The sequence below is a fragment of the Manis javanica genome, chromosome 1 (genome assembly GCF_040802235.1).
Source record: "Manis javanica isolate MJ-LG chromosome 1, MJ_LKY, whole genome shotgun sequence".
NCBI classification, from domain to species: Eukaryota; Metazoa; Chordata; class Mammalia; order Pholidota; family Manidae; genus Manis; species Manis javanica.
In genome coordinates this window covers 150,881,469-150,996,266 of record NC_133156.1, presented here as the reverse complement: position 1 = coordinate 150,996,266, position 114,798 = coordinate 150,881,469, and the positions used below count along the sequence as shown (strand labels likewise).

The following is a 114,798-nucleotide window of genomic DNA, read 5'->3' as shown; positions in this document are numbered from 1 at the left end:
ACACATTTCTCATGGTTTAAGATGATTTCCTTATTTTTTTCCTAATAAGGTTTTCAGGACCTGGGCTGTGTTACTAACTCTGCCATGAGAACATCTTGGGAGGTGCCAGCTGCCAAGCAGAGGAGCCAGCACAGCACTCCTGGGGGCAGGGCCCTGATCCCGTGCTCCCTGCCCACCTCTGGCCGCCCAAGCACATGGTACCAGCCCTGGCAGCACAGCAGGGGCTCTGACCACAGTGACCCCAAGGTCTCCCCAGAGCCTGGCAGCTGCCATTGCTGCACACACAGGTGGGGCATGGCGTCCCGTGTGCCCACCCGAGGCAGCCTGACTGTGGCTTCTCCCTCCTGACGTCACGATGCCACGGGCGTACAGTGACTGTACAGGTGTGCTGGTGTTTTCTGACTGTGCTGCCATACACTTGTTCGGTGCTGGAGTGCTCGGGCTCCAGGGAGGGATGGCGCTGCCAGCAGAGTCCCGACCAGGAGTCCTTACAAAGTGTGGAGCCCAAGGTGCGCGTGGACGAGGAGCCTGTCTAGTCCCTTCAAGAGGACGTGGGGTGTGCCAACAAGTTACAAAGTTATAGAAATTGAAACCCAGTTTAACACCTCAAAATCAGGCCATTCTGAGAAGGGTCCTCTGTGAGGGTCTGTGCACAAGCTGTCAGAAGACAGTTCACACAGAGGAGCCCGGGTGGGGCTCCAGGTGGCGAGCGAGGCACTTGCCATCCCCAGAACAGCCTTGCCCTGCAGAAAGGACCCTGGGGACAGGCTCCCAGGGAGTCCACGTCAGGACGCAGCTCCTACATGGCAGCACAATCCACCCTTTAGGACATGCCCATCTTTACCAAACCAACTTAGGCTCAGGTTCTCTGCCGCCGCAGGGCACGATCCTAGTTTGGTGAAGGTATCAGCTACCCTGCCCTCAGAACCTCCCCCCACGTCGCCTGGACACCCCCTGCTCTCAGGAAGTGCCGCCCCTCCCTCCTGCTCTTCCCAGGGCCCGAGGCCCAATGCCCGGGCTGCTGGGTCTGACTCATGGCTCCCTGGGTCCAGGTGCTCCAACACCACCTGATGACACAGCAGCAACCTGGGCCCTTTTAGGCTCAGTCAGTCCTTCTCCCATGACTGCATGTCCTGGATTTGCAATGAAAATAGACCTCCACAAAGCAACATCTAATGCACATCATGCTGTCATGTGACTTCTGTCTCCAGGCAACGGAGTGATAGGATCAGACTCCCCCTCTAATGTGAAATGACCCCAAACCGCAGGAACTATGTGAAGCAATGGTTTGCAAGGCACTGAACACCAGGCAACAGAGGATAGTGACCCCTGAGTGATAGGAAACTGCCCCCGATTGCCTGGATGGTGTCCAAGCATGGTGCAGGGAGGGCAGCTAGGCAGAGCCTGGCCATCTGTGGGTCAGGAGACCAAAGTGGATAGAACTCACAAAACAGGGTGTGACAGGAGAGCCGCCAGAGGACCCAGAGATCTGAGGACCCTCAAGTACATGGCTGAGGACTGGTCAGCTCATGCAGGCAAGGAGACCAGTTGCTGGAAAAGAGCCCCTGGGAGCAGCGCCTGTGCTGGCTGATGGGAAGACCTCACATTGATGGGGTGCCAGGCTGTGCACGGAAGTGCCCCTGCAGTGGGGAGTGAGTGGCCCCCGTCTGAGCACTGCCCGGGTCCTGCCTACAGAACTGAGCCTCAAGGCACAGAGATCAGTTTTTATATAACTGCATCTCAGAATAAACTTCAAGACTATTAATAAGAAATACCCAGTGCCTAAAAAGGTAAACTTAGTGATTTCTGGCATTCAGTTAGAACTATTGGTGCACAAAGAAGCAGGAAAATGAAACCCATACTGAGAAGATACCAGCTGATACTGGCCCAGACCTGACACATAGGCATGAGAACAGTCTTCATCTGGGCCCCACATGTCCCAAAAGTGGAGATGTGGGAGATATAACAGCACTCCAGATTCAATCTGTCATGTGTGAGAGGAGAAATATGTTGGACGGAAGGAATGGCAGATTGGACACTGAAGCACAGGGATACCAGTTATCTAGACCGAAACAGCGAGAAAAGAGAACTAAAAAGGCAAAACCAGATCATGGGTTACTGGTAGGACTTCAAGCACCTGATCCACATTCAACTGGGGTCCTTGAAGAAGAGGAGAAAATACTGGGGGTGCAGAAAAAATGTTAGAAGAAATAATTCAGAACGTTTACAAACTTGACAGAAACTATAAGCCACAGATTCAGAAAGCCCAATGGACGACAAACACTAGAGCCACGAAGAAAACCCGACATGTAGCACAATCCAATCACCCAGCTCCAGTGACAGACAGGAAACCTCACCAGCCAGGGAGGCCGCAGACTGGGGTGGAGGCAACGCTGGCTGGTCCCGCACACCCAAGATGTGACACTTGCTCAGGCTAGTGCAGGCTCTGAGTAGGGAGGAATCCCTGCTTGCCGGAGAACACACATTTCCTAAAAAAAAAGTCAGGGGTACAGCATATATCCCATAAACCAGGCTTGTTACATTGTCCAAATCCATATTTTTACACTTTAAAATATGGTGCCCTGACAGCAATTGAGAGTTATGTTAGACACACCCACCAATGGTGCATTTCTCTGTTGTTCCCTGTGGGTTCTGTTACTGTTCCCTTTACACATTTTTCTTATTTATATCATCATAAGCCCCATTGGTGTAGGTTTGTTGGTGGTTAACTCCATTTTTATTCATTTAAAAGTGTGCTTTTTCCTAGATATAGTGTTTCTGGGCCAACAGCTGTTTTCTGTTGCACTTTGTAGGTAGTATTTCCCTGTGTTGTATTGTTCCCATCATTAGTCTGTGTCTAACTTCTGTTCCTCTGCATTCTATCTGTTGTTTCTTTCTGCTGTTTTTAAGGTCAAATTATCTTTGGTGTCTGTCTTTCTCTACAAGATGTCTGGGTGTGAATTTTGATCTATGTAGCTCGTTGTAAACAGGGCCTCCTGCACTATGGGTTCATGTCTTGGTTAGTTCTGGGAAACCTTAACAATATCCCCTGTGACACCTCCCTTCTTACTGTCCCTGGACCCCTGTCTTCCTGGACTCCAGCTGGTCATGGCTGAGATCTCATCCCTCCTTTGTCAAACTTCCTGTCACACTGTCCCTCTCAGCCCTTCGGCTGCATCTGCATTTGGCCTAATTTCTTCGGATTATTTTCCAGTTTAATAATCCTCTCTTCAGCTATGTTTAATTCAATGTCAATTTACATACTAAGTTTTTAACAAATACATTTTTTTACTTCTAGAAATTGTATTTGGATCTTTACATGTCTTCCTAGTCATTTAGGAAATCCTATTGTTGGCTATTTTTGTGACTCTATCTCATATATATTTAAATATTTCCTGCATCCTATTCAATACTGTGTATTTCTAATTCCAAATTTGAAGTTTTGGGGGTCTAAATCCAATTTTTATGGTTTCTGCTGACTCTCATGATGGTTTCTCTTTGTGATCTTTGATTATGAGCTTATTTTGATTTATCTTAAACTCTAAAGAATTTAGGGTTTAATTTAGGTCACTTCAGTTTATTTCTGCCAGAGTTCCTGCATTTGTCCTGGGACCTTGCACCCAGCTCTGCTCTTTGCTTTGGGCTCAAGGCCTGTTTCCAAGAAGCCATCCCACTTCCTGTGTGCTTACCACTGTCCCTGAGCATTCTTTCCTTCTCCAGTTTCTTAAGGATTTGCCAACTTTCTATAAATCCAGGATGCAATAAAATTATATTTTTATGCAATACTAGTTGTTTTGTGGTGGAAGCTCACCCTGTAGCCTGGACTCCTCTCTGCGCGTCTCAGTCCAGGTCTCATTTCATGTCCATGACTCAGGCGGCCCCACACTGTATCCACACCCAGCTTAGTGCCCAGCATGTAGCACATGTCATTCCTTCCATAAAAACTTTTTAGCCACCCTGCCTCTGAACCAGTTCTCTGGGAAATCTTCTGGTTTATGAGTTTGGGTGTGAGATAGAGACCACCTCTTCTCTAAAAGCCAGAGCTCATCTTCTCTTGAAGGTTGAGGTCAGGTGAGCAACTGGGGTTCCTCAGGCCTGCAGTGACTTGGAGGCTGTCACGCTGTGAAGCCAGGGCAGTCACCACATGGGTTCCACAATCCAGTTCCTTGGGAGGCAGTGGTTCCAGAGGCAGGATCTGGGTGCACCAGGCCCAAGGGTCTGGGGGCTGGTGCCCAGAGGGAATGTGGCATCCAAGACGGAGGGTGGCTCTAGGCTTCCCTCTGGGCAGGAGGGTGTGGCAGCTCCTTGAAAGCATGGCTCATGGTGTCAGTGGGGATGCTGGGTGGGGTGGGACAGGGGGAGCCCCTGCAGGAGGCTGGCTCACCTGGAGAGGCCCCTAGGGTGTGTGGGGTCTTCCCGGTGGTCTCCTTAGGGACGACATGTTCTGTCAAGAGGAAGGGGTGGAAATGGACTTGGAGATCTAGTAAGAGACTGGGAGAAGGGTGGGGGAGTGTGGGGGAGGAGGGTGGTACAGTGGGGAGCACGAATGGCAGCGATAACAGGTGGGCTTCCTCACGTGGTGTGAGCTGACACACGTGGTCACCCGAGGGGTCTGCACAGGTGGACCTGGAGGGAAGGCACGTGGGCAGTCCTTGGAAGGGACCATGTCATCTCATGGCTCCTGGAGAGGGACAGAGGCTGCGAAGGTTCAGGACCTGCCCTAGGGCACACCTCCTCCAGGAAGCTCTCCCAGATGTGCAAGGCGGGGCAACCTGTAGGACTGAGGCAGCTGCAGTTTGATCCCAGATGTAGCATGGACCACAGAGGTCACTGTGCACAGAGGGTCTGATTCAGGCTCAGCCTTGGCCAGCCTGGGAGGTGGGGAGTGATGGCAGAAGGCGGAGCCCCCCTCCCACCTGGGGACAGGTAGGTAGCCAGTCTCCAGACCCAGGCCCCATTCACACCAGACTTCAGAGCCCAGTGCCCAGCAGCCTGGGGTGAGGTGGAGGGGGTCCCACCATGATCCACTGCCAGCCCTCCTTTGAAAAGGCCACCCAAAAGCCGAGGGTTTAAAATTTACCAAGACTGAGTTCAAGATGATTGCCTTCAAAAGTAATCTTTATTATTTCCTATAAAACTTCCTAAGGAATTCTGAAGCATTTCCTTAATGGCCACTTAAATTCACATAGTTAACAACATCACTAATCAACCAAAGTGAGGACATCACATCAAGTCTGTTTTGAATCTGCTTCCTACTGGAGTAACAAACATGCTTAGAAAACAACGCATGTCCCATTACAACGTGGCTTCCAAACTGAGTAAAATGCGGAGCCCACTAAGGTCCCACATTGCCAGAAATGGGAGTGGCTTTGACCTCTGCAGAGAGCGAGGGGCCACCTGGTCCCAGGGCCACACTCCTCTCGGGCTGGGGTCTGTGCAGGGAGAGGGCGTCCGGAGACCTCAGGATGTTCAGGCTCCTGAGTGCCCAGTGAGCCCTCCCGGAGCATCGTGATCACTGTGGAGGAGCACCTGCTCCAGGCTCAGTGGGCTCCCCAGAGGGGCAGCCATGCACCCCGTGGAGGACGGGGCACAGGGTGAGTCTGGGCTCTCCCTAAGCTGGATGGACAGGCCCACCCACAGCCACCCCAGGCATGGGGTCTGGAGGTTGGTTACGCTGGAGACAGCAGAGCTCCTGGGAGGAGCGCCCCTGTGCCTGCTTGTGGCCAGCCACATGGATGGTGGCCACCGTGCCCAGGGTCTGCTGGCTCCCTGGGCAGGTATCTGGCTGCTTCAGTCCAGCAAGTCCTGGAGCAAAGGTGTTTCAGGGCCAACTCACCAGTCAAGACCTCAGAGGCACTGGGCTCCCAGCCTGGGCACACAACCCGTATGGGACCCTTGGCTCCTGCAGAGCAAAGTTACTGTGAGCGTCTGCCCGGCCCTGGCACCCCGGCCAGTGCCTAGCCTGCACACAGTGACCTAGGTGAGGGGCCACCGACCCTGTGGCCCTGTCCTCCTGCGGTTCCTGGGGAGCATCTGGGTTTACAAATAGCCCACATGCCGCTGGGTCTTGGAGAGAACCCTCCTCCCCAGCAAGGCTCCCCCAGCATGCCCCCAGCCGTGGGCATGGCTGCCAGAGCTTGGGGATGAATGTGTCTCTGAGAATTAATTTCTGTTCTTACTGTCAAGGTGTCAGGTTTGCAGATGCAGATAAGCATTCACATACATTTAAAGAATAAGAGAGACTGGCAGCTGACCCCAGGACCCTGCGTGGGGGCCCCTAGTGTCCCTGCAGTCATCGAGCCCCCCATGCGGCCAGTAGGTGAGCACGTGGGCAGCACATCTCCAAACAGCACCCTTTTCTTTTGCCCACTTTTGGGCCTCACAGATGACACCGGCTGCCCGTACTTGCTGCTGTCTCTCATCCACGTCAGCACATCCCCCTCCCTGTCACGCAAGGTGGGGTTTCATTCTGTGGGTGCTCACCAGCTGTGTCTCCTGGTGGACTCGGGCAGGAACTTCTGAGACGCAGCCGGAAGGAGCTGGGGGCCGCGCATGGCCACGCCTGGCCACGCCACAGCTCCCAGAGCAGCTGTCAGCTCACAGCCAGCAGGGCACATGTGTCCCCACCGGCCTATCCCTCCAGTGTGTGTCAGGGAAGGTGTGGGTTTTGCCCATGTGACGGGTCCACTGTGCTACTACATGCAACTGTGAGCGCCTTTCCCTGACCAGGAGCCCGGTGAAGCCTGCCCAGTGTGTTTGCTGGGCTTCGGTGTTTCCTCTTCTGTAAAGTGCTATTTGTCTGTTGGTCTATTTTTTTCTTACTGGGTCATAACCCTTTATATATTCTGGATACTAGTCCTTTGTCAGTTCTGTAATACAAATATTTCTCCAATTTTTGGTGTGACTTTTCACATCTTACTGGCATCTCCTGATATCCAGTTCTTAATGTTGTTGTAGCCTAATTTAAGTTTTATCTTCCTTTATAATTAGTACCTTAACAAGTCCTTACATACCATGAGGATATAAGGATATTACCCAACACTACCCCCCAGAAGTTCTTACAGTTTTCCTTTGTATCTGTGCCTCTGCTCTGTGTGGACTGACTGCTGTGAACAGTGCAAGGTAGGGTCTGACTCCACCCACGTCTCCCCAGCAGCATTTATTAAAAATGCATCCATTCCTCCTCAGTCACACTCTGCTGAAGACTGTCCATGTGCCCACACCTGTCCTGGTCGGACCCACCTCGCCAGCCCGTGTCTTCCAGCACAAACACCACACTGTCCTTAAGTGCACACCCTCTTGCACTAAGCGTTTCCTTCAAAAGTGCCTGGGTTGTTCTTGAGCCTCCCAGATTCCATGTATGTTTTAGGATAAGTTACATACACACACACACACACACACACACACACACACACACACACACACACATATACACACACATGCACTGTTGGGGTTTTGATTATGGTGCATTGACCCTCTTTGAGAAATTAAGTATCTTTACAATATAACTTACAGCCCATGAACATTACATACCTCTTCTTCATTTTTTACATCTGAGTGTCTCTCTTTTAAGTTTTATAATTTTCTTAAGTATTACACATCTTTTGTGAGATATATTCCTAGCGACCTCATGCTTGAAAAATGCTACAGTCAATGGTTAGTTTTCATTTTCTACCACTTCTTACTAATATGTAGAAATGTCTGTTTCATCTTCATCCTAACAGATACATTAACTAGGCATAGAATCCTAGATTGGCCTCCCCTCATGCTAAAGGCATGATTCAACTTTGTTCTGGCTTCCATTAGTACAAATGAAGCTACTTAAGTTAACTCCTTTGGATATTTAAAAATATGTATTTTCTTTGTCTCAGGTGTTTGTCAGGCTATTTACTATGTATCTAGAATTTAGTTACCATTCTTAGATTCACTGGACTTTGTGACTCTGACTTGGTATCTTGTGACAGTGTTGGCAAATTCTCAGACATTATATCTCTGAATATTGCCTCCTCCCAAGTTTCTCTTCTCTTTCTGAGTCTCTGATAACACATATATAGACCTCAAACTCTATCTTCATTTCCCTTCCTCCATATTTTACATTTCTTTGTCCTGTGTAATTCCTTCAGCTACAGTTTCTAGCTAAGTCACTTTCAACTGTAACTAGTATGTTTTTAGATGCATCAGTCAACGTACTTTCAGTGATAGTTCCTGCATTTCTATAAGTTTTATTCAACTCTTTTTCAAATGTGCTTGGTAATTTTAAAAGTAGTTTTCTGTCCTCTTCAGATATTTAAAAGTTTGCCTCTTATTACTCTGAACATCATCGTGTGCATCTCTGCCCCAGTCTCCCGAAGTTTCTGCCCTTGGCCCTCAGAGTCAGTTTCTGTGTGTGGTCGGTCCTTATCACTGAGAGCCACTCATTTTCTTTCAAATTTTATTTGTGAAAAGTCTTTGCTAAAGAAGCAGGGATGAAGGTCAGTTCCTCAGTGGGGAAATCTGCCTGCCCGCAGGGAACAACTCCTGGACCCTCCATGACAGCTGAGCCCCCAGGTGCTCTGGGTTGCCCCTGTTTGTTCCAAGCAGCCAGCACGGCCTCCCTCTTTTCAGCTGCAAGATTTGAGACGGCTCATTATCCCTGAGCCCTCTGGGGATAAAAGGACCTGTGGAGCAAGTGAGGGGCTGGCCCTTTGGGCCCCCACCCCATGGGGAGTCTTGCTGGCCTCCCTGTGGGCTGTGCTGAGCTTGGACTTCTCTTTCCACCTCCTGGAAAGCTGTGAGATCAGGTTCACTGGGCTCAGCAGGTGCCCCTGGAGCAGAGGCTGTGGTCTCCACAGGGTGATCTTCGGCTTCCTTTGCCCCAGTCCCTGGCCTGAGAAGCCCACACTGTCTTGTCAATTCAGGAACACTTAAGAATACTTAAATCTGTGTGCACATACGTGCATGCACACACACATGCCTGCAATCGGTGGTGCCCACTGCGCAGTGTCAGTCCATCCTAGGAATCAACCTGCCATGGACCAGAACGTGCCAGCTCAGACTCCATTTTACAAATCTTTTTTCTCTTATTTTCCCATCTCCTTTCCATTTATGTCATCTATGTATTTTATGATCCTTAAACCCACTTTGAATCCTTTCTGGAACCATGGAAAAATCTAAGTAACCCTGTCAGTCTCCATCACCTTTTCTAGAAGCAGGGGTCAGAGTCCCATCACTGGGAAAGGATTAACAAACTCAGTACATGCTCGGTTCCCTAAGGGATGCACCATCAGGAGACTCGCCACAGTACCTTTGCTCAAAAGCAGAGTGATGATTTTTAGAAAATTAGGTGATAGATACCATTTCAAAAGCGCTTGGGAAGGATTAAGACATGCAGATAACAAAGACTACCTGAAAATAATGGGCAGAGGATATAAACAGATAATTCTCCAAAGAAGAAATTCAGATGGCTAACAGGCACATGAAAAGATACTCCACATCCCTAATCATCAGAGAACTGCACATTAAAACCACAATGAGGTATCATCAGATAGGAAGAAAACAAATCCTACCATTTGCATACGAATGATTTCACTCATCTGTGAAGTAGAGCAATGAAGCAAAACTGAAAGAACAAAACAGCAGCAGACTCACAGACTCCAATAAGGGACTAGCAGGTACCAAAGGGAAGGGTGGGGGAGGGAGGGTGGGGAGGGAGGGAGAAGGGGACTGTGGGGTATTATGATTGGTGCACATGGTGTGGGGGCGGGGGTCACAGGGAAGATGGTGTAGCTCAGAGACAAATAGGGACTCTGTGGCATCTTACTACACTGATGGACAGTGACTGCAATGGGGTGTGGGGTCAGACTCCATAATAAGGGTGAATGTAATAACCACATTGTTTTTCTTATGAAACCTTCATAAGAGTGCATATCAATGATAGCTTAATTTTTTAAAAATGTACCACACACACACACAAAAAGACTGTACCTAAGATTGCATGAAACTACAGCATCAGGATGGGCTGGCCAAGTCTGAGCTTCCACAGGACACATAAGACCTTGTGTCTCAGACACCAGCCAACCTCCCGCGCCTGCTCTTGCCCACTAAGCCGGCTGCCACTGCCCACAGGAGATCTGCAGCTCGGACTGGCAGCCACAGGAATGGACGGGTGGTCGGCCAGCTGACGCTTCAGCCGCGAGAAGTGAACGCTGGGGGAGTCTGCAGATGCCACACAAGCCCAGCTGTTCTCTGTACCATGTCTAGGGGCTGGACAAGCACCCTAGCCCTCGCCTTCCCACTGGTGATTTCTCTCTCTTTTCCTTTAGCAAGTACTTAACTATCTAGAGAATCGACCTGGTAGATCTTCACACGTCCCAAGTCGCAAAGTACCTGACCTGAAGCTAAGCCTTTGCTTTCAGCGCCGGCTTCTCCCACAGCCTGGTTTCTTGTGGAGGCTTTGCAGCTTGCAGAAACAGCAAGAATACCTGATGTCGTATTCGTTATATGGCCACAGGGGACAAAATGCAGGAAAAGGAGCACATCTCGGGGGGCAGACAGGGCCAGCCACCCACAGAGGAGCCAGGGGACGCGGCGGCCCTCTCGTGTGTCTGAGTGTTCATTTGCACATGGGCCCTCACGTGGGCTGCGCCCAGTGAAGGATGGTGCTCAGCACATGGTCATGGCAGCCGAGGTGGCCTTGGCATCCTGACACGAGGAGGGGCATGGGGGCAATGCCAGGCCCTCTTGCCTTGTGCCGTCTCCACACAACTTTGCCTGGCTGCGGCACCCTGGTACCGGGAGCCTGTGTGTTCACCCTCATCTTGAAATCCGGTGTTTTGTTCCTTGCCCTGGTGCTGCCCTGGCCCAGCCGATTGGTGGCGTGATTGTCCCGTGTGCTGGCCAGCAGGTAGGAGTGGTGGCCACAGCCACGCCGAGACTGGTCAAAGGCCAGGGTTGACGCTCGCTGTGACCCCAGTGCAAGTGTGGCGTCAGCTCCAGAGGGCTGGGCAGGACTTGCTGGGAACGCTGGGAAAGACCATTTCAAAAATGTCATCAGGAAGCTTCTAAACCAAAATAGCCTAAATAGGCTGTAGCCTCCCTTTCCTGGTCCAAGCCTTACAGTCATAGTCAAGATATAAACAGAAAGACAAATGAGTAGAGACATGATGTCACAGCAACACGAGAAGGGAAACCCTCAGTGGACCAGAAATGGCAGCTCCCTGAAGAGGAGGAAGCAGGTGGAGGCAGGAGACAAGGTCAGAGGAGCCGCTCTGCTGCGAGAGGCGGGGGCCCTTGGGGACCCACCCCAGGGGATGGTGGGCGCCCAGGTGAGCAGACGAGCGGGGGTACTGCGGGATGAGCAGGACCTCCTGACTCCACGGGCAACAGCAGGTGTGCCTCCCAGCGAGGCGGGCACCCAGCGAGGTCAGCAGAGCAGAAAAGCGCGCACACGGGAGATGCCAGGACTCGGAAAGCACAGGCGAGAAGCTTTACTGTACCCAGCGAGGGTCACCGGACCGGGCGAAGCAGAATATCAGTTTGGATGAAAATAAAGCTGACAACACCCAGCAGGTGAGCTGCTGGAGCACTGCGGGACAGAGCGTGTGGGGAGGAGGCAGTTGATGGCTGTCCCTTGTGCACGTATCACAAAATACAGGGCAGGTTACCTGCTGGGGAGTAGGACGCACCAGGGCTGGTCCTCTACCTGAGAAACTGTTATGCACAAAGAACAATCAGAACCAAGCACCTGATCAGGCTGGTAACGGCCGGGAGGGTGTGGGGAAGGGAGGGCACCGTGCTCCGCAAGGGGACACCTGTGCAGTGCTGCTGCCCCTTTCTCAGTCCTGCTGCAGCTCTGGGGAGAGCAACCTCACTCCCGGGGCACCATCTGTGCCAGGGTGGTGGGGGGTTTGTGGCCCCCGAAACGGGGGCCGTGTGCTGCAGTTGGTTGTGCCTGAGGGACTGGTGCAGGTGCTCACCTGGTTTGGGGCCTTTGCTGGCAGCAGCTCCCCTCAGGGGCATCTCCTGGGAGATTTAAAGCTCAACAAGCAAAAACCCAGTCTCAAGGAGTGAGAGGGTCTGACTCCCAGAGTCACCACATTCTGATATTCAGAAGGTCCAGTTCTCAACAAAAAAATTACAGAATATGCAAACAGGAAAGCATGGCCCATTCAAAGGAGAGCAAAAATTTGACAGAATTTCCCCAAGGAAGCCCGGACATTCAAATGAACGGTCAAAGACGCTAAGTCAGCTGTGTTAAATATGCCCAGTGTGCCAAAGGGGGCCAGAGGGAAGGCCTGCAGGCAGCCAGGGCACGGGGGGCATAAAGGGACATCAACAAAGGGCGGAAATCAGCAGAAGGAGCCACGTGGGAACCTTGGAGCTGAAGGCACAAGGGGAGGTGAGAACTTCACCAGAGGAGCTCAGCCGGTGTGGGCAGGAGGGCCGCTGGCCGGAGGATGCCCCCAGGCCCAGGCTGAGCCACAGAGGAGGAAGGGCAGGCAGGCAGCGTGACCGCGGGCACAGGGCCCTGGTAGAGGCCGAGAAAGCGTTGGAGGAGCTACTGGCTGAAGACTCTCCGCTCTGAGGAGAGAGGGCAACCCACACGCCCGAGAAGCCCAGCAGCTCCGAGCAGACGAACCACAGTGGCCCCCGAGTGAGGTGGCCGGTCCCCACGGGCTCTGGTGACATGCCCAGCAGGCTCTGCGTCAGGACCGCGGGCAGCAGCGGGACGTGCCTACAGTCCTGGGAGTAAAGGAAGCCTGCCAGCCCAGGACCCTACGCCCAGCAGAACCATCTTCTAAGAATGAAGGAGAGAGAAGACACCCTTGGACTAAAGCGGAGGGAACTCCTTCCCCACAGACATACTGATGGGGCCCTTAGGGCCAAAATCAGAGCAAACACGGGAGACTGCCAGGACTCGGAAAGCACAGGCGAGAAGCCGGCGCTGCTGCACTTTCAGTCTGTAACTATGTATCTGTCAGTGGGTACACGGCATACAAAGATGTGATGTGTGACATCACAATATAAAGGACGGGGTGGAGAAGGGCAGGGGGTGTCTGCACACCAAGCAGACCAAGTCGGAGCCATTTGAACCATGTTGCCGTAAGTGTGAGGCGTGGACTATGATCCCCGAGACAACCGCCGAGTCGGTGACTGAAAACACACTGAGCAGCAGAGGACGAATAAGCATGTGTGGGAAGCAAGAGGCCCACAGAGGGGCTGAGCCACGCCCGGCACCACAGCCACTAGGCACTGACCACAGAGTCCTGCCGCCACACACACACGATGCCCTTTCTACAAAACAAAAAGCAATCAACACAGTGAGTGTCTGTCCTTTTCAGGAATGTGTGTGACCTAAAACACTACAGAAAAGGAGAACGAGAGAGGGAGGGGCGTGGCCGTGTCTCAGGAACTGGGGTGGGGGCCACCCGAGCAGATGAAGCCCACGTCAGGACCTGGCCTCGTCTGGGGCGGTCGTGCTCCTGTCATCAAAAATAAATGAGCAAAGGCAGGCCCGGCATGGATCAGTGATGGCCAGCGCCCCCACCCAGGGCCATGACTATGCAGTTCTGTGCATCAGGGCCCAAACAGGCATGTGTGCGTTTGCTGTGCAGTTGGGAGTCCGGACGCTGCCATGCCCATGCCACCTCCTGCAGTCTCCACGTGCATCCGCTCTGGCAAGTAGAATCTAACATCCCCTCATCTCTCTGTAAGGAGGCAGGGACTCAGCGGGGGTCTGTCAGGTTCTGTAAGGCCACAGATGCTGCAGTGGCTCCATCCAAAACAGAGCCCAGGCCCACGGGAAGCCAACCCGTGCTCGCTATGCTGCCAGTCAGTTTCCAATCACTCTGCTGAGACCTGCAGCCTTGGAGTCCCTGCAGAGGTGGGCCCTGCAGAGGTGGGCCCACTGCAGAGGTGCAGTGGGTGGAGGGGTGGAGTCAGGGCAGCGGGGTCACACGTGGGCTCTGGACTGAGCTGTGGCCGGATGCCCCCAGGCTTGCTGGGGCTGTGGACATGTGTGAGTGTTAAGAGTCCAGGACTCCGGGGTTTCCCCAGAGAACAAGCCACATGGACACAGAGATGTAAATCCAAGCAAAGTCTTTATTCAGCCAGCAAGCTGGGGCTGACAGCACCTCCCCTGACACGCAGGCTGAGTCCGAGCTGCTGACCCCCAGGCAACTTTAGGTATTGCTTATATAGGATTTTCACAGCCGTTACACCGAAGCCCGCGCATTTCTACAACCAATAATTTTAAAGCACATTCTATATTGTAACCAATGGGAAACATAATAACCTTTTAGGGAACATGCCAGTTGCCTGACTGCTCCAACTGTTATCTCTTGCTTACCCAAGCATGTCCACATGACTTATCAGGAATCACGTCCCCAGGCTGTTGCCCACTTCTAGTTATCTAACTTAAAGCAGGCCCATTTCTAAGCTTAGCCTCGGGTAGTTTATACAAAAACTGGGTGGGCTGACTCTTGATGCTCTCTGCCCTCCTTTACATTTCCCCCCTTTTCTTGATCAGACTAAGGAATCTTCTGCAGCCGTATCTAGGGCCTGATATCTTTGGCGAAGGACCAGGAGTTGGACGGTGTCAAACCTCTACTGCACAAACCTAAGCAGCCTGTTTATTATACACGGGCTGATTGTAGGCAATAACAGCAGGATGACCAGAGGCCCTGCAACGGCCGAGAGGAGGGTAGCAAACCATGGCTTGTGTTTGAACCAAGACTCAAACCAGCCTTCACTGCTTTCATATTCCTTATGCCACTTCTCTAGATCTTTTTTTAGTTTGGCTAAGGAATCTCTGACTGCACCTGTCTTATCCACATAGAAACAGCACTCTTCTTTCAGGGCTGCGCATAGCCCACCTTCTTTTAAGAACAAGAGGTCCAGGCCCCTTCGGTTTTGTAAGACCACCTCTGACAAGGAGGTGAGGGATTGCTCCAGGTCTGATATTGACTGTCAGAGTTGTTCTAGGTCCGTTGACTGCCAGCCTCAGGGCTGTGAGCCCTTTTTCCCGAGTTACAAGGGCTGTGACCCCAGTGCCTGCCCCTGCTATCCCTAGAGAGAAGAGGGTCCCAATGGTCAGGGCGGTAACAACCTCCCTCTTGCTCTGGTGGGGGCCCGGCCTTTCTTCCCAATAAGAAAGGAGAGATTCATGAGAATGATACATTAGGCGAGGTAGAATGGCCACCAGCACACAAAACTCACTGTTAGCATTGAACACAGAGGTGGATAGGGCTGGAGTGAGGCCTGTCTTTGAACAGAGCCACCAGCCTGAGGAGGGTATAATCCACTTGTCCTGCTCTCACGTAGTGTTATTATAGGAGGAGCATAACTGGCTCTGGGCCGCCGGGACTGTGCCTACACACATACCAGCGACTGAAACCTGAGCGATCATAAGCCCCCACGGTTTCCCGTCCCAGTAAGTGGGATGGGAGTTGCTGATAGTGTAGGAGCCATTTATCCCGATTGCCTCATAGAAGAGGGGTGAACCTGAGCAGCAGCGCCAACAGGGATCGGTGAGGGAGGGAGTGGTATGGTTAGGAGTCTACTACTGCCTGCACCATTTCCCACATGGGATTATCTAACCCAGAGGGAGCGTGCTGGGCCCATAACCCAGAGGTCGATGGACCCGGTCCTCTTATGGGTTCTGGGGTAAACGACATTTTCTCATCCTTTTGGCCCAGGCCCTTGTTCTGATTTGAAGGTTTCTGGGGAGTTATAACCTGGTTGGGACCTATGGCGGTGTTGGGAGCTGGCGTGGGAACTGACACGGTTAATTTAATGGTGAGGGTTGAGCCTTCTTCTTCATGTCCCCAAGATTAATAGTACTTTATCCCCCATGTTAGCCCGTTTATCCATCGTGATACCTCAGTCTTTTTGCCCATCTCGGTGAATTGAACTCTTTCCCAATCCTGGTCCCTTCTGTCACAAGCCTTGTCCCCAGGCATGTGATGAGGGATGCCCTGGTTGACATAAGAAAATTTGACAGCATCCCCCTTTGTAACTGGACATTTCTGACCCCCATCGTTCGAGGTTACACAGTCCAATCTGGCACACCAGAAGGGCCCCCACCCACATGACTCTCCTTTACCTGCTTCCGGGCAGGCATAAAATCCCTGGGCGCTAGCCAGAGGGACGTAGGGCCCCAGCCCCCAAAGGGTCCGGTAACCTTGGTTGATCCGTCGAAGGCAGAAAAACAGGTCAGGCCACCAGGTTCCGAGTGGTGCCCTGTGTTCTGTGGTACTGATGACCTCCCCAGTTGCACTGTTGACCAGCATCCAGGTCAGGCCCCATGGCTGAGGGGGGCTGGTCACAGATGTGGTTCCCTTGAAGGTCCATACTAAGGCACTTATCAGCAGGATCCCCTTCATCTTCGACTTAGGTGTAGCTTCAGGGGATTGGCAGGATGCTGCTGCACCTTCCACTCCTCCTTGCGGGCCCCTGGATCCTTATGAAGCAGGACCTTCCAAACGTGGGTGCAGTGCACCCATGGAGTGATACCATCAACCTTGAGAGCAGTAGGGGTGGTAAACAATACAATGTAAGGTCCCTTCCACCTGGGCTCGAGAGTCCTCACTTGGTGTCGTTTGACCCATACCCTATCCCCTGGGACCATGCCATGTTCCGGGCTCGGAATTTTCCTGCCCTCGTAATATGCTCTGATCAGGGGCCAGATTTCCTGCTGCACTTTAGCAAGAGCTTGCAACACATTCAGATAGTCAGGGGCCGAGTCCTCTGCACCGGGAAGCTGCATTCGCCGAATTATGGGTGGAGGGGCCCTATACATTATCTCAAATGGAGTTAAACCATGTATATAGGGGGAATTCTGAGCGCGGAAGATGGCGAAGGGAAGGAGGGTCACCCAGTCCCTGCCAGTCTCCAATACCAATTTAGAAAGAGTCTCCTTCAGGGTCCGATTCATTCTTTCTACCTGCCCAGAGCTTTGTGGGTTATAAGCACAATGTAACTTCCAATCTACTCCCAAAGCTAGGGCTAGTCCTTGAAGGATTTTGCTAATGAAAGCCGGGCCATTATCGGAACCTATGGCTTCAGGGATCCCATACCTGGGGATGATTTCCTCAATTAATCCTTTTGCTACTACCTGGCTAGTCTCGTGCTTGGTTGGAAAAGCCTCCACCCACCCAGAGAAGGTATCTACCATAACCAGCAAATACTTATATCCATACTTCCCTGGTTTTACTTCGGTGAAGTCTATTTCCCAACACCTCCCCGGAGCCCTCCCCCTTTCCCCGGTACCTGCCGGGTGCAACCCTCTTGGGGCTGGTCTTAGCATTGCACAGCTACTGCATTTCTTCATGATCTGACAAGCTGCCTCATTCTGGTGGGGAAACACCAACTGCGCAGACTGGAAAAGGCTGAGCAGCTTTTTCCAGCCTAGATGGGTGGACTTATGCAGATTAGCAAGCATGTACTGTCCTAATACTTCTGGCAGGATCAATCTACCTTCTTGGTCTCTACTCCAATTTCCCTCCCCAGACACTTCTCCCGATACTTGTTTCCTAATCCACTCAAGATCCTGGGGGGAATACTCAGGTTTGGGTGGCAGGGTGGGCAGTTCAGGTATGGGTATTTCGAGGGCTGCAAGTACAAGGGAGTCCGAGAGGGCTGCCCTCTTAGCTTCTGCATCAGCATGGTTGTTGCCGGTGGCCTCAGGTGTCTTCTTTGATTGGTGGCCCGGTACATGTATAACTGCTACTGCTTTGGGTTTTTCGATAGCGGCTAGTAGTCTTTGGACTTCTTGCAGATTCCTCAGTCCCTTCCCTTCCGCAGAACAGAATCCTCTTTCTCGGTAGATGGCACCGTGGACATGGACAGTGCCAAAGGCATACCTGCTATCTGTGTAGATGTTGGCCCGCTTGCCTTCTGCTCTTTCCAGGGCCTCAGCGAGAGCAATAAGTTCCGCCTTCTGTGCTGAGGTGCCAGGGGGCAGAGCTGCGCTCCAGACAACTCCCCCTTCGTGGGTTACACTGCTGCCCCTGCTCTCCTGACCCCTTCCTGCACAAAGCTGCTCCCATCCGTATACCAATTTAGCTCACAGTTTGGTAACGGTGTGTCTTTCAGGTCTGGTTGCACCTGGATAATTTCGGAAAGGATGTCTCTACAATCGTGGATGGGGGTTGACAGATCTGGATCCAGCAGAAGGGTGGCAGGATTTAGGGTCACCGGGTCAGAGAAGGCAATTCGTGGAGAATCTAGTAGGAGCCCTTGGTAGTGGGTGAGTCTTGCATTCGTCATCCATTTTCCTGGAGGATGCCTGAGGATCCCCTTTACCGTATGTGGGGCTGTTACTCTCAGGTTCTGGCCAAAAGTCAGCTTATCTGCCTCTTTCACTAGTATAGCGATGGCTGCTAGGATACGCAGACAAGGTGGCCAACCGGAGGCCACTGGGTCTAGCCGCTTGGACAAATAGACCACAGGTGGGCCCAGCTGCTGAGCCAGGACTCCTTTAGCCACTCCTTTTCTTTCATCAACAAACAGGATGAAGGGTTTTTCCGGGTCTGGCAGAGATAGGGCCGGGGCTTGGAGGAGGGCTTCTTTCAGTCTATCAAAGGCCTCCTGTTGTTCCTCATCCCATTGCCAGCCTGGCCCTTCTCTGGTCGCCTCATATAGTGGTCGGGCTATTTCTGCGTACCCTGGAATCCAGAGGCTGCAAAACCCGGCTGAGCCAAGAAATTCCCTCACTCCCCGGGGTGAAGAAGGGACGGGGATAGCCAGGATAGTCTGTTTCATGGCCTGCATTAGCCATCTGGCTCCATTAGATATTTTGTACCCCAGGTAGACCACTGACCTCTGACAGATGTGGGCTTTCTTGGCGCTGGCTCGATATCCCAGTTCGCCTAGTTCAGCCAGCAAGTTCCCCGTGGCTTCTCTGCACTCCTCATGGGTTTCTGTGGCCAGCAACAGGTCATCCACATACTGCAGCAGTGTCACGCGGGGGTGGCTCCTGCGAAAGGGCTCTAGGTCCTGGCTTAGGGCTTCATTGAATAAGGTGGGAGAATTCTTGAAGCCCTGTGGCAGTCTAGTCCAGGTAAGCTGCCCTTTTCTTCCTCCCCCTGGCCTGGCTCTTGCCACTCAAAGGCAAACAAAGGCTGACTAACTTCAGAGAGTGGGATACTGAAGAAGGCATCTTTCAGGTCCAGAGTAGTATACCACACATGTGAGGGTGGCAGGTGGCTGAGTAGGGTGTAAGGGTTGGGCACTGTAGAGTGGATGTCTTCTACCCTCTCATTGACTTTTCACAAGTCCTGCACCGGCCTGTAATCTCCACTGCCAGGCTTCCTTACCGGGAGCAGGGGCGTATTCCATGCAGATCGGCAGGTTTTAAGGATTCCTGTCTCCAACAGTCTGTGGATATGGGGTGCTATCCCCTTCCTAGCCTCTTCCAGCATTGGATACTGCCAGACCCGGATGGGTAGGGCCGTGGCTTTGAGTTGAACAACAACCGGGGGTAGATGTTTGGTGAGACCAATTCCTCCGGTTTCGGCCCATGCGGAAGGGAACCCCTGCAACCAAGAGTCCATTTCTCCCTGGCCCTCCTTTTCTAGATACACCTGAAACAGACGATGTTCATCGGCCAGGGACAGAGTCAATACATGCACTGGTCATAGGGGCACCCGTGATCTTTGTCCATGATCTTTATCCCTTCGGGTTCAAAATGAATGCGTGCCCCGACCTTGGTTAGTAAGTCTCTGCCTAACAACGGTGTGGGGCTCTCAGGTATGACCAGAAACGAGTGAGAGACCTGATGCCTTCTAGGTCCACTTTTCTGTTAGTGGTCCAGGCACATCTCTTGGACCCTGTTGCTCCCTGGACTATACTTGTGCTCCCTGGGCTATACTTGTGCGTCCTGGGTTCAGGGGACTGTGGGCCTGGTTGAGGACTGAATATTGTGCCCCAGTATCTACCATGAATCCAATGGGAGTCCCCTCCACGCGCAGGGTTACCCAGGACTCAGGGAGGGGTGCCGAGCCCCATCCCCCTCAATCCTCCTCTCCTAGGTGCAGGGTCTTAACGGGGTTCCCTCCTCCTTGCTCCCTCCTTTTGGGGGCACTCCCTCTTCCAATGTCCATATCTCTTATACAGGGCGCATTGATCTCGTCCTAGTCGGGATTGGCGGGGTCCTGTTCCTCGAGGTGGCCTAGGGCCCTCCTTCACCCTGGCCAGGAATATCCTGGCCATCTCCTCCCTCTGATTCTTGTTCTCCCTCTTCTGAAATTCTCTGTCTTCTTTCCTATTTTTCTCCTGCATTACCCATTTCTCTTTCTTCAGCATTTCCTCTCTATCTTCCGGAGTTTCCCTAGCATTGAAGACCTTCTCTGCCTGCTGCAGCATTTCCCAATAGAGATCTCCCCCAGATCCTCCCACTTGTGGAGTTTCCTCCGGATATCGGGGGCTGCCTGGTCGATGAATGAGAGGACTACAGCTAATCTATGCTCCTCTGCTTCTGGGTTTATGGGGGTATATTGCCTGTAAGCGTCAAACAGCCTTTCCAGATACGCGGCTGGGCTTTCCATTTCTCACTGAACAATAGTGTTTACCTTAGCCAGGTTAGTGGGCTGTCTAGAGGCCGCCTGGAGACCGGTCATCAGAGTCTAGCGATAGACCCGGAGATGCTCCCTACCTTCTGCAGTCCCGAAGTCCCAATCTGGGCGCGTAAGTGGGAACGCCTCGTCGATGATGGGCTGGAGGGTAGTGGGTCTTCCATTCTCTCCAAGGACATTTTTCCTGGCCTCATTGAGGATACGCTCTCGCTCTTCCATCGTGAAGAGGGTGCGGAGCAATTGCTGGCAGTCGTCCCATGTGGGACAATGGGTAAACATAATGGACTCCACCAGACCTATAAGACACTTGGGGTCCTCCGAGAAGGGAGGGTTCTGAGTCCTCCAATTATAGAGGTCACTAGATGAGAAGGGCCAGTACTGATATTGTTGAGCTATGCCTGCACCGATGGCACACACAGGCAGAACCGGCACTGCTCCTTCTGAGGTGGAGGAGGGGGCCTCCCCTTCTTGTTCCCTGGCCCCCCGAGGCCTTAACTGCATTCCTCTCACTCTTCCTGGCCTCCTGCCTTCTCTTGCTGAAGAGTCTGGAGAAGCTGTGGCCACCTGATCCCCACTAGGCTCTCCAACTTCATTTTCTACCCCCTCGGCAGCTTCACCCCCTCCCTCCCATGGAGCCGCATATGGGGGTGGTCATTCAACCGACAGAGGGGGGTAGAGGGGAGAACTGTCAGGGAGAACAGGCGGCGCACTCGGGTGCACAGGGTTTCTGGCCCTGCGATCAGTGGGCTTTAATTCTTTCTGGACGACTAGGACGGAGGTCTTTAGTGGGTCGGTGTGAGGTTTCCCCACCAAAAAGGGCTCCAGCCAGGAAGGAGGTTTCTCAACCAGATTTTCCCAGACAAGGATATAGGGAAATTGATCAGGGTGGCCCTCAGGGTCTGTCTGGGAAATAATGGCCTTGACTTTGCCAATAAAGTCCAGGGAAAGAAACCCCTGGGTCGGCCAGCCTACTCCAAAGGAAGGCCACTCAGCCGAGCAAAAGGTGTCGAGCTGCCCTTTCTTGATGCCAACGCCCATATTTAAGGCCCGTTCCTGACTTTCGGAAAATGGGAAAGGATCAGACCTTTAGGAGTAGCCTGAGTTTGGCCCATAGTAAAAAATACGAGGAAGACAAAGGCGAAAGATAGAGATGCCACTCTAACAAGATGACTGGTGTGTGTCCTTGTGAACGGGTGCCTGTTGTTGCACAGTTTTTCTTCTGCGGGGGACGTGAATTTATCTGGGATTCGCGGCTGTGACCCCCTTATCCTGTTACGGGAGTCTTCTAGCAGCAGGCACCCTAATGGCTCTTAATTGCCCGACCCGTGCCCGCGGGGAATGATTTAGTGGCAGAAAGGAGGAACGGAAAGAACAGGAGAACCTTAGAACAGGAAAACTTAAAATGAAAAATGCAGAAAGAAATATAGACCGAAACCAAAACACAATAAAACAATCAATGATAACAGTAAGCACACACACCACATCTGATCGCACTCGCTCGGACCGGTCCTTCTCTCACTCTGGTGCACACCACACTCACCACTTTCAGGATCCTCAAAAACTCTCGTGATTCTCCCGAAAGGCGTCCTCTCGGACTGCCTCAGGGTGACGAGCTCGATTTCTTCCTCCTCGGGTGCCAGGTTCCTGCCAATCGGACTTGCCTTCCTAAGGCTGAGTCACTCGGACCCTAGGGCCAGGATTGGTTACCTGGACTTCGCCCAGGGTCACTAACCTGGGGGCCGGGACCACCAACCCGGACTTCCTCACTCGGGATCACTAACCTGAGACCATACACGGGATGGCAACTCCCGCTTTATAATGGATTTATGCAGACACGAGGGGGCGACCCTCGAATTACACTGCCCCATCCGGACAATTAGACCTTGCCTCCAGTCGTCCTTTGTTCTCAGGGAAGCCGCTTGGATCCCGGATGAGCCCCCAAATGTTAGAGTCCAGGACTCCGGGGTTTCCCCAGAGAACAAGCCACACGGACACAGAGATGTAAATCCAAGCAAAGTCTTTATTCAGCCAGCAAGCTGAGGCCGACAGCACCTCCCCTGACACGCAGGCTGAGTCCGAGCTGCCGACCCCCAGGCAACTTTAGGTATTGCTTATATAGGATTTTCACAGCCGTTACACTGAAGCCCGCGCATTTCTACAACCAATAATTTTAAAGCACATTCTATATTGTAACCAATGGGAAACATTATAACCTTTTAGGGAACACGCCAGTTGCCTGACTGCTCCAACTGTTATCTCTTGCTTACCCAAGCATGTCCACCTGACTTATCAGGGATCACGTCCCCAGGCTGTTGCCCACTTCTAGTTATCTCACTTAAAGCAGGTGCATTTCTAAGCTTAGCCTCGGGTAGTTTATACAAAAACTGGGTGGGCTGACTCTCGATGCTCTCTGCCCTCCTTTACATGAGAGGCTAGGGTCTGCCTCTCTTGGTCAGGACGGGCTCTCCTAGGTGGAGTGGCACCAAGCCCAGACTCCACATGCATCCTGCTGAGTCTCTCCTGCCATGGAGCTGAAACTGGGCCTACGGCCTTGATGCTGGCCACCCGGTCTGCGGGAGCCATGCTGCCCTGGGCCTGCGTGGGTGCCTCTGAGACAGGGACCACGGGTATAGTCAGAGTAGGGTGAGGGCCTCTGGAAAAAGCAAGGCAGAATATTTGCAGTCAGAGCAATGTAACTACATGCAAGGAAACCCCCTACCAACATTCTGTGTTAAACATGCAGCTCTAGACTCATTCTTCAGTGAGATCAGATGATATTCCCCAGGTAAAGGAAAGTAGCCCATGTTTTTATCATGCTAACCATTTGTAATCATGTGTAAGATTCACCTTAGCATGCTAAAAGGTCCAGGCCTCTGTGCTTTCCTCTTTGAGATCTAATAAAGTGATTTTGCAAACTAGGCAATTAATTTAGCATGCAGACCCAGCTGTAAACAACACAGTAAAAGGCAGGAAGGATTCCACCTTAAAGATAAGATTGCATTTTAACACCCAAGAAGTTAAGAAGTAAGATTCTTAACTTACTCTTCAGCAAACAATACCTCAGCCCACCTTGAGGGCTGGGCAGGCGGCCTTGTTTGACAGGCTCCCAGACCAAGACATTAGTATCTCAGGAAGAAATAATCACAGCAGAAAATTGCTTGTGTTAATTCAATTCTAAATATTCAGGGACCACTTAATAAGTCCACACCCCTAACTTTTTTTCACATTCCCCAAAATCCTCAACTGTGGATAAAACCCCTAACAACAACACCAGGAACTCTCTTGTCCCCTCCTGGCATGAGCCGGGAGCTCTGTCCTCTCGCTGTATCTCTCAAAAGTCTCTTCCTGGCTCTCCTACCTTGGGTGTTTGTGAAATTCATTCTTCGGCTCTGCAAACAAGAGCCCCGGCCTCACCTTGCTGGGGCCACCCTGTCCTGGTGTCAGCTGTGGGCCAGCTCCCTCAGCTCTGGGCCTGCACACATGTCATGACGTGTTTGTGTGCCCTAGTTCTGGCCGTCAGGTGCACACCCACCATTTTCCTGCCTAGCTGTTCCCTACACACAGTTATTCCCCAATTCTTCACTCTGAAAAATCCCAAGCATGCAGACAAGTGGAGACCATTGTACAGAGAGCTCCTGTAGACAGCCACCGAGACTCTCCACGGCCCTCGTTCTGTTCTGCGTCCGGTATCAGGCACGCCCATCCACGCTCGGTGCCTGGTGATCTTGAGAGTGGTGGTAGCCAGCGACCAGCACGGGTGCTGCAGTTTCAGCAACGCTTCCAAACTCTCCACTGCCCCGTCGGCGCTCCACAGTCCAGACTGAGTCCACCCACCCCCTTCACTGCCCCGGGCCCACTCTGAACACTTGGCACCAGTCCACAAGCCTTCCAGGGAACTGTCCACGCCTCAGGCCCCACTTTGGCCCCCAGCCTTGCCTCCGGGGCTCAGTGAGAGCAGCTCTGGGCATACCTTTAGCAACACAGTGCTCACAGCAGTTGGTGGTGATGGAGCTCAGACTGGAGAACCTGAGTGGCAGTGGGAACTCCTTCTGCTTCACTCTGCTAGGATGGGGCAGGAGGGACACACACCAACAGAGGCTTGGGCGGCGGAGCCCCGTCCTCTGCAGGCTGCAGAATGCCCCGCAGATGTCCCCTACTGCAGGTCTCCTGTCTGCCGTGTGGAACGGCAGTTCCTGGGAGGGCATCCGAGCGCTCAGAAGTCACTGTGCACCTGAAGGGATGCGGTTTGCAGGAAGGAGCCTGCTTGCTCATTGGTGGGATGGCACAGAGATGCCTCCCTACAGAAATCGGAGCAGGCCACTCGGCGGTCTTAGTTGAATGATGCGTCCTTGAAGTCAGACAAGAGCTTCACGTGTGCAACGAAGCCCACTCCCTGCTCTTCTTCTCATCCATCTGGTCAATGTCTATACACCTGTTTGATGTGCTACCCCTGAACAGATAAGCAGCCAGGACAAACGCCCTGATAAGTTTGTCTGATAGCGAGCCCTAGGAGACACTTTATAAAAGTCCTACACCTAGTTTTCCACCACAATGTGCGTGATCGCGGACCTCTCACCCCAGGCACTGTGCATGTCTTCCCTGTTTGCGTGGGTCAGGCAAGGCCCCAGTCCCCAGGGACCACACCTGACCGGCTACAGCAGGTGTGGCCGGATGGGTCAGGTAGAGATGCTGGTCTGACCTGCCGGTTTGAGCAACTGGATCTGAACTATCAGGTTTCCCCTGGGCACATTTTCTGCAACAAAAAAGGACTCATATTTTATTGCTTGTGGCCTCCTGAAAATTGTGAACTTACACTGTGTCAGTGTAATGCTTCATGACTGGCCTTTTGTTAATCAAGGTCAGAGGAATGTGGCACGCAAAGATTTAGACCCAATGTCACATCGTGTTTGAAAAGCCAATGTCCTGAAGAGAGGTGTGGGGCCTCGCTCGCACTGTGGGACAGACAGGGGCAGCTGCAGAGCCCAGGCCCCAGCTCCTGAGGCCCTGCCCGCAGGGAACCAACCCGACTTGGCGGGAGTACCTTTTGGCCCCAAGATACGATCACACGAGTGCCTGCTGGTACTGCTGGGGAGTGAGAGGGGGCCATGAGCCACGTGCACGCAAGAGAGCTCCTGTCCACTTGTGGAGCCCAGGATGGCATTTGCCCGTGTTGAATGCTGCTCTCAGGTGCCCTGTGGGAGGGCTCGAGAGTGCCGCCTTCCCAGCTGCCGTCCTATGGGATGGGCCAGCAGGGGAGCTTGTGGTCAGGGTTTCCAGGGTCCCGCCAGGTGCTAAAGACTCCTGCCTGCTCCCTTCAGGAAGGCCAGTGATTAGGGCTGCTGGCGGGGAGGACTGGAACCAGCTCAGTGACTGGCTCAGGGTGGTACTGGGTGTGGCCTTACCAGTCTGGGCCGTAGGCCCCTCTTCAGTGAGAGCAAGGGCTCTCCCACCTGCCTTCCCCAGGCTCCGTCGTGCCTCCCAGCCCGCAGCCTCAGCACACCCACATGGCCCCACTGCCAGCAGAATCGGCTGTCATCGTGGAGAAGGCCCACCTGGGAGCCGGGCTGTGGTGGAAGGCAGAAGAAGGCTGCTCTGTCAGAATGGGGTGGGGAGCACCCAGGGCACCCAGGCAGCCCCGCTCAGCCCTCGGGGTTCCACATGGGAGGCATGAAGGCTGGCATGGTGTGCACAGGGTAAACACCTCTTTCTTACTGTATTTTAAAAATTGCAACAGATGACTCTGGATGAGATTTATTGTTGTTACATGGGGGGAATGCATTCCACAAACTATGTCGGAAACATGAAAGTGTTTTATAAAAGGCAACTTTTCCCACTGCAGATGTAACTGACATGGAACACGGTTAAGGCTGACAGTGTGCGTGACTGGTGTGGACTGTGAGACGGTCACCCATCCCTCACATTGGCACTCTTTCTTTTCTTGTGATGAGAACTGTTAAGATCTACTCCATCAGCAGCTTCCCACCATGCTAAGGTGCCCTTGCCCAGCCTCTGTGGGAGGCGGAGTGCTCACTGTGGTCCGGGGAAAACACAGCGGGACAGGATGCCAGCGCCTCCTGGACTCCGGGCCAAGCCGCACCCTCAGCACCACCGGGACTAATGAGAACCCACGGGCTCCAGGTGGGGAGATGGGTGCTGGCAACCGTACCTACCACGTGGACGTGATCTGGGTACAGAGCAGAGGCAGGATATGAGCAAGGGCTACAGAAAAGCCTGCGCTGACTTGAAAAGACTATGAGTAGAAATATGGATGTTAAAAGGCGGCTCTGGTGAGAGCACAGAGCACAGGAGGGGAGGGGAGGCGAGGGGAGATAAAAGGTCAGGACCACCTCCTTGTTCTGGCAGCTGAGGCCACCTCCCCCATCTGGGGGGCTGGGCCTGTCAGCCCCTTTGAGCCATTGGTGTCACCCCGAGAGGAACCCACCCGGACTAAGGTGCCCATGCTCACACTTGTGGTTTCATCTGGCAAACGGTTTGAGGTCTTAGACCCGGAGCATCTCACCCAAGCCTCACACTGCAGTGGGTCGGAGCCCAGAGCCCTGGCATGGAGCTGGGCGTGGCGGGGCCATCGGTCAGTGGGCTTGGTCATGGCACCTAGCGTCTAAACCAGAGAGGGGTACTTTCAAGGCTAAGGTCTATGCCATGTACCCACTGGCCTTCAGGCTGCTTGGGGCTGCTGATGCTTCTGGCCTCTCCTGTTCAGAGTGGAACATCTATCTGCCTGTCTTCTTGCTGTATATTTTGGAAGCAAACAACTGGTCTGATTTTACAGGTTCACAGATAGGGGAGAACTTTGTCCAGGATGAAATGGACCCTAAGCTGTAGCCATAACTGTTGTGGGTGACTTAGATGATGAGAATTAGGACTTTGAGTTGATGCTTGAAATCGGAAGACATTGTGATGGGGTGAATGAACTTTGCTTGTGGGAAGAACACGGGTTTTGGACGGTCGGGGGTGGGAAACAGTATAAGTTAAATTATGTCCCTTGGGAAACAATACATTGGAAGTCTAATTCCCCAGACCTGAGCATGTGACCACGTTTGGAGACAGGGTCTTTCAGAGCAATCCGGTTAAAACAAGGTCCTTAGGGTGGGCACTAATCAGATTTGAGTGCCAGCCTTGTATGAAGGGGAAACGTGGACACAGAGGCGGATAGGCATAGAGGGGAGTGATGTGAGGACGCAGGCAGAAGACGGCCACTGACAAGCCCAGGAATGGCAGGGGCAGCTCCTGCACCCTCAGAGGGGCTCCAGCCTGCAGACACCCTGACCTGAGACATGCATCTCAAGCAGTGAGCCTCTGAACTCCTACTGTGAGCCACCCCCATGGCACCGTGCCACGGCAGCCCTGGAGAACAACTCTCGCCCTGACATTGAGCACAGCCCTCCTGGTCTCGAGTTTTGTGTGAAGGCGACTTTCAGGGCTGTGCGCCGTTTCAGCGGAGAGGAGCGCCCTTACCCTGGGTCGTGATCTCTACAGATGCTCTGTGGTTCTGAGACGGGACAGCTGCATGCACCTGCCACTGTGTGCCCAGCACCCTGGGGAAGAGCCAGCCTGGCTCTCAGGCTGAACAGACGCCACAGTGATGAGTGGGCTCAAAAAGGATGTCCAGACACAGCTTCACACATTATCTGACTGACAGGGAAAATAAATGAGTCTGTCTCATTTGTGAGTGTTAGTTCAGGTGTTAGTTGTAAAGAAGGGAGAGAATTATCGTAGCTTTTGCAAGATAGGTGACGATGAGATACATGAGTGGCTATAAATGTTAACAAGGCTAAGTGAAACAATTTTACTTCCTTTATGTCATCACGTTACTTAAGAATATCCCATCACAGATGAACTGTCTTCCCAAGCAATGCGAGTTAGGGAGACAATGGTTATTTCCTAGATAGAAAGCAGCTGCCCTGAGCGCTGACTTACCCATGCGCAGATGAGCTCAGGCTGGCGGCTGGTGGCTGTGGGCAAAAATGAAAATTAATAGAATGCAAAACGAAGAACCTGCTGATGTTGAGGTTATTTTTCAGACATTCAAGTCCATTATTGGTCAGCGTCAATCAGTGATGAAACGGGGCAGGCTCTTAAGCAGGCAGCAGTTTCCCTCCCCAACCACACCCCGTGTGCTCAGGTGTTTGCTCCCGCAGACCCCTGGCTGCCGGGCCAGCGGTCGGGGTGCACTTCCATGCCTTCCAAAGCAGTGTCGCCCAGAGGTCCTCTCTGGTGAAGAGTTTGCTCACATCTCTTTCCCATTTACAGAACTGGGTTGTTTCTCCTTACTGAGTTTTGTGAGTCCTTTATATATTCCGGTTACAAGAATGTGGTTTGCAAATATTTATCCCAGTCTGTGGCTTATATCTTTATTTTTGTAGTGCTGACTTTTGAAAAGCACATGTTTCTAATTTTGATAAGGTTCAAATTTTCATTTTTCTTCTTTAATAAGGTTTTTGGTGTATTAAAGAAAACTGCCTAACTCTAGATCACAAAGACTTTGTTTTCTTCCTAAAGTATTACAGTTTAGCTCTTAAACTTACGACTATGGTTGATTTTGAGTGATTTTTTGTGTGTGGTGTGAAACGGGGCATGAAGTGTGTTTGTAATATGGCTATCCAATTGTTCCAGCCCAATATATTGAAAATACTATTGTTCTCCCATTAAACTGCCTTGGTACCTTTGTTTAAAACTCACTGGCCAGAAATGTAAAGGCTTTATTTCTGGAGTTTCTATTCTGTTCTATGAATCTATATGTCTGTCTTTATGTCAGAACCTGTCTTGAATCATGTAATTTAAGTGTAAGTTTTGAGGTCAGATTGTGTGAATCCTCCAATCTGGTTCTTTTTGTTCTAAACTATTTTGGCCACTAAGTTCTCTGAATTTCCATATAGCTTTTAGGATCAGCTTGCTGTTTTTTTAAAGAAAAATGTTTGTGGGAATTCAACAGGGACCATGGTAAGTCTGTGGATCAGTTTGGGGATAATTTTTTATCATGATAATACTGAATGCCCCAATCCATGAATATTTTATGTCTTTCCATTTACATTTGGATTGTGTTTAAGGCAATAGCTTATAGCTTTAGGTGTACAGTTTTACACTTGTTTTATTATTTTTTGATGCTATTGAGAATGGAAGTTTTCTAATACCATTTTCAGATTCTTCATTGCTAGTGTACAGAAATAAAATTGGTTTTTATACTAAGTTGTACTCTACCATATTTCTTATTTCTACCAGCTTTTTGCAGATTTGTTAGAAGCATGTTTCCTGCAAATAAATAAAATTTTAACTTCAAATATACATGACTTTAATTTATATTTCCTGCTTTCTTGCACTGGCTGGAACTTTAGCTAGATACTGAGTAGAAGTCTGGAGTGGACACTGTTGCCTCTGTCCCAGTCTTGAGAGGAAAGCACTCAGTATGAATTAAACATGAGTTAGGTATAAATTTCATGGGTGCCCTTTACAGGATTGAGGGTACTTCTGGGGGATTTCTAGGCTGTGAAATTTCTCATCATTAACAGATATTATTATGTCAAATGCTTTTCCTGACTCATGTGTTCATATTTATTTTCCTTTATTCTATTGATGTGTTCATTACTTCATTTTCAGATACTAAACTAACCTTACATTCCTGGCATAACCCTCAGTCCGGGCACATGGTCATGCATATATATAGTGACTGCATTTGATTTGCCGATATTTTGCCAGTGACATTGCCTCTGTGTTCATGAGTGACGCTGGCTTATGAGAGTTTTCTTTCTTGGTGACATTGTCTGGCTTTGGGCTTCAGAAAGCGAGTTGGGAAATATTACCTTCTCCTCTATTTTCTGAAAATCTTGGTGCGTGCTTGGTATTTTTTCCTAAAATAATGGTTGGAATTCACCAATGAAGTCATCAGGACCTGAGATTTTCTTTGTGAAAAATTTTAACTTAGTTTGATATCTTCATTTGTTATAAGTCAAACCAAACTTTCTGTTTCTTCTTGAATCAGTTTTAGAACAATAAATCCCTTTCTTAAGTAATAAAGCATATTTCAACCTTGGAACACTTATAATTAAGTCTAGAAAAGTTTGAGAGACCCAAACCCATAATGTTACTATTTTTATACTACAAAGTCAACTGTGCATTTAGTATTTTATGTTCTCAAATATGGAAGGGAATTTGACCTCTGGGATAGGAAAGATAAAGGTTCATCTCTCAGTCTTAAAGATCTGCCCGCACTTAGGAAGTGAGCTTGGCCTTGTTATCTCCGGTAACCAAATGGAAATAATAAAGCTGTGCCTGGGAGAATCATTAGTGGGGTTTCAATGACAAGTGTCTGTCAGGGGAGCAGCCACATGATGAGCTGGCAGCAGGTAACCAGGGGACTATCCCAGGAATCCAAACATAGGATCACCCTGCTTTTAATGACAGCAAAGAAAAAGCTGTGGCTGCCTGATTATGGCTTGGAGTGAGGGTCAGTGTGCCCCAGCACGGAGTGGGGCGGGCTGGAGGCAGGACAGTTTCCACTAAATCAAGGACAGATACATTTAGTATCTGCAGACTTCCGGAAGTGCCAGCAAGGAAGAAGACTGGCTGCCAGGGTCACTGTTCCTAAAAGTGGGTGTGTTGGCCCCCTTCCTGTTGCTCTTATTTCAAAGAGCTCTCTGGTAATGCTCCGCAGAGATCGCTATGAAATAAAACCCCTCCCAGAGAAAATGAAGCCTTTGTAACCTTCAGAAATCCGTATAGCCACAAACGGTGTTGAAAATCGCCCACCTGAACCCCTGGGGCAGTTGACCTCTGACCAGCAGAGATGGGTGGGCCTCAAAGGGGTCACCCTGATGGCGAGGTCAGCAGACACAGAATGATTACACAGAAGCCCCACAGTTAATTTTCTTTAAAAATCATTTTAAAAAGTCCCTCACTTTTCTTCCGTTCTCCACCCAACTTTGTTCCCATTTGAGGAGCGTCCCTGGGTATCACATAAATGCTTCACACCAAAGAGGCCATTCCAATAGCGTTCTTCCCTCGGTTCTTGGAGGCGCCTTGTCCCCCCTTCGGCTCTCACCCAGGCCCACCGGCGGCTCTCCGCTTACCTGTGGAGCCGGGGCATTCTCTGGGTACAGGGTGGGGGTGGAGCACGGTCTCGGGCACCGAGCCGGGGGCCGGAGCTCCTTGGACTTCTCTCTGCTGGGAGGGCAAGAGGCAGGAAAGCGCCAATCGGCGAGCACGAACCTGATCTGGGCAGTGAAAGAACAGGGCGTTGAAGGCTGCAAACACACGCGAGCGCCTTTGCAGCACGTCCTCCCATTTGCACCAGGCTGGCAGCCCCTAGGGGGTTGTTGGGTGGTCCCGGGCAGACTGCACAATGTAAGACACCCTGCAGGACCCTCCCGCGTCAAGGCCCGCTCCCACACCGACACCGAAACGCAAGCCCCAGGGGGTGCTTGGGCCTCATTTACACGAGAAAGGAGGCGCCCTGGGGCGCGCAGTGCCTACCACTCTGTAGTCATTTCTCCCCACAGCTCTCGGAAACTAACCCGGGGGGCCGTCCTTGATTATCAGGCAGGTCCAGGGTAATCATGTGAGACTTTGAAAGCAGACATGAAGGAGAGGAGGAAGTCGATTCCAAGCAGGAGGGCACCTGACCCTCACTCCTGACTTCCACCGAGGGGGCAGCGTGGCCGGCCACAGGACCAGCACCTTCTGGCAGCACTCCCCGCCAGGGCTGCAAGGAAGGCTGCCGGGACCCTGACCGCCGCCTCCTGAGTGCTAAACAGGGACCCAGCCGAACCCGCCCAGGCTCGTGCCCAGGGTGCTTTGAGACAGAGTCTTGTTTGGAGCCACTGAATTGTGGGAATTTGCCAAGTAGCAATGGAGAACTAATACAAGTCACCTGATGGGCATTAGCTGAGTGGAACTCATTTAAAAAAACTATCTTCACAGGTGTGGCCCAACTCCCCACTGATATTTTCAACCCATCTGGTCCATTTTAGTATGCACAGTCCAGTTAATGTTCCACAACAGATAAACAGTCCAGGGAAACACTCCCAGTAAATTGGTCTGCTGACTATTACTGGAGAAAGGCATTTTACAAAGCCCTACAGTTTTCCTCTAAAATGTGTACCTGCTGTTAACATCGCTTCACTCCACAGGCACTTACAGAGTGAACTTGTTTCGGTGCTGAAGTGTCACGTGACGTAAACATACTCCTTGATCTCTAGGAACTGAGATACTGCTGTGCCTAAAAACAAGGCTGCGTCTATTAGTCAGCTGCTGGGTTGTGAGGTTACCCTAGAAACATCTCCGCATTGAAAAAAGGCCATTGATGATTTACTGCCCATGGCATTTGGAGGGTTGGTAAACTGGCATTGTGTTGTATCCCACCTGTCACACAATTAATTCTTTCAATAAATACGGGTAACTCACTTTCCTGTTGGAGAACTAGACCAGAATGAAAATAAAAAATAATATTCCCAAAATGAGGAATAGGGTACATCCAAGTATGGTATAATTTATATTCATAAAAATCGTGTTTTTTTCTTTTAACTATGTTCACGATATATGGAGTTTTTAAAAAGGGTTTCTAAAAGTTGTACAGTATGATTATAATTTTATTTTTAAGACGATAACACACAGAAAAACGTTAAAAAGTAAGATCTGAAAGACCGTGAACACGCAGCTGCAGCTGGTGGCAGACAGAACGACGGCGATGCCCGTTCGTCTTCACGGTGGGAATTTTTCAGTTTCCCAACTTCCCTTGATGAATTTGCACTGATTAGGCAAATCGGAAAAAACAGGGTTTTTTTTCTGTTTGGTTTAGAGCGTAAGTTTACCATCCTGGTTCCAGTTAGGTTTCGATCATTCTTGCCAGAAAGGGATAAAAGAAGGAATGTGCTTAGATTCTATTTCAAAAAATTTTTTTAAGGTATTTCAAAGTGAGATTCAAAATGATTCAGGTACTGACCACAACACCGCCCTGCTCCCAGGGACACGCATCTACTAGGAAGCACAGCAGGCAGCGTGAAGGGGCGACGCCTCCCAGACGCCCCCGCACCCCGCGCGCCCGCGCCCAGAGCTGCAGGCGGCTCGGCCTCCCGGACCTGCCGGCACAAGGAGGACGAGGTCCCGACACCCAATCCTAGCGCCTGGCGGCTGCCGTGAACCACATCCTGGGCGCTTAGCCCCGCCCCGGGGGGGGGGGCGGATCCAGGGCGTGAAGATGACGTGAGAAAGCGAACGTCAGACAAGCACAAGGCGGACCCCACTTCCCGTGGGGGAAGGAGCACCGAGCGGCCCAGCCAGAGAGGGGAGCGCGGTGACTTCTCCAGGGAGGTGGGGCAAGCCCAGGGAGACCGCAGCCTTACCCGCAGGCCGAGGGGTTCAGGTTGGCGTCCCCGTGCTGCGGGGCGTCGGAATCCGCAAAATGAGAAGAGCTGGGCCCCCGGCGGAGGCTTTCCCTAATCCCCGTCGGCTGACCTTGGGGTCACGGCCCCGGTGTCCTCTGCATCCAGGGACAGGGTCCCCCAGGGGGAGGCTCTTCTCTCAACCCTCGTGTGGATAAAATGAGAGTTCCTGTGGCCAGGATTCTCACCTGGCCCTGGTTGACTAGCTCACTGCACACCTGTGGGCACTACATGGCTGTTGACTATAAAAAGAGCTCCACCCGTATTAAGAGAAAAAGAGAATCAACACAAATCAACAGCATCAGAAATGAGAACAGAATAATCACGACAGACTCCACAGAAATACAAAGAAATATTAAAGACTACTATGAAAACCTATATGCCAACAAGCTGGAAAACCTAGAAGAAATGGACTTCCTAGAAAAATACAACCTCCCAAGACTGACCAAGGAAGAAACACAAAAGTTAAACAAACCAATTACGAGCAAAGAAATTGAAACGGTAATCAAAAAACTACCCAAGAACAAAACCCCGGGGCCGGATGGATTTACCTCAGAATTTTATCAGACACACAGAGAAGACATAATACCCATTCTCCTTAAAGTGTTCCAAAAAATAGAAGAGGAGGGAATACTCCCAAACTCATTCTATGAAGCCAACATCACCCTAATACCAAAACCAGGCAAAGACCACACCAAAAAAGAAAATTACAGACCAATATCCCTGAAGAATGTAGATGCAAAAATACTCAATAAAATATTAGCAAACAGAATTCAACAGTATATCAAAAGGATCATACACCATGCCCAAGTGGGATTCATCCCAGGGATGCAAGGATGGTACAACATTTGAAAATCCATCAACATCATCCACCACATCAACAAAAAGAAAGACAAAAACCACATGACCATCTCCATAGATGCTGAAAAAGCATTTGACAAAATTCAACATCCATTCATGATAAAAACTCTCAGCAAAATGGGAATAGAGGGCAAGTACCTCAACATAATAAAGGCCATATATCATAAACCCACAGCCAACATCATACTGAACAGCGAGAAGCTGAAAGCATTTCCTCTGAGATCAGGAACCAGACAGGGATGCCCAATCTCCCCACTGTTATGTAACATAGTACTGGAGGTCCTAGCCACAGCAATCAGACAAAACAAAGAAATACAAGGAATCCAGATTGGTAAAGAAGAAGTTAAACTGTTACTATTTGCAGATGATATGATACTGTACATAAAAAACCCTAAAGACTCCACTCCAAAACTACTAGAACTGATATCGGAATACAGCAAAGTTGCAGGATACAAAATTAACACACAGAAATCTGTAGCTTTCCTATACACTAACAATGAACCAATAGAAAGAGAAATCAGGAAAACAATTCCATTCACAATTGCATCAAAAAGAATAAAATACCTAGGAATAAACCTAACCAAAGAAGTGAAAGACCTATACCCTGAAAACTACAAGTCACTCTTAAGAGAAATTAAAGGGGACACTAACAAATGGAAACTCATCCCATGCTCATGGCTAGGAAGAATATCGTCAAAATGGCCATCCTGCCCAAAGTAATATACAGATTTGATGCAATCCCTATCAAATTACCAGCAACATTCTTCAATGAACTGGAACAAATAATTCAAAGATTCATATGGAAACACCAAAGACCCCGAATAGCCAAAGCAATCCTGAGAAAGAAAAATAAAGTAGGGGGGATCTCACTCCCCAACTTCAGGCTCTACTACAAAGCCATAGTAATCAAGACAATTTGGTACTGGCACAAGAACAGAACCACAGACCAGTGGAACAGATTAGAGACTCCAGAAATTAGCCCAAACATATATGGTCAATTAATATTTGATAAAGGAGCCATGGACATACAATGGCAAAATGACAGTCTCTTCAACAGATGGTGCTGGCAAAACTGGACAGCTACATGTAGGAGAATGAAACTGGACCATTGTCTAACCCCATATACAAAGGTAAACTCAAAATGGATCAAAGACCTGAATGTAAGTCATGAAACCATTAAACTCTTGGAAAAAAACATAGGCAAAAACCTCTTAGACATAAACATGAGTGACCTCTTCTTGAACATATCTCCCTGGGCAAGGAAAACAACAGCAAAAATGAGCAAGTGGGACTACATTAAGCTGAAAAGCTTCTGTACAGCGAAAGACACCATCAATAGAACAAAAAGGAACCCTACAGTATGGGAGAATATATTTGAAAATGACAGATCTGATAAAGGCTTGACGTCCAGAATATATAAAGAGCTCACACGCCTCAACAAACAAAAAACAAATAAGCCAATTAAAAAATGGGCAGAGGAACTGAACAGACAGTTCTCTAAAAAAGAAATACAGATGGCCAACAGACACATGAAAAGATGCTCCACATCGCTAATTATCAGAGAAATGCAAATTAAAACTACAATGAGGTATCACCTCACACCAGTAAGGATGGCTGCCATCCAAAAGACAAACAATCAAGAACGCAGCAATCAAGTTTGAGAAAGACAGATGCACCCCTATGTTTATCGCAGCACTATTTACAATAGCCAAAAATTGGAAGCAACCTAAATGTCCATTGGTAGATGAATAGATAAAGAAGATGTGGTACATATACACAATGGAATACTACTCAGCCATAAGAAGAGGGAAAATCCAACCATTTGCAGCAACATGGATGGAGCTGGAGAGTATTATGCTCAGTGAAATAAGCCAAGAGGAGAAAGAGAAATACCAAATGATTTCACTCATCTGAGGAGTATAAGAACAAAGGAAAAACTGAAGGAACAAAACAGCAGCGGAATTACAGAACCCAAAAATGGACTAACAGGTACCAAAGGGAAAGGAACTGGGGAGGATGGGTGGGCAGGGAGGGATAAGGGGTGGGGAGTAGAAAGGGGGTATTAAGATTAGCATGCATGGGGGGGAGGGAGTAAGGGGAGGGAGGGCTGTACAACACAGAAAGGACAAGTAGTGATTCTACAACATTTTGCTATGCTGATGGACAGTGACTGTAATGTGGTTTTTAGGGGGGACTTGGTATAGGGAAGAGCATAGTAAACATAGTATTCTTCATGTAAGTGTAGATTAAAGATTAAAAAAAAAGGAAAAAAAGAAAGAAAGAAAGAAAAGGGGGATTACTCCTTGATAGGATAAAACTATTGGTAAATCAAAGATTAACGCATGCTTTAAATATCCTTAATTTTGATCACTTAAAGGGTGTCCGATGATCGACTATGGAGGTACTCTTTTCTGATAATTTCTCTCTTAATAAAAATTAAAAAAAAAAAAAAGCAGTTCCTGTATGCTGACCTCCAATGAGTTCTACACAGTGGTATAGAGGGCATGTCAAAGTGTGGGCAAAGGGTCTGTTTGTTTTTATGCAGAAGATCAAGGCCTAGCTTGGCTACCCAGAAAATGATCTAAGATACAATATGAGGAGGAGCTTCCGGCATCAGCACTCTCTGGAGGACTCGTGCCAGGGGATGATCATCAAAAAGCCTCCACAGGGATCCGGGCGATGCTGCGGTTGTGGTTGCATCCATCCCACCGTTTCCTGGACTTGCCACTGGAATGAGGAGGGAGATGTCTAGGCTGGCATGTGCATACAGTGAGACAACGAATTTGAGTGGATCTGTACTGTTGGAACTCAACCAGGAGTTGGAAGGGGTGCAAGTTGTAGCGCTCCAAAATCTTACGACTATAGACTATCTACGGTTCAAAGAACATATGGGTTGCTTTAATTTGTCTGATTTCTCTCAGACTGTTCAAGTACAGTTGGACAATATCCATCATATCATAGACAAATTCTCACAAATGCCTAGGTTGCCTAACTGGTTTTCTTGGCTTCACTGGAGACAGCTGGTAATTATAGATTTGCTTAGTTTAGTCACCGTATTCCTATTATGTTAATATGTGTGCGCAAGTTAGTTAGTAGTTTAAAACCTATACATGCTTAATGTACTCTACAAGAAGATATGTCAAAGAAATAATCAGTCCTCCCATGTTTTCTTCCATATACTACCTCTATAGCTTTTCTTCTTCCTTCCTAATTACAACCCTTAAAGAGAATTCGTGCCTCATATTCAATTTACCGAGCATCATAATTCCTCCAGATGGTAAAGATACCTCTAGACAAGTGCTGGGCATAGAAGCCACAGGGCATAAATCTGCAAAGAAGTAAAAAGCTAACCTTTTCAAACAATATGGCTTCTCTCTCACTTACCAACTTTACATTTCCCTGTATGGTCCCGGAAGATGACTGGTTAGCCAGAGACGGGTAAGATTCCTCAAGGGAGGAACAACCTAAGACAGGCACAGTCGCAGGGGGGCCATCAGGTGAGAAATTGGGGATCAACAGTGGTGAGGCTTAGAACCTCACCCCCCGTTTTGAGAGAAATCTTCTGCATCCGTGGATGTTTTAATGCCCTTGTCTAGCTTGGATTAACACATAGTCTACAGGCACACACCTGATCATCTACAATTTCTCTCTTACAACACTAAACTATGTTTTCTACCTTTATCTTGCATCTACCTACCACTTCAGCATTTTATTAAAAATAAAAAAATAATAATAATAAAGGGAGAAATGTGGGATACACATATAAATCAAGTATAAAAATCAAACGAATATTCATATTTGACCTGATTGTTTATAATTCATAATGCGTGATCAAAACCGAAAGTTTCTGTGATGAATGCCCTTGTACTGTTTACCATGTAAGAACTTATTCACTATGTAAGAATTCGTTCACCATGTAAGAACTTGTTCGTTATGCTTCAGAAGATTGGAGACTGATGAGAATTAGGCTTGAGATGGATTAATGATTGTGCATTGAGCATTGACCCCCCCTATATAGAATTTTATTGTTGTTAACAACCATTTGATCAATAAATATGAGAGATGCGCTTTCAAAAAAAAAAAAAGAGCTCTGCCCGGTGCTCTGGGCGCAACACGGTGGCAGGGCTGCAAGGCTGCAGGAGAGCAGAGCAGAGGCTGGAGTGGTGGCAGCGCTGAGGACAGAGGCCCAGAGGATGGCTGTGCGGACAGAGGGGCCCAGAGGCAGAGACCGGCTTGCTGCATGCAGACTCCCTCTGAGTGAATGGGATTCTAGTGACTGACCTGCCACCATGGAAATATTAGTTGGGTGTAACCCTTTTGCCCCAAGAATGCTTTGCTGTCAATTTCTTTGGTCACACTGAATCCATAGCGAACTTGCCGGGGCTGAAACCCATTGGCAAGACACCTCGTCACACGCGTGCATGTTCTCACTTCCCTTTGGTGAGAACTGGGGGTGGGACGGCTGGACTGCACTCTTCAGTCCAAACTGCTTCCAAAGTGGTGTGATGTCACCTCCCCATGGGCAGCACAGGTGATGTGCCCCTCCACGGCCCCAGCAGCCCTTGGCGGTGGCAATCTTCTTGAGGACTGACCCTCCAGGCGTGTGTGGTGCACCCCGCCATGGTTTGACCTGCATTTCCCTAATGCTGAGTGATGGGAACCAACTTCATGTGCTTATTTGCCACCCACAGGTCTCCTTGCTGAAGAGTTTGTTCAAAGCTTTTGCCCATTGAAAAACCTTGGTCATTTTTCTTATTTGAGTTTTGGAAGTTCTTTATGTATTCTGCACTGGCAGATATTTCTGTCTGGGTTTATATCTTCACTTTCTTAATGGTGACCTTTTGAAGAGCAAATGTTTTTAATTTGATGAGAAGCAGTGGCAGAAATGGGGATTAAAAGGAGTCAGCCTTGCTGGCCAGTCCCTTGAGGAGTGAACACAGAAACCATCTAACAGGCACCACACAGCAGACACAGGTATGCGCTGTGGCACACACACTACACACACTTCCCTGGACCACCGGGCACAGACACAGAGGCTTGTGGCTAAGAGGTCCCGGCCACAGAGGGGGCCTGGGGACACGTGAGTGTGAAGCAGAGGCAATCCTGCTATCTGGAACGCGGATCTGTCTGCCCTGCTGAGACTTCTGAGCTCTGTTGTTGGAGGCCCTGTGCCATATGATCAAATGTGCTCGACTTCCTGACCACTAGAAAGAACAGCACGAAGGGAGAGTCACCTTCCACCATCCACAGGGATGCAGGGTGGCAGTGTGCAGCCTGCACCACCTGCCTCCCAGGGCTCCACGCTGAGCTTTGGGAGCCGTCCCTGACTCGGAAGGCTGGAGCTGCTGGAGGCCCATGGACGCTGCCCTGGGAGTGGTGGCCCTGCCAGCCGTGTGGACCACGAAGTGAGTGTGACCTCTGGCAAATGCTGGCCCAGCTCCATTTGAACAAAGCTGAGACCCTGGCTTCAGCACATGGCAGAAGCTCCCCAGGTTATTAGAAGAATCGGAGACATATGTTTTTCAATAGAAAAGCATCAGTAATGAACATTGGTTCTGTGCCTATTTCATCCACATGCTCCGTGGAGGGGCCACACTTTCCATTTCTTCCCCAGAAAACCAACAAACACAAGAACAGATGGTTTGTAATTATTTCTGGAGAGTGGAAGGGGCCGCCCGCAGGAGTGGAGAGTGGAAGGGGCCACCCGCAGGAGCCTATCTGCAGCTTTTGGAGCAGACAGCAGGCAGGCTGCCCACTCACCCCACCCACCAGGACACTCTGAGCCTGCCTGCCCGGGTGGGTGAGCCCGTGGGCCCAGCCGTCTCCTTCCCTGGGTGGTCTCCATGACGGCCTGGCGCTTCTCCTTGTTTTGTTCTGGCTTGGCTTGTCCCCCCACACCGACTCCACAGTCTGCTCAGAGGTCCCTCTCCCAAGCCTCAAAATGGAACATCCAGCTGCCCGCAGCTCTGACGTGTCCCTGCAGCCCCCACCTCAGGGTGTTCGCGCCTGTGCAGCCTGTCCGGGACTGTGGCTGGTCCTGGCAACCTGTGGGCCAGGTGAAGGGACGTTGCTCCGTGGCTGGGTGCCGTCCTGCTGCCCTCACGTGCTCGCTCTGACGGAGCCAGCTGCCCTGTCACAGGCGTTCTGATGCACGGGAGCATCCACGTGACAAAGAATGGGAGGTGGCCGCTGGCCGACTCAAGAGCTAAGGCAAGGAACAGCCCCACCGTGGCCTGGCGATGAGCCTGCCAGTGGGTGCGCCCCACCCGAGATGAGCCCACAGACCCTGCAGCACCTTGACCGGAGTCAGGAAAGCCCCAGGGCTGGAGCTGTGGCTCTTCTGCCAGGCTCCTGGCCCGTGGGGACAGAGGTGACAGCTATGTGCTGTTCTAAGCAGATACATTTTCATTTAATTTTACTATAACTAACAGTAAGCAATATCAGCATTTTCCTGGAGGTCTCCAATGCTGGAACATCCTAAAACTGACACTTGGTCCTGAACGCGCTCTTTCTCAGAGGGCCTCCTGTGCATCTCCATGTACAGTCAGTCTCCTGCTTCCCCAAGTTAGAGCCCGGGAGGCCCCTGTCCCCAAACTCCAGCTGCCACCAAGTCCTGTGGCTTTGAGATCCCCAGTGTCCCTCTTGCATCCCTGTGAGCTCATGCCATGTCCTGAAGGCTGCAGCAGGTTCCCAGATGGGCTGGCCTGCCCACCTGCCACCTCCAGGCTCCCATGCATGTGGCTGCTGGGGTGCTGCCTCCCAAACGCACCCAGCCCGGGCCACCCCACTGCCCTCCCTCCGGTGCACTCAGCAGCTTTGGGAAGAGCCTAGCTGGCCAGGGCCCAAGGCTGAGCCTGGGCACTCGCCTGGCTCAGCTGGGATGTCCCCTGCAGTAGACCAAGAGGCCCCTCCTGGGCCGCCTTCTCTGGGAGACTACAGCGTGGCGGTGGTTCCATCCAGGGAAGGGCTCTGCAGGCTGGGGGACAGCCTGCCTTCTTCACGCAAGGACACGATGGAGCCTGCGTGTCCGCTTGGCAGATACCCTGTCACTGGACTTCGTGTCCATCGTTAGACTCTCCGGTTGGTGCTTTTCTAACTCCCCTGTTCTTTTTTTCATATTATCCCGCTCTTGCCTCATAGATGCTATTGCGTTTTCTCTCTGAGCATCTCCACTTACTATTTTTCAAATGCCTTCGTGTTTCCTGTGTGCCTTGGGGCGGACTTCAGCCCTGCTGCCTCTCTCAGGTGCCTCTTTGTGCTTTGAGCTCATTTCTGGTAGAGGCTGGAGGAGGGGCCTCCTGCCTCAGGACACGTGTGAGCATGGGGCATACTGGCCAGCTTGGAGTGGGGGCTCAGAGGCACATACTCAGGTAGAGGTGAAATACGAGCGGTGCCCGAGCAGCAGGAGGCCGTCGATGTCCAAGAGCAGCATGACCGCCCCGATGCCCAGGGCCACTGAGGTCTTCGTCCTTATGGGGAACAAGGGCAGGAACAGCAGCTGTGTGTTCTTGCTGGAGACTTCCATGGGGACAAGGGAGAGACGCATGCATCCAGCACCTGCTGCTGTGGCAGCACTTCTCATCAGGTGGGCACCAGTGGGGGAGGGAATAGCAACTTAAGGGAGTGCCTCCCTGCCCAGGGGAGCCCTGCCTTACCTAAGCGCCCTTGCAGCCCCTCCTGCCTGCAGTGGGCATTGTGATTCCCACTCTGCAGATCTGGAAGGGGGCTGGGTGGGGGTGCTGAGTGCCCAGGTCTCAGAGCCTGGCCCCTCTGCCGGCCTCAGGGCCCACACTCCCCACAGGCCCATGCTGCCTCGCTGGACCTTCTCCATTCTCAACAGCCACCAGGTCACTTGTAGGGTGTGCTCCCGTGGCCACAGGCAGCTGACACGCAACCACACCTCTTCCAATAATCAAGTGTGAGGAAAACACTGAAGGGCTACCTGTAAGCCAGTGAAGACCAACTTCCAGCTGAAATGTCTTCTCTCTGCACCGTCACCATGCCCGGCTCTGTGTGTGCTGTGGGCAGAGTCCAGCGTGTGCAGGGTGGCTGACTTGTCCCCTTGGCTGGTGACATCATGATGAATTTGCCCAGTGAGAGTCAAGCATGCTGGGAACCTAAGAAGCCTATGGAATCTTCTAGAACAGCAAACCCAGGACTTGCCTCCATCAAGAATTCACATGGAGCCAATCTCACCAAGTCCCCGACCCAGCAAGTCCCAGGGAGAGGCCAGCCTCCCTTGAGCCCTGTGTGCTGGGCCCCTGTGGCCCTTCCCTCGGCGGCCTGCAAGAGCCAGTTACATGATGAGTGCTGGGGGCGTAAGGGAGCCTCAGGTGCCAGGAAGGGTTCCAGCAGTGTCCGAGATGCCCACACTGGACCCACACCACCAGGCAGTGAGGGAGGAGCCCCAGGGCCATCCATGGGCTCACAGAGCTTGTCCTTGAGTGTTCCAGAAGCTGCCAACACTGGGCAGCCTCTGGCTAAGGCTTCGTGGAGTGTCCGGAGGGCGAGGCATCTGGCTGGCTGTGTCCAGATGCACGCAGCAATTCCTGCTGAGCAGGGCCTGCTCTTCCAGAGACTCCCACCACTCACTGTCACTGCAGAAAGAGGCAGATGCATTTAGGGGTCCATCCTCACAAGGGCATATCTGCTGGAAGCCGGCAGGCCAGGCAAACATTCACAGCGTGATGTCCCTGCCGGGAGACGGCATCTTCTGCAGTGGGCGTAGCAGCAGAATGGCGCCACCGCGTTCCAGGCCAGCTGGCCCCCTCCTGTAGCACAGGCTCAGGGAGTGTGGGGGATACCCCACTGCATCCTTGCTTCTGGTCTTCCAGGCTGGCCTGCTGCACACATCCCCAGGAGGGTGTCATCCATGGAGGGCAGGCAGCACCTGAGGTGTGGGAACTGGGGGTGAGGCTGGGGGTTCCCAGAACGTTCTGGGCTGAGTGACAAGGTCCTAAATTCTCCTGCCCAGTGCACTGGGCTGTGATGTGCTCTACAGAGGTGCCCAGGTGGGTCCCGGAGCAACCAGGACAGGCTCAGGGAGGTGACCTCCCTGAGCCCCTCCCTGCAGGGCCCAGGCTGCTGTGACTGATGGCCAGAGGTGAGTGGCTTCGACAATGGAAGTTCATCCTCCGTCAGGTCTGGGGCTGGAGGCCGGGCTCCGCTTCTGCCAGAGGCACCCTGGAGGGTCCTTCCTCTTGAGTCCTCCCAGTCGCTGTGCCCCAGGCACCCTCATGCCAGTAGCTGTGTCCTCCCATCTCTGCCTCCATTGTCCCGAGGCCTCGCCTCTGTATCTGCCCTCCTCTGTCTCTCTTAGGGACACCTGTCATTAGATTCAGGGCCACCCTAATCCAGGAGGACCTCAAAATCCTTAGTCACAGGACGTGCTCTCCAGATAGGGGCAGAGTCATGGTTGAAGGTGAGGTCATGACACACTTCTGAGGCCAACCAGCCCCACAAGCAACATGTGGACATCTGCCCCAAGGCTGGACTCTAGGACCCACTCAGTGAGGGCTGTGAGCCCCACAGGGCTGGCAGCCATGCATCCCCCAGGCCTTGTCCCTGGGTAGCCCTCCCGACCAACAGTGGGGGCCAGAGTGTGGACCTCACATGGAAGCCTGGCACTACCTGGAAGCATGGACACAGGGCTGCCAGGGAAGAGCACAGGCCACCCTCCAGCTTTGGCAGCCCACTCTGCTCACCCAGCCTGGGGGTGAGCTGGCTAACTACCCAGAATGAAGACCTTTACCCAGAAGATGGTGGAGAGTGAGGCTAAGACACGGTTACTGAGCGGGCACAACCCTGGAAGTGGCAGTGGCACACCTTTGTAGCAGGAGTCTGTGCAGAGCTTCTCTGGGTCGACGAAGAACTGGGTGAAGATGTGCAGCAGGATGACCACCAGGCCCAGCAGGCCCGCCGAGGCAGAGGCCACGGAGCTGGAGAAGTGCCTGTGAGGGGGCAGAGCCGGGCTCAGGGCAGGACCCAGTGTGGCGGCCCTGTGTCCCAGCCTGCTCCCAGGCCCCCTGAGGCCCCCTCTCTCCTCCTCTGTCCTTTGAGCACTTCTTACAGGCTTGCCACGTGATGCCACCAATGTATGCCCACTCCCACTGGCCCCTACAGTTTTCTGTCGTCTCAAGCTTAGAAACATGAATCAAACTTGATCACACAAGAGGCTGTGGGAGGGGCAACCACCCCAGCTCACACACAGGGAAACTGTTTTCTCGGTGTGGGCCAAGGTCCCCAGCCCTTTGAGAGCCTGGGTGTGTCCCAGCCACAGCTTGCAGCCAGTGAGCTGGCGTCCCCGCTCCCACTCTGACGGCAGCTATCTCAGCCCCACCTGAGCCCTGGGGTCCTGGAAAATGAGGCTGCTCTGGCTCAGCCTGGGGTGGGGGGCCCCAGGGGCCGTCCTATCGGGTGCCGAGGCCCAGCTGGGAAGGGCTGGGTGCAGCCTTGCTGTGCCTGATGCAAAGTAGTTTGACCCTCACCTGTGCACAGACTAGACCAGAGTCACTCCTGCCCCTTGTCTGTGCTCCGCAGTAGTGGAGAATAGTCCAGCCACCCACAACAGTAAGTTCTGGGTGAATTTTTGGAATATGCTTTCACTAGAATGCCTGCCTTTAGTCATTCTGCCATTATGGTGTCTCAAGAAAACTGCTCCTGTAGCAGTTTCAATGTTCGGCGGTCTCGTTCTCCTGAAATTGTTGACTCCATTACTCTTTGCTAGACTTCTGGAAGTTTCTTGAGGCTGAATGGCATGTTCTCTACGGGTTGGATGTGTGTGGACAGGCCCTGCAGCTTGGGAGGAAGCTGCCCTGAGCTGCCCCCGATCGATGTCCCTCTGGGTCCTGTGAACCCGTGGGTGCGGGTTCCCACGTCCCCAGTCGCGGGGATGTGCACTGTGGCCCCATGTGGGGTCTGGTCTCTGGGGGCCTGGGTGCTCAGGAGCAGCCCGTCAGGCCCAAACCCAGCAGCTGTCGGGGCAAAACTCCCCTCACTTGGGAGAGGTGGGCACCCCTGATGGGGTGGGGCCATGGCCTGTGCTGGAAATGGTGGGTGCTGTCCTTCCCTCAGCCTCAGAGAACCATGTCCCTCCTCTCCTGGCGTCTGCATGCCTCGGTCCTGCCCGGTCAGAGTGGCAGTGGCTCCGCTCCCGGCTCCTCTTCCCCTGCTCTGCTGACCCGGCCGCTCCCTTGGGGTCTGTTACGTATTGTGCCAATGCTTTGGGCCCCATCACATTGCAAGTACCAGTGCTCTCTGGCTTCTCCGCCTGACAGGTGAAGGGATGGGAGGGAATTTGGGGCAGGCCCGGCAGTCGGCTCCCACTGCACATGGCTGGAGTCGCCTTCTGCTCTCACCCTGCCTGTACCCCAGAGTGGGTGCATTTGTACACGCAGGGCTCCCACAAGGACAGCCAGCAGGCATGGTGGATGTGGGGAGGGCCGCTGGGTCCCACTCAGCCTGCTCTGGGCCCAGAGCTGCGTCAGACCTCCAAGCTCCAGCTGGGTGCCCCAGGGCACTGGCCCCTCAGCCCTCCTCATGTGCAAGGCCACACACCCTCACCAGTGCCCTGATGGGGACCAGACCCCGAGGCACCTCAGCCTTAAAAAGGCATGTCCCCTAAGGAAGGGAGGAGCTGAGCATTGTGAACAGGCTGGTCCCACCCCGATCGCAGGCTCCTCTTCTGTGAGGAAGTGATGGGACTGGGCTCCCGGGGCTCTTCCTGTCAGTTCTGTTGAGATTTTTCTCATCAGGAGGCCTTTGGATTGCCTTCTGCTCAGAGCAGCAAAGCTTCTTTCATGCAGCACAAATGGTGTGTTTCTCACATGGTCGCCTGCTTGGTGACCAGCAACCACTTTAAACATCTGCTGCCACATGGTAGGGAAGCAATGGAGCCCCCTGCGCCCTCCACCAAGCGGCCGGAGGACACGCTGCAGCCAAGGCCTGCTCGCTCCACATCTGGTCGGTTGGCAGGTGTCTTCCTGAGGATGCATAGCTCTAACACCCGGGTGCAAGACCAGAGGTATGGGAGGAAGGGACGGGTCTCACTGGAGGACCCCAACTCGAGCCAAGTAAGGAAGAGAAGGGCGAATGTCACCCAAATGATTCAATGGAAGGTCCCCAGCCGCAGGTCCCGCCTAGAACTCACGTCGCAGTACTCTCTCCCCAGCAACCCAGCATGACCAATCATCAGTGATCACAACACCCACACCGGCCAATTAGTTCTGTCCATGGTACCCTCAGAGCTCTCCCAGTGCCCTTGATAAGCCTGCCACCCCTCTTGCTGGGCGCGACTTCCCTGGCCTGAGGATACGTGCACCGGTGAACCTCGCCCGGAATTGTGCTAATACATTTTTTTTGGCTCCTCTGTTGCCACTTCCCTGGTCTGGCTTCGTTTACCTTGCACTGGGGAGCTGAGCAACCCTGCAGCCTTCGCCCTGAGCCCACCTACGACCCACTCCTGTGCGCTGGGCGCCTAGCAGCCTCAGTGGGAAGAAGGCAGGCAGGGGGGCCCAGACCAGCAGGTCAGGGACCCGTCAGTGCAGCCTGTGCCCCCTGGAGAGGGGCTGGGTTCTCGCGGCCCTGAAGGGTCTCTGGTGACTGAGGATAGGCTTGACCTGGTGCTCCAGAGTCGCCTCCACCCAGAGGTGTTTCAGAACCAACAAGGAGACCAGCAGTGCCCACTGAGCTGGGGACGGATGTGGCCTGCGTGGTCCCCACCCCCGAAAAGCCCTCACGAGTAGTTCCCACCCTTCACGCAGTTGTTGAACCACTTGCAGTGGTGGTTGAAGACAGAGATGCACTTGTTACCGGTGCTGCAGTGCTTGGCTTTTGCACTGCTGCAAGAATGTGGGGGCGGCTGTCCACAGCCTGTGTGGGAGGGGGCAGGGTCAGAGCACCTGGCCTGGCAGGGAGAAACAGGGGCAGCAGCCTGGCTGCAGAAGAGTCAGGGGCCAGTGGCAGGGCCTGCCCTCTGCCACACCTCCACGTGGTCCAGGGGTGGGGGCTGTGCTCCTGTGCAGGAGTCAGCAGCTGGCCAGGTCCCCTCCCAGGCCACACACTGACACCCTGGGGCTTCTGGTGCCCCTGGCCCTGACCAGCTCCCGGCTGTGAATCTGGGGGGCATGGAGACTGTGAGGCCCAAGACAGATGGTGCCCTCCCTGCCCCAGGTCAGGGGCTGCCCCTCTGGAGGGAGAGGTGCCTTGGGACCCCACAGGTGCCGGCCCAGCAGGCATCCCTTGACCCTGGCTCTGTGGCAGCCAGAGACTCAGATCACCGGTCGCCAACTCCCACGCCCAGGCATACACACGGTGACGTCACACAGGTGGCAATGATGCTGGGGTTCTTGTTTGCAGAGTCGAAGAATGAACTTAGCAAACACCCATGGTAGGAGAGCCAGGAAGAGGCTTTTACGGAGAGATACAGTGTGTGGGTAAAATTGTAATATTACCTGAATATTTCACCTGGTTTTAGTACATCTGCATATCAACGGGTATTCAGACGTGGAAAGAAGTATGGCTTTAGTGCATTTGCATCATTCCTCGGGGATGGAGAGAAGTTCATCTTCGTGTCAATGGGTAATTACCTGGGCAAGGAGGGCATGTCTGTACCCAAGGTGAGGCGGAGGCCAGTTTTGCTTCTGCTGGAGCAGGAGAGAGAGAAGGGCCCAGACTGCAGTCTGTAAGCAATAAATGGATTTTAAACTTTACTTCTCCCTTTGACTGATTTCAGTTTTTAGAGGTATTTTACCCCGGGATTCCCTCTCCTTGGACTTACACAGTGAGAGGACAGAGCTCCTGGCTCACACCAGGAGGGGAAAAGAGACCCCATAGTGGCGTGTTTTCTAGGGGTTTTATAGGCAGTTGAGGATTTTTGGAAACATGAAAAAAGGCTTAGGGGTGCAGACTTGTTAAGTGGTGCCTGAATATTTAGAATTGACTTAACACAAGGAACTTCCTCCTCTGATTTCTCCCTGAGATACTGGCCTCTTGCTCTGGGACGGTATCAAACAAGACTGCCTCCCCAGCCCCCAAGGTGGGCTAAGGTATTGTTTGCTAAAGAGTAAGTTAAGAATCTTACTTCTTAACTTTCTGGGTATTAAAATGCAGTCTTATCTTTAAGGTGGAATCCTTCCTGCCTTTTACTATGTTGTTTATGGCTGGGCTTACTTGCCATTATTAATTGCCCAGATTGCAAATCACCTCATTAGGTCTGAAGGAGGAAAGACAGCACATAGGCCTGGGCCTTTTAGCGTGCTAAAGTGAATCTTATTTATCTGGGGAATATTAACTGATCTCATAGCAGAATGGCTCCAGAGCTTCATGTTTAATGCAGAGGTTTGGTAGGGGGTTTCCTTGCATGTAGTTGCATGGCTCTGACTGTACATATCCTGCCTTGCTTTCTCCAGAGGCCCTCGCCCAACTCTGTCTAAGCCCACGGTTCCTGTCTCAGCAATACTGGTTCTGAATCACATGTGTGTGTTTGGACCGGTGGAAGGTCAGCATAGGCTTGGAGTCATTCTTGAAGGGAACGCTGGCTTTAGCCGGGTCAGTGGACATGGCCAGCAAGTGGGCTGCTAAGCAGTGGAAAAAGAAGAGCCCACCGGTCACTGGGGGGTCAAGGACAACAGGCCTGGAAGGCCACATGGCTTGAGGCGCCCCTGAGGCCTGGAGTTGCCTGCTGGCTGCAGGAAGGGGAGGGCCTGCACCCCAGGGCCTTGCCCAACTCCCTCCAGCCACAAGGGACAAAGTGGGGCATGCTGGCAGGTGGCTTTCAGGACGCTTTGGTGGGTGTCGGTGACCCCATCCTCAGGCTGTAGCCCCGTGTCCCAACATGGCACCAGTGGCCGGCATGACCTCGTGGCACAAGCCAGTGGCTTGAAGATTTGTGGGGCTCTCTGGGTGTCAGTCACTTGGAGTCCACGCGTGGCCTGAGGCCATCCTCCAGCTCTCTGGGGAAACAAGCCCTCACACGCCCCCTCCCCGCCCCATGCCCTGGGGCTGGCACACCATCCCCATAGAAACCAAACAGGGGAGGAAGTTGCCGCACTGGCCCTGCTTCTCCGAGGAGTTCTGGGCCAGGAGGGCGCAGGGTTCAGGCCTGCCTCCCGGGCGAGGGTGGCCTGGATGTGGTGGGAAGAGACGCTTGCCCACAGGGTCTCTTCCCGTGGGTGAGACAGCCACATGCAGAAGCCCCCCAGCCCGTGGCTTCCCTGAAGGGCTAGTGCACAGGCAGGCTCCCGGTAGGGAGTCCCGATCCCTGCCCCAAACCGCAGGAGCCCCTTGTGGGGCCCTTCTCAGGCTCCCGCTGTGGGCTCAGGTCTGCCACTCAGGCTGGGGCCACCTGGGCCCTGGCCTGGGGTCACTGTACGTCTGCCCAACAGGCCTGTGAGCAACAAGCACCAGGCTAAGGCGCCAGGTGGGAGGCCGGTTCAGGCCAAAGCTGCCCTTACCTCCCCGGCTCTCCAGCCTCCAGGTGCTGAGAACAGCCCAGGCCTGGGTATCGGTGTGGGTATGGAGACACAGGAAGCAGTTTCCAGGGGGACCAGGAAAGTGGGTGCGAGATAACTGAGAACCTGGGGACGCTTGTGGGGCTAGGGAATGTGCCACTAGGGGACACGGTGACACCCGGCCCCTCCCTGCAGTAGGGTAGGGCCTGAGCAACCCCAACTCCACTGCTGAGCAGGCAGACGGGGTGGCCCAGTGAAGGGGTAGCACAGGCCTGGCACGCTGGCCCCCCTGCTCCCTGAAGTGCAGGATGGACGCACAACACTGTTTGTGTGGTTACTGGGGCAACAGAAGCATGTCCATCCTGTGTGGCAGGACACAGGCAGGGGACAGCTGAGGACAAGGGGATGCGGCAGGAAGCTGCCTGTGGCCTAGGGATGGCCTCTTCCTCTGCCCTCATCAGAAACCGGCGGGTGGGGTGGTCAGGAGGGTGGGTGGCGTCTACCCAGGTGGCAGGTGAAGCCAGTACTGAGTTGCATGGGGTTATCCTTGCCCCCCTTCTACACTCAGCTCACACATGGAGCTGCTACAACCCTGCAGAGCTGTCTACAGCCAATGTTCCCAGCCGTTCCAAACTTGCAGGTGCCGGGACCAGGCCACTTCCCAGAACATGTTCCCCAGGAACAAAGCACAGCTTCTAGGGCAGGGACCCCAAGTGCCCAGATACGCTGGGTCTTGCCTGCACGCAGGAAGCAGTCAGTCTGCAGCACGAACAGGAGCAGGTCTCCCACCACTGTCTCACCAGGCACAGCCCAGTGATCAGCCGGGGCCAGGTGGGCCCGCTAACACCCAGGCCACCCACAGGGCTGCTATGCTGAGTTGGCTACACTTTGCTCAAGATGTCACACGTGAACGGGCAGCCGATCCTCTGCCCACCACAGGTCCCTGCCTCCACCTTCAGGTGTAATTTTACCTCGCATCTTGGGTTCAAGCTATCGCTTTCACGTAAGGCAGGAGGCCGCTGTGGTTGAGTTCCAGGCGAGGCTGCTCTGAGAACCAACTGAACGTCCCCTAGCAACAATCTGTGTTTAGTAAATAAACATCACGGAGGCGCCAGCCAGGACACACGCCCTCGGCTGGCTGCTGTTAACCTTTCCTGTCCTGTTCTCTGGCAGGAAGAGGCGGTGGAGGGAGCCCATATGGAGTTCCCACCGGCATGGTCATGTCCACACCCGGCCAGCCCTGGTGCTGGAGGGGCACCCCTTGGGGTGGCGCGGTGCCATGCGGCCGGGTCCATTCTGCCCTGGGCTCTGCCCAGGCTCTCCTGGGTGAAATGAAGTGACATCAGTCCCTCCACACAGCAGACGGAGGGCATCGAGCTGTTGCCCTTTGCAGAACAGGAGAATGGATTCCTTTGGCCTCTATGCTGCATCCGTCCACCTTTGAGGTTTCATGCCTGTGGAGTCAAGGGCAGGGACCCCTCCAGGAACAAAGCACAGCTTCCAGGGCGGGCATCCCAAGCCACAGGCCACTGGCCACACTCACTGCGACGCTGAATGACGCTGGTGCCCCCCAGTGGCCAGAGCAGAGTTCCTAGCATGGCTGCCCTGAGGGACGCTGAAGCCGTCAGACCTGGGACAGGCCTGGGTCCATCCTCCCTGGAGCCTCCCAGCCCACACCTCCATTTCTGGCCCAGGCTGAGAGAGGACTGTGGCTTTTTTGGCAGCCTGGGAAGCTCATACAGAGCAGCTTCATAGTGCCGCCAAGGAGACACCCTTAACAGCAGCCGAACAACGCAGGAGGGCAGCAAAGTTGGAAGATTTCCCACACTTCACAGGCTCCAGATAAGAGCACATCTGGACGAGGGCAGACAGGTATTCCTTGCCTTGGGTAGACCAGAGGGCATGACACTGGCACAGGCCTGGACGCCACCGTGGTAGAGAAAATCACAAGCGCTGCCCAACTAGAGGCAGGTGAGCGCTGTGCTGGACCAGAGACCTAGACCCCAGCACCACCTGCAAGGTGTGAGCCTGGATCCCCAGGTTAACAGGACCTGACACAGCATGTTTTGGGGCCGCTGGAGAATCTCAGGATGGGCTGCCTAGGGGACTGTCAAGCTGCTTCCCATCTTTGTGGCTGTGATAAGACAAGCTATGGGGGTCACGTGGGGCTTTGGAAATCCCACCGTTCCCATGAGGCACAGGAACCCCAAATTGGGGCAGCTCTGCTCAGCGCACACAGGACCGACGACTGTCCTGTGTTCAGCTCCTGGACCAGACATGTTCAGGGACATGGTGATGGGGGAGGCTGGCCAGGTCAGAGGCTGCATGGAGCTGGGGAGGCAGAGGGCAGGGCCATGGTGGCTGTTAAAGCTCACTGGTGGGGTCTGTACAGGAGGGAGCCACAGGGCATGGGTTGGAGTGGCTGTCACCAGGAACCAATAAACACCCGCCAGGCATGAGGAAGGGGGCAAGGCTGGCGGTGCCTGTGAGGCCGCAGGGAAGCACAGCAGCTGCCCTGTCAGCCCTTCCACACATATGCCTGGCGACAGCTGGTGTGTGCCCACCTGGCTGGGCCAGATCAGCCCTGCCTGGCTCGGGCCCTGCCCTGGTGATGTGGCACCTGTGAGCCTTGTCTCAGGGCCCCGGGGGAGGGCTGGCTTGACTCACTCTTCCTCGTGGTGTGCGCCGCCGCTCCACATGGCAGGCAGGCTCTCTGCTCCCCCCACACCCTCATCCTGTCCCCGCTAAGGCTGGCACTCTCGGGCCTAGACATCACCTGCAAACCAAGACAAGCTGAATGAGCACAACAAAGGGCAGCTGAGAGGTGGCCGGTGGCTAATGTCCCCTGGGCCCCTGCTTGTCTGCACCCCCTCCAGACACTGCAGATGAGTGGGGCCTGGTCAGGACACAGACTGAATGTCAGATTCCCGGGAGACGCCCTTCTCTGAGCTGGGAGACAGTGAGGGCGAGGGAGCCCCTCCCTGTGCACCTGTGCTCCTGTGCGTGACGTGTAGGTGCCTGTGGCTGGTGTGTGAGCCACTGATGTGCACATCTGCATGTGTGCATCTGCTTAGAGGGAAACTTGTGGGTCTAAAATTCATGACCTAAGTGTCCACTGAAGAAGGTAGAAGAGCAAAGTAAACCCAAAGTGAACAAAAAGAAATAATAAAAATAAAAGCAGACACTTAAAAAAAAAAACGCAGAGAAAGAAAATTACAATCTTGCAGTGCAAACGATTCAATAAACAAAGTGATAGCCTGGCGTGGGCAGGCCCACGGTGGGTGGTCCCACGGCAGGTGTTCCCACAGACACTAAAACAGGGCACGGCACAAGCAACTGTATTACGAGAAATCTGACAATTTAGATGAAACACATTTTTGGGTAAAGTACAATTTATAAAAACAGACGCAAGATTAAACAGAAAATCTGAATAGTCCTCCTTCTATTTAAGACATCTACACAAAAAAATCTAGTGTGAGGGAGATGCCCTGGTCCCTCTGACAATCACAGGCGGGGGCCTTCAGGGCACAGCAACCTCACCCCACACGGGCCCTGTGGTGTCCCAGAGGGGCCCATGCATCTACCAAAGGACTTGTTCAGAAAGCGGGGCAAGTCAGTCTCAGCGTAAGGACTGGGTGGTGATATCCTGTGTGACCTTTCAGGGAAAGTCATAGAATGGTGGCTGTGGGCACCCAAGTCATCACCAGAAGCACACTGGGCATCACAGCGCCGGCTGTAAGGACACTGCAGCATCTGTGCATGAGGCATGGGGCGAGATGGGCAGAATCTAGCTGTAGCTGGCTGGCTGCACCTGGGCCATCACGCCGTCCTCTACTGTTTTAAAGCTGTAGGCTCAGGACAGATGGCTGAGGCCTGAGAGAAGGCCTGGGTCCTTCCTGCGTCCTGCCCAGTCACCTCCCTTCCACCCACACCCCCCTATTACACACTCCTGGCCGGGAAGGGACACAGGTAGTGCAGGCCATATCCTTGCAAAGGGAGCTACCAGCTACTTCCCACTACAGGGATGTGGGTCCAACAGTGACCCTGCTTGTCCCTGGCACCAATGTCAGGGGGCCTTTGGTGGGGACCCAGGGTCCCCTGGTCAAGTGCTGCAGACCCAGGATGGGGTGGGTGTGACATAGGGCCCCACACACCCGACACAGCCCCCAGGAAGGTCTCAGGTGAGAAAGGTCACCAGCCACAAGGGTTGCCCGACAGCTCCCAGGGATGGTAGTCTTGAAATGCTTCCCTATCAACATACCTGCCCTGTGCTGGGCAGAACACTCTGCAACCTCTTAGAGAGCTACAGGGACCCACTGTGCAAGTCCTTCTATCCTGGGGCCTTCTGCCCTGCCATAGCCCCCTGCTGCCCCAGGCCCCTGGCCCACTCTCCCTGTGCCCAGGGTGGGCAAGGGGCCTGTGCTCCCCAGTGAGCATCTCTGCCAGCACCTCAAGCTCATGAGCCACATGGAGAAGTGCAGGGTTTCGGGTGCTGTGACAGTGGGTGTGTGTGGGGTGCAGTGAGGGCACTGGGGTGGGGGACAGGTCAGGCCACTCCCGCTGGTGACTCCATGCAGAGGACAGAGTAGCAGAGGATCACATGGCCAGCAAGCAGAGGGCCTGGAGCTGGCAAAAGCCCCATCCCACTTCAGGTAGCAGGCGCCCCCATAAAGGATACACCAGAGGCAACGTATTTCCAGTTGTGTGACAGGAAGGGGCTGAAGATGCCAAAGCTGGTGACAGCCAAGATGAGGAACGTGGCCCAGGCCACCGCCTGGAAGGAGTGCAGGGGCTTCAACCAGCTGCTCACTCAGGACAGGTGAGGTGGCAAGGCCAGCTTCCCCGTCCGCTGCGGCTTCTGGGGTGACCCATCTGCAGCTCCTGCTGCAAGACGGAGCAAGGGCACGGCAGGCCATGGACTCCTGTCTGCAGTGTGGCATGGCCAGGGGACCCTGGGGGCCAGGGACGGCCTTTGGTGGCAGAGCCGACAGGGGTCAGGGGTCCTGCAGAGCCTACCGTTGCCACAGTGGTGGCACAGCTGCAGACAGCCCTGGGAGGCATGTAGCCCACAAGACGAGCAGGAGGGGCTCCCATCTGCCAGGACCCCAGGCGCACGCAGTTCCCAGTGGCTCCCAGCCAGGGAACCACTCCAGCAGAGTCCCAGGACCTGTTTAAAATGCAATAGACCTATATGGAGATTCCCCAGATGCAGGCAGAAAACCCGTATCGGAGGCCCAACCCCAGGGAAACTGGGGAAACGCAGGAAAAGCAAAGTGGCCGGAGGGATGACGGCCCTTTTCATCCATGACACGCCCTGTGCCATTCCTTCCACGGGTGGGAAGACCTGTCAGCCACGGCCCGCTGGCATCCTGGAGCTGCCTGGGGCTGGGCAGCTGGGAGGGAACCGCAGTGCTTCCGGGATGCCAGGGGGCGGGGCCCTCAGGAAAGGAGGGTACTGCGAGTGTTCAGGGGTGTTGGGGCGAGCCGCCTGTCAGCCGCACAGGTGGGACTGAGCAGCAGCAGACCTGCCACACTAAGCCCTGGTCTCCTGGGAACACAATGCCCAGGAAATGGAGTCCACGTTAGTATGGCGTGATGGTGGGCGGGAGGACTGCTCTGTGGCTCCCAGCGTTGGGACCACCCCTTGAGAATCCTCGGAGCAGACCGGGGCTATGGTTCACTGCTCCTGGCCGCCCGCTCTCGTTCTCTGGATGGGGTGTCAGGTGGATTTGGGGTCATGGGGGCCCGAGCCTATGTGAGAATCCTGGGCATCCTGAGAGAACATGTTTGTGGAGCAAGGCCAAGGTGCTGGGGCCCAGAACACAAAGAGGCTGTCTGTACTGGACCCAATCTCCAAATAAAGGCAGCATCTGGATGGGAGGGCCAGCAAACAGGAGGGACACTGGTGGAGACCAGTTCCAGCATTCTGGGGAATTCCAGGAACCCTGATTTCAGGGAGTACGGGAACTGTCGCAAGTGTGATAGGAACCCAAGTGTCGTGCAGAACAGGAGCCGGAGACACGGTATCTGCCGGGACATCCAGACAGCGAGGCAGACAGGGAGGAGGGCGAGTGTGTGCAGGACTGTGACTGCCCCGGGGCAGCTGACTGCAGGCCTGTGCTGGGGAGCCTGCAGCTGGTCCCCGGTCCCACGCATGTCCTGGGAGGAGCACAATCACTGAGGTGGACCCTCGAGTCTGGCGTCAGAGTCTGTAGGACTGAGCAGAACAGGTCTCTAGGTTCCGAGCATTCTGACCCTAAAACAGACCCAGACAAACTGCCACCACGTGAGCACCACGAGGCCAGATATGTGAAGACGTGGAGGGTGCAGGCTCTGCAAACACCAAGACTCTCCATTCATGATGTGCATTGCATGAAGAAGTCGCCCGCTGCAGGGCCCACTCCCTCCAGTCAGACCCACAGCCTGAGGGCATCATGATGGAGGGTGGGCACACATGCCCCGATGACTGGGATGAGGTCTGCCTGCAGGGCCCTGGCTGGGGCTGCAGTCCGCATGGTTCTCCATACACGGGGGCCCTGGCCTGAGCCGACAGCAGATGCAGCCTGGGCTCTCCACGGCCACGGCCACATGCAGAGGCTTCGCTCAGATGGCTCCATAGCATCAAACATTCACACCTAGTGTGAAACACATGCAAAGAGAAACGTGTGTTTTTCCCATACTCTCCTTTCTTGATCAGCTCCTTCAAACAGTGCAGGCACCTGGCTAAGTGCTTTGTGCTGCCTCCCAGCCAGGGTGGGCACTGGGTGACAGCCACACCTGGGGATGCCCATCTACTGCATCCATGTGGGGCTTACTCGGGGGTCTTCCTAGTCGAGCTCACCCCCAACAGAGCCCCCTGCAGACACAAGCATGGCCCCCACTCAGATGCTCCTCTGCAGCAGCATGAGGGAGGGTGCAGGGTGCTGGCTGCCATGCCAGGCAGGTGATGGCTCTCCACCTGCAGAGGTGGTGACTGGGGGTTCCGACCTGCCAGCAACAGCGGGTGCTCGTCCCTGCTCCACTGAGCATCTGTCCCACCACCGCCAAGGGTCCTGCCCCACCAGCCACAGACAAGGCTCTGACTTGTGGAAGCTCATGCCACATACCCCCCACATGCTACATGCCACACACAGCCCACACACCATGACCTCTGTGCTAACATCTCCTAAGCCCCATCACTCATCAGGTCCCAATTGCTCTGATGGCCACTGCTGTGCCCTGGGAGGCCCTGCAGTCAAAGCTGCCAGCTCCTGATGAGAAAGAGTCAAGTGCCCGCCGCTCACCTGTTCACAGCTGAGGGTACAGGTGCCACAGGGCAGCAGTCGCCCCCTGCTTGGCATAGGCCCCACTGAGGCACAGCCAGGCCTGCAGTTGACATGGCAGTAAAGGAACCCAAAGCACCTCACAAAGTCAGGGCCCAGCCCCAGAGACCCCACTGCTGGCTGGGGGGCATGAGTCAGACCCTATGCGACTCCATGTGGAAGGCATAGGGCTCGTGAGCCCCTCCCCACCTGTACCCTGAGCATTGAGCGTACTTCCTACACCAGCCCCTCAGTGGAAAAGCAGCTGGCCCACAGCCCTCCTGGCCTCAGGGGTCAATGGCCAAGCACTCCAGGCATCTGACCCAATTTCCTTGCCCCTGGAACCCAGGCTTGTGTGCTCTGGTGTGGGCCTCTGGCTTAGACTCTGCCCCATGAGAGGCCCAGCAGGAGAGGAATTGGGGAGTGAGGGTTGTGGGCGCACTGCACAGCAGGAACCCTGCCGCAGCCCTCCAGTCCCTGCTCATGTCAGTTCCTCAGCGCCCATGCTGTCTGCTCACCTGGATCCCGCTTCCTTGAGCTGCTGTGTGCCCCCAGCCAGGAGGTGCTGTCCTGCAGATCTCCAGGGAGCAAGGCTTCCGTAGGTCGACAGGGATGCTCACCCAGAATCCTTGGCTGACAATAGGCAGCAGAGACCGAGGCTCAAGACGCTTTCCTGGCATCCCCAGGCTCAGGGACCCAGGGAATGGGCAGCCGGAGCACAGTCACCAGGCAGTGGAGAAGGTGGCTGCCTCCCAGGGCCCCTACAAGCAAGCACCCACTTTGGGCAGGCCCCAGTTGCCACCAACAGAGTGGCACTGACCTCCGACCAAAAACCGCATCCAAGTGAGGCAGGAGCCCAGATTCCCACAGCCAGCTACTGCCAGCCACAGTGCTGCCCAGCCAGGCCCGAGACAGTGGCGTGGATGGAGCCCACCATGTACCACAGGGACACCAGGCAATGAGACCACATGACTGGGGTCTCAGACCTGAGACCAGCCAATGGCATAGCAGGGGCCGCGGCTGCGGAAGATATGAGCCACAGTCATTGGTCCCTAAAAACAAAGGCATTCACCCCTCAAAAGCAGGCACTCTTTCACCCTGAGAAAGATGTGGTCCGTGGCGAGGTTGTGACTCCTGAATGGGGCTGATGTGTGGCCAAGGCTGTCCATCAGGATGGCCTCACAGCTCCTGAAGATGTCTGATAACTCGGGATCAACAGCCAGACACGTGTATGGCCATGATGGCCACCCCAGTCCTGTTGGGGTGGGTGGCCTCCACACGGGCCCCTGGTGTGCAGTAGGCCCCCAGCCAGGTCCCGTGTGGCACAGGGCTTGCCAGGGTTTCAGGGGCAGGGAGGCACCAGCCCAGGGGACCTCAATCCTCCAGTGGGGTTGGGGGGCCCAGCTGCTCACACCTTTTAAGAAATGATCCTTCCTCAGAGGTACCTGTGCTCCATGAAGGTGACTCCAGAAGCCACAAAGGCAGCGCTTGCTCACCATACAGAGAACAAAGAACACATTTTTGTATCACCTTTTTACCAAATGAAGATTAAGAAGGAAAGGCCTGGGCCCTGGATGCTCCTGGGGACCCACTTCCTAGTGGGCATGCAGCTTCCTGAGCAGCGACATAGGCCTCGCTGTGCATTTGCTCTCAGGGGCACCGGGCTGCCCACCTGGCCTGACCATCTGCACCACAGCCCGGGGCAGGAGGCAGCTGCAGCTTTGCACTGAGCCAGGTGGTGCTCACACCATCTGGCAGGGCCCCCGAGGTGGAGTCCATGCCCTCCTGGAGTCTGGGGCTCTAGGCCCTCACCGTGTCTCAGCCAGCCTTGCCATTGTGCACTGTGCCCACGTCGGCATGGACATGGACTCAGGCCGTGGGCCGGGAAGTGGGAAAGGCTCCCGGATGGTGACCGCAGCACCCACACCCTCGAGACCCATCCAGAACCAGGGCTGGGCGAGTGCAGCACCCACCCCCAACCCAAGCCTAGAAGTGCAGATTCTACCGCCGCACCACCTGGGATGCCCATGGATGCGGGGTGGCACAGATGTGGGCGCTCATGGGCATGGGGCCAGCAGAGGGCCAGCTGCAGTGGGTCCGAGCTCCTGGGCCTGCCCCTGGGTGTCTGCTCCTTCGCTGACACCCAGCTGACAAACTCTTTTCTTCTTACGCCGGACACACATCGCCTCCCACGGGTGCTGGGACCTTTCTCCAATCCAGACAGTGCTGGGGCCGGCCTGCATCCCGGGCAGTCGGTGGCCAGCAGGCCCACCGTCCCAGGCAGGCATACCTCCTCCCTCAGGACTGACCCTGCCCCCGAGGTAGTGGATTCCATTCTGCTCTCACACTGAGGGGCACAGCAGGCAGCTCGGTGGGTGACCGTAGGCCTCGCAGCGGGTGGAGAACAGGTCTAGATGCTGAGAAGATGGGAGACGACAGCAGGAGGAACCGCCCCCATCTTCTGGGAAAGGATTTTCCTTCAGTCACTCAGAAGTGGGCGTCTCACAGGACCGTGTGTGCCTTTTGTCAAGATCTGTGCTGTGTTCTTCAAATGTGAATGGGTGTCCAGGACATGTCCTCGGGCAGGCAGTTTCTCACCACAGCCAGGGGGCAGCTTACTGTCTCTACCAGAACTCGGGCCTTTCGAGGTTTAGAGGAGGGGACACTGTTCTAACTGCCAGCTGGCCCCAGGCCAGAGGGCATGTCAGCTGCTCACCACACCAGAACACTCTTCATCATGACATGCCCGGGACCTGGGAGGCCCCAGGGACAGGCGGGGCTCCCAACAGAAGGCGGACAGACACACCCTCTTCTGCCTCCCCAGGGTGGCTAGGGAAGGGTGCTGGGAGACCACAGCAGCCCACACTGTCTGGTCACACGCCTTTATCTATGTTCTCTACTGTTCAGGACCGCAGCTGCTACAGAAACACTGCACTGTGGCTGACGTGATTGCAGACGAGGCACCCCATCCCCAGGGCTGCCTCCCACATGGCAGAGGGAACAAAATGAAAGTCTCTCACAACAAAGACTATACATGCAAATAAAAAAATATAAAAAAAGTTGAAGATGCTCCGTTAGGCTAGCTCTTTGCAGAGGCTGCAGGTTCTGGGGACTGAAGAAATTCATAAGGGTCGTGGGTCACCTCGGGCTGCTCACCAACACTGAGGCGAGAAGGGCTTCCTGCAATTATGGAATAGACAGGGTGTTGCCCACCAGGCTCTGTGCATGCTTGCACACTCAGGGGCCCTAAATCAAGAGACTGGGTTTGCATGACCACTGTCAGCAAGCCCAGGACATGGCCAGAGAGCCACAGCTCACCCCTCACTGCCAGGGTACAGTCTGCCCTCCCACCTGCACCTGGGGGGCCGCCCCTCACCACCTGGGGTACAGGCCATCCTCCCACCCACTCCTGGGGATGGGCTGCCCCTTACTGCCCAGGGTGCAGGCCTCCCCCAAACACACTCCTGGGGACGGGCCACCCCATTTCTCCTGGGGTGGGGGACAGAGGGTTACTCTTCACAGATGGGCTGTGGACCGCCTGTATGGGAGAGGGGACCCTGACTCCACACAGCACACGTCTGTGGGGCTGGAACAGACAAATTCAGGGGCTCTGGGGCTGCCCACCCAATGCCAAGACTTGCTCTGCTGACCGCACAGCTAAGACCTTCATCCGGGGCTGAGGTGACAACACTCAGGCAGACGCAAGGAGCCAGAGGGCAAACCCTCGGTCCCTCCTGGTGGGGCCAGAACATCCTAGGGGGGTCCCAATGTGCCTACGCTCCCCATCACACACTAAATGCAGGAGATCCCGGGCCAAGGAAGGGCATGCTCTCCCCAGAGCATAGCCCTACAGGAACCACACACTTGTCCACAGCAGAAAGCAGCCCGCATTCCTGAAGCCCCTCCATGGTAGCCGGGGTCCACTGCCCAGGCCCCACCCAGACTGAATTCCACCCTATGCCCCCCGAGGCAGCCCCTCACCCAGGTGGCGTTGCTCCCTGTCAGAGGGGGAGGGGTTGGACAGGGAGCTGAGGTTGGAGGGTGGCCGGGAGCCCCCACGCTCCGTCTGCGCCTCGTGCAGGTCCTGCAGGAGCCTGGCCGTCTCATCCAGGGTCAGGTGGCTATCGTCAGGGTCCAGCTCCTTCTTCACCTTCCCTGCAAATGCAGCAATGTTGGGCAGCCAGCACCACCCCCACACCTGTAACCATCCCTCACCGCCAGCATGCACGCTCAGGACACCACCCGAGTGAGTGAACAGACCAGCACAAGAAAGCAGAGGCTGTGGGGGCCGAGTGGAGGCTGGGGTAGGAAGGGCAGTATGGCAGATGGGAGCCCCAGGGCCACCTTCAGTGGAAACATCTAACCCATGGGGTGCTACCGCCAGAGGGAACTACAAAGCAGGATGGCGAGTGTGACCAGCCTGCAGACGAGGGGGAACCCGAGGGGCCCGGCCAGCAGTACACTGAGAGCTCCCGAGTCTCAGCCAAGCACGTCCCTGCCTGGTGAGGACATGGCCCTGCTGTGGAGTGAAGGGCTCACACGCTGTCGGACGACTTGGCCCAAGCCTGCGGGAAGCGCATGGCTGAACAGTGGGACCACGCTTGCCCCATACTGACTGGGCTCTGGGCCCTCCTCAGAATGCTGCAGGGCAGAAGCTGGGTGGCCTGATGGCTCCAAGCTGCCCAGCGGCCCAAGACCACCTCAGCTCAAGTGTGTAACCAAGTTTAGTACCAACGGCCCGACCACAGAGCCTGGCGTCCCGTGAACCACTACCAGGCAGGGGCGGAAGCAGGGAAGAGCCCACCAGGAATGCAGACACAGAGCTGAGCAGGAGGGCTCTGGGACGGTGAGGGGAACCCACTCCCCATGTCCAAGGAGGGCACATGCTGGTGCAGAGGGAAGCAGAAGAAGCTGAACAAGCCGAATGGGGCTCCCAGAGATGGGAAGGGCCGGGAAGCCCCATAGAGGGGCGGCCACAGAAGAAAGGCCCTGGGGCCCTCGAGGACACAGTGCCAGATGGCCAGAAATGGCAGAGGGAAGGCAGGTCCAGGTGACTGCTGGCAGAGGTAAAGCCAACTTCCACACCCTGCCGGCCCAACAGGGAGAGCGTAGCCCAGAGAGTAAGTCTGAAGGAAAGCCAGCCAAGGAACATTATAACCAACTACTGAAAACCAGTGGTAAGGAGAGAATCTTCAATGCACCCAGAGGAACAAGGACTAGTTGGCAGGAAACATTAACACAGCAGCCAGAGATGCCAGCGCTGGAAGGCAAGGTGGGCCCATGGCTGTGAGCTTGCTTTCAGGAGGGCCCCACCACCTGAATGACAGGAGGAGCTCCCTGACTGAGTGGGGATCAGCATGGCTTACGCCAAACACCTGCTTTCCCCCAGGAGTCTAGCAGCAGGTGCCTATGCCACCCCACTTTGCCGCAGGGGGTCAGGAGAGTCTGGTGGGATTCTTGTGAGAAAGGGCCTGGGCAGCTCCCATCTGGTACCCCCTGAAGCTCCCCACACTTTCCCTTTTGTAGATTCTGGTCCGTATCCTTTACTGTAATCGACCCACAGCCATGAGTATGGCTACCAAGTCCTGGGAGTCATCAAGACTTGGGGTGGCCCTGGGGAGCCCCAAACAATTGAAAAAACAGAAAAGCAGCAGGATGGCAGACCTACATCCAACAGGACAGGTAATTACATTAAACACAAATGATCTATAAAGACATTCCGACCAAAGGAAGAGACTGTCAGGATGGGAGCAAAAGCAATCGGGAGTTTGCTCTGTAAGTCTGACGCACCCACTTTTAATACATTGACAGCATTTTAACAATTGCCTCTGGGACAGGGTCATTCTCGTGGGAGCTGATCTGCATTTCTGGACGTGTAGTGGCATCTCCAGTTTCCACCCACCAATGCCAGTTGCACCACAGTGCCACATGACAAACAGAGACGTCTCCACACACGGCCATGGTGGGGGGTGCTCCCAGGGGACAGCCACCAAGGCAGACCATAGGTTGTCTACAGGCCAGCGGGGGAAGTGCACAGGCCACCACAGACCACCAGGGATCTGGGTCGTGAAACAGCCAGCCTATCACATGGGGCACATGCAAGCACGTCACAGCTCATCCTTGCATCCATGCACAGGATCCAAGGAGCCCAGCAATCCTGAAGATGGAGCCCGCGGACTCAACTGCAGGCCACAAGGGGCGCCTGGCACAACCTACCCAGAGACCCAAGCATGGAGATGTCCAGAGAGACGTCCGAATACGACTTCACAGACATGAAATCCAGCACAGAGCTGCCGTCACCGAGTGAGTCCCCAGCCTGCAGGAGACAGGGCACACGGGCAGAGGCGGGAAGCTCACCGAAGGCAGTCCCCTCCAGCTGCTGAAACCGTTCCAGTGGCAGTAACATCAGCCTGTCCCACCCCCGGGAGGGGTGAGATAGGCGTATCCAGTGCATGCTTGGGCATCATGACCGAGACCAGAGGTGCCACACAAAGTGGCCCTCTGTGGCTCACAGGCGCGGAGGGACTCGGGAGAGGCCGTTCTCAGATGCCACCTGATGGGCAGCGTGGCAGATCCCAAGCGAGCGTGCACCCCTGCCCACGGCAACACTCTCTCCTGTGCCAACTCCCTGAACCACATCCTTACAGGAACGGCTGGTCCTCCCCAGGAAATGACCCCCGACTGCCTGTCACTCCCAGATTTGGATTTCAGGGCTAAAGTACAGCTGTTCTTAAAACAAACACTGAGGGCCATTCTGGTATTTCATGGGAAGGATGCCACCTAAGACCCGAAGGCCCCTGGACTTGGTCAGATCAAGTGGCTGTCATGGGCAGCGCCCTGCCCCCAACACTCGGGGTCCCCACCAGGTAGCTACAAGCTGAAGCTCCACATGGTGGCAGGTGCAGAGCATGCAGTTGGCGGGTTCGGGGGCCGCTCACTGCTCCCTCTCTACCCTCAGACCTCTGTTAGGGCTCGGGGGATCTGCCAGGGACCCTGCCAGCCTGCAAAGTAGGCACAGACATCCACCTTTGCCAGTGGCTTGCAGGTACCCGCCAAGGAGGAAGCTGAGGCTCTTGCCGCCAGCTGCAGGGCATGGGCCTGAGGGGCCTCTCCTGTCAGGCTACCTTGGCCTCAGGGATGGCGGACCTGCTTCCGTCCCTTGTTGTCACAGAACCTACCCCATCTGGCTCCCATACTTCCCCCAAGGGAAGCTGCCACGGTGCCAATTTCAGGCTGTCAGCACGCCAGGCTGGGGTCACGTTGACAAACTGGCAGTGGACCAGGCCCCAGGGTGGAACGTTGCCCTAAAGTCCAATAGCAGCCACCACTGTACCCTGCTATGTGACCCAAGGAGGCCCCAGCGCCAGGCCAGATGGAGCGTATGCTGGGTGGCCTGCAGCTCGTCCCTGCTCTTGGCCACGGGGCACCTGCATGGCCCAGAGACCCTGGGCAGAGCCCTCGCTGCCTCCCGAAGCCGGCCGGCCAGGGAGCACATCCTCAGGACACACCAGTGTCACCTGCACTTCTCAGGTGAAGATGGCACGGCAGGCATGGCCGCTGCTCTCAGATCCCTGTGCCTGGATTCAGAAGCCTGTACTGTGGCTTTGTACCCCTCACCCACGACTCAACACCCTGGGGCAAGGGGAGATTACCACTTAATTTCACTCATCAGAAACATAACCCATTTCTAAATACAACAACACATGGAGCCTTTCTCAGCCACCTGACTTGAAAGGCAGAGCACAACTGTCCCCAGAGGAACCCCAACAACGGGCTCTCACATATTCATGAAACTCACCCTCACTTCATCTGGAGGCTTCGCTGGAACATTTCTCCTCTGCAAAGCCAAAGAGGCAAAAAAGCCAGTTACTCCAAAACAAGTCACACAGAAGGGCAATTCATTCACATCCGTGCACACGAAGCAATGGTACTTCGGTGCTTCTATGCAACCCCCAAGTTGTCCTTGTAATGTCCACACACTGGGAGCGGGAGCTAGGCCCGGCTACTCCTGAGAGACCCCGACCCGACCTGCGGAGAGCCTGGTGCACAGAGTACGACCGTAACCCCTGTGGGCTGAGACCCATGGGAGCTTCTGGGCCAGCAGGCAATGGAGGAGGGATGGCTCCCGACCCTGTTCCTGCAGCCCTGGGCACTTCATGAGAGAAAGACCAGATGCCGCACTGTGGGTCTGGGCAGCCCAGGAAACGTGCCGGCCTGGTGACTGTGCCTGAGACCAGCACGAACCCTGACAGACCCTCAGATAGGCAGGCCTGTGGGGCTGTGCGCCCACCACTCAGGCCTCAGTGTCTGCAGGAGGGCTTATGCTAGGCCACTAGTGTGACCACAGCCTGAAGGGGGGCCAGCCATGTGACCAGCAGATGCAGTGACCTGTCAGAATGCTGTACCGAGCTGCTGTCCTGGCACCTGCAGGGGCATGACCTTAATAGGTCCCCCAGCTCTGTGCATGCACCTAAGGACAATCAGCTTGCACACTTTTGTACAGAAGAATGTTTCTGAGATTCATGTTATGATTCTCATAAACCTTGAAGTAAGAAAATACACACTGTTGTTACGTAATGTCTGTTTCCTCACTAAACTCCACTAACATATACATTTCTGGACCAAATATTTTTTAATGCTCTGGCATTTCAGAAATTATACAAGTCCACCTTCCCAAAAGTGACCAAGATGGAATCCAGAAAGGAAAGCAAGGGACCAGCACATTTCAGGGCCTCCCTCTGTAGGCGCCACAGAGCTTGTGGATGCCTGCTGGGGATGCGGCAGCCAGAGGCAGCACCTGGAGGGCACATCCAGAGACAGCACAGAGCATGGCAGCGTGGGCAGATGGGCAATCACAGGTAGGGGGCAGATTGAGAGGAGGACATAGCTCAGAGCAGGAGAGCCAGAGACCTGAGCTTGTGCCCTATGCCACAGGGCTAGGCATGCAGACACGCACCCCAGCTCCACCCAGCCAGAGCAGAGAGGTCTGTGGAACTCGGGCCACCATAGACCCCAGCAGGCTGGCTTTTCTCTATTAAGGGCAAACTAGTCCTGCAATAAAGGCTGCCTGGATCCATCCTAACAGAGCTTGTCAACAGCCCCAGGAGGGCCAGGTGATTTACGAGCCACGACTCGGCCAAAACGATTACCAACACTCTGCAGGAAGATGGTAAAATCCAGGCTAACCTTATCCGACAGAAACAGTACCTAGGCACAGACCGAATTTTACATTTTCTAGTAGCCACATTAAAATTAGTCCTAATGTGCAATTCATCTTAACGTATTTTACTTAATTTAATACTTTGGAAACATTTTACTTTAACAAGTAACCCAAATGAAATCATCACTAATGAGATATTTTCACCCTTCCTTTTCATACTAGTCTTTAAAGTTCTAGCATGTAGTTCACATTCTCATCACATCTAAATCCCGACTAGCTACATTCAAATTCCCCAACAGCCGCTGGTGGGTGGTGGCTGCTATGTGCCCAAGATGAACAGCATAGCCTCCACACTTTGATGCCTGGCATCTCGCAAATGATGAAGCAGCAACTTTGGCCTATAACCAGAGGAAAATCTGCCCCAAGGGACAGATCCACAAATGAGAGGCAACAGAATTAGTGGGGAAGGACTCCAAAAGCAACCACAGTAAAACTTAAGAAATACCCAATGACTTAAAGAAAAACATGATCTTAATGCAAGACCACAAGATGCAGACAGAGCCAAATGGATTCTAAAGATGAAGTGCACAGTACATTAAGTGAGAAATTCACTGGCTGGGATCAACAGCAGATTTAGACATAAAATAAAATCACTAAACTTGGGGCAGAGCCAAGATGGCGGCATGAGTAGAGCAGCGGAAATCTCCTCCCAAAACCACATATATCTATGAAAATATAACAAAGACAACTCTTCCTAAAATAGAGACCACAGGACACAGGACAACATCCAGACCACATCCACACCTGCGAGAACCCAGCGCCTCACAAAGGGGGTAAGATACAAACCCTGGCCCAGCAGGTCCCAAGCGCCCCTCTCCCAGCTCCCAGCGGGAGGAGAAAGGTCTGAGCGGGAGGGAGAAGGAGCCCAGGACTGCTGAACACCCAGCCCCAGCCATCCGGACCAGAGCACAGACACAGGGCATGTGCAGGGCCCTGGATACTAGGGAAACAGGGCAGCAAGAACGGTGAGCGGGTACCGGAGGCCAGCGCCGGAGGACAAAAGAAAAGCGAGCGGCCATCTTTGTTTTTTTTTGTTGTTGTTGCTTTGTTGTGGTGAGTGGATTTTGGAAGTCTTAAAGGGACAGGGACCCCAATACTAGGGAAACAGGTCAGCAAGACCGGCGAGTGGGTATCGGAGGCTGGCGCCGGAGAACAAAAGAAAAGTGAACGGCCATTTTTGTTGTTGTTGTTGTTTTGTTTTGGCGAGAGCTTTTTGGAAGTCTTAAAGGGACAGGGACCCCAATACTAGGAAAACAGGGCAGCAAGACTGGTGAGTGGGTACCCGAGGTTGATGCCGGAGAACAAAGAAAAACGAGCGGCTATTTTTTTTTTTTTTTTTTTTGTGGTTGTTGTTTTGTTTTGGCGGGTGCTTTTTGGACGTCTGAAAAGGGCAGGGCGGGACACTTAGTCCAGAGGTAGGGAATCCGGGGATCTCTGGACACTCTAATCCCCTGGGCTGCAGGGAGCACGGAGGCCCTTTACGGAGATAAATAGCCTCCCGGCCACTCCCCCTCCAACACAACTCCACCCCTTTGGAGCAGCAGCCCGAGCCAGGCCACGCCCACAGCAACAACGGAGATAAACTCCATAGCAGCAGGGCAGGAAGCAGAAGCCCTGTCTGTGCACAGCTGCCCAGCACAAGCCACTAGAGGTCGCTATTCTCCCAGGAGAGGAAGGCCACAAACCAACAAGAAGGGAAGTTCTTCAAGCCGTCACTAGTCCCAGCTCTGCAAACTATTCCTATCACCATGAAAAGACAAAATTACAGGCAAACCAAGATCACAGAGACACCAGAGAAGGAGACAGACCTAACCAGTCTCCCTGACAAAGAATTCAAAATAAAAATTATAAACATGCTGACAGAGATGCAGAGAAATATGCAAGAGAAATGGGATGAAGTCCGGAGTGAGATCACAGATACCAGAAAGGAGATTACAGAAATGAAACAAACTCTGGAAGGATTTATAAGCAGAATGGATAAGATGCAAGAGGCAACTGATGGAATTGAAACCAGAGAACAGGAACGCATAGAAGCTGACATAGAGAGAGATAAAAGGATCTCGAGGAATGAAACAATATTAAGAGAACTGTGTGACCAATCCAAAAGGAACAATATCCGTATTATAGGGGTACCAGAAGAAGAAGAGAGAGGAAAAGGGATGGAAAGTATCTTGGAAGAAATAATTGCTGAAAACTTCCCCAAACTGGGGAAGGAAATAATCGAGCAGACCACGGAAATACACAGAACCCCCAACAGAAAGGATCCAAGGAGGACAACACCAAGACACATAATAATTAAAATGGCAAAGATCAAGGACAAGGAAAAGTTTTAAAGGCAGCTAGAGAGAAAAAGGTCACCAATAAAGGAAAACCCATCAGGCTAACATCAGACTTCTAGACAGAAACCCTACAGGCCAGAAGAGAATGGCATGATATATTTAATGCAATGAAACAGAAGGGCCTTGAACCAAGGATATTGTATCCAGCACAACTATCATTTAAATATGATGGCGGGATTAAACAATTCCCAGACAAGCAAAAGCTGAGGGAATTTGCTTCCCACAAACCACATCTACAGGGCATCTTACAGGGACTGCTCTAGATGGGAGCACTCCTAGAAAGAGCACAGAACAAAAAACACCCAACATATGAAGAAAGGAGGAGGAGGAATAAGAAGGGAGAGAAGAAAAGAATCTCCAGACAGTGTATATAACAGCTCAATAAGCGAGCTAAGTTAGGCGGTAAGATACTAAAGAGGCTAACCTTGAACCTTTGGTAACCACGAATTTAAAGCTTGCAATGGCAATAAGTACATATCTTTCAATAGTCACCCTAAATGTAAATGGACTGAATGCACCAATCAAAAGACACAGAGTAATAGAATGGATAAAAAAGCAAGATCCATCTATATACTGCTTACAAGAAACTCACCTCAAACCCAAAGACATGTACAGACTAAAAGTCAAGGGATGGAAAAACATATTTCAGGCAAACAACAGCGAGAAGAAAGCAGGGGTTGCAGTACTAATATCAGACAAAATAGACTTCAAAACAAAGAAAGTAACAAGAGATAAAGAAGGACACTACATAATGATAAAGGGCTCAGTCCAACAAGAGGATATAACCATTCTAAATATATATGCACCCAACACAGGAGCACCAGCATATGTGAAACAAATACTAACAGAACTAAAGGGGGAAATAGACTGCAATGCATTCATTTTAGGAGACTTCAACACACCACTCACCCCAAAGGATAGATCCACCGGGCAGAAAATCAGTAAGGACACGGAAGCACTGAACAACACAGTAGAGCAGTTGGACCTAATAGACATATATAGAACTCTACATCCAAAAGCAACAGGATATACATTCTTCTCAAGTGCACATGGGACATTCTCCAGAATAGACCACATACTAGCCCACAAAAAGAGCCTCAGCAAAATCCAAAATACTGAAATTCTACCAACCAATTTTTCAGACCACAAAGGTATAAAAGTAGAAATAAATTCTACAAAGAAAACAAAAAGGCTCACAAACATCATGGAGGCTTAACAACATGCTCCTAAATAATCAATGGATCAACAAACAAATTAAAATAGAGATCAAGGAATATATAGAAACAAATGACAACAACAACACAAAGCCCCAACTTCTGTGGGACGAAGCGAAAGCAGTCCTAAGAGGAAAGTATATAGCGATCCAGGTGCACTTGAAGAAGGAAGAACAATCCCAAATGAATAGTCTAACATCACAATTACCGAAATTCAAAAAAGAAGAACAAATGAGGCCTAAACTCAGCAGAAGGAGGAACATAATAAAGATCAGAGAAGAAATAAACAAAATTGAGAAGAATAAAACAATAGCAAAAATCAATGAAACCAAGAGCTGGTTCTTTGAGAAAATAAACAAAATAGATAAGCCTCTAGCCAAACTTATTAAGAGAAAAAGAGAATCAACACAAATCAACAGAATCAGAAATGAGAATGGAAAAATCACGACAGACTCCACAGAAATACAAAGAATTATTAAAGACTACTATGAAAACCTATATGCCAACAAGCTGGAAAACCTAGAAGAAATGGACAACTTCCAAGAAAAATACAACCCTCCAAGACTGACCAAGGAAGAAACACAAAAGTTAAACAAACCAATTACGAGCAAAGAAATTGAAACAGTAATCAAAAAACTATCCAAGAACAAAGCACCCGGGATGGACGGATTTACCTCAGAATTTTATCAGACACACACAGAGAAGACATAATACCCATTCTCCTTAAAGTTTTCCAAAAAATAGAAGAGGAGGGAATACTCCCAAACTCATTCTATGAAGCCAACATCACCCTAATACCAAAACCAGGCAAAGACCCCACCAAAAAAGTAAATTACAGACCAATATCCCTGATGAATGTAGATGCAAAAATACTTAATAAAATATTATCAAACTGAATTCAAAAGTATATCAAAAGGATCGTACACCATGACCAAGTGGGATTCATCCCAGGGATGCAAGGATGGTACAACATTCGAAAATCCATCAATATCATCCACCACATCAACAAAAAGAAAGACAAAAACCACATGATCATCTCCATAGATGCTGATAAAGCATTTGACAAAATTCAACATCCATTCATGATAAAAACTCTCAGCAAAATGGGAATAGAGGGCAAGTACCTCAACATAATAAAGGCCATATATCATAAACCCACAGCCAACATTATACTGAACAGCGAGAAGCTGAAAGCTTTTCCTGAGATCGGGAACTAGACAGGGATGCCCACTCTCCCCACTACTATTTAACATAGTACTGGAGGTCCTAGCCACAGCAATCAGACAAAACAAAGAAATACAAGGAATCCAGATTGGTAAAGAAGAAGTTAAACTGTCACTATTTGCAGATGACATGATATTGTACATAAAAAACCCTAAAGACTCCACCCCAAAACTACTAGAACTGATATTGGAATACAGCAAAGTTGCAGGATACAAAATTAACACACAGAAATCTGTAGCTTTCCTATACACTAACAATGAACTGATAGAAAGAGAAATCAGGAAAACAATTCCATTCACAATTGCATCAAAAAGAATAAAATACCTAGGAATAAATCTAACCAAAGAAGTGAATGACCTATACTCTGAAAACTACAAGTCACTCTTAAGAGAAATTAAAGGGGACACTAACAAATGGAAACTCATCCCATGCTCGTGGATAGGAAGAATCAATATCGTGAAAATGGCCATCCTGCCCAAAGCAATATACAGATTTGATGCAATCCCTATCAAATTACCAGCAACATTCTTCAATGAACTGGAACAAATAATTCAAAAATTCATATGGAAACACCAAAGACCCCGAATAGCCAAAGCAATCCGGAGAAAGAAAAATAAAGTAGGGGGGATCTCACTCCCCAACTTCAGGCTCTACTACAAAGCCATAGTAATCAAGACAATTTGGTACTGGCACAAGAACAGAGCCACAGACCAGTGGAACAGACTAGAGACTCCAGACATTAACCCGAACATATATGGTTAGTTAATATTTGATAAAGGAGCCATGGACATACAATGGCGAAATGACAGTCTCTTCAACAGATGGTGCTGGCAAAACTGGACAGCAACATGTAGGAGAATGAAACTGGACCATTGTCTAACCCCATATACAAAAGTAAATTCAAAATGGATCAAAGACCTGAATGTAAGTCATGAAACCATTAAACTTGTGGAAAAAAACATAGGCAAAAACCTCTTAGACATAAACATGAGTGACCTCTTCTTGAACATATCTCCCCGGGTAAGAAAACAACAGCAAAAATGAACAAGTGGGACTATATTAAGCTGAAAAGCTTCTGTACAGCAAAAGACACCATCAATAGAACAAAAAGGAACCCTACAGTATGGGAGAATATATTTGAAAATGACAGATCCGATAAAGGCTTGACGTCCAAAATATATAACGAGCTTACACGCCTCAACAAACAAAAATCAAATAATCCAATTCAAAAATGGGCAGAGGAACTGAACAGACAGTTGTCCAAAAAAGAAATACAGATGGCCAACAGACACATGAAAAGATGCTCCACATCACTAATTATCAGAGAAATGCAAATTAAAACTACAATGAGATATCACCTCACACCAGTAAGGATGGCTGCCATCCAAAAGACAAACAACAACAAATGTTGGCGAGGCTGTGAAGGGGAAGCCTCCTACACTGTTGGTGGGAATGTAAATTAGTCCAACCATTGTGGAAAGCAGTATGGAGGGTCATCAAAATGCTCAAAACAGACCTACCATTTGACCCAGTAATTCCACTCCTAGGAATTTACCCTAAGAACGCAGCAATCAAGTTTGAGAAAGACAGATGCACCCCTATGTTTATCGCAGCACTATTTACAATAGCCAAGAATTGGAAGCAACCTAAATGTCCATCAGTAGATGAATGGATAAAGAAGATGTGGTACATGTACACAATGGAATACTACTCAGCCATAAGAAGAGGGCAAATCCTACCATTTGCAGCAACATGGATGGAGCTGGAGGGTATTATGCTCAGTGAAATAAGCCAGGCAGAGAAAGACAAGTACCAAATGATTTCACTCATCTGTGGAGTATAAGAACAAAGGAAAAACTGAAGGAACAACACAGCAGCGGAATCACAGAACCCGAGAATGGACTAACAGGTACCAAAGGGAAAGGGACTGGGGAGGATGCGTGGGTAGGGAGGGATAAGGGGGGGGGGGGGAAGAAGAAGAGGCGTATTAAGATTAGCATGCATGGGGGCGGGTGGGAGAAAGGGGAGGGCTGTACAACACAGAGAAGACAAGTAGTGATTCTATGGCATTTTGCTGTGCTGATGGACAGTGACTGTAGTGGGTTTATGGGGGGGACCTGGTATAGGGGAGAGCCTAGTAAACATAATATTCTTCATTTAAGTGTAGATTAAATATAACAAAAGAAAAAAAAAAAGAATGAAAGAGAAGGGGGACTACTCCCTGATAGGATAAAACTAACTGTAAATCAACGATTAACGCATGCTTTAAATATCCTTAATTTTGATCACTTAAAGGGTGTCAGATGATCGGCTATGGAGGTACACTTTTCTGATAATATTCCTTTCTCTTACAAAAAAAAAAAGCAGTTCCTGTGTGGTGACCTCCAATGAGTTCTACACAATGGTATAAAGGGCATATCAAAGTGTGGGCAAAGGGTCTGTTTGTGTTTATACAGAGGATCAAAGCCTAATTTGGCTACCCAGAAAATGAACTAAGATACGATATGAAGAACTTCCAACATCAGCACTCTCTGGAAGACTCATACCAGAAGATGATCATCAAAAAACCTCAACAAAGATCCAGGCGATGCTGCAGTTGTAGCTGCATCCATCCTACCGGTTCTTGGACTTGCCACTGGAATGAAGAAGGAGATATCTAAGCTGGCCTGTGCATACAGGAAAGCAACAAATTTGACTGGATCTATACTGTTGGAACTCAACCAAGAATTAGGAGAAGTGCAAGTTGTAGCGCTCCAAAATATTACAACTACAGACTATCTACTGTTAAAAGAATATATGGGATGTGAACAGTTCCCAGCAATGGGTTGTTTTAATTTGTCTGATTTCTCTCAGACTGTTCAAGTACAGTTGGACAATATCCATCATATCATAGACAAATTTTCACAAATGCCTACGGTGCCTAACTGGTTTTCTTGGCTTCACTGGAGATGGCTGGTAATTATAGATCTGCTTTGCTTATGTAACTGTATTCCTATTATGTTAATGTGTGTGTGCAATTTAATTAGTAGTTTAAAACCTATACATGTTTAAGTTACTCTACAAGAAGATATGTCAAAGAAGTAATCAATCCTCCCATGTTTTCTTCCATATGCTACCTCTATAGCTTTTCTCTTCCTTCCTAATTACAACCCTTAAATAGAATTCGTGCCTCACATCGAATTCACCGAGTATCATAATTCCTCCAAGTGGTAAAGATACCTCAAGACAAATGCTGGGCATAGAAGCCACAGGGCATAAATCTGCAAAGAAGTAAAAAGCTAACCTTTTCAAACAATATGGCTTCTCTCTCCCTTACCAACTTTACATTTCCCTGTATGGCCCCGGAAGATGACTGGTTAGCCAGAGACGGGTAAGATTCCTCAAGGGAGGAACAACCTAAGACAGGCACAGTCGCAGGGGGGCCATCAGGTGAGAATTTGGGGATCAACAGAGGTGAGGCTCAGAACCTCACCCCCTCTGCTTTGAGAGAAATCTTCTGTAGCCGTGGATGTTTTATTGCCCTTGTCTAGCTTGGATTAACACATAGTCTACAGGCACACACCTGATCATCTACATTTGCTCTCTTACAACACTGAACTATGTTTTCTACCTTTATCTTGCATCTACCTACCACTTCAGCATTTTATTAAAAAAAATAATAAAGGGAGAAATGTGGGATTCACATGTAAATCAAGTATAAAAATCAAACGAATATTCATATTTGACGTGATTGTTTATAGTTCATAATGAGTGATCAAAACCAAGTTTTTGTGATGACTGCCCTTGTACTGTTCACCATGTAAGAACTTATTCACTGTGTAAGAATTTGATCACCATGTTCATTATGCTTCAGAAGATTGGAGACTGATGAGAATTAGGCTGGGGGTGGATTAATGATTGTACATTGAGCATTGAGTCCCCTATACAGAATTTTATTGTTGTTAACAACCATTTGATCAATAAATATGAGAGATGCCCGCTCAAAAAAAAAAATCACTAAACTTGAAGACATGGCAACAGAAATTATTCAAAATGAAAGGAGGAAAAACGGCTTAAAACAAAAACTAAAGAGCATTAGCAGCGTGTAAAATATATCAAGATCTCTAATGCACTCAGAGACCCAAAAGAAAGACCAGAGAGGACGTGGGCAGAAACCTGAAACCACAGATGGACAGGTCCAAGGAGCCTGACAAACATCAAGCAGAACAAGCCCTAAGAAAAGCACACAAGCTGAACTGCTAAAATCAGTTCTGGGGACTCATTCACGACACCCTGAGCAGAGGTCAGCTGACGTGTCCTCCAAAGGGCCAGAGGGCAGACAGGCGCGGCGGCCACGGACAGCCACAGCACTATTTCCTGCCGTTAACGACCTTTAAAAAACTCAAAGATCATTCTTCGCTCGTGGGCCAAAGTTTGCCCGTCTTTGATCTTGACCAAAACAAACAAACACAAATGTGAAACAAAGGCAAGAACAGCCGGCATCCTTTGGAAACAGTGCAATTCAGGTTTCTCTTCAAGTGGTGGGACCAAACATCAACCTGAAATTCCAAACCCAGGGAGGACGAATTTCAAAAATGGAGGCAGAACAGAGACTTTTTTCAGACAAAGAGAAGCCAAACAGACTCACTGTCAACAGATGTATAGTAAATCCCCCTGGATGAGGAATATGACACATTACAGAAACGTGGGGTTAGAGAACTATGAAGAGCATGAGGAATGCTCAATGTGTGGGAAACAGAGAGAGCATCTTAAAGTTTCTGGAAGAGATAACTGTTCAAAGATTCACAGTAAGTAATCAAATACCAGCAAGGGAGGCACAGCCAAGACCACCCGAAGGTAGCCCATCTCCCGAGGGCAGGCTGGCTGGGACGGCTCCCCCTACAGTGGGGGCACAAAGGGCACGCGAGGAGCCGAGGCCCAGCACGGCCCACCTGCCTCAGCTGGATGAGCGTCCGCGAGTGGTCCCCGCCTGTGATCTGGTCCAAGAGGTCATCCACCATCTTCTTGCTGTAGCTCCCAGCATCCTTCACAAACTCCTGCAGGCTAGAAGGGGCCGAGAGAGGGCGGGCTGAAGCACATGCCCTGGGTCTGACCCTCCGGGCTGTCCTCCACACTGGTGGCTCCATTACAGGGGCCTGCATGTAGCAACCCAAGAGGGGTCTGTGCTGGGAGCCGTGGACCTCCCAGATCTGGACGTTTCAGGGAGTGGATATTTTAGAGAGAGGACATTTCAGCAGTTTTCAAAGTGGCGCAGGACCGAAAAAGGGGAAAAGGTCTTGAGATAAAGAAAGCAAGGTGAATATAGTACAGACACATACACACACAGACACTTACATTGCCCTCTGCAAAAGAAGCATCATTGTATCTGTTACTTTGGATTTAAAAAGACAAGTAGATTGAGGCTCAGTGGACGTGGCCACCCACTGCGGAGGGGGCAAGGGAGGGAGCAGGTGTGGGGGCGAGACTCCATGTGTCCGTCAGTGTCATTTTGATTTTGACCATATGAACACTTAAACAAAATAAAACCAAAAAACTTATAAAGGAGGCAGGGAATAAAAGCCTCCCCAGTCCTAGCATCAGAGCCTGGACAAAGGCTCCAAAAGGTTTCCCAGACGCCAAGACACTCACTCAGAGCAAGAAGGTACACTGGTCAGGAGGCCGCCCCTGGGGGCACCTTAGGACAAACCGCCAAGCTGATGTGAGCAGGCACTAGTGGGAGCCCTCACGGCATGGTCTGCAAGTGCCCCAGCACTGTGAGGAGAGGACAGTGTATGGACGACTGGGAGAAAGGGGCACTGGCACCATGGCCAAAGCAGCCTCAGGCCAGGCCCTGTGCAGCCTGTGTTACTTGCTGCAGGGCACACAGAATCTGCACACATTTCGGGCTCCTGGGAGAAGCTGGACATGGTCTGGCTACATCATGCTCCCTGGACCGAGGTGAATGGTGACTGCAGAGCTGTAGCCCACTGACAGGGAATGGGGTAATGGAGAGTGTCACCGACTCATGACACTATCCTCTCCAACCAGAAATTTCCTCCTTAGTTTTCCACTTCTAGTTTCTCACAAAAATGTGGGTTAGGTATTCATTTATTCTATTAGAGCCAATTGATTTCTTGTTTTATTCCGTTTCTTGGAGGATCACAAAATTATTTTCCAATTGAAAATTACTAAAATTCTTTAGGTGACCCACTTCTACTCTGCCACAGAAAACAAAACACACACACACAAACGGTTCTACATAAACGCAGTACCACAGTTGTATTTCATTATTACATTTTAGTCACAGTTAGGGGCTATTTGTGTCCCCTGAATTCATATGCTGAAGCCCTAAAGCCCAGGATCTCAGACTAAAACTGTATTTGGAGATGGGACCTTTAAAAGGCGAGTAAGTTTTAAAATGAAATATTGAGGGTGGGCCCACATCCCATGTTACTGGTATCTTTTTAAGGAAGAAGAAATCAGGACACAGACATACACAGGGCCCGCATGAGGGCCCAGAAGGTTCAGGAGGAGCCCACCTACCCACAGCTTGGGGCTCCAGGACTAGGAGGCAGTCAACATGCATCCAGCAGCCCACACAGACCGACCCAACCACCAAGAGCCACGTACAGTACTAATGCGAGTGAACTCTACACGTACAAGCTGGCTACACATACCCCTCTGAAGGGCGGCGTGGGTCACCACCACCTTAAATCGTGGCCGAGCTACCTGAACCTCAGGACTCCCTGCAGCAGCCAGATGGTTTACTGAGAACCACAGGGGTTTCTGCCGCCCCGAGCGGCCACCTCTCTACATGCCCACACCCAGGTCAGAACCATGCGCCAGGAAAACGCTGCCTACCATCTGCCCGCCCAAGTACTGCTCACCTCAGCGCACACTGCACGCCCGTCTCGTCTCCGTAGGCAGAGTAGAGCAGCTCTGCTTCATCTGATTTCAAGTCGCCAAACACTGAATGTGTGTGCGTGGAAAGGGCGGAGCTAGCGCTCGAAAGAAACGTGACTAAGAGGAAGGAAGCGAGGGAGGGAGGAAGACAGGGCTAAGCGCTTTCCTCGCGCGGCACCACCCCCTCCACGCCCTCCCCTCCTGCCCGACTCTCCCGGAGGCAGGAGCTACTTGGGCACAGCTAGCCAGGCCCCTCACCCCGACTTGACCCACACGATGCAGAGCAGGAGCAAGGGGAGCACAAGGGCCTTGTGGCGGCAGGGCTGTGCGCGCCCACTGTCACCAGGGACCAGCATGCAGGGCCAGCTCCCGCGGCCTCTCACGTGAACAGCGTTGGCGCCGGGAGCGTGTGTCCCAGGCATGTGGTATGTGCAGCGGGCACCCCAGCTCTCCCCACCAGCTGCATCTCAGGGTGACAACCAAAACGTCCCCAGACACAGCCAAACGTTTCCTGGGACAAAGCTGCCGTGTACACGGACGCGCTCGCTCCAAGGCAAACCAGAGGGCGGCCTGCCACGTACCAGCCAGCCAGACGCACTGCCCACGCCTCCACCCTGCTCTGCACCACGGTGCACACAGATCCCTCCCAGGCAGGCAGCTCACTGGCCAACAAGGAGCAGGCGGCAGGAAGGGCTGGCCCGGGAAATCCTTTTCCCACCACCTCACACTAGCTGAGTTTACCACTGGCTTCAAAGCCAGAGCCTGGACACAGCACTGAACAGGGAGCCAGGGAGACCCCGGGGCAGGAACAGGCGTGCCACGTGCCCTGATGCAGACCACCATCTCCTCCACTCACCTTTGCCCCTCCTCTCCTCCTTGAAGCCCAGTGTGGTGAAGCCAGGGAGCAGCTTGCTGGAGAGTGAGCTCAGGTCCACCGGGTGGGTCTCCTCCTCTGCAAGGGGACCAGCGCTCAGCAGAAGGCTGGCAGAGCCCCCAGCCCCACGCAGCCCAAGTGTGCTCTCCCCTGCACGGGGTGTGGGGTGTAGGCCTGGGGTCTCCACAGACCATCCAGAAGCCAGTTACCACTCTCAAACTGCAACTGCACTCCAATCCCACTGGCTATTACCCCAAACTGACACAGTGGAGATGCTCAGGGCCCTGACCACAACACCAGCACATTTTCAGGTCAGCGCTCACCACCCTAAGGGATCTCATCCCTGGTCCTAATGGCACCCAGGGGGCCTCTGCGGGGTGCACCACACACATACACGGCCTGGACAGGGCCCCTCCATTCTGCAGGACCTCCACTTTGGTGTTCTTCCTAAGTGCTGACCAGCCTGCTCTTGCGGAGAACACCGTGATGACGGCAGCCATAGTTAAGGAACCGGGTCCATTCACACTGCAGGTACAAGTGCACCCACTTCTCTGGACTCGCCAGCATGGGAGCCCCCATGTCCCCATAGCGAGACCACTCGGGTTTCCTTCCTGTGTGTGCAGGAACGTATTTCAAAGCCAAGTGAGTTTAGCTTTTCCTCAAAGGATGAGACTTCGATATTTTTCAAGGAAACAGAGATGTAGAAACACTGTTTGAAGACTGTGAACATGACCACACAGCTGGGTGGACCCAGAGTTTAGCCTCCTTCACAGTCTTCCTTATCAGGTGGGGCTTCCCTTCCAAAACCCATGTCGGGCGGACACCTGCCTCTTTCAAGCCTCAAGAGGGGCCACTTTCTGACAAAGGAGCTCTTGCTTAGCTTGCAAACCCTTCACGATGGACCAGGGGTCCAGCCCTATGGGCTTCTCTGTAGCTGAGGGTGCGTGACTTGTCCTGCTGATTGTCCCAGGGACCCTGACCAGCCCTGACCTCCTGCATGGCCCCCTGGGTGCATGTACCCCAAGTGCTGTGCTTGGGGTGTGTGTGCGGGAGCAGGGACCCGGGGGCTCCCTGTCTACACCACCCGCTGCATCATGCACTGCAGAACCAGGCTGCAATGCACGAAGATCACGGGCTATAAATGGAGGTTACGAGGATAGCAGGAAGGCGCAGAGCCAGGCCGGCCAGGGCGCCCACCATCAGCATCCAGCTCGGCTGAGTTGACCACGCTGTAGAGCAGGCTTCCATCACCGTTCTTCTTCAGGTAGCCCATCTATAAGGAAGATGCTTGAGCGTCCAGCTTCCAGATGGCACCTGACCCCCGCACAGCATCCAACCCCCAGGTGCAGCCCAGCCCCTGGACAGCGCCTGGTCCCTGCATGGTGCCTAGCCTCCAGGGACAGCACATGACCCCCGGATGGCGCCCGGTCCCTGGACAGTACCCAACCCAAGGGTGTCCTCAGCTTCTACACTTGCGACCCCTACTGAAGCCCCACAGAACCAAGGCCTACAAGTATGGCCGGCCAGATCTGGAGAGCTGCTCTGTGTCTCCATGAACTAAGGCCCAAACCCCCTCATACTGCTTCCCAGACGTTTTACTTTCAAACCTGTTTGCAATGAAAAAGCTTCTTAGACTCCTTGTGAGGCTTCCAAAGGAGCTTTTGAGAAGGAAGCTTTACCCAGAAACTACCGTCCACAGCAGGTCAGCACCCGGACCAACAGACCGGTCACCAAGCACGTCACAGGTGGGCAGCCCAGCAGCCCCATCCCCAAGGAGGCATGTGGGGACTTACTCCCATTCTAAAACCAACCACCAAATGGGGCCACCAGCACACAGGCAGAGGTGGTGCCTGGTATGGGTGGGCTGAGGGGGTGGCCCTGCCCAGGGCTGCATGTCTAGGGGAGGAGCAGATAGGGATGGAAAGCTGGGCCCAGGCAGGCAGAGTGGGCACAGGGGTGGGAGGCTGGTCACTGCCGACAGAGTGGGCAGGTCAAGGCACAGTCAGGCTCCCACTATGCAATCACAGCCAGGAGGCGACAAAGAGGAGGGCAGCAGGGCTGGGCTGGGCTGGAGACTTCAACGAGGACCGTGCGCTCGGGCACTGGGATGAGCTCAGCACTGCTTCCCCACATGAACCATGGGTCTGCTTGTGGTCTGTCCCAGTTCTGCCCTGAGGCCACCCCAGCACCCACGTCCGGTTTCTGAAGGCTGCTCCCCACTGAGGAACAGGGGCTCCATGGGAATCAGGCAATTCTGGGGCTGAATCAACCACAGACCTGTGGGGCCAGCAGGACCACTGTGAAAACCACACAGGAGCCTCGAACTTGGCAGCTGGCACGTTAGAACGAGTGAAGAGAAACCTGTCTCCACGTACTCACATCACCCAACATACCCAAACCTTATCACTGCTGAATTCTTTACGAGCAGTTCAACTTGCATCTTGAATATTACTAAGAGAGAACCCAAAGCATCACCATCATTGAAAAGACAAACAACAAATGTTGGCAAAGTTGTGGAGAAAGGAGAACCCTCCTACACTGCTGGTGGGAATGTAAATTAGTTCAACCATTGTGGAAAGCAGTATGGAGGTTCCTCAGAATGCTCAAAATAGAAATACCATTTGACCCAGGAATTCCACTTCTAGGAATTTACCCTAAGAATGCAGCACTCCAGTTTGAAAAAGACAGATGCACCCCTACGTTTATCGCTGCACTATTTACAATAGCCAAGATATGGAAGCAACCTAAATGCCCATCAGTAGCTGAATGGATAAAGAAGATGTGGTACATACACACAATGGAATATTCCTCAGCCATAAGAAAAAAACACATCCTACCATTCGCAACAACATGGATGGAGCTGGAGGGTATTATGCTCAGTGAAATAAGCCAGGTGGAGAAAGACAAGTACCAAATGATTTTACTCATATGTGGAGTATAAGAACAAAGGAAAACTGAAGGAACAAAACAGCAGCAGAATCACAGAACCCAAGAATGGACTAACAGTTACCAAAGGGAAAGGGACTGGGGAGGATGGGTGGGAAGGGAGGGATAAGGGTGGGGAAAAAGAAAGAGGGCATTACATTTAGCATGTATAGTGCGTGGGGGGCACAGGGAGGGCTGTGCAACACACAGAAGACAAGTAGTGATTCTACAGCATCTTACTACGCAGATGGACAGTGACTGTGAAGGGGTATGTGGGGGGGACTTGGTGAAGGGGGGAGCCTAGTAAACATAATGTTCTTCATGTAATTGTAGATTAAAGATACCAAAATAAAATAAAAATAAAAATAAAAAAAAGAGAGAGAACCCAAATCCCTGAGCAGTCTGCACAGACCCTACAGAGGCGTGAGATTCCGGAAACGTCAGATAAATAGATGTGTTTGGGCTAATTTCACTTGTACCCTGACTGTGACAAGGACGTCTAAGCTGTGCCACTGGCCAGTGTGCTACTTCTACGGGACGCTTGGCTGGTCCACAACGACTTCCTGTGTGAGAGGGCAGGTGCTCAAAGGATGGCAGGTCTCCCAAGGACCAGCACTGTCTGACAGCCCACCACACCTGGTCAGGGCACCCTGCCGCAGGGCAGAGTGAGTGCCCAGGGGAAAGGGCTAACCTGCAGTGGGGAAGCTGGAGGGTCGGCCTCCGTGCAGGGACGGAGGTTAAGATCCACCTTGAAGGGGCACGCTGACCGCAGTGTCTGCATGCCACATGCTATTTCTGTGTGGGTTCTGCCCACGAGGCACCCCGGCCCCCTCCACAGGAGATGGGCCTACACTGAGGACAAGGCACTGACCCCATGGCCCCAGCAAGTGCCAGAACTGATCTCGGCAACTAAGGCACGACCCGAAATGACCAGGCAGAGCTCCAGCCAGATGCCTGGGTGTCCTGACACCGACCTCTCTGTTCGATGGCTAGGCTGCACCGCTGTCCTGGCAAACACACACCCACCCATTGGGCAGCGCTACCTTGCCGCCTGGGAGGAGCCGGCTGATCCTGTCCCGAGCCTCATCGGCCGCGTGCTCCACCAGGGCCAGCACGTGCTCTTCTGCTGTGCTGTCGGTCAGGCTGCAAGCATTTCCTTCCGGCTCAAACATGCAGCTATGAGGCAGGAACACCGTGTGAGGTACAGGAGGCACCCAGCATACCCACTTCCTCACTGAGGCCACCCTGAAGGCCCACATGGGACAGTGGGAGTGGCATCAAGCACATGTGAAAACAGCCTTCCCTTCCCACTGTGGCCTCAGCAGCTCAAGGCACTCCCATGGGGACAGTGAGGTGAGCAGTTCTGTGTTCCTTATGTTTCTGTCATTTTTTTAAGAGCACAAAAGAGACACAGGTGGCAGGAGCCCCACTGGTTACAGTGTCTTTCAAGGCACCATTAGAAGTGACAAAAACCCCGTGGAGTGTGGAGGTGTTGGGAGAGGGGGCTGTAGGCCCCGAGGGAGCCCTGAGATTTCCACAGGCGGCTCAGGCCCCACACATAGGAGTTTCTGACAGCTGAGAGGCGCTGGGCACAGCACCCGCAGGCAGTGGCCTCTTATGGAAGGTCTGGAGCAGGTGTGCAGGAGCCCTCTCGGGAGCTGCCTGGGGGTCCCCAAGCCTACGGGAAGGCTTTCCCTCTGCTCTCGGGCTCAGAGCTACAGGAGCGGAAGCCCAGGGAGGGTGGGGAGCAAGAAGCCCCCTGCCCTGTGCTACCTGCCCCAGGCGCCCAGCACATAGGCTGCACAGAAGGGGACTTCTTAGGAGTGAAGGGCTCGCCAATGAATATTCAAGCAGCCTGTGTGTGGGGCAGCAGTGACTGCCAGCCACAGCCAGAGCACAGTTCGTGTGGAGCCGGCGAGGCCGTCTTGACCCTTCTGCCCCCTGTCCATCAGTGTGACAGTCACTGTCCTCCAGAACAAGTAACTGTGGTGGCTGCAGGACCCCAACTGTGGGGTCCAGGTAATGGGGACACTCTTTACCACGATGGGCAGGGAACAACAGCCCCCTCCCTCTGAATTCTGGGTCCAGGTTCCACCCTAGCTGGCCTGGGGCCATGTTCCCCATCAGGCTACACGGGAGCCCATCCGAGGGTGACTCTGAGGTTGGCAGGAGAGCAGGCTCTTCTTTGGCCCCTGCTGTCTGTAAGGCACCCCCTTCCCGAGGGGCCCCGATAGCACACACTCCTCTACCTGATGGCTTCCCTGCTCGGCCTTTTGCACTTCCTGGCCGTCTCTACTTGGACGGGTGCAGCCTCGGGAATTGGCTCCTCAACAGCCGTGTCTTCATTGCCCAGAAGCGCTGCCTGCTGAGAGAAATCCACGTCCTGCATAAACGACATGCTGCGCTTCAAAGCGAATAGCCGCTCCTAGGATCAGAAAGGACAGAGCAGCGACTTTACCTCCCCTCACATCCAAGGCACCATGATGATGGGTGGGGCGGCCCAGCCTCACCTGGCCTGACAGCTGACCAGACAGCAGGAGGGCGCAGGGGTCAGCCCAGGGTGCAGCTGACCTATGGCAAACACCCCGCCCACAGGGGGATGGGCAGGGCCATGGGGGCTACACTTCACCCACAGGCTGACCGGACACAAGGCTCTGGCCCTGGAAGCAGGACACATGCAATCTGGTTCATGGGGCAGGTCTGGGAAGCCACTAAGGATGGCCGGGCTGTCTCATCTGGATGTAGTGAGGCAGCCACACGAGGCAGACCCATAAGGCTGGCTGCAATCTAGCAAGACAGACATCCCGGCTCAGTCACCAGATCCAGAACTTTCCACCAACCCTAAAGGAGATGTTACAGCTCAGCCAGGAGCAGAAAGAGGAGAGTGCCTGCAGGAGAGGGCGGCCTGGGGCATCTACCCTAGAGCAGGGGTCCGCACGGTGGCCCGTGACAGATGGACAGAAGCATGTTGTTCACTGGGAGAGGTCCCGTATAGACGTAAAAAAGCGGAGGAGAACCCTTGTTCCTGTGGCTCCTGGCTGTCCGTGGCTTCCTTACTTTGCTCATCATCTTGAATCCTGCGTGAAGGATCTTCTTGGCCAACTTATAGTACACGGTGTCTGGTCTGTTATATGTCATTGCATTGTCACACATCAGTTTGAAATCTGCCTGAGAAGAAAAAGAACTCATCAGGTTTGAACTATCAGGCAAAACAAAGGGTTTAGGTTCTTATCAAAACAGGCCAGAAAGTGATTGAAATTAAATGGAATGCAATTGAATTTGGTTCTTTGAACAAAAAATAATCTTTAAAAACTTTTAGTTTCCTCAGTGTTCACTGGTCTTCACGTGCATGGGAAATTTTCCAGTGAGGTTTGCCTGTAACTTTGTGCTGAGAAGAATGTGCATGTTTCATGAGAGGTAAAGGACGCCTCCTCCCTGCCTCCAGCCATTCCCCTCTCTTTGGGAGGAGCTGGACATAAACAAGAGAAGAACCAGCAACAGGCTCTTTTAAATACAAATCAAGGGATGAACCAACAGGTGGGCACCATCAGGTGCTCCTCCTCTGGAATTTTTCTGTAGTAGGTAGTGTCAGAAAAAGACCGCCTAAAACAAGGAGAACCTAACTAAACAATAACCTGCTCAAGTTAACTCCAAACGGATCAGTAATTTCTGACCCAACCAAGTCACTAGATCAAGGTGAGCTGGACACCAGGATGGACGATGGCTGCCAATGCCAGGTGTGCCCCCTGGTGCCCTCCCAAGCCCCCGCCACTGCCCTGTGCCAGGGTCCCCAGCCCCGGGACCAAGGCCACAAGCCCCATCCCCACAGTTCCCGACTGTGATGGATCCAGAGCCCTCTCGTAAGGACGCAGATGTAGATCATGAGAAACCTCCCAGCATCACAGGTCCCCGGTGAAGACCCACTTTCAGGCTGTGTGCCTTCCATGGGTCAGAAGACCCTCTCAGTAAGTAACAATGGAGAAGCCAAGCTTTTCAAAACTGGATAGAACCTAAAAACCCAACTTAATGCCTCCTTCTAAGTGAAGCCATTGCCAATGTTGTCAAGCATTCACTTTGATATTCCCTACAGGTTTCAAAGCCAAAAAGCAGTTTCTATCTGTCATGAGGCTACCAAGAAACAGAGGAGCAAAGTACTCAAGAGAAGTAAGAATTTGTTCTAAAAAATTAAACTCCCAGTTATTACAAGACAAAACTAAGAATTAGGAAAACTTACTTCTAAAACACCCATCCTGGAGTCAGATCAAACGGCACACACACTTGCTTGCCCATTGCATTTCTAATAGTGTGCAACATACAGTCCAGCTTCTAGACCAAAATGTGGGGACAACTGCCACCGACCTGTTTCCTTAATGCTCTGTGAAATATCAGCCCAAACAAAGAATTACCTGTGAAAACTTGCAAATGCAAATGACCCAAAATGAATGAAGTGTTTACTAGATATAAACACGGAACTCTCTAATGCTTTCAGCAACTGAACTTACCTTAAATTCAGTGACAGACTTGTACTCATTAGCCACAATTTTGTCTTTCATTGTCCCAAAATCCATTGGATGTTTTATTATCATCGAGTACCCAGGGGCAATTGCATCCGTCACAGGAAAAGCAAAGAATCCATGGGGGTCTTTCCTGAAAGCAAAAGTATCCTCGTTTAAACTGAAAACCCTCTAAATGACTTAACACCTTCTCCAATAAAAAGTCTGATATGACTGACCAAACTTTAAGTTCCTTAAAAATAAAAAGTTTAACCCTAAGCCTGTTAGAATTGTAGTCATATACCACAAAGGTAAAAATTACAAGGCATCACCATGACTCCCCTCCCGCCCAACACGCCCGCGCTGCTCACAGTAGACAGGTGCTCTCCCTGCCTGGAGCCCACCCAGCTGGTCAGGGCACCAGCAGAGGAGGGGAAGGCACTTCACAGGTGCTCAGGTGGGGGCAGAACACCTTGAAGAGAGTCCCAACATCCCAGCCACAAGCTCTTAGAAACAGTTTACCTCTGGAGCTGGCGGAGGAAATGCTCCAGGAGTTGCTGAATAGGCGTGCTTTCGTTCTCAGCTGACAATTCAAAGTAAAAAAGTAAAGCTGAATAGCAAGGCTTTGGAGTCACTGCACTGGAGAGCTCCGATCTCATAGTATGCGTTTCTCTGTTCCAGGTTCGCAGTGGCTTAGCTTCCAGCAAGGACTGGGCACAAAGGCAAACCAGACACAGCTCTGGCCCCCACAGATCAGCTGCGTGGGGAAGGGCACAGTCGCCAAAGGCCAGCAGAATCCCCAGGCCTCTTGAGGCAACAGGGAGTGACCCCTCAGCAGCCTGCTTCCACCCATCACTGCTGAGCGGGGCTCACTCCAGACAGGTGTGAACGGGCACACAAGCCTGCCTGCACCCAAAACCTCTGCCCACGCCAGCTCCCCATCTGTAAAACGGAGGTGAGAATACACGCTACATGCAGTGCTGGGGGTTGTTAAGGGCTCCAGCTGCTAACTACTGAGCCCACAACATGAAAACATGGCTTCCGGGGAAGGTGACACTGAGCTCAGCAGTTTCCTCCCACAGCTGTGCATCCATCCGTCTGTGGCCCTTCCCAGCTCTGCCCCAAAGCCACCTGAGTGCCCACGTTGGGCTCCTAAAGGTAGCTCCCCACTAAGGAACTGGGGCTCCTCAAACAAATGGCCAATTCCAGGGCTGATCACTAGGAAGCACCACCTGAGCACCAACTCTTCAGGTAGACAAAGATGGGGAAGCACTGGGAGGTAGAAGCCCAAGCAGGTAGTTGACCAGTTAAACTCACAGTTCCTGGAGACCATGCCAACACTGCAGACATGTCCGCTTAAGGAGCTGGTGCTCTGTGCCTGACCTCCTCTACGCCCCATATGCCCAGTGGTGCCACGTCCCAGCTGCCCAGGGGCAAATCCCACACAGGGGCAGGTGCTGCCAGGAAACAGCACCCCGACTGCAGCACAATGCCTCCTGACCCCAGCAAATCATAGGTGGTCATGCTGAAGGAGACGCCAGAGGAGCAAAGCTGCCAGAAGCCCTAGGCGAGTCCACACAGGCCAGAAGTCCTGAGCACTCCCGCTCTCCTTTGGGACAGCACAGCTCCCCATTTCCAAGGGCCTGATGACTCATTTGAGCACTGCCCCTCCCATCTGTGACAGCTTCTCAGCTCTGGGGTTTAAAGAACATGGGCAACAGAGCAGCAAGGACCTTGGGTCCAGCCACCGGGGTGGAGAAAACACCATCCCCTCCACCAGGGACAGGTACCGGCCCCACCTCACCCCAGAGCCTCTTGGGAATGCCACGCTTGCCTGACTGTGTCCGGCATGCTCGGATGGGCCGGTCAGGGGGCGGCTCCACCTCCACCTTCTTCCCTGGATCGAAGTCGCCGGTCTCGCCCTCTGAGTCGCAAGGCTCCTTGTCCCGCTTCCGCTTCCGCTCCTCCTGCAGGCAGGCAGGGTGGGCAAGACAGGCAGGCTCAATGGACCTCCTGCTTCCGAGGAGAGCCTGGCAGGCTACCTGCTCACCCACGAGGACCAATCAGCAAGGAAAGACACCCGCGCAAAACTGGTGTGGCTATCTGGACAAGGAGCTGCTCCCTGGCTCTGCCCGCGCGCCTGCCGCCTGCCCTCTGCCCTCACCTTCCGCTTCCTCCTCTCCTCATCATCCAGATGCTTCTCCTTCTCTGACTTCTTCTTCTTTTTCTTCTTCTTTTCTTTGTGCCTCTCTCGCTCGTGGTCTGACCGGTCGTCGTAGTAACTAGAGTCGTGGCCTGACCCCGAGAGTTCGGTCACCTCGCTTCCTCCAACCTTGAGGACCAGCTTCAGAGGCTTCTCCAGGGGCTTGTCCGCGTAATCTGTACACACAGAGGGGCCTTCACCATTTGCTCAGAGGCAAGGACGGCCACCCCACCCCACTGAAGCTCGGCTGGCCCAACATGCGATACTAGTCCTGAGGAATAGGACGGATTTGCAACACTACAGTGGACAGCAGGGCAGCACGAGAACCATCAGAAAGAGGTGGTGCCGTAAAGCTAACAGCAAAAACTTTCAGGGCAAGGCCGAGAGCAATGGCTGCTTCTTCCCTGCGGCTGGATTACCCTCAGGTAGGCCAAGAGGCAGCCTTCCCCTCACTCTGTCAGGGGCAAGGGGCAAGACCTGCCACCCAGGAGCCCCAACAAGCACCCCGAAGGTCCGGAGGGTGTTCATTTCCTCTCCCGCTGCAGCAGCCACGGCGTCCCGCGTCCACTGACACGGAGCCCCAGCAGCTGCAGGGCCCCGCGCGGGCGGCGCAGGGTGCGTGCTCGGAGCAGGAACTGCCGGCCAGGCGCACACAAAGCCGAGATTCTGCTGTCTTCTCTCAAGGACCGGAGGTGGACTCGCCGCCCCGAACCCGAGAACCCCGTCCCCCGCGTCGCCCCAGTTCGGGCCCTCCGGCCCCCGCCGGCAGACCCGGCCCCCGCCCCCACTCCGAGACCCTCGCGTGCGCGGCGTCCCACAGGCGCGCGCACCCTCGTACGACGAGCGCCACTCGGCCTTGTGCTTCTTGTGCTTCTTGCCCATGGCGGCAAGGGCCGAAGAACGGAACCCGGAGAACGAGGCCGCCCCGCGCCCAGAGCCCCCGCGCCAGAAGCGGGCGCCGAGCCGCAAGCAGACGCCGCGCCGGAAGTGCCTGGCCAGCGCCGGAAGCAGACGCTACGTCGGAAGCTGGTGCCGAGCGCTTCCGGATCAGGGCTGTGCGCGGCAGGTTCGAAGCACCGGCGGGCCGGCGGCCGAGGAGGCGGTGGTGGTGGCGGCGGTGGCGGCGGCGGCGGCGGCGGCGGCGGCGCGGGGCGCGAGGCGGCGGCGACCACGCTCGGGCCGGGTCCTCGCTGCTCCCGGCGGCGGCGACGGCGCCATGGATGAGGCGGTGGGCGACCTGAAGCAGGCGCTGCCCTGCGTGGTCGAGGCACCCACTGTCCATGTAGAGGTGCACCAGCGGGGCGGCAGGTGAGCCGGACCTGGGCTCTGTGGACCTACTGGGCCTCCCGACCCGACCTCCGCCCACCTGAACTGAGACCCAGCCCAGCCCCTGCCTGACCCCGACCCCAGAACTCGGCCCCACACAGCCCTGATGCGTCTCGCCGGACCCCAAAGCCCCCCTGGCTTTTCTTCTCTGGCTGACGGTAATGGCCGCCTCATGGGGTGCTCACGGTGCCCCGCGCTGTCCTAAGCACTGAACGTGTTGACTGATCTTAGGAACTCTTGCTCTGGCCCCTTTCTGGGTGCAGAGCTGAGGCACATCGTCCTTGGGCAGCTCCATGGCTGCAGCCTGGGCAGCAGGTCTGAGCCCAGGCAGGCCTGCTCCGCCTGTGCTCTTAACTGCTACACCTCCTCATGTTGTGTCTGATGTTTTTAAAACAATAACATTTTAAAGTTTAGGTCCAATACGTGTGTTTTGTTTGTTTTTCCCAGCACTGCAAGAAAAGAAGACATAAAGCTGAGTGTTTGGAAGCTGCTCAACAGACACAACATTGTGTTTGGTGACTACGCATGGGTGGAGTTTGATGAGCCCTTCCTGACCAGGAATGTGCAGTCCGTGTCCATCGTTGACACAGAATTAAAAGTCAAAGATCCGCAGGTACCTTCCAGCTCACACTGCTCGCAGCTGACCCTTAGCTGGATACAGAGTTGGCATTGCTGCCTTGGGAGCGTATTGTCGGGAATCGGCCGCTTACCAGATGAGGACTGGCTCTCTGTTGGGAGCCAGGTGCTGGGAGCAGGTGGGCGCCTGTGCAGGATGCTCACCTGAAGGTAGACAGATGGGAAACCGCAAAGAAGGGTGCAGAGCAGGTGGGGAGTTAGCTGGGCAGGCGGGGCCTGTGCCTCCTCTCGTTCTCTCAGTCAGCAGACATTTGTGGGGCACTCAGTGTGTGAGGATGTTAGGGGGGTGGCCATGCCAGCAATGAGATGGGCTCACCTTCCAGAAGCTCTTCATCTCATCCAATATGGGGACTGCCTCGTGGGATTCATGGGTGAGAGTTAGGAGCTTTGTGTGAGGGGTGGATGCTCTGGGGCCATTCTGTCCACGCTACAAGAACAGTCCTGCGCATCTGCCTTGAGGTGCATTGCTGACTCCTGTCTTAAGAAGGATTGCTTTGAAAGAGTTGGTTTGGTACTAATATTTTACTTACAAGGGGGATCTTCTCCTTCCAGTTAAACTAACATTTGTGGATTTTTATCGATCCACCCAAAAACTGGTGGAATTTTTTCCACTGGACTGGATCTTGGCCAGCCTGAGGGAACTGTTGGGAAAGGAGAGCACAGCCTGACTGAGTGTGGTGGTGCTAGTGCACATTTATTCTCATTTTCAGCTCTGAGGGTTCACCTGGAGGAATCTGTCTTCACAGATAATCATAAGGTTCTATAGAACTTGTGAAAAAGGTCTTTTATAAGTTGTTAATAATGGCCAACAACTTTAAATACTTAACTGTCCATCAAGAGATTGATTAACCAAATCTGATACATCCACACGAAATATGATACAACAGTGAGAAAGAACAAGGTAGGTATCTGTCCACTGATGTAAAGTGTCTCTGAGCTCTAGGAAGTGGAAACATGGTTAGAAACTGCAGCAGAGTCCATTTTTGGTCAGACTTGTTGGCGTGTCACAGACCATAGCAGCTGCGAGGCAGGACGTAGGGTGGCAACGTTCTGTCATCTGTGTTTTTTCAGCAAGTGTGTGTTACTTTTGTAATTATGAAAAATAATATTTTTTTAAACAAATGTAAGACCCCAAAAGGGGAGGGAGGGATACACATCTTAAGAAGAGCTAAACCTCGATCTGAAATATAATAGTAGCTTTTTAATCTAATCTAAGAAGTAGCTTTTAATATTCTGTTTGCTCCACCTTTGCTTTTGGACTTTAACGTTCAGTGTTTACAACTAGAATCAACAAGAGAGTTGTTTCCAATTTGTGTGGATTTATTAAGTGTTTCCTTCTTATCACAGCCCATTGACTTGAGCTCGTGCAATATTGCGCTTCACATCTTCCAGCTGAATGAAGATGGCCCTAGCAGTGAAAATTTGGAGGAAGAGACAGAAAATATAATCGCAGCGAATCATTGGGTTCTTCCCGCGGGTATGTGAGAGGACTAGGCAGAGCATGCTGAGGACAGAGGGTGGAGCACATCTCTGGTTTGCCAAGTCAGCTACCCAGGGAGGTGTTTGTCTGTTTTGTTTTTTTTTTGTAAGAGCCTAGAGTGTGTTTATCTCTTCTGAATGGTAATTCTGTTGTGAAAAAGTGAAGTGCAGGTTTCCTTCAGATGTGCCCCTCAAAGGCAGCACTAGCTGAGGGTTCCTGCCCTGTCAGCTTATCCTGGGGCTGCACCTTCCTCCTGCATTCTCTGTGAGTCCCCATGGACTTTGCACATAGGTTCTAGAGGCAGCCTTTCGCCTTTTGCTGATGTGCCGAGCTCCAGGGCACTGGCTATGGCGGGGGGTGGGGGCAGCTTCAGGGCCTGTGCTTGTGCCCGAGCAGGACCACAAATGACAAAGGTAAGCGGTGATGATGTGAAGGTGGCTCTTTTACTCCACCAAGCTACTCAACAGTCATACCAGACTGGTGTTTGCTTTGCATCTTTAAGGGTGAGAGAAATTAAAGTTTTAAGAAAAAGTTTAAAAATGTGCTTGTAGTGAGCATCTTTCCCCGCCATGTGTGGAGCAGTGGGGCATACTGGTGGCTCAGCCCAGACCAAACTGGTCAGTGTAATGCTCTCCTAAAGTTGCGTTTTTGTCTTATTGTCTCCCAGCTGAGTTCCATGGGCTTTGGGACAGCCTGGTATACGATGTGGAAGTCAAATCCCATGTAAGTTCCTGAGCTCTTTTTTTTATTATTATTATTTTGCTATCATTAATATATGATTACATGAACAACATGGTGGTTACTAGACTCCCCCTATTATCAAGTCCCCACCACATACCCCATTACAGTCACTGTCCATCATCATAGTAAGATGCTATAGAATCGCTATTTGTCTTCTCTGTGTTATCCTGCCTTCCCTGTGCCCCCCCTACGTTATCTGTGCTAATCATAATGCCCCTTTTTCCCCCTTTATCCCTTCCTTCCCACCCATCCTCCACAGTCCCTTTCCCTTTGGTAACTGTTAGTCCATTCTTGGGTTCTGTGAGTCTGCTGCTGTTTTGTTCCTTCAGTTTTTGCTTTGTTCTTATACTCCACAGATGAGTGAAATCATTTGATACTTAACTTTCTCCACCTGGCTTATTTCAGTGAGCATAATACCCTCTAGCTCCATCCATGTTGTTGCAAATGGTAGGATTTGTTTTCTTCTTATGACTGAATAAAATTCCATTGTGTATATGTACCACCTCTTCTTTATCCATTCATCTACTGATGGACACTTAGGTTGCTTCCATATCTTGGCTCTTGTAAGTAGTGCTGCAATAAACATAGGGGTGCATCTGTCTTTTTGAATTTGGGATCCTGCATTCTTAGGGTAAATTCCTAGGAGTGGAATTCCCAGGTCAAATGGTATTTCTATTTTTAGTTTTTTGAAGAATCTCCATACTGCTTACCACAATGGTTAAACTATTTTACATTCCCACCAGCAGTGTAGGAGGGTTCCCCTTTCACCACATCCTTGCCAACATTTGTTGTTGTTTGTCTTCTGGATGTTGGCCATCCTAACGGGTGTAAGGTGATATCTCATTGTGCTTTTAATTTCCATTTCCCAGATGATTAGCGATGTGGAGCATCTTTTCATGTACCTGTTGGCCATCTGAATTTCTTCTTCGGAGAAGTGTCTGTTCAGCTCTTCTGCCCATTTTTTAATTGGCTTATTTGCTTTTGGTTTGTTGAGGTGCATGAGCTCTTTAAAATTGGATGTTAACCCCTTATTGGATTTGTCATTTATGAATATATTCTCCTATACAGTAGGAAGACTTTTTGTTCTACTAATGGTGTCCTTTGCTGCACAGAAGTTTTTTAGTTTGATACAGTCCCACTTGTTCATTTTTGCTTTTGTTTCCCTTGCCCAGGGAGATATGTTCATGAAGAAGTTGCTCATGTTTATGTCCAAGAGATTTTTTGCCTATGTTTTTTTTAAGAGTTTTATGGTTTCATGACTTATATTCACGTCTTTGATCCATTTTGAGTTTACTTCTGTGTATGGGGTTAGACAATAATCCAGTTTCATTCTCTTACATGTAGCTGTCCAGTTTTGCCAACACCAGCTGTTGAAGAGGCCTTCATTTCCTCATTGTATGTCCATGGCTCCTTTATCATATATTAATTAACCATATATGGTTGGGTTTGTATATGGGCTTTCTAGTCTGTTCCATTGGCCTATGGGTCTGTTCTTGGGCCAGTACCAAATTGTCTTGATTATTGTGGCTTTGTAGTAGAGCTTGAAGTTGGGAAGCGAGATCCCCCCCACTTTGTTCTTCCTTCTCAGGATTGCTTTGGCTATTTGGGGTCTTCTGTGGTACCATATGAATTTTAGAACTATTTGCTCTACTTCATTGAAGAATGCTTTTGGTATTTTGATAGGGATTGCATTGAATCTATAGATTGCTTTAGGCAGGATGGCCATTTTGACAATATTAATTCTTCCTATCCATGAGCACAGAATGTGTTTACATTTATTGGTATCTTTTTAATTTCTCTCATGAGTGTCTAGTAGTTTTCAGAGTATAGGTGTTTCACTTCCTTGGTTAGGTTTATTCCTAGGTATTTTATTCCTTTTGATGCAATTGTGAATGGAATTGTTTTCCTGATTTCTCTTTCTGCTAGTTCATCATTAGTGTGTAGGGACGCAACAGATTTCAGTATATTAATTTTATATCCTGCAACTTTGCTAAATTCAGGTATTAGATCTAATAGTTTTGGAGTGAATTCTTCAGGGTTTTCTATATACAATATCATGTCATCTGCAAACAGGGACAGTTTGACTTCTTCCTTACCAATCTGGATGCCTTTTATTTCTTTGTGTTGTCTGATTGCTGTGGCTAGGACCTCCAAAACTGTGTTGAATAAAAGTGGGGATAGTGGGCAACCTTGTCTTGTTCCCGATCTTAAAGGAAAAGTTTTCAGCTTCTCGCTGTTAAGTATAATGTTGGCTGTGTGTTTGTCACATATGACCTTTATTATGTTGAGGTACTTGCCCTCTAAACCCATTTTGTTGAGAGTTTTTATCATGAATGGATGTTGAATTTTGTCGAATGCTTTTTCAACATCTATGGAGATGATCATGTGGTTTTTGTCCTTTTTGTTGATGTGGATGATGTTGATGGATTTTCGAATGTTGTACCATCCTTGCATGCCTGGTATGAACCCCACTTGATCATGATGGATGATCTTTCTGATGTATTTTTGAATTTGGTTTTTTAATATATTGTTGAGTATTTTTGCATCTATGTTCATCAGGGATATTGGTCTGTAATTTCATTTTTTTGTGGTGTCTTTGATATTTGAGTATTGGTATTTGAGTGATGCTGGCCTCATAGAAGAGTTTGGGAGTATTCCCTCCTCTTCTACTTTTTGGAAAACTTTCAGGAGAATGGGTATTAGGTCTTGACTAAATGTTTGATGCAATCAGCAGTGAAACCATCTGGTCTAGATATTTTGTTCTTTGGTAGTTTTTTGATTACCAATTCAATTTCCTTGCTGGTACTTGGTTTATTCAGATTTTCTGTTTGTTTCTGTGTCAGCCTTGGAAGGTTGTATTTTTCTAGAAAGTTGTCCATTTCTAGGTTATTCAGTTTGTTACCATATAATTTTTCATAGTATTCTCTCATAATTCTTTGTATTTCTGTGGTGTCCATAGTGATTTTTCCTTTCTCATTTCTGATTCTGTTTATGTGTGTAGACTCTCTTTTTTTCTTGGTAAGTCTCTCTAGGGGTTTATTTATTTTGTTTATTTTCTCAAAGAACCAGCTCCTGCTTTCATTGATTCTTTCTATTGTTTTATTCTTCTCAATTTTATTTATTTCTGCTCTAATCTTTATTATGTCCCTCCTTCTACTGACTTTGGGCCTTATTTGTTCTTTCTTTTCTAGTTTTGTTAATTGTGAGTTTAGACTGTTCATATGGGATTGTTCTTTCCTGAGGTAGGTCTGTATTGCAATATACTTCCCTCTTAGGTTGGCCTTTTGCTGCGTCCCACAGATTTTTGTGGTGTTGAATTATTGTTGTCATTTTTCTCCATAAATTGCTTGATCTCTGTTTTTATTTGGTCATTGATCTATTGATTATTTAGGAGCATGTTATTAAGCCTCCGTGTGTGGGCTTTTTCATTTCCTTTGTGGAATTTATTTCTAGTTTCATACCTTTGTGATCTAAGAAGCTGGTTGGTACAATTTCAATCTTTTTGAATTTACTGAGCCTCTTTCTGTGGCCTAGTATATGATCTATTCTTGAAAATGTTCCATGTGCACTTGAAAAGAATGTATATCCTGTTGCTTTTGGATGAAGTGTTCTGTAGATGTCCATTAGGTCCATCTGTTCTAATACGTTGTTCAGTACCTCCGTCTCTACTTATTTTCTGTCTGGTTGATCTGTCCTTTGGAGTGAGTGGTGTGTTGAAGTCTCCTAAAATGAATGCATCGCGTTTTATTTCCCCCTTTAATTCCGTTAGTATTTGTTTCACATATGTAGGTGCTCCTGTGTTGGGTGCATACATATTTATAATAGTTATATCCTCTTCTTGGACTGACCCCTTTATCATTATGTAATGTCCTTCTTTGTCTCTTGTGACTTTCTTTGTTTTGAAGTCTAATTTGTCTGATACAAGTACTGCAACTCCTGCTTTTTTCTCCCTATTAGTTGCATGAAATATCTTTTTCCATCCCTTTGCTTTCAGTCTGTGTATGTCTTTGGGTTTGAAGTGAGTCTCTTGTAGGCAGCATATAGATGGGTCTTGTTTTTTTATCCATCCAGTGACTCTGTCTTTTGGCTGGTGCATTCAGACCATTTACATTTAGGGTCGTTTTGGATTGTACTTATTGCCATTGCAGGCTTTATTTGTGGTTACCAAAAGTTCAAGGGTAATTCCCTTTCTATCTAACAGTCTATGTAACTCACTTAGTGTGCTATTACAAACAACTTAAAGGTTTTTTTTTCCTCCTTTTTCTTCCTTCTCCATTCTTTATATGTTAGGTATCATATTCTGTACTCTTTGTCTATCCATTGGGTGACAGCTATTTAGCCTTAGGAATACTTCCATCTATAGCAGTCCTTCCAAAATGCACTGTAGAGGTGGTTTGTGGGAGGTAAATTCTCTCGGCTTTTGCTTATCTGAAAATTGTTTAATCCCTCCTTCAAATTTAAATGGTAACCTTGCTGGGTAGAGTATTCTTGGTTCCAGTCCCTTCTGCTTCATTGCATTAAATATATCATGCCACTCCCTTCTGGCCTGTAAGGTTTCTGTTGAGAAGTCTGATGATAGCCTGATGGGTTTTCCTTTATATGTGATCTTTTTTCTCTCTCTAGCTGCTTTTAAAAGTCTGTCTTTATTCGTGATCTTTGCCATTTTAATTATTATATGTCTTGGTGTTGTCCTCCTTGGGTCCCTTGTGTTGGGAGATCTGTGTACCTCCATGGCCTGAGAGACTATCTCCTTCCCCTGATTGGGGAATTTTTCAGCAATTACCTCCTCAGTAACACTTTCTATCCCTTTTTCTCTCTCCTTTTTCTGGTACCCCTAAAATGCGGATATTGTTCCATTTGGATTGGTCACACCATTCTCTCAATATTTTTTCATTCTTAGAGATCCTTTTTTCTCTCTGTGCCTCATCTTCTTTGTAATCCTCTTTTAATTTCTATTCCATTTACCGTTTCTTCTACATCTAATCTGCTTTTAAATCCGTCCATTGTATGTTTTATTTCAGATTTGGAATTTCTTAATGATTGAATCTCTGAGTTCTTCATCTCTGAGTTCTTGAATATTTTTCTGTTCCTCCTTGAGCATGTTAATGATTTTTATTTTAAACTCTCTTTCAGGAAGATTGGTGAGTTCAGTGTCATTTGGCCCTTTTTCTGGGGTTTGTGAGATTTTGGTCTGAACCAGGTTCCTTTGACATTTCATAATTCTATGTGGTGCCCTCTTGTCCCCAGAAGCTCCAGTCTCTGGAGCTGCTCAGCCCCTAGAGTGAGGCTGGGGGTCATAGGGGAGCAGAGCTGGTGCCTGGGGGGGAGGAAAGAGCTATTTCCTAGTTCCTGGCTGCAGTGCCGTCTCCACTGTCAGAGCCAGTGGGCCAAGCACACAGGTGTAAGCCTCTGTGCTTGGTGTCTCTAGCAGTTGTAGGCAGGGCCTCCCTCTGGCTGGCCTGATGCCAGCAGAGTGATTGCCAGTTTGTGAGCAGGTGCCAACAGGCCAGGAGGAAGGTGCAGCAGGCTTCATGTCACAATGGGGGGCCTCGGAGCTGAGTAGGCAGCCAGGGGGATGGGGCGCCTGAAGCTCCTCAAAGTTCCCAACCAGCTGGGCAGAGCGTGCCCGGACAACCTTGTCCAGCTCTCCCCTCCCAGGCGCAGCAAGCTCCATCCAAACCCTGCCCCTTCAGCAGCCCTCTCGCTGCTAGGAAGCCTCTCAGACCGCGCTCCTTTCCTCTGACACACAGTGGCCGGGTGGGGATCCCTGTCCTCCACAAACGGCCGGAATCTCAGTCTCTCAAGCACTCTGCCTGTCCCAGCTCCCCAACCCCAGCAACCTCCAGAGCACCACACAATGTAGGTTTCTGCTCGCAAAGCAGATCTCCAGGACTGGGTGTTCAGCAGTCCCAGGCTTCCACCCACTCCCTGCTCCGACGTCTCTTCCTCCTACCGGTGAGCTGGGGTGGGGGAAGGGCTTGGGTCCTGCCGGATCAAGGCTTTCCTATGTTACCCTGTTTATGAGATCTGCTCTGTTCGTGAGGTCTCTGTGCAGTCTGGTGCAGCCTTCTTTCCTGTTGCTATTTTAGGGCTAGTTGTATTAACTATTTTCACACTATATGTGGTTTTGGGAGGAATTCTCTGTCTCACCTCTCATGCTGCCATCTTGAATTTCTCTTCCTGAGCATTTTTACCAGAAGGTCCTGTTATTTGAAGCAGAGTCATTGTGTTGCTCTCTGGTATCTCAGAGCCCCTTGACTTAGATGGACTTTTGGGAGTTTCTGCAGGCCAGTAGCCTATGTCCTAGACGTCTGTCCTGGGACTGCTGCCAAGTGGAGCTGGTTTCTGGAGGTTCCTTGGGCAAAGCGGGCACAGAATGTGACAGCTTTGGTGGGCTCCCACCCTGGGAACTGTGGGGCAGAGGGTGCAGGCAAGTGGGCAGGTCCAAGCCAGCTCCAGTGCATCTGGCCCCCATCCCCCAAGGCTGCTCTAGGAGCCACAACACAGCCATGGGGTTCTAGCTGTTGCCTTGAGTGAATGAGCCACATACTGTGTCATCCCAGAGGTAGGAGCTTACTGACTCTGAGTCCATTAGTCTGTCTGTTTTAAATAAAAGCGATCTTTGTGTTTATCCTTCATGGGTATGATAGTAGCACCCCACACTTATTCTCTTATGTGTCAAGTTCTTTCCCATATGAAGGCCTGTTAGGGTTCAGCAAGCACTGGGTGGCAGTCTCTGGAGAGCAGCCTGTCCCTGCCCTTCTGCTTGCTCAGGGCAGGTTTGGCAGCGTGCTTGGAGAGCCTTGCCTGCTCGGTACTGGTACCTACTGTGCTCCTGCTCTTTCTGCAGCTCCTCGATTACGTGATGACAACCTTACTGTTTTCCGACAAGAAGGTTGACAGCAACCTCATCGCCTGGAACCGGGTGGTGCTGCTTCATGGTAAGGCACATGGTGCTGTCTGCGAAACTGGTGGAAGTCGTTCCTGAGAGCCTGTGTCTCCTCTTCGGACAGAGCCAGGGTTGTCCTGGACGTCCCTTCTCTGCAAAGCCAAACTGGCTCATGTGCTCTGAGTATTTGTCACTTGGCCTTTCATCTGGCAGCACCTGGTGATGCCTTGTGGCTTTTCATGTTGTTTTACTAAACTTCCCAGGTAACTGCCTTATTCTGCAGCTGATAATAAACTCCTTAGGTCAGAAGGTGCCTTGTGCCTCTTTGTAGTGTTCTTAGAGCTTCACTTTGTGGGTTGGGAACTACAGAAACCACACTTCACCAGAATTCTGTCTGGTTCTTCTCAGAGGAAAATAACCCAATTATAGTGAGACAGGAGCCCAGAGTAACTACTTAGACCTTTATACAGTTGAGATTGTGTGTCTGTAAACAGTCTTAAAAAATAGCATCTTCTAAAGGGATATTTTTGGCACATTGTCCTCATACCAAGATCAGAATAGACAATCAGGTATTTTAATTAGTGAAGTTCCTTTCCATTTATAGCTAGTTATTTATTTCCTCTTTTAATATTGAAAATGCTGGCAGTATATCAGAGCTGCATGCACGCATTTTCTGTTAGATGAAGTTGTTCTTCCTTATCAATGACCTCTGAGCTTGTACAAGGCATTGTGCTTGGTGTGATGCACGGGTAGGGAGCTGTGCAGCCAGGCCCCACCCAGTGGCCCTCCTGGTCAGCACAGCTGTTGTGAGGGACGGCGGTGCTGCGGGCTGCAGATAGCCCCCTTTCAGGGCCTGAGGAGGCCTGATGACTCTCAGAAAGGTTTGGGGCCTTATGGAAGGTCCCTATGAGTGGATTTCATGGAGGCCATGTGGAGTCCAGGAGGCTGCCACTCAGTGCAGGGCGGGCAGGGAGCTGTAGGCCCAGGAGCAGAGCCTATGCTGGGGGCCTGGGAGCTCGGACAGAAACAAGCACAGCGGGATGAGGGGAAGACAGCATTACCTGCAGCACTCCCTTGTGAGGTGACAGCACTGTTTGCAGGAATGATGCTCAGATGCGGAGCTCTCTGCTCCTTATTTATTTTCTGTGAATGATACAACAGCGTCCTTAGAAATGTGTTCAGCTCTGACTTAAAAGCGTATTTACTTGGATTTTGTTGCAGGTCCTCCAGGAACTGGAAAAACTTCCCTGTGTAAAGCATTAGCCCAGAAATTGACCATTAGGCTTTCAAGCAGGTAACTCCTGGCAGTTTGAGGGGGGAGAGCAGCAGGGATGGGAGTGCTTGCTTTCCTTTGCGTCAGTGAGAACTGTCATTTCTTTTCCATCGTTTCACATGACTAGCAGGCCTTCCCAACATAAACTCGGCATGGCCTGCAGGAGGGACTCTGCTCTTTGAACTGGAGCCTCACCACTGACCCACCTGTGCCGAGAGCATGTTTCTGCTCCCGGGTAGAATGTCAGCTCAGGTTGCTTGACATCTGTGCCCATCGCCTGCAGTTCCATGACTTATGAGCAGAGGGTACAGGCTTGAGTGGTGCACTGAGCTCCATCTGCCTCTTCACTTTGGAAACTACTGGGCCAGCTCTTCAGGCTAACTTCCCTCCTGCCCCCGTCCTGGCATCCACATGTTTCCCTGTCGGGCCTCCTGTGCCACCCCACAGGCCCATGGACATGCTAGCTGGCTTCTTCAGCTCGTTGGGCCTCCTGTCCGTTATGGACAGCACCCTGCACACCGCCCGGCGAGCCCGCCGTCTTGGGTGGGGTGCTGCTCTTCCTGGGTCCCAGTGGTCCCTTTTGCACTCCTGCCTCCTTGCGTGTCTCCTGAAGCTCTCGCATGGGTGTGTGGCTGCTGTGTGCCTTCTCGTCCACTGCTCCTGTCGTCCTTATCTCCGAGTCTGTTCGGCTTTTCTGGTTGTGGCCACATGCTTCTGCTGCTTGGCATGTGATGGTGCAGATAGTGCGCTTGAGCGGCTCTGTTCTTGTTCTTGAAGACTGGGGTTGGTTTGGACGGCACCTCAGTTACTTTGCTGCGGCATGAGTCTTGCTGGGGTAGGGGGGTTGGATCTAGTCTGGGTACTCAGGTGAAGCCCTTGGGGTCCTAGGGGAGTACCCACGTGAGTTGGGGAACCACACACTCGACCTTTGAGAACTCAAACCCCCAGTCTGCGTGAGCCCTAGGAGGCAGTCAGTGTGTGGAGCTCCAGCCTGGTGGGACTGCCCAGCTCACGAGCCCAGGGTTCAGAGAGGCCTGCGGAGCCCTGTTCCTGAGCATCTCCCTCCCTCAGGGGCTCCGTGGCCTTCGTCCCTCAGGCTCCCTGAACTCTGACCTCTGTCTTCTCGTCTAAGCACTACTTCGCGATCTTCCTGGGTACCCTCACTCTTTCTTGGGGGCCCAGCCCTCAGAGCTACCATCCCCCCCACCCTCCCCTGACCTCTCATTGGATTTGTCTGGTTTTCTGTGGATTAAGGCAAAGGGTGTCTGGGACCTGTAAAGGCCGGGACGACTTTAGAAGGGGAAACCCCATGAGGTTTATTCTGAATACCTATTTTCGTTCTTTTCTAAAATTTCTTGTGTTTTTACACAGGTAAATCACTCTATTTCTGCCCTTTATTTTATGCCTAGCCCCTTGGCCTTGTGTTTTAAAGACCTCTGGGGCAGTTTCCTGAAAGAACAGAGGAAAGACCACTGTGGCATTTTCCCTACAAAGACCTAGGGATGTGTGTATTCCATGGCTTCGAAGGACCCCAGAGAAGCTCCTACCTCACTCCATTCATCAAAATCCCTTAGAATGAGCTTTGTTTAGTATTCAACCCAATTGTTACCTTGTGTGTGAGGGCGTCTGCCCGCTGCCCTCCTCCGCAAACGCATTTAGTGAATGGAAAGCCAGCAGTGCCCTGGGAGGCGTTTTTCTCTGCATGTACTGTGGGCACAAGAGGAACCATGCAGGCCTGGGAGGCGGCGTCCTGCCACGTCTTGTTCCTGTGGGTTAGTGTGGTGCATCCAGCTTTTCGCTGCCTCCTGGGTGAGCGCGCGGACACCAGTTCCCCCTCTCTGCGTGTTGAAGTTTGCCTTCAGGATTGCCCAGGCACCAAATCCACATCTCTGAGTGTAAAGGTCCGCCGTGGGCGTCAGAGTGCTGTTCAGGCCCGAGAGTCTGCAGGAAGCACCTCTGCTTGGAGAACTAGTGGTCACTCGTTAGGGTCACCTGGAAGGCAGGAGCGTGTTCTGCCTTGGCCAGAAGTCTTTGAGACTTGTGTTTTGTTTGCTCTGTTAGTGCCAGTTACACCTCCTAAACATAGAAATGTAAGTTTTAAGTAAATTTAAAAAGGGATTTTGTAATTGCTTTACTCCAAGTGAAGGTACTATTCAACTCAAAAGGCTTACTTTGCTTCAGCCGCACTGCTGACTGCTTGTTGCCCAGTTTTTGTACCCATTGAGGTGCGGGTTGCTAGGCTCCCAGACCCCCTGCGACTCTGATGGGATCTGGGCAGCTGGTGTGGCCCACGTGCTGGGCGGGGAGGCAGGGTGTGTGACGTGCTGCCTGATGACCACTTGTTACCCCAGGTACCGCTACGGCCAGTTGGTTGAGATAAACAGCCACAGCCTTTTCTCCAAGTGGTTTTCAGAGGTAAGTATTGATGATTCTGTTTCTCTGAATTGTCACCCATCTCGGTGGAAAAGTGTCCTCTGTACTGGGAGAGAAAGAGAGAGTGGGGACATGGACTGTGGGTGGGTTTGCAGCCACGGGAAAATTGAGGGCTTCATGGTGACTCAGAAGTAGTCTGAGGCCTGGGAGGACCCTCCGCTAGTCCCGCCCAGACCTTGGCTAGGAGGCAGGGCAGCCAGTACCCTCTCAGGAGGGGTCCGCCTTCATTCCCAGTTGTCTTGGGGCTCTGAGCCTCCCCCTGCTGTCTGAACAGGGGTGCCTCGCCTCGGCAGGGCTCCACCCCAGGCAGTGGGTCAGCAGGCTCACTGGCAGGTGGCGAGTGGGGGTGGGGAGCTGTGAGTGGTGCGCCCAGTCTTTGCACACTTGTATCCGTGGCCCAGCTCATCCTGGTCATGCACAGGGGACACCTGGGAGCTGAGGAGCAAGGTGCTGCCCAGCCCTGGCCTCCGTGTCCCAGCGCGCGGAGTGAGGGGGAGGGCATTGGGCGGACCTCCTGTGTGGACCTGGCTTCTGTGGTTTAGGGTGGGTGGGGGGCCCTGATGGTCTCCTGGGTGGAGGGGAGTGGGGAATGGTGGGTGCCCGTCGGTCCTGGCAGCCTGTCAACACTGAGTGCTTTGGCTCCAGAGTGGCAAGCTGGTGACCAAGATGTTCCAGAAGATTCAGGACTTGATTGATGACAAAGATGCTCTGGTGTTTGTGCTGATTGACGAGGTAGGCCTGTCCGTGCCGCACCTGGGCGGGTGTTCAGGGCCGCTGCAGGTGCACCCATCCCTCTCCTCCTCTGGCCGCTCAGTTCACACCCATCCCTGCTGACCTGCTGCCCCCCAGGTGGAGAGCCTCACGGCCGCCCGCAGCGCTTGCAGGGCAGGCACCGAGCCCTCAGATGCCATCCGCGTGGTTAATGCTGTCTTGACCCAAATCGACCAGATTAAGAGGTAACGCACTGGGACACAGCAAATTTATGCAACCTGCTCTTCTGAGCAGCAACTCTTCGGCATTGCGTGTTGCTCTTCCACCTCTGACACAGCCTCTACTCGGGGTGATCGTGTAGAAACCGATTGCTCTTTGCTAAGGTACAGTATGCAGTGGAGGCTAGGCATGGTGAAGCCAACTCACAGGGACACGCGAGAGGAGTGCCGCTGCCTGCTCCAGCGTGGTGCCAGCGGGCCCTGGGGTTCTGGCGGCGTCACCTGCCCTGCGTGAGGCCGGATTTCACATGCCCCCCGTCCAGGCTTTCAGGTCCAGGCGTCCTGACGGTCGAGCCAGTTTCAGGGAGTGAAGTGACGCTGCTAGCCTGACTCGAGGGAGCGATGTGCAGACCAGAGCCTCAGTCTATCATCTGTGGCACTTGGCGCTCCCCCTGCTGGCCAGAAGCCTCGCGTTCTCAGGGTGCCAGGGCACTAGCCCTGCCCAGAGCCAGCTTGTTGAGTGTGGGGTGGCAGGGAACTAAATCATGCTGAGGAGCGTTAGATGCAGCCGCACCATTTCACAAGGGAATACTGGGCCCCTGGGGTGTTGTCAGTTGGGGGGGTCGATTACTCTTCTCACCCTTCCCCTACCTGTCCAGCCAAGTGTGCAGCCTTGCCTTCTGGGAACTTCCTGTGCCATTTGACCCCCTCTGATCCCTCCTGACCACCTCTCTGCCGTCCCTTCAGGGGACCCTGCACAGCCTACCCGCAGCCTTGACTTGCGGCCTCTAGGGACACTTACCCTCTGGTGGGCATGTCCCTGTCGCAGACCCATACCTCCCCCATGACCTGACAGACACACTCCCAGGCTACTTGCTTGGCCCAGAACCCCCAACTTCCTGGGGTTCCTATTACACATTGATGGCCTCACCAGGTACCTGCTATTCAAGCCGGAAGATGGGGTCACCCTGACTCCCCTCCTGTTGCTGGGGTGAGGGCTTAGGAGGGAACAGATGCTCACGCCACTGGTCCTCTCACTGGCTGTGCCTCACGTGGCCCCACGCCCTAGCTCCCCTCCCCTGATGACCCACCACTCCTGCCCTATGCAGATCTGACTGCGTGGTGAAGCCCTTGCCTGGGCATGGTTCTGGCCGGTGCTCCGTGGCACCCCCAGGCAGCCCCGAGAAGCCTGTGCCCTCCTGGCTGCCACACCTGCTCTTGCCCTCACTGGGCTCTCCCCCTGCTCAGCCTGTGCCATGCTCCTGTTGCACCAAGGAAGGGGGCCCTCCCGGGTGCCCACACATACACTGCCTGCGGCCCGTCTGCGCTGACCTGGGCCCCGGAGGAGGTGTGCTCCTTGGGGGCCTTGTGCCTGCTCTGTGCAGCTTGTGGCACGAGCAGGCCGGGCTCTGGTGGCTCTCTTGTGTAGTCTGTGGGCTAGAGGAGAATGTAGCTGGTAAAGGAGGTAGTTGATTCCATGCTGTGGCACACTGGGGTCACGAGAGCTGTGTGACCAGCAGTCGTGTGGCCATGCCCAGCTGACAGGTCCAGGAGGGGGATGGTCAGGCACCTGCACAGAGCCAGGAGAATTTTGCCCCAGTAGAAGGCAGGGAAGAGTGTTCAAGTGGCAGTCTGGGGGAGCTCTCCGGAAGGCAGAGGAGCAACCAGAGCAAGAGCATGGGGACAGTCGGCCTAGCACGCCGTCTCATGGCCAGGAGAGCCTGCAGGGTGGCTGGGCACAGACTGGGGCCAGCTGGAGGTGCAGGCTGAGCACCCGGAGCACAGGGGTGGGGCACATTCTCAAGCCACTGATGAGCCCACTGGCCGTGCTCCCCTCTGCCTGCAGACACTCCAATGTGGTGATTCTGACCACTTCCAACATCACGGAGAAGATTGACGTGGCCTTCGTGGACCGAGCCGACATCAGGCAGTACGTGGGGCTGCCCTCCATGGCCGCCATCTTCAAGATCTACCTGTCCTGCCTAGAAGAGCTGATGAAGGTAATGGCAGTTCTCCCTCTCCTTTTGGTAGGTTCCTTAAGCTCGTGTAATTCCCTGGCTTGGCTCAGAATGGCCAGTCCAACCCAGAGCAAAGCACTGGGACATGGTGTCAACCGTCTTCTCATGTGGAAAACCACAGTGTTGTGTCTGGTGGGTTGAGGTGACAGTCAAGAGCTGTGACCACTCAGTAGCTCTGCTCTTTCAGCACAAAGTGATCTTGTGATTGTTCAGTCTCCCGATCTGCAGGCGATGCATGGGTGGGAGCCTAGTCCACAGGGAGGTTTCCTGGAGAGGCTGCTGCCAGCTGCGGTGTCCTTGTGTGTCTGGCCCTGTGCGCTGGTGGCAGCAATGAGCCCGTCGGTCGTGAGCATAGGTCATAGTAGGTCTCCCATGACTCGTGCCTGATGCTGGAGCTCTGGGCTCTGGGTCCCCAGCATGTTCCCCCAACTTTGATTCCGAGGAAACAGTAACCTAACCAGCGTACAATGAGGATTTGGTGGTGGTTGTCAAAGGACGTTGAACTGGACAGTGGGGTGGGGTCTGCCTCGCCCTGCAGCAGCCACCTGCCACCCCGCACCGTGGAGGGGCCCGGCCGCAATGCTACTGAGGAGCAGCATCCTGCAGGTGGTGATGGGTTGGGGCTGGGGCTTTCTTAGACGGCTTACAGGAAGTTAAGACAGTCGGGGGGGCAGAGAGGGGGTTTGGCCTGCCCTGAAGGCTGTTTTCATGTGTCCATGGAGCTTGCGGCCTGCTGCTCTGCCACTGTCTGGACAGTGCCTCACGGGGGCTGTGGGGCTTGAGGAGCACCAATCAGCCAGGCAGAAAAGCAGGACCTTCCAGCCCAAGGCCTGTTAGAACACCCCCAGTGTTCAGTGAGTGCCCAGGACATGCGGGGAAAGCTGCTCCCTTGCCGTCCTCCCGGCTCCCGGGTCAGGACGGTTTATTAGCTCAGTAGTGGTCAGCATGGTGGCCTGACTGGCGCACCTGCTTGGCCGAGAGCCCCAGCATGCAGACGCCATCCGCGGTCCCCAGTCAGAGGCTGTGTCGTCTCTAAAGCGAGTCTTACACCAGACAGTGAGCAGAGACCTTCTAAAGGCAGGTGAAGTCCTGGCTCTAGGCCCAACTCTGCCCCTTTGTGGGCCATAATGTGTCATTGAGATCCAGTCCCAGGTCAGACCCCACACTGCCAAGCCCCCCCCCCCATCCCAGCACATGACAAGGACACGTTTTGGCCAAAAGCACAGAAGTGCTGGTCCCAGCCACTCCCGAGAGTGGATGCTGTCGTGTGTTTCTTACCACATGTGATGCTGTGAAGCTGGGATGGGGGCATTGCCATGCGCTGATGCCTCCCTGTGCCCACAGTGTCAAATCATATACCCTCGCCAGCAACTGCTGACCCTCCGCGAGCTCGAGATGATTGGTTTCATCGAGAACAACGTATCCAAGCTGAGCCTCTTCCTGAGCGAGATTTCCAGGTGCGCAGACTCCTGTGAGCAGGACAGGCCACCTGCTGTGGTGACAACAGCAGGCGGGGAGTGGGGTTGGGGCCAGAGGGCAGGGAGCTGGAGCCCAAGGCATTGCACACCTGCAGGACCTCCAGGGCCCCCACCCCGCACTCCTGGACCGAGGGTGGAGGGCAGCTGCCCAGGTGCCCTCGGGACACGAAGGTGCGTCGTTTGTGTGCAGAAGGATAGGTGATCATAGCAAGGCTCTGGATGCATTAGCAATTTAGTGAACTTTGTTAAAATTCTTTCAAATTGGCAGGAAAAAAACAAAACAAGAAGCCTTTGCTTCAGTGGGCAGAGCGAGCAAGCGCAGGGCCGCTGCTTGGTCTTTGGGGATGTCCATGAACCCTGGGCCCGAGGCGCTCAGTGCCTGGGGACCAGGAGCCAGTCATGAGTGAGGGCCTCTGAGGGCATGCACTCCAGAGGGCGCCCACGGCTCTGACCAGAGTGGGCTTTGCCCTTGAAGCCCTGAGGCGCCTGGGCGGTCCTAAAGGAGGCATGGCACGAAGAACAGCCACATTTAAAGGTTATTTTTGGATTATCTGTTAAAGAAACTTAATGCTGGGTGAGAGATGAGAGTGTCTCAGAGACGCATGCGAAGGTTCACGATGACAGGGACCAGCAGGTCACAGGGTGTCTGTGCTGAGGGCCACGTCCCTGCACTCGCTGGCAGCCGTGGGGACCCCACCTCCTCTGGAGCAGTAGCTGAGGCGTGGCGTGACCAGCCCCACTGAGGGGTGGGGAAGGGCCCTCCAGAGTTGAGACCGCCCACCACGCCAGTGGTGTGGACGTGACGTCTGGATACGTTTGCAGGAAGAGCGAGGGCCTCAGCGGCCGCGTCCTGAGGAAGCTCCCTTTCCTGGCTCACGCGCTGTACATCCAGGTGCGTCCCTCCCCATGGCTGGCCCCGCCCTGGGCAACCTGTTCTCTGGTTTGCGGAGGGATGGCTTGGGAGGAGGTGGCTGCACTGGTGTCCCTCATGGCTCCACGGCGCTCAGAGGGCTCACGCCAGGTCCTCGCTGGCCACCTCAGGTGGCAGAATGGTGACCTGAGGGTCCCCCTTGCCGTCTGCGCCCAGGTGGGGAGGGCGAGGATGGCCACTCTGCCTTGTTTGCCCACAGGCCCCCACCGTCACCATCGAGGGCTTCCTCCAGGCCCTGTCCCTGGCAGTGGACAGGCAGTTCGAAGAGAGGAAGAAGCTCTCATCTTGAGGTGCATCTGGGCTTCCTGCCTCAGGGCTCTCTGAGCATGTCTGGCCACCAGCCAGAAACCCCAGACATGCAGGAAGGCAGTGCCTAGTCTGCACGTATTTTAATTTCCCATTATAAGATGGCCCCTCATTTTCACTACTTTCAAGATGATAACTCCAGTCCTGTTGCCTCTGTGAAGAGCTGTCCTCCTACCGGCCTCTGTGCTGGAAACCGGACTCTGCCTCCGCCAGGCACCAGCTCGTCTTTTTGAGGGCAGATGTCTCAGAGGCTGTTGAGGGAATGAGAATCTGCTCCTAAGCTACAGGAACTGAGAAGGAGTCTGGCTATGGCATTCTGCACATCGGGTGGGGTCCTGTGTGGGGCCACTGCTGCCCTGGCCCTGGCCAGCGAGACACAGGTTCTTCTCCCATTTGTGCAGCGGCCTGATGTGAGCAGGTGTGAGATGCTGGCCAGCAGCCGCCGCCCACAAGCACTGAGATTGCTTTAATCATGAAGTAAGTTCCACACGAGTGTTCTGAGCATGTTACCTTCTTGTCATTGGACTTTCTAAGTATGAAGCTTTCCCAGGATTTTCCCATTTTCATTCTCATCCCACTCCCTGGTGCTTAGAGTGGCATTAAAAATCACTTGCTTACTTTTTGCCTGGTTGATGGGTTCAGGTGTAGGAGGCTGTCGCTCTTGGGGAGCTGCACAAACAGGAGGGCACACAGGCCCATTCCTGTGCCTCCTGCCGTCCTGGGCTCCCTGGCTTCCCTGAGACCCTTAAAAGGTGGGTGAAAGTGGGGTCCGTGGGCCCCAGGTTCAGGAGAAGGTGAGGGGATGCACCATGCTTCAGGATCGGGACCCTGGAGCAAGTGCATTTCACAGATTTGCCTCTGAAATGCTGGATGTCTCGGTTCCCTGTGGAAGGGAGGAGCAGGGTGGGGACACTGGGTGCAGAGGATGAGGTTTCTGAGGGGGCGGGGGGGGTCCTTCAGACTAAGACCTGTTCCCAGAAAGTGGGTCCCAGAGGTTCTGTTGTTGTGCCGACATGCTGCCAGTCAGAGGTCAGCACTGCTCTGTGGGGTGAGCTGGGAGGTTTGGTGCCCCCAAGATCCCAGTGGAGAGGGTGAGTGGAATGCCAGCCCTGCCCCATGCTCCCTACTGCCCCACGAGCTGGGTGGGCATGTGCATCTGCAGGATGGGTAGCATGGGGCAGGGACACCAAGATGCTCAGCCCGTCGCGCTCACTCAGGACCCACATGCCCTTCTGGACTGGGGCCTTGCTGGAGATGGTGGGCACAGGGGCGAGGACGCAGAACGTGGCTCCTCATGGGAGGCTTCTGGGTGGAGGCCAAACCCCAAGATGCTCATGGCTGGGCACCACTCATCCTGGGGAACAGGATGGGGAGGGGATGTGGGGTGGAGCTGTGTCCGTGTGACAGGCAGCCCACTCTTCGGTGAGGAATGGCCAGAGTGTGGTCCCCAGGGAGTCTGCAGGGTGTGGAAGCCGTGCGTGCGGCCTCCCAGGCCTTGTGGAGTCTGCCAAGTCAGTGATGTGGGCCGAGGCCTGAGGCTGCATGGACTGGCACAGCCGTGGGACTATGCCTGGCACACAGGTGTGGTGACGGGCCAATGCGGCTAGGCCCAAGGGAGCCCACGGTCATCCCAGGCCACAGTTTCTACAGGGCTAGGCAATGTGTGAGCAGAGAGGGTCGGGCACCGTGTATCCTTACCTCTATGAGGCGTTGGTCTTGACTGACTACCCTGGGGGGCAGTTCCTGAGGTTTCTGCTGGTCTGGCCCCAGGATGGCTCACACCCACAGACAGGAACCCCACTGGGATTGCCCCCATGCCAGGGGTGTTGGTCTTAACAGCACGGGCTGAGGAAACGTCCCCTCCAGCCTACTGCTGCCTGCCTGCGCTGCTGCCCCCACCGTGGTTCTGCACAGCCTCAGCTTCACCAGGCCTCCATGGGCTGAGCTAGGGCTGAGTGCTGCAGCTCGACAATGTGTGCCCATTTCCTAGCCCACTTGATGGCGCCCCTGAGTCTGGCCTGGGGCGGCCCCTTCTGGGGGGCCCAGCAGGTCCCTGCTGGGTGTGCTGGTAACCCCATTGGGGCACGTTGCAGGCTCAAACAGTCTGGGGAGTCACACTCGGGGGCCCGTGCACATGAGAGTTCTGGTCCTGAGTCACCGTTCAGGATACCCAGAGATCTGCCAAGCATCTTGCAGGGGTGCCTGTCGTCCCGAGTTCAGCCAGTGGGCGACGGGATTCTCTGCTGCATCTTCTGCTCTTCTGCCCTGTGAGACACGCTCCCACGTGTGCAGAGACTCTGGCGCTCCCTCCTTTGTGAGCAATTGCTGATTGCTGTCAGCTCTTCCCTCTGCACAGGCTTTCCCACTGCACAGAGTATGACCCCCAGGTACTGTGTCCCGCCAGGTCCCCTGTCCTCCGATCTGTCACTGCTCGGGATGCCGCACGCACCTGGCCCCCAGCCGGCAGGTCAGGTTCTCAGTCCTGCCTCCCTTCCGCTCTGCGGGTAGGCTCCTTGGTCCCACGGCTGCCAGCTGTGTGGATGTGCCTGGCAGGACCCGTGGCAGAGAGGCAGCCAGGCCTCAACCCACAACGTGCACTCCCCAGCTCCACCACCCCGCTGGGCCCCCAGAGCGGGCCCTGCTGGCCGAGGTGGGCCCAGCGAGCTAACTGCTGATGGCTGGAGGCCTTGCCCACCCTCCTCACATCCAGGCCAGGGGTCCTCTTGAGGGGGTCCAGACCTGCCATCCAGCAGACCACCAGGGCCGGGTGCCCAGGCTGAGCAAAGTGGGCTTTGTTGCCGAGAGCTGGCATGCGGTGTGCTTCTGAGGGAAGGTGGGGAAAGACAAATGACTACCTGAGAAAACTGCTCGGGTGTAGCTGGGGCCGTGGTGCAGCCACGCTTTGGGGAGGCACAGTGGTATACGCAGCAGGTGGGATGCACAGTAGGGTCTGTTGTTGGGGGGAAGGGACACTCCCACCCCAGGGACAGCCTGGCGGGGACTTAGTGCATCACAGAGGTTGTGATGGACACACATGGAGAGGCCCAGCTGGTCCAGGTCTCTGGGAGGCACGCTGCCCTCCCCAGCTGCAGATGAGGTGGCGGTGCGCTGTGGTGTGGAGGAGCAGGAGGCAGTGGGGGTGCGCAGGGGCAGCAGCAGGACCATCTGAGCGCCAGGCAAGGGCTCCAGGGAAGCACTGAGCACCTGCCTCCGGGACCAGCATGGGAGCCCTGGGGGCCGGCTGTCTCTTTCGTCATGTTGAAGGAGAACACTGGTAGCTGGAGGTCCTGTGCCAGGTCAGGCCTGCAGGCCCATGCTTCTACAGCCCGAGGCCCCATGCCCCATGCCCCATAACACTGAGTGAGCAAGCACTGAGTGAGCGACAGGCACACAGAGGGGCTGCCACTCTCCCAAACAGCATTGCTATGGAAAACCGCCCCGAGCTTCATAGGGTCAGCCAGGCTGGGGTCCTCTCCACCTGGGCTGCAGGCAGAGGAGCGAACAGAAATGCGGATTAGGAACAGCTCAGCCAGCACGGGCCTGTAAGGCTTGTGGGTGGGTGCAAAGGTGCTTGCGCTGTGGCCTCCAGCGGGAGCAGGCGGGACGTCCTTAGTTTTCAACATGAACCACGCAGGGCACAGGCTTCCTGCTCCCAGCAGCCTGGCCTGCTGCGGAGCCCAGTGCCCCAGGGAAGATGCCCAGTGGGGACTCCACAAGCAGCCGGCGCTGGGCCCACCTTCTGGGCTGGCTGTGCTCTCACCCTAATGCCTTTCCAGACCCCACCCAGCGACCCCAGCTCAGGCCACAGGAACAGGCAGCCCCTCCCAGGTCCCTCCCACCCAGGCAGCGGAGGGTGCAGCTGGGGGGGACACAGCAGGGGAGGGGGGAGGACGGGAGTCCCGGGGTGGGGAGGGGAGTGCTCCTGTGCACCGCGTCCCACGCCAGCCGGAGCTGAAGCTGTCTCCTTCCAGCTACTGCCCACCCCCACTTTCAGCTGCAAAACATGCCCGCTGCTTTGATTCCCTAGTTGTAGAGGCACATAGGCAATTCCAAAGCGGATTTCAGCCATGGCTTTTTCTGTTCACTCTCCTCGTCCCTTGGCCCCTCTAGAGACGCCTACACGTTTAGATGGCCCATGTTTCATACCCTAAGCCCCACGTTCTTTTGCTGTGGTCCAAATGTTTCTAGTTTACTGGTAGGCACCACACACATGACATCCCTCTAACACGCTTCCTGGTTGCTGATGCCTTGAAGACTTTTAACTCCCTGCGCTGCCCCTGACCTCGCTTTTTATCATATTGCCTCCATTTGCAGCCCAGCCCCCATGTTCGCCATGCCCTCTGTGTCCCCTGTACCCCCCGTGTCCCCTGTGGCCTGTCTTCTGTGCCCTGTGCCCTCCCTCCATGTTCCCCGTGTCCCATGTCCCCAGCTCCCTCTGGCTCTGAGGGCAGTGACATGATGGAAGGGAGCATTGCAATCAGCTCATTTCCTTTGCAGTTTTACTAAGAACGGGACCCTCCTAGACCTGTTTTGTGATTTGACGCAAAGCCTGGCCTCATGAACAGACTATGCATCCAGTCAGCATGGACTGTGGTGAGAGCTCCTGGGTCAGAATGTTGGAGCCAACAGGCTCTCTGGCTCTGCTGACAGGCTCTATCCAGACCCAGTGGCATGTATCTTGCAGGTCACAGGGCATCAACCGCAAAGGGGGCTGACTGGCCCCTTGTTGGCCTCCCAAAGTGGGGACATCACCTGCCCCAGCTCCACACACACTGAGGCGTTGGCGGTGGGCTCCGACGTTCCCCAGAGGTCGGAGGATAGAAAGTGGCCCCAGGTGCCCCATAGCACCAACCCTCCTGTGGGCTGCACATGTTTCCTCTGTCCCCACGGACCACGCAGACATAGAGCTGCCAGGAAGCATGAACCCTGCTGCAGATGCCGCAGCCTTTCCTGCCTGCCCCCCACCATCTGCAGAAATGTCACCCCTATGAGGGCAGCAGGTACAAATCGCTCCAGAGCAATATAGCCCCAACGGGGCTTCCACGCGAGTTTTGCAGTCTGCTGGGGCTATCAGGGTGGCACCAGACAGGCCGTTGTGATGCCAAGGGGCACCCAGACATGCCCCCTGCCCCGAACACGAGGCACTGACCCCCCCCTTGGCCACGCCCCACTCAGATCCCCCCACAGGCAGGAGCCTCCGCTCCCGACAAGCACCCACTCACTAGGGGGACACGCGGTTTTAGAGAAGGCAAATGCAGGCAAGTAGGCTGCACCCGCCGCCTCCTGCTTCTGAGAGGACCCTCTGTTCCTGCGCGGGCTTTATCATTGAGAGCTGCACCAGTTTTTCGCTGCATCAGGGAAACTGCTCTCATGAAAACAGGCTCCTGCCTCCAATTCCCCTGAACAGCCGCAGGAGGGCCTCAGACT

General features: G+C 52.7%; 3 protein-coding genes and 1 long non-coding RNA gene across 23 annotated transcripts; 1 reads left to right on the top strand and 3 right to left on the bottom strand.

Moving 5' to 3' along the window:
* Positions 1–27,875: 27,875 nt before the first annotated feature.
* On the bottom strand, positions 27,876–33,698 carry LOC140849177 (uncharacterized). Its single transcript, XR_012130825.1, has 3 exons — positions 33,508–33,698; positions 31,637–31,780; positions 27,876–28,525 (listed from the first exon to the last, which is right to left on the bottom strand). It is a non-coding gene; the product is annotated as an uncharacterized lncRNA (long non-coding RNA).
* Positions 33,699–41,713: 8,015 nt separating this feature from the next.
* On the bottom strand, positions 41,714–53,450 carry LOC108405459 (palmitoyltransferase ZDHHC11-like). The gene is given in 7 exon segments (XM_073238463.1): positions 41,714–42,197; positions 42,200–42,325; positions 42,630–42,632; positions 44,633–44,757; positions 47,545–47,646; positions 48,116–48,140; positions 49,264–53,450. Coding segments are annotated over 7 exon segments (609 nt in total). The 5' UTR covers positions 49,454–53,450; the 3' UTR covers positions 41,714–42,159.
* A 128-nt stretch (positions 53,451–53,578) lies between these two features.
* Positions 53,579–89,932, bottom strand: BRD9 (bromodomain containing 9). 19 transcript variants are annotated; one of them, XM_073238394.1, is made up of 18 exons: positions 89,762–89,932; positions 88,893–89,107; positions 88,533–88,695; positions 87,251–87,311; positions 86,738–86,882; positions 85,293–85,403; positions 84,485–84,660; positions 83,279–83,411; positions 80,463–80,583; positions 79,293–79,388; positions 78,421–78,553; positions 76,486–76,597; positions 65,356–65,394; positions 63,774–63,873; positions 61,539–61,712; positions 60,714–60,737; positions 55,273–55,423; positions 53,579–55,140 (listed from the first exon to the last, which is right to left on the bottom strand). In XM_073238394.1, exons 1-18 carry the CDS (start codon positions 89,811–89,813, stop codon positions 54,552–54,554), a joined length of 2,595 nt encoding a protein of 864 aa, XP_073094495.1. In that variant the 5' UTR covers positions 89,814–89,932; the 3' UTR covers positions 53,579–54,551. The 19 variants fall into 19 exon arrangements, 16 of the variants coding, with proteins under 16 accessions (XP_073094495.1, XP_073094469.1, XP_036871390.2 ...); XM_073238368.1 differs by having other exon boundaries at positions 87,251–87,485; positions 88,563–88,695; XM_037015495.2 differs by having other exon boundaries at positions 80,508–80,583; positions 87,251–87,485; positions 88,563–88,695.
* A 110-nt stretch (positions 89,933–90,042) lies between these two features.
* TRIP13 (thyroid hormone receptor interactor 13) lies at positions 90,043–109,988 on the top strand. 2 transcript variants are annotated; one of them, XM_017678797.3, is made up of 13 exons: positions 90,043–90,239; positions 90,705–90,870; positions 92,241–92,370; positions 93,041–93,096; positions 99,965–100,055; positions 101,225–101,297; positions 103,628–103,691; positions 104,355–104,441; positions 104,559–104,665; positions 106,485–106,638; positions 108,025–108,113; positions 108,957–109,026; positions 109,265–109,988. In XM_017678797.3, the coding sequence occupies exons 1-13, from the start codon at positions 90,148–90,150 to the stop codon at positions 109,352–109,354; spliced, it is 1,269 nt and encodes a 422-aa protein (XP_017534286.1). In that variant the 5' UTR covers positions 90,043–90,147; the 3' UTR covers positions 109,355–109,988. The 2 variants fall into 2 exon arrangements, with proteins under 2 accessions (XP_017534286.1, XP_017534285.1); XM_017678796.3 differs by having other exon boundaries at positions 90,045–90,239; positions 108,001–108,113.
* Positions 109,989–114,798: the final 4,810 nt, after the last annotated feature.

Excerpts from the sequence above, each read along its gene's own strand:
- BRD9 (XM_073238368.1), bottom strand. The coding sequence starts at position 89,813 with ATGGGCAAGAAGCACAAGAAGCACAAGGCCGAGTGGCGCTCGTCGTAC. Across the intron at positions 79,389-80,462 it reads TGCGCCTTCCTGCTATCCTC|AGGAGGAGACCCACCCGGTG; the intron begins GTAACCTCCATT and ends GTCCCCTTGCAG. Across the intron at positions 65,395-76,485 it reads CGCTCATCCAGCTGAGGCAG|AGGAGAAATGTTCCAGCGAA; the intron begins GTGGGCCGTGCT and ends TTGGCTTTGCAG.
- TRIP13 (XM_017678796.3), top strand. The coding sequence starts at position 90,148 with ATGGATGAGGCGGTGGGCGACCTGAAGCAGGCGCTGCCCTGCGTGGTC. Across the intron at positions 90,240-90,704 it reads GTGCACCAGCGGGGCGGCAG|CACTGCAAGAAAAGAAGACA; the intron begins GTGAGCCGGACC and ends TGTTTTTCCCAG. Across the intron at positions 108,114-108,956 it reads TTCCTGAGCGAGATTTCCAG|GAAGAGCGAGGGCCTCAGCG; the intron begins GTGCGCAGACTC and ends ATACGTTTGCAG.